This window comes from Mesoplodon densirostris, chromosome 3 (genome assembly GCF_025265405.1).
Source record: "Mesoplodon densirostris isolate mMesDen1 chromosome 3, mMesDen1 primary haplotype, whole genome shotgun sequence".
NCBI classification, from domain to species: domain Eukaryota; kingdom Metazoa; phylum Chordata; class Mammalia; order Artiodactyla; family Ziphiidae; genus Mesoplodon; species Mesoplodon densirostris.
Genome location: NC_082663.1, coordinates 132,842,737 through 132,986,915, shown reverse-complemented (window position 1 = coordinate 132,986,915; position 144,179 = coordinate 132,842,737).

Here is a 144,179-nt window from a genome sequence, read left to right as displayed (position 1 = left end):
TAATAATAATAATAGCCATCATCATCATCTCTAAACTCTAATTGATATTCAGTGGCCCACATGACAGGGCTTTCAATCTCTGGACACTTCTGGTCTTTGTAAAGAGTTTCTTCTTCCTGACCTGTAATCTGATCCCCTGTAACGTATTCACATTTGGCCCAATTCCACCCCTGGAGCCATATTGTTTCTCTTCCATAGTCCAGCACTTCAGAGGTTACAGATGTCCTGAGTGAGTCGTTTTACTTCAGCACCCTTAGTTGCTCAGTCATTTCTCAAGGACAGGTCTTTGGACCCCTTCTTCATTCAGTACTCTGCTCTGAATGTGCTTTGCTTTTTTTGTCTTCTGTGCACAAATGAGCCTGAAATTCCAAAGGAGGCCTGGCCAATACAGATACGTCTACCATTTCCTTCAATTCAAATATTCCATTACTTCTAATGCACATTTAAAATGATTAATTTTTCTGTTTGTTAGCCTCATTATATTGTCTATATGGCATTTATTGCCTGTTAAATTTCCCTAAGTGTATTCATGTGGGCTATTTCTCAGCTCTGTGTCTCCTACCTTATATTTGTGCCATTGGTGTTTGAAGTCCAGGGTAGGAATTTACATTTATTTGTTTCATTTCATCTAGGTATATTCAGCCCCCAATTCTGACATATTAAGATATGAGGATATTGCTTCTATCATTCTGTGAATTCTCTATCCTTTTCTGCTTGGCATTCTTAAGTGCGATAAGCACACTTTCTTTCTATAGCATCATCCAAAGAGTTAATTAATATGCTGTTTGGGGCAGGAACTAGTCCAAGAAGTTTGTTTTTGTGGTTTATATCTTCATATTTCTTTCCAGCCCACCCTCTTCTCTTCTTGGTTCCCTGTCCACTCCCTAGTGAGCAACAGAGTTAAAGACCAGGATAGTTCAGTCAGGACTTTGCATCAAAAACCACAAGAATAATTCTATGGGTCAGTCCTTAACCACTGAGAACTCTGGCCTCATAGCTCCTTTATCTCCTCCCATTAAGTTTTACCTTCCCTCTGGCTCAGCGTCACACTGCCATGATATCTGCCCTTTGTCCATCTCTGATATGTTAAGTGCCAAAGATGTTCTCTCCAACGCAAACCTCCCATTCTTGTAGATCACTGAGTCTCTTTTTAAATTCAGTGAGATCATCAAGCTTGAGCCTCTCTCTTTATAAAAAATTATGGAAAATTTAAAACATTATAATGGCAGAAAATAGTATAATGAGACTTTTGTACCTCTCACATGTACTCAGAGCCAGTCTTGTTTCATCTTACCTCTACCAAGTCTCCCCTCTATTATGTGGAAGCAAATTGCAAATGCTGGATCATTTTATGCTTAAGTATCTCTGAATGTATTTATAAATGATAATGACTTAAAAAAACCATACCACAATACCACCCAAAAAGTTCACAGTACTTTCACATATCATCAAACATCTTAGACCAATTTTCTCTTGTCCAGCCAGACTTCTGAGAGGCGGATATGCTATGGAGAATATTCCTTTGACCATAGCCTTGTTAGACAAAATGAGAGACTTTTTATTAGTTAAGTAGAACAACATAATTCAAAAAGTCTAGAAATCTATAGCTGTTTCAAAATGTATTGTCTTGGCCACTTATCCACGCAGCTTGAGAGCCAAAGAAGGCAAGGGGGAGTGGCAAAAGTAGGATATTTAAAAGTTTCATTTGTTCCTCTGGGAACACCCAGCATGTTCTATTAGAGAAGTGTGTTATAGCCCTAGAAATATCCAAGCTCTCCTTGGACGAACTCCTGGAAAATGTACGTGTGAACTGATAGCTTTTTGTGAAATCTTTCCTAAGCATCTCATATTTTCCCAGCAGGAGCAGCAGCAGTGCGTACTTACTTACCAAGAAGAACAATTTTCCTCAGGCTGTCCAATAGCTGAAATAGTTTTTCTGGAAATAAAAGACTGAGGGGGCAAAGATTCATTCAGAAATAACTTTCTTGGGTAATTATGCCCTCCTTGATCATGGAGTTGAGTGCAATCACAGATCTTTCTTTTTTCCCCTCCCTCCCTCCCTCCTTCCTTCCTCTCCCCCCACCCCCAATAGAACTTTCCTGTCCTATTCCCCTGGCAGGCAAAAATGTGAATTGAATTTCACTCCTCTCTACAGCTTTACCACTGTGGCCATTAGGACCCAGCATTACTCTTGTGAAGTCATTTGCCAGGAGCAGTATGAGTCAAGGTGTCTACAAACTTGCAACAATTTTCTGAGTCACTGAGTTCATAATTTACTAGTGCCATCTGGAAGAAAATAAAGACTATTTACTGTGTTGTTTGTCCATAGGGAGATATGAGACATACTTTCCAACTTGCTCAAATCCCTCATCTCCCCCATGAAACTATCCAGTATAACCCCAACTGGGATGAATTTCTCCTTCTCCATTCTTCCATTATGTGTGGCCCTTCTATTAAAACAGTTTTAATAGACTGCCCTGAACTACAGTTACTTTTATGGATATGTCTCTTCCACTTATGTCCCTGTAAAACAGGGACTCTATCTTATTCATCCACACATCCGTGTGCTGCATGTAATAAACTAACAGACATTTGTTGAAATGAGACTCCAAAATGCATGTTTGATGGTATACAAGAGGTAAAATTAGCACACAAATACATAGACGTTTTGAAAATTCAGTTCAATAAGCCTTTGTTAACACCTACTATGTAAAATTAAATATAGTGAAATGTATTGAGAGTTTACTACGTGTCCAATACTGTGTTAAGAACTTGCTGCATCATCTTATTTAATCCTCAGAATAAATCAGCGAGATAGGAACCACAGTTATCCCCACTTTACAGATGAGGAAATTGAGGCGAGGCAAGTTGAGTACCCGCCCAGCTCAAGTTGTGGGTGTGGTATTCGACAACTAGCTTGTCCAAATACAGAAAATGCCAGAGTCCTGTTCCGTTGTCCTATGACGTCTCTCTTAGTTTTAGACAAGAGGTAAAATTACACATATAAATCCTGTGTGTGCCCATCTGTTAGAATACAGTTTATATATTCTTGTTCAGTTTCCCATGATTTGCCTATCCCAGTTATTATAGCTCTCAGTACCCAAACGGAAAGAAAATCCTGGAATGTAGTAAGAGTTAGAAGGGATCTCAGAATGAATATAGTCTGAATTTCTTTTCCGCATGTATAGGGAAGGCCAGCAAAGCCATTTCACTCAAATTAAAGCTCCAAAAATTTTTTTTAACTTTTTATTTTACATTGGAGTATAGCTGATTAACAATGTTGTTAGTTTCAGGTGTACAGCAAAGTGATTCAGTTATACACATACATGTATCTATTCTTTTTCAAATATGTAGCAACCTAAAAAGCCCAAACTTTGAAGGGTCTGAAATACTCACTGCCCTGTCCTCACATCCTGCTTCTCTCTTTGCTTATTCCAAAATAGCTACACTGGACTCTTTGTGTTTCTCAGACACATCCCCTCAGGGTCTTTTTTTTTTTTTTTTTTTTTTTTAACATCTTTATTGGAGTATAATTGCTTTACAGTGGTTTGTTAGTTTCTGCTTTGTAACAAAGTGAATCAGCTTTACATATCCCCACATCCCCATATCTCCTCCCTCTTGCATCTCCCTCCCACCCGCCCTATCCTCGGGTCTTAATCTAGGTCTTCTCTTGCCCTTGATGCTCTTCCCACAAATACCCACTGGATGGCCTCCCACCTCTTTCAAGTCTGCTCAACTATCCCTTCCTCAGTGAGCCTATTTAATATTGGATCCTGCCTGCAACTCCCCCTCCCCCGTCCCACACCAGCACTCACTGTTTCCCCTTACCCAGCTCAACTTTTTATTTGTTCCATAGCACTCATTATCCCCTAACATACTACATAATTCACTTTGTTGTGTTGATCTTCTTTTGGTCAGTGTTTCCTACTGACCACACATTTGTCAGCTCCACAAGGGCAGGGTTTTCGTCTATTTTTGCCTCTAATATATTTCCAAGTGTTGAGAGTAGTGTCAGAGTCTCCGAGAACAGTGGATGAAGAAACGAATTGTCTAATGCACAGCTGGTTAGTGCCAGGATCTGAACTAGAACCCCTAGGTAGATTCCCAGCCTAATGTTCTTTTCATTCTCCCATGCTAAAGATTGATGTTAGAGAGGTGACCTTGCTGAGCACTAGTTGAGGTAAAGCCACACACCGAGCCATAGGGAAGAATAGCCACTTAATTCCTCTTTTAGCCTTTGTGGAGGAGTTTGGAAACCTGATATGTCAGTGAAGGCAGAATAAAGATCACAGTAGAAAAGAAAGCTGATATTTGTTGAGAATATGGTAGACCATTGCCAAAAGGCTATACAATATCTCTCATATACTTTATCTCATTTAACATTTATAAAACATTATTTCAATTCTGCACATGAAGAAATGGACTCTCAGAGAGTTAAGAAACCCTTCCGTGGCTGCAGGGCTCATATCTAGATTCAAATACAAAGAAGTCTGTTAAGAATCTCAAGCTTTCCTCTACCCAGTGCTACTACTTCAACGTCCCAAAGGAGGTAGAAGAGTTTTTTTTAAATGATTAGTAGTTAAAACATAGAGATAAATATTTATAGCAGGTGCACAAGCAAAGGCAGCTATTTTCATATTCATTTAATGCGCAATGAATTATTGAGTTCCTGCCACATTCAAAAGACTGTACCAGGAAGTTGTACGTAAGCTATCTATCAATTAAGTATTTATTCATACCTAGTATGTGCCAGACATTGTGCTAGGGATTGCGGATGCAGAAATTAAAGCTCATGTTGCCTATTTCCAAGTAGTTCACAGTCACGGTCAGCTCCAGTGATAAAAAAGTAACATGAACCTTAACTGAAAGGTGTAGTAGATAACCCATTTATGCAACAAATACTTACTGAGCACTTGACATGCTCCAGGGACTTGGTCAGGCACTAGGAACAAAGTGAACGTACTCGTTGCGATGTGGCCCCAGTGGACGTACTGGGAGAGACCACCATTCATGAAATAATCACACAACTGTGTAAGTCCCAACAGTAGGTGCTCTGATGGAAAAGTACAGGGAGTTGAGACTCTCCATTTAATAGAAGGATCTGCTGTAGACTTGGGGAGAGAAAATGAAGAGTGATCAATGGGTATGGCTTTCCTGAGTGGGTGTCGAGTAAGCACTACATAGTGTTTTCATAATTTTCAGATCATTTTCCTATCTCTTACCTCAATAGACCCTCACAAAAGCTTTGTTGAGTTAAGGGAGGCCTGGATTATTAACTCTCTTTTATAGGTGGAGAGACAGTCTTAGGCCGAGGACTGGAACACAGACCCCTAAATTCCTGGCCTGGAGGGCTTTGCACTATAGCAAAATCTGAAAACAAGTCTAGTGAAACCATGAAGCCAACCATGCGGTTGATTTCCATAAGGTGCAGCTAAATTGCCCTTTGCCATGTTTTGAGACTGCTCTATCCATACCCCACTCTCCACCTGGAGTTGTTTCACAGCCACATTCTTTTTTTTTTTTTTTTTTTGTGGTACACGGGCCTTTCACTGTTGTGGCCTCTCCCGTTGCGGAGCACAGGCTCCGGACACGCAGGCTCAGTGGCCATGGCTCATGGGCCGAGCCACTCCGCGGCATGTGGGATCTTCCCCGACCGGGGCACAAACCCGTGTGCCCTGCATCGGCAGGCGGACTCCCAACCACTGCACCACCAGGGAAGCCCCACAGCCACATTCTTGATGCTAAGAGAGGGTCAGGAAAATGTGTATATGTTTCACTAAAATGAGGATCTGCTCTTGGAAATAATTCTGATAATGGTGGTGACTGAGTCAGTAATCATATCTCAGAGCCTGCTGCAGTCTGTCCCCTGCCCATCAAATTCTTCCAGTAAATTGTTTGCTTGTCCAGTTCCTACTCAGTATTCAAGATCCAGATCAAATAGCACCTCCTTTGTGAAGCCTTCCCTGGCTCGTTTATTAATTTAATGACTTGCCTTTTCTGTTTTGAAAGAAACGGATTCATCCCTCCAATAGAGCACTTATCACATTGCATTATAATTACGTGCACTTTCCCAGGCTGGCTGTTCCATGTGGGAATGGACTGATAGAGTCACGTTAATAGAAAAAGGTACCAATTCATTTCTCAGCCTTGTTATTATTTCAGGTTTCCCAGCCCCTGATGAATTTTACTTATTTTTTAGAGACCCCATTGTGTGTGTGTGTGTGTGTGGCGGAGGGGAGGCATTTCCCTTGTGCTCATGAATGAATCCAGTCAGGTTTCTCGTGATGGGTGTTGTCACTTCCTCTGTCCTCTTTGGTCATTTCCATTTGTTGCAGTCCCCAGTCTCTGTGATACCACATGAAGCTACTTCCCCTCTGATTTCAGTGCCTTGTTGGAGGTTGGATTCCCTGGGGAGCAGACAGTGCGATGGAGTTGGGAGTATAAGGGGTTCTTTGGAGTAACACCTGTGAAAGGAAAGTGTGGGTACAAGAGAGGGCAGGGGGAGATGTCAGACTGTGATGCCAATCAGACAAAGTTTCTGCCAGTCCAAAGGGGAGCTTAGAGCAAAGATTTCCTATCACAGGAGTCCCACATTATACAGAAATGGCTAGTTTTATACCATTATTGCTCAGTCATTGGCTAGGGGCCATCCTGAGAATACCATGCCCTTGGCTTGAAAACTGAGGCAGAACTTTAAGCCTCTTAACAAGCTACACTCCTCATAGCCCAGGAGGAGTCTTTTCTTATGGAGGGTCTGAGTGTAGCATCTCCACGTCTGCCAGATGCAGTGGTGTGCAGGAGATGACTTGTACTGGAGTAGATAGTTAATTTTCCAGGAATTTTGCAAGTTAATTATTAAACACAGCCATTATTGCAAATAAAATAATATAAATTCACAAATAAATGTATTAAAAACAAAATTAATAAATACTCAAAACTCATCATTGCCTAATTATTTAACTACATTTTACTATTATCTATGCTCCAGAGGATATGTGTGTCTATTTTATCTGTATGATCATGTTATACTATATCATGGCGTGCAGTACACACTTTGTCCCAACTCAATGCCATCACATTGGTAGTTTGAAATTGGCTATATTGGGAGTATTTATCCCATGGAAACTGGCAAACTCTACAAACCAGGGCTTGATTCATTGTTTTGTTGGTTGTCTAGACTTAAGAAAATGATAAAGAAAATGTCAATAATACAGAATATATTTTATTTTATTTTATTTTATGTATTTATTTTTGTTTTGTTTTGTTTTTTTTTTGCGGTACGCGGGCCTCTCACTGTTGTGGCCTCTCCCGTTGCGGAGCACAGGCTCCAGACGCGCATTCTCAGCGGCCATGGCTCATGGGCCCAGCCGCTCCGTGGCATGTGGGATCTTCCCGGACCAGGGCACGAACCCGTGTCTCCTGCATCGGCAGGCGGACTCTCAACCACCACGCCACCAGGGAAGCCCCAGAATATATTTTAAAGTGTATTATGTCTGGAGCCAATACATTGTTAATAGAACACAAATTTTTAGGAAATGTTCTTCCAGTACTCAAAAACTATTTTCCAATTCATCAAAGAAGTCATGGTTAACAATGAGTGAAGTTCTGACATATGTTTTACTTCTTTCACTTTTGTCTTACTCATTAGCATAAAGAAAATATCAACTAACGTTCCAGTTAGAACTACACTTATTTGTCAGTGGCAACCATAGGTTGGTTATAGGTACAAGGGTTCCACAAAAATCAAATGCAGGCGTTCTGTGAGAATTCATTGATTCTATAGAATTTACAATAAAGACTATTGTATATTTTATTATTAATTGTAAATTGTATGTTATATATTCTTAATATCAGCAAACTTTAAATGAAACACACACACATTTTCTTTTCCTGGACATCTAGTTGTTAAACCTCTACCAACCTTACACCGCGCAGAGGCCCTTTGCCTGGTACCATTAGCCCAATTCTCTGCTGTAGTTTCCGCTGAGTACCTTACCTTAGGTGCTCTAGCTCCCTGGAGGTGCCAATGGACTGTGATCTCTGCTGTTCTCAATGTGCTAAACCAAACCAAGGCTCAGGCAGAGGGGGGCCTCTCTTCTCCTTTAGTGCCATAGGTACAAAGGCAATCTTGCCCTGCTCTTCAATCGCTTAAAGAGTTTTAGTGAATGCTCTTCTTTCAGTTTTGACTCACAGTATTCCACCTTCTCTCCCTAAGGACTCAGGTGTGAGTCCATGATGGGCTGGATGAGAAAAGGAAGTTGGAGGAGGATGTATGGAGTTGCCCATCTCCGCTACTATCCAAGGCTTTGTTATGTGTTGCCTACCTGCATCTCTTTCCCAGAACACTTCTCATTACTTTATAGTAAGCCATCCTGGTGATTTTAAGTTACAAATTGTGCAAACCTTCTTTGAACACAATCACGACCATAGCTTAGGACGAAGCTGGGCTTCTCTCGCTCACGTCCTAATGATGCTGTGACTTTCTCAAGAGAAGAGATCTCACCTTTCCATCTCCAGCACCCCCAAGTGACATAGTAGACACTGAACAAATTATTATCTAATGAATGAATGTCAACGCAGCAGACAAGGGCAGACACCAGATGTATTAGCCTCCAATCATGGAATTTTCGTTAGTCCATACCGAGATACATGCTCTCCTAGTGCCAAGAGGATCTTACGGTCTGGGCCACAACACATGCATGAAATGGCTGGAACTGAGTGTGAGGTTTAATGGGTACCATTCTAACCGTAGGGCAGAGGGGCAGGAGCCATGTGAAGCTTTCTGTGTGCTCTCTCCTAGGTGATCTATGCTCCTCGAGTCCCGTTTTAAAGTCTTCTCTTCTCAATTTTTTTTGGCTGCTGAGCCCTTGCCTGGAAACAGCGCTGTTCCTTTGTTCTGATATTTAAAAATCTGCCTGGCCCTTCCTGTGAGCATAGGTTCTCCTGCTTTGACCCGCTTTTGATGATAGCTCTTGTAATAATTTTTAAGGTCTTGGTGTCAGTAGAAGCACTGTCATATCCCTTACGTTATCATGAGTCACAGGTTGCCCCAGGATGTCCCAGATGGGGGAGGCAAACATCTCAGAAACTGTTCAGATCATTGCTGTTTCAGGTGATAACAGGGGCTGGCAAGATCACTTGAGATGCAGGTGCTGTGGATATAATACTCTCTGAAGTGAACTTGTTCTTGCGTCTTTTCCAATCTCAGGGGAGCACAAATGGTTCCCCCACTGCATACAGGTGAAGTCCCAATTCATTTTCCCTGGCTTTCACAGAAATCACCATTTTAACCTTGACTCTCTCATAAATAAATAAATAATATAGTTAATTCTTACGCTGAACTAGCTGTTGTACTAGAACCTTTCAATAAAATGGTAAACAAAATAGACATGATCCTTGCCTCCTTAGGATTTGTAATCAAATAAAAAAATGGATTAAAGTAAGAAGATGAGTACAGTGAAATGAAAAGCAGAATAAGCTTATAGAGTAGGGGTCCTGCTTAGTCCAGGGACTTAGAGGAACCTTCTCTGAGGACATAACATCTACCATGGCATCCTGAAAGTGAGTAGAATTCAGCCGCAATAATTATTATTGCACACACTCAGGTGGCCCTTTCTGTTGGATGTTGGTATATGACTTTCTATATGCTCCTTTAACCCTCAACCATATGAGGTAATTAGAAGTATGATGAAATGGAGACAAAGGGAATTTGAATGACCCTGTTAAAAGGTCACACAGGTGATAAGTATCAGAAGCAGGTTTCAACACACCACACTGTGGTTCCATAATCCTTATTCTTAATGACTCTCTGAAACTCACCTCTCTGGTGCATAAGATGCATCCAATTATTATTTGAATAAATGAAGGAGGAAAGAGAAAGAGAAGCAGGGAGAGGGGAGAGGGGAGAGGAGAGGAAAGAGAGAAACAACATTCTGGGCAGAGAAACCAGCAAGTGCAAATGCCCCGTGGCCAGAGAGAGCAGGATGTGTTATGTCAGTGTGATGACATTCAGTGTGGCTGGAGTGTGGAGAGGAGGCACAGCAAGGTGTCCTCTGAGGCTGGAAAGGCTATGGCACCCTGTGGCCCATGTGAAGGGTGAGGTCTACATCTTTTTTTTTTTTTTTGCGGTACGCGGGCCTCTCACTGTTGTGGCCTCTCCCGTTGCGGAGCGCAGGCTCCGGACGCGCAAGCCCAGCGGCCATGGCTCACGGACACTGCTGCTCCGCGGCATGTGGGATCCTCCTGGACCAGGGCACGAACCCGTGTCCCCTGCATCGGCAGGCGGACTCTCAACCACTGCGCCACCAGGGAAGCCCTAAACGCATTATTAATGGCATTATTTTGGGAATTCCCTGGTGGTCCAGTGGTGAGGACCCTGTACTTCCACTGCAAGGGGCCTGGTGTTTTCCCTGGTTGGGGAACTAAGATCCCACAAGCCATGCAGTGCAGCCCCCCAAAAAATCATTTCATTCTTTTTTATGGCTGAGTAATATACCATGTGTATGTGTACCACATCTTCTTTATCCATTCATCTGTCGATGGACACTTAGATTGCTTCCATGTCTTGGCTAGAATGCTTTACAAGTTTGTGGGATTATAAATCGTATAATTGTATAAGTCATTTATTTGGATTGCAGTTGAGAGAAACCCAACTTGAATGTCCTTTAAAAAATATGGGCTTTATGGAAAAGATATTGATACTGGGATAGCTCACATAATCAAAGGAGTCAGGGCAGTTCTGCCACCTCAGGAACTGGAACCAGGAACTCAAATGCCATCACCTTTGTCTCTCATATTCTCTCCCTTTTTTTCCCTCCATCCTTTGCCCCCTCCCCTCCCTTTCTCTCTCAGGCTCTCACTGCACCCACCCCCCTCTATGCCTATTTCAGCTGCCCACCTCTGTATAGCCCTGAGCCTCTCCTCTCTGCTCTTGTGTATTCTCTGAACTGAAGACAGGCCTTCTCCACATGGTAAGGCATATGACAACAGGAAACAGTGGGCTAATATTTTATTTTAGAGAGATAAGAGGAAAAAGGGCACTCTCTGTCAGCTCATTTGGAGAATTCCCAAAAGTTTGGTCTGGCTTGTATCATGGACCCATCCTGGACCAAGCACTATGACCAGGGAATGGGGATATCATAGCTGGTAAATTTTTTTAACATCTCTTTCTATGACCAAAGGCATAGAGTATTCTGCTTTGCCGCCCAAACTATAACTTTATGGCTGGGATCCCCAAAAGAATGGGATTGCTGTTAACAGAAAAAGGGGAGAATAATGTCAGACATACAAAACAAGTCATGCCCACTGCAATTCATAATAAGAAATGCTTGTGCAATTGACTCGATCAGGCAAAGCTAGCTGGCATGATAGAAAGGGAGCAAGAAGCTGTGTTAAACATAAGCAATATATTGCAAAATTAAGTCACCTTGTACGGATGATAACGCTCAGAATAAATGAGCAGAGATGACCTACAAATTTCATCCAAAGCACCTGGATTGATAGCAACTCACAACAAAAGATAGAATTTTGCTGAAGGGAATCAAGACAGATTGAATCTTGTAAGATGGTGAGGGGCAGCATGTTAGAAAATGACAAAAAGGCACAAATAAATCAACACATGCAAGGTGCGAGAATATATATATTTTTTAAGGTGCGAGACTATTAATGTCTTTCCCCTGATGGAGATGGATTCTAATTACAAACAGAAGTCAGTTGATTGTGGGCAGACTTTATTTATGATCAGATTTGATTAGACAAATGATGACAAATGAGAAATGGTAAATTGCCGAGTGATAAGCTCTGTTGCTAGGTAACAAACCAACATAATTCCCAGTAGGACCAAAGAAAAGGGAGGAATTGGAGGAACAGAATATTTCCTGGATCTTCCTTTTTTTTATTTTCTAAGGGACTTACACAGTGTGCTAACCTTTTAGGATTTCCACTTGGGTTCTCACATCTCATTTGAAGTAAAATACCAGCATAAACTCAGTTCTATGATACAAACGTTCCCCAAAGAACCTAGGTTGAGGGAACTGGAAATGAACAGACTTAGAAACAATGTAATAGATGTCTTCAGTTATGTTAATTCAATTCATCAAATGCTCACCCACATTTTCCTATGTGGAGAGTATATTTCTAGACACTGTAGAGTGTAGAAGAAAGTATACCTAACAGTACCCGTTCTTGTGATATATGGGAACCGGGGCATGTTAACAACCAACTACAAGACAGTGCAAGAGATACGGGCCATCTGATGTAGACCCATCAGAGGCTGGGTATGTGAGAAATGACTGTAGGGAATACAACTCTTAGAAAAGAAGGCTTTAGAAGCAGGCTATATTCCAAACTACTTTCAAGTATACAGGCATATCCTGTGGGTGATGAAGGAAGTTTGCTCTATATGGCTCCATGGCTAACACTACTACCAATGAGTGAAAACTCCAAGGAGGATATCTCAGTTCCAGGGAGAGGGACTTGGAACAGGAGATATCTGAAAGTAGAGCAGGATGTCTTATGAAATTAGGGCTCCAAGCCAATAGTGCCTACCTGATAACAAGGACCAATTTCATTGAGTGACTGTACTTCATTGAGTATGTTGGATGATGAAGAAATGTCTTCTGGTTTACATTACCTGAAGAGTATTATGCAGACTGCTAGAATTGTGAGATGTTCTGTGACAAAAGCAAGAGAGCCTTGTTATTTCCACGTAGTGTTCTTCATGTCTTGTGGCATAGTGCTTTGCTCATGGTACTTTGGGAAAAGCTGCTTTGCTGTATGGGAGGTTAGAGTAATACCTGTAAGAGTTCCAAGGTGAGTATGTCTTCTCCTTCTCAGACCACAGTAATGACATTTTCTTTCCTTAGTTCCGCTTCTTTCTAACAAGATTCATGAGAATCTCTATTCAGAAGGGGGATATTAGGAGTGTGGGATTCATTTACAGGAGCTGTGAAAGAAATGGCGTGAACTCTCTGAGACATCATCTTTTAAGACATCATCTTTTAACCTTTTAAACAAGGTTAAAACAAATAAAGATCTAGAATTGTGTCCTCCTACCTGTGGCATACCACTTCCCCAGACCTAAAACATTCTCCAGGAATCCTCACTTTGAGCGAGTGACTCCCAGATTTCTATGTGCATCCTGACTTCTTCCCTAGTTCTCAGCTGACTACTGGGCCACTCTACCCTGACATTGTTTAGCCATTTAAACTTAGCATGTCCTGATTTATGTCCTCTCCTCCTAGGCTAAACTTTTGCCTCCCCTGGTCACTGCCATTGCAGTAAATGGCACCATCATTATCTCCCACCAGGACAAATGTATTAGGCTCCCAGTTTGTCTCTGTATTTCCATCCTTAACTCTGCAGTCCATTCTGTGAACAGTCAAAATAATTTTTGTAATATAAATCAGTCTTGCCACTTCTCTGCTTAATAACCTTCAGTGCCTTCCCATTTTTCCTTGAGTTAGTATTGCCACAGTGATGTTTCATAACAAACCAACCTAAAATTCATTGACTTAGAACAACAGCCATTTCTTCTCATTCACATGTCAGTGAGTTGGATGGATAGTTCTGCAAACCTATTGGACTGAGCTCAGCTTGGCTCCAGGCTGCAGGTTTGATTCAGGTATGCCCTGGACGCCTCTCATTCTTTTGGGGGCCAGTGGGCTACACTCGGTGTATTCTTCTCACAGCAGTGGCAGAAATCCAGCAGCAAACCTAAATGCATGAGCACATTTTAAGCCCCTGTTTGTGTTATGTCTGCCAACAGGATTGGCCAAAGCTAGTCACATGGCCAGCCCAGATTCAAGGGGAAGAATGCTCCTTCAACCATGAGGCTATCTCAAGGGTGTAGATTTGCAAAACTTGTATATGGAGCAGAGAATTATGCACAACAATTTCATCCACCGTGCACTTAGAATAACATTCAAATTCCTTACCATCTTCTCAAGACCCTAAGTGATTTGGCTCTTGACTGCTTATCCAGTATCATCCAGTGTCACTTTCTGCCTCTCCCACTGCATTCCAGACACACTGATCTTTTGTTTTTTCATCAAATATGCCAAGTTCATTCCTGCCTTAGGAACTTGAATCAGCTTCTCCCAGTACATGAAATGCTCTTTCCTCTTCCAGATGTATAGAGGACCGATTCTTGCTCTTTCTACTTAAACATTACTTCCGTGGAAAGGCCTGAACCTTAGGAAGTCTCCCTTGCTCCATTTATTCCTTATTACCTCCACTTGTTTTATTTATTTTTTCCAGAGCATTTATCTCTGCCCAATGTGTTGTTACTTATGCATTTGTCGGTTGGATAAATTATCTGCTTTCTGCACTAGAAAATAAATTCCACGAGATAAGGCACCTTGTTTGTCGTGTTCAATTTTGCATCTCAGCACCTAGAATAGTGATTGGCACCTAGTTTTTTGAATGAGTTAAAAAATGTAATTTCTTATTTCTCCCCAGAATGTCTCCCCAGGACATATCTTCCCAAACAGAATAAATAAGTACTCAATATGGTAGCATTTTTGTCCCTCTCCTTTTTTTCTATAGTTACACAAATAATATATTTTAATTGGTAAAAAAAATGAGAAAATACAAGTATGCAAAACCAATATTAAATTATCAGAAATTACCACTAAGAGTATATATTTTTCCAAGCTTTTTTCCTTAGCAATTATATGTATATGCAATTATTTTTATAGACCCCATACTGCTTTTACTTTGTATTTGTCACCTTTTCATGTCAATAGTCATGGATCTATATGATCTTCTATTGGCTGCATATTATTTCTTGCAGCTGGGCATGAATATCCTTGTGCTTAAAGCTTTTCACACATGTCTTATCAGCTCCTTAGTATAAATTCGAGAAGCATAATTGCTGGGTTAAAGGGCATTTGCCCTTTTTCAAGCCTTTTGAAACACAGCCAAATGATTAAGGTGTACCAATTTACACTCCGAACAGCAGTGTATGACAATGCTATGGCTACATTATTTAACATTCCATTGGTCACTATTAGTCTCATTCATTGAAAATGAAGTTAGCATTTTCAGTGTTCCTAACATTTGATGCACCCTGAATGTCTGAAGAGTATTGCATTGCCCTTTGGGACGTGTTGCTCCAGGTCAGTTTCTTTTCCACGGACCGCCAAAAGGTCCTCAGATAGAATTTTGGGGGCTCATGAACTTGAATGGCAAAAATATTGCAGCTTTATTTTCACTAATCTCTAACTATAATTGAGATTTCCTCCAGTTGTGAATATAAACAGTAGTATTGGCAGTGCCTGTGACCTCATCATCAGTAGAAATCAAATAGTTTCCTGTCATATTATAGTAGTTGCAGGTATCTTAATATCTTTATTTCTCCCTGCCACTTTGAAATTATGGTACTTATAGATATGTTGCTAGATCTTTTGAGTTAATGCATTAATATAGGAACACATGTATTATTATTTTCAAATGTATTATTTTTAATATTTAAAGTCTATATTTCAGTATACTTGGTTTCCATTGTAATGGTATGTATTGTAACTTAAGTGTTAAAATCATTATTCTGAGAATGAGTCCATAGGCTTTATCATCTTGATAAAGGGATCCACAACACAAAACAGGTTAATTACACTGACAGGTAAATGGAGCTGGTGTTGGTTAGCTTGGGGACTTGGTCTACTGCCAGGTCTAGGGCTGCCTGGATAGAACTAGGCTAGGCAAAATGTTTTGGGAAAGACCAGCTGCTGTCTATGGGGAGTGTGTGACAGAGATTTAGCAGAAGCAGCCAACCAGAATCAGGGAAGTACAACAAAGCTACAGGAAGGATTTTTGGTAAGGATTTAGGCAGGGGTGGCAAACTGGTAATCCAGTAGCAAGATTTTGTCAGAATATGTGTTTTGCTTGACCTCCACATATTTTTTTTAAATATGAATTTTCATACAATCATATAGGGGAAGTACTCTATTTCTGCACAGTGCCTAATACATCTTCTCATTTTTTTATCAAAGAATAGTTGATTTATAATATTATATTAGTTTCAGGTGTACAGCATAGTGATTCAATATTTTTATAGATTATACTCCATTTAAAATTATTACAAAATAATGGCTATATTTCCCTGTGCTATACAATACGCCCTTGCTGCTTGTCTATTTTATACATAGTAGTTTGTATCTCTTAATCACATACTTCTATTTTACCCCTCACCCTTCCCTCTCCACACTGGTATCCACTAGTTTGTTTTCTATATCTGTGAGTCTGTTTCTGTTTTTTGACATACATTGATTTGTTTTATTTTTTAGATTCTACGTGTAAATGATGTCATACAGTATTTGTCTTTCTTTTTCTGACTTGTTTCACTAGCATAATACTCTCTAGGTCCATCCACATTGTTGCAAATGACAAAATTTCACTCTTTCTTAGGGATGAGTAATATTCCATTGTACATATATACCACATCTTTATCCATTCGTCTGTTGATGGACACTTGGGTTGCTTCCATATGTTGGCTATTGTAAATAATGCTGCTATCAACGTTGGGCTGCCTGTGTCTTTTCAAATAAGCAGGGTTTTTTTGTTTTGTTTTGTTTTGCTTTGTTTTGGTTTTTGTTTTTTGGTATATACCCAGGAGTGGAATTACTGGGTCATGCTGTAGTTCTGATTTTAGTTTTTTGAGAAACCTTCATGCTGTTTTCCCCAGTGGCTGCACCAATTTACATTCCCACCAACCGTGTACAAGCATTCCCCTTTCTGCACATCCTCTCTGACATTTGTTATTTACAGACTTTCTGTTAATAGCCATTCTGACAGGTGTGAGGTGATATCTCATTGTGGTTTTGATTTACATTTTTCTAATAATTAACAATGTTGAGCACCTTTCATGTGCCTCTTAGCCATCTGCATGACTTCTTTACAAAAATGTCTATTCAGGTCTTCTGCCCATTTTTTAGTAGGTTGTTTATTTTTGTTAACATTGTGTTATTAGCTGTTTGTATATTTTGGACATTATCCTCTTATTGGTCATAACATTTGCAAATATTTTCTTCCACTCAGTGGATTGTCTTTTCATTTTGTTAATGCTTTCCTTTGCTGTGCACAAGTTTTTAAGTTTAATTAGGTCCCATTTGTTTATTTTTGCTTTTATTCCTTTTGCTGTAGGAGACTGATGCAAAAAAATTATTGCTATGGTTTATGTCAAAGAGTGTTCTGCCTACTTTCTCTTCTAGAAATTTTGTGGTTTCAAGTCTTACATTTAGGTCTTTAATCCATTTTGAATTTATTTTTGTATTTGGTTTGAAGAAATGTTTTATTCTTTTACATGTAGCTGTTCAGTTTTCCCTGCACCACTTATTGATGAGACTGTCTTTTCTCCACTGTATACTCTTGCCTCCTTTGTCATTGATTAATAGACCATAAATGTGTGAGTTTATTTCTGACCTCTCTAATCTGTTCCATTGATCTATGTGTCTGTTTTTGTACCAGTACCATGCTGTTTTGATTACTGTAGCTTTGTAGTATAGTCTGAGGTCAGGGAGTATGTTAACCTCCAGTTTTTTTCCTTTTTTGTCTAAAGATGACTTGGACAATTCATGATTTTTGTGATTCCATATAAAGTTTAGGATCATTTGTTCTAGTTCTGTGAAAAATGTCATGGATATTTCGATAGGAATTATTAAATCTGTCAATTGCTTTGGGTAGTATGACCATTTTAACAAAGTCAATTCTGCCAATCTAAGAGTACAGAATATCTTTCAATTTCTTTGTGTCATCTTCAATTTCCTCCCTTGATGTTCTATAGTTTTTGGAGCATACATCTTTAACCTCCTTGGTTAAGTTTATTCCTAGGTATTTTATTCTTTTTGATAAGATTTTAAATGGGATTTTTTTTCCATTTCTCTTTCTGTAGTTCATTATTAGTGGATGGAAAAACAACAGATTTTTGTGTATTAATCTTGTATCCTGCAGCTTTGCTGAATTCATTTATTAGTTCCAATAGTTTTTTGGTGGAGACTTTAGGGTTTTCTATATATATTGTATCATGTATTTTGCAAATAGTGACAGTTTTAGTTCTTCCCTTCCACTTTGGATATCTTTTTTTTCTTTTTCTTGTCTGATTGCTGTGGCTAGGATTTCCAATACTATGTTTTAAAAAAGTGGTGAGAGTGGGCATTCTGGTCTAATTCCTGAATTTAGAGAAAAGACTTCCAGCTTTTCACCATTGAGTATGATGTTAGCTGTGGGTTTGTCATAAAAGGACCAACTTTTATTGTGTTGAGATATGTTCCCTCTATACCCACTTTGATGAGAATTTTTATCATTAATAGATGTTGAATTTTGTCACAAGCTTTTTCTGCATCTATTAAGATCATATGGTTTTTCTTCTTCAGTTTGATCATATGGTGCATCACATTGACTGATTTTTGGCTTTTAAACTATCCTTGCATCCCTGTAATAAATCCCATTTGACCATAGTGTATGATCCTTTTAATTGTATTGTTGAATTTAGTTTGCTAATATTTTGCTGAGTATTTTTGCATCTATGTTCATCCGTGATATTTACCTGTAATTTTTCTTTTTTTGTGATATCTTTGTCTTGTTTTGGTATCAGGGTGATACTGGCCTTGTAGAATTAGTTCAGAAGTATTCCTTCCTCTGCAACATTTTGCAATACTTTGAAAAGGATAGATGTTAACTGTTCTCTAAATGTTTGGTAGAATTCATTTGTGAAGCCTTCTGGTCCTGGACTTTTGTTTGCTGGTAGTTGTTTTTTTTTTTTTTTTTTTTTTTTTTTTTTTTTTTTTTTTTTTCTTTTTGCGGTATGCGGGCCTCTCACTGTTGTGGCCTCTCCCGTCGCAGAGCACAGGCTCCGGATGCGCAGGCCCAGCGGCCATGGCTCACGGGCCCAGCCGCTCCGCGGCACATGGGATCCTCCCAGACCGGGGCACGAACCCGTATCCCCTGCATCGGCAGGCGGACTCTTAACCACTGCGCCACCAGGGAGGCCCGGTAGTTGTTTTTATTAGAGATTAGATTTCATTACTGGTAATTTGTTTTTATTTTCTAGTTCTTCCTGGTTCATTCACTGTTCTCACTTTGATGAGTGTTTTTATCAGGAATGGATGTTGAATTTTGTCACATGCTTTTTCTGTATCTTTTGTGATGATCATGTGATTATTCTTCCTTTTGTTAATGTGATATATCACATTAATTGATTTGTGAATATTAAACCATCCTTGCTTCCCTGAAATGAATCTCACTTGATCAAGGTGTATGATCCCTTTAATAGGATTGTTATGTTTGGATTGCTAATATTTTGTTGGATTTTTACATCTATATTCATCAAAGATATTGCCTTGTAGTTTTCTTTTTTTTTTTTTTTTTTTTTGTAGTGTCTTTATCTGGTTTTGGTATCAGGGTAAGGGTCTCTTTGTAAAACAAATTTGAGAGTGTTCTGTCCTCTTCAATTTTTTGGAATAATTTGAGAAGCATAGATGTTCATTTTTCTTTATATGTTTGGTAGAATACCCCTGTGAAGCCATCTTGTCCTGGACTTTTGTGTGCTGGGAGTTTTTAATTTAAATTACAAATTCAATTTCACTACTAGTGATTGGTCTGCTCAGGTTGTCTATTGCTTCCTGATTGAATCTTGGCAGGCTGTATGTTTCCAGAAATTTGTCCATTTCTTCTAGGTTGTCCAATTTGTTGGCATAAAACTCTGCATAGTATTCTCTTATGATTTATTTTGTATCTCTGTGGTATTGGTTGTTATTTTTCCTATTTCATGTCTTATTTTGTTTATTTGGGTCCTCTCTCTTTTCTTCTTGGTGAGCCTGGCTAGAAGTTTGACAATTTTGTTTATCTTTTCAAAAAATCCGCTCTGGGTTTCATTGATCTTTTATCTTTTTGGTCTCTATTTTATTTATTTCCTCTCTGATCTTTATTTTTTATTTTTTTATAAATTTATTTTTATTTATTTCGTTTTGGCTATGTTGGGTCTTCATTGCTGCACCTGGGCTTTCTCTAGTTGTGGCAAGCAGGGGCTACTCTTCATTGTGGTGCGTGAGCTTCTCCTTGCAGTGGCTTCTCTTGTTGTGGAGCATGGGCTCTAGGCACATGGGCTTCAGTAGTTGTGGCTTGTGGGCTCTAGAGTGCAGGCTCAGTAGTTGTGGCACATGGGCTTAGTTGCTCTGCAGCATGTGGGATATTCCTGGACCAGGGCATGAACCCATGTCCCCTGCATTGGCAGGCAGATTCTTCACCACTGCACCACCATGGAAGTCCCTCTCTGATCTTTATTATTTTCTTCCTTCTGCTGATTTTGGGCTTTGTTTTTTCTTCTTTTGCTAATCACTTTATGTTAATTAGGTTGTTTTTTTGAGACTTGTCTTAATTCTTGAGCAAGGCTTGTATTGCTATAAGCTCCCCTCTTAGAACCTTTAGCTGCATCCCATAGATTTTGGAAAGTTGTGTTTCATTTATCTTGATGTATTTTCTGATTTCTTATTTGTTTTCTTCATAGAACTATTGGTTTTTTAGTAACATGTTGTTTAGTTGCCATGTGTTTGTGCTTTTTCCATTTTTCTTTCTGTAATTAATTTCGATTTTCATACCATGTAGTTGGGAAAAGTTCTTGATATAATTTCTATCCTCTTAAATTTGTTAAGGTTTTTGTGGTCTAGCATGTGATCTGTCCTGGAGAACGCTCCATGTGCACTTGAAAAGAATGTGTATTCTGTTGTTTTTGAATGAAGTGTCCTGTAGATATCTATTAAGTCCAACTGGTCCATTGTGTCATTTAAGACCACTGTTGCCTTATTAATTTTCTGCCTGGACGATCTATCCATTGATGTCAGTGGGGTATTACATTCCCCTACTCTTATTATATTACTTTCAATTTCTCCATCTTTTTTTCTATTAATATTTCCTTTATATATTTAGGTGTTCCTGTATCAGGTGCATATGTTAAGGAGTGAAATATTCTTTTTGTACTAACTCCTTTATCATTATATAATACCCTTGTCTTTTGTTATAGATTTTGTTTGAAAGTCTATTTTGTCTGATATAAGTATTGCTACCCCCACTTTCTTGTTATTTCTGTTTGCATGAAATATCTTTTTTCATCCTCTCACTTTCAGTCTATGTGTGTCTGTAGCTCTGAAGTGAGTCTCTTGTAGGCAGCATATAAGTGGGTATTTTTTTTTATCCAGTCAGCCACCCTATGTCTTTGATTGGGGCATTTAGTCCAGTGACATTTAAAGTAATTATTGATGGGTATGTACTTGTTGCCATTTTCTTCCTTGTTTTCTGGTTGTTTTGGTAGTTCTTCTCTGTCCAGTTCTTCTTGTTTTTGTTTCTTCCCTCATCATTAAATGATTTTCTTTAGTAGTATGCTTGTGTTTCTTTCTTTCTAGTTTTTGTGTCTGTTGTAGGTTTTAGACTTGTGGTTACCATGGGGTTCATATATGTTGACCTATAAATATATCTACTTGTTTGAAACTAAGTTATTTAACTTCAAACACATCTAAAATGTCTATATTTTTTACTCCTCTTCCCCACATTTTGTGTCTTTGTTGTCATATTTTACACCTTCATGCTTATCCCTTCACTGTTTATTGTAATTATAATTGCTTTTACGATTTTTTGTCTTTTAATTTTCATACAAGCTTGATTCTCAACCCTTACTATACATTTGTTTTTCATAGTGGGCTTTTTCCTTTCCTAGTTTTCTTTTTTGTTATACCCTTTAATTTTCTACTTAGAAAAGACCCTTTAACATTTCTTTTAGGGTAGATTTAGTATTGATGAACTCTTATACTTTCTTTCATTTTATACTGAGCTTTTTCATTTATTTATGCTCTGCCATGCTCCTGTAAATATTTGAGTTTGTAACCTTGCAGAAACTGGTAACAGAGTTTGTTGGAAAATGCAGTGAGCATCACCTTGGTGAAGGGCCTGTGTACTTATCTATGGCCCCTATTAGATTAAAAGCTCCATGTGTGCAGCAATTCTGTATTGTAAATTATTGTGACTCCAGCATCTTGCACACCAACCCCCCCATAAATGCTTGTCAACAGCTTGTAGGACCAGGGCTAAATCTGCAATCTCCTCAATGACGAGGGCACTCAGTGCCTGAAGTACTGACGTATCAGGCACAGGATGAAGGGCAAGGACTCTAGAGCCAGGAAAGTGTTCAAAACTGAGTCTTCTTTGCCAGAAAATAAAGAAACTGAATGGGAAAGTTTTAGGTAGACATAAATTAAAGAAAGAAATCAACTGAAGTGGAATTGGCCTAATATCTGCCTCGCCTTTATATCTTTAATTTCCCCACTTGAGAATTTTGGTCCCAGAGCCTCAGGTAAGATTGAACTTGCAAGTAAGGTCAAGAGGAGAGATAAAGAAACCAGGCAATGGTGATGGCCTGAGAGACATTGCCTGGCTAGTGTCTGCCATATTGAATGCATGGTATAAATGTCTACATCTGCTGAATAAATGAATAAACTGGGTTACAAAATATCTTGCTACTGCTTCTTTGTGTGGTCGTCTGTATCAGAGATCACAAAAATCAAATGTCCACAGAGACCATTCAGGACACATAAAGGAGGGAAATGGTATCTATCAGGTGCTGTTGACTGTGGCAAATAATCCTTGCTCCATCTGAAAGGAAGCAGCAGCTGCTCAGCTCTCACCAATTTGTGTCATGAGAATTTGTGGGCCTATTTATTTATTTATTTATTTATTTTTGTGGTACACGGGCCTCTCACCGCTGTGGCCTCTCCCGTTGTGGAGCACAGGCTCCGGACACGCAGGCTCAGTGGCCATGGCTCACGGACCCAGCCGCTCTGCGGCATGTGGGATCTTCCCGGACCGGGGCACGAACCCGTGACCCCTGCATCGGCAGGCGGACTCTCAACCACTGCGCCACCAGGGAAGCCCTGTGGGCCTATTTAAAAAAAAAACTTTCTGATTTTTCAAGATCCAAGTGTATTTTTTAAAAAATGTTAAACCTCCCTGATTTAAATGCTGGCAGCTGATTTGATTTAAAAAACCAAGCCAAAACAAAGCAAAATGCATACACAGAAACCACTACTGGCTAAAAAAATGGACTTTTACAGATAGTATATGTACTCATAACCATCATGTTTCAGTATTTGGCCAAATATAAGGTGAGGTGAGTGAAGCATTCCCCTTGGATGTAAAATTTAAGGTGATAATGACAAAGGTCAGTAATCAAAATAAATTATATTTTAAAGAAATATTTTCCAAAATAATCAGAAAAACAGTGCCAGGCAGAGCCATATTAAAGCCTGAGGACAAAGGATAATTTAGTAATACTAATCCTGTCTTTATTTAAAACTGAGGTTTTATTCATCATGAGTTTTTGGCATTAATTTTGATTTCTTAAAATGTATTGCATTAAAATATTGTTTATCTTGATTACTGAGGTTTTAAAATTGTTAGATGAGTGCTGGGTGCCTCACTCAATCTCACCCTGGTCTTTCCTTCTACATTGATTTCCTACAGCTATAAATTAAGGGGTTTGGGGCAGATCAGTGTTTCAAAAGCTGTCTAAGCCAAAAGGACTGAGGGGGCTTCAAAAATTACAAATTCCTGTGTCTGACCCCTGGAGAGTCTGCGTCATTAGGCCTGAGTGGGTTTTGGGGGAAAGATATGTGTCTAAAGACTCCCCTGATAATTGATTCTGTTCAGAAACCACTGAGTTAGATGTTGTTTAGGCCCCTTCCAGTTTTAACATCATAGGACTTTACCTTATGTACTTTTCTCGTTTTCAATGCAAATAACCCCTGGGATTATGCTCCATTAAGTCAGTAACGTCTTTATGTCACTTAATTTAATAGCTTGTGTTTCTCTTGACTTGAAGGACCCTGGAGCACAGGACCTGGTGGGGGGGGGGGCGCGGCTGATGGGAGGAAAGTGGGCTTCAAAAAGGGGCTGTCCCCTCAAAGAGGTTTCACTAAATCTAGGGGACCAGAAATGCCCCTTGGTTCAACTATGAACAACAGGAAATTGCTTTTAATCAATCTGAAAATAAATGGAAGAGAATGCCAGAGCATCCTTGCTCTGAAGAGATGTTAGGAACACTTTCACTCTTTTATCTTCCCGAAAACAGCGGGAGGAACGCTACTGGAATCAGCCCTGTAATTTCTACCCAGTAATTATACCTGTCACCACTTCCGACAGAGCAGATATAAATAGCCAGTATCTTCCTTTTTCTGCTTTACTTTATATTTTTCCTTCTCCAACCATCGACTATGGTGTCTGATGCTAATACCCGTACAGAACGCCAACCATCCGCAGAAAGTGTGAAGGTAGAACTTAGACCAGTATTCCAAAAAGACTCATGCAGTGGATTCAGAGAAGCTCATTTGCCCCCAAACTCTGGTCTTTTAAGCCTTATGACAGGTGACAGAGAGAGACAGGCACCAGGCGAAGGGACTTTGCTTTCCATTTCTATTTTCACTTCATTCCTGGTAGGGATGAGCACGTGTGTGCCTGCCTGCTGCTCTGTGTGTGCTATTACACCCACGTACCTCATCTCCTCTGTGCCTGAGTGACTCAGTGGGAGAAAGTCAGGGCTTCTGGTATGTGGATTAACCGTTTCAGGATCTCTGAAAAGCCATGTGAGTATGTCACTGTCCTTAGGACTGGGCACAACAGTACCAAAAAATTATTCCTTATGATGATGGTTATTTATTTTGATAGTAATAATCCTGTTTCACAGTCATATAGGGCATTTACTTGTTCTTCACAGAGATTTGACATCGATTATTTTGGAACTTCCCACCAGAATAAATGTGTTACAGTGGAAAGAAGATGGATTTTGAAGTCAGACATTCTGACACTGAAATTCCAGCTTTTCCACTTACTTGTGGTGACCTTAGGTGAAAAAATGTTTCTGAGTGTCTCAGACTCCAGATCTGTAAAGTGGGGATAATAATAATGCTTAACTTCAGAGAATTTCTCTTGGAGAATGTTATAACATTGGGTAGATCTTGCCATTGTCTGTACACTAGTTCTAAAACTTTAGTGGCATCAGACTCACCAGGAGGGCTTGTGAAAACAGAATGTTGAGTCTCATTCCCAGAGTTCTTGATATGGTAGTCTGCGGTGGAGCCTGAGAATTTGCATTTCTAACTAGTTCCCGGATGCTGCCCCTGCTGCTCTCGGTCCAGGGGCAGCACTTTGAAAACCACTGGTTGGCAATTCCTCAGTATATATTCAGTTTCCTTGTTTTATGTAGTCAATAAAAATTAATTGTTGGGCTTCCCTGGTGGCGCAGTGGTTGGGGGTCCGCCTGCCGATGCAGGGGATGCAGGTTCGTGCCCCGGTCCGGGAAGATCCCACATGCCGTGGAGTGGCTGGGCCCATGAGCCATGGCCGCTGAGCCTGCGTGTCCGGAGCCTGTGCTCCGCAACGGGAGAGGCCACAACAGTGAGAGGCCCGCGTACCGCAAAAAAAAAAAAAAAAAAAATTAATTCTTAAGCACCCTTCATGTTGCAGACAATGTGCATGATACAAAGAAGAGTAAGACAGTTAAGTCTCTTCCTTTTAGAAACATACTCTAATGGTGAAGACAAATCTCTCCCCCTGCTGCCACTTAAAAAATTATGGCATATTCAAGGAACTAAGAGCAAGGTGATAAGGGTTGAGTGGAGTTGAGTGATATGAGAGGGAGGGGGGGGCAAGTGAAATGCTGACCCCCATTATACTTATGGTCTAGTTTGTAAATTGCATGAATTATGTTCAGACGAATGCCCAGAGATGGAGCCATGCATTGTGGGGTCTATAGCTTACATATTCTGGGGATTCACTTGAAGAAAATGGGTACAGAATTATGAGTATAAAATTAGGGGTAGAGCTGTGGACGGAACCTATGCAAGAGAGGGTCCCTGAAACCTCAGTTATCTTCCCTAGCTTCTTTGTACATCCACCTTGGTGCATGTATGTGCAGTCAGGGTCCCTGATATCAAGGAGTCTATACATAGCTGGTCAGATCGATCTGACGTACTTGACCCAGAGATACGAGCATCTGCAAAGAATTAGAGAAATGACACAGAGGGCAAGAAGTTGCTGGGTAAAGGAATCTCGGTTGTCACAAGGGGGCAGGTGCTACTGGCATCTAATGGGTGGATTTCAGAGATGCTGCTAAACATCTTACAACACACAGGATGACAACCACAAGAAAAACTTGTCCTGCCTCTGTCCAGGGTAGGAATGCTCTCCAAGGAGGAGACCCAGGTAGGAAATGACTGAGCCTCTACTATTTTGAGAAGCACATCTCTCCTTTCCCCTGCTACCCAGCCCCTGGTTCCTCATCTGTCTGGAACACTCTCCTGAAGACACTTTCAGGGCTGTGTCCCTCACTGTGGTCAGATATCTGCTCAGAAGTCCCGTCCTTGGATGCCTTCCCTGACCATCCACCCAGTCTAACTAGTCCCTCCCTTTCCCATGCCTCCTAATCACTTTCCCTGCTTGCTTTTTCTTCTCAGCCTTTATTACCTGAAATCACGTTGTATTGCTTGATGGTTTATTGTTGGTGTCTGTCTTTCACATGTCAAGTCTCATCAAGGCAAGGATTTTGACTTGTTCATTTCTCTAACCTCAGAACATTATAGCATTCTTGGCACATAGTGGGTGCTTAATAAATATCTGTTGAATGGATGGAGCAAAAAGGGTTTTATTGATAATGCTAGGGTGATTGAGTAAGTGCTCAGTGGATACCGCCTATTGTTATTAATATTGTAATCGAGGTTATTGTGTCCTACTTAGACTGCAGTGTGATGCTGACCAGAGGATTCTCATTATCTCAGCCTTTGGGAGGAGGAGGCTGACTCTCCTTCCCTGAGCCCTCTGGCTTGGCACCAGCTTCACATTTTTCAGTGTCTGCTTTGAGAATGAAGCTGATGGGCTCTAAAAGGATTGCCATTCATCACTCAGTCCTTCCATCACCTGCTCTGCAAATGACAACCTCTGACAGGAAAGTGGGGGCGGGGAGCTGATTCGGAATTAATGCCCTGCATCTGGAGAGAGGCATGTTAAGACAGCAAATATTCAGGGAGCAAATCCAGACAGTCAGATCAAGGACAGAGAGGCAAACCCAGATGCCCTGGCTGAGCTTGACTTTGCACCTGGACAACTTATTTGGTTAAGGCCCTCGAGTAAATGTACCTTGGATTTTATTTTATATTTTTTAATGTGTAGAAGGGGGAGAGAATCCTGGAAAATGTAAAACTGCCCAGATTGCCCCTTTAGACATGATCCTGAGCAATGGGTGAAATGAAACAAGAATAGAATCAATTTCATTTATTCAACATACATTTACTGAGTGCTTGCCCTATGCCAGATGCTGTGAAGAAAGTGTTATTTTGGTTTCCAGGAGTGAGAATGAGGCTGGGGAAAATGTAGTAACTTGCTCAAGGAAGAATCAACCAGTAAGTGGCTATTCCTCAAATAGGCTCATCTCCCTTCAGAGCCTTTGCACATGCTGTTCCCTCAGTTTGATCCATTCTTCCTCCAGGTCATCATGCGGCTGGCTGCTTCCATCATGCACGGTTCAGCTCAGCTGTCACCTCCTCATGGGGTCCCTCCTCGATCCCATTGTTCTAAGTCACCTCTCTCTTCACTCTGTCAAATGACTTTGCTTTATTTTTTTTAAATCATTTTTCTATTTGAAAATGACCTAATCGAATCTAGTCTGATCTATGTATCTATCTATCTATCTGTTCATTTATCTTCCCAAAATAGATTGGAACCTCCATTGAAGCAAAGAACACACCATTCTCAGTTTTGTTCCCAGTTTCCAGCACTCAAATCAGGACAGCACATAGGAGTTGCTCAATAAATACTTATTGAATGCATAAATTGGTGGTGATGGGCCTCAAATCAGATATGTCTGCAGCTGAATCCTACATTCCTGAGTGCTAACTGTCCTGTCTCTGGAAAAGCTCTGTTAATGCTCTGATCCAACATGATGTGAACTTGTGTGAGTCACTTTCTCTCTCCTGGCTTCAGCTTCCTCTTCTTCACTCTTTCAGACACAGACGGTTGCACCAAGACGCCAGCAATTTAATGCTTCAGAATGTGTGGGTTTTTTTGGGTAAATATCAAATACTATATATTGTAAGACATTTAAGTAGTGTCTGAAAAATAGTATGTGGGGACTATCTAAGTTCCGAGTTTAAATTCTGATTTCACTACTTATCTATGTGACCTGTGGAAACTTTCTGAACTGCTTTGATAGTGGGTTTCTCATCCGTGAGATGGAAATAGTGATACTTTAGAAGGTAGTTGTGGAGATTACATGATGTGTCGTATAAAAGACACGGAGAAATTCCTGGCACATGGGAGATATTGAACAGATGCAAATTGTGCTTGCGCATTAATAGAATCAAGAAACAGTGGCATAGCCAGTGTCATGGTTGTGAGAACTCATAGATGGGTTGTAAATCTCAGGGCTAGTCCTTCTGCCAGACCCATGGGAGAAAAGACCAGAGGGAAGGAGTGGTTAAAAGAATGTATTAACAGTCGGGCTTCCCTGGTGGTGCAGTGGTTGAGAGTCCGCCTGCCAATGCAGGGGACACGGGTTCGTGCTCGTGTCCGGGAAGATCCCACATGCCGTGGAGCGGCTGGGCCCGTGAGCCATGGCCGCTGAGCCTGTGCATCCGGAGCCTGTGCTCTGCAACGGGAGAGGCCACAACAGTGAGAGGCCCGCGTACCGCAAAAAAAAAAAAAAAAAAAAGAATGTATTAACAGTCATTATTAAGCACCTACTCTGTACCCAGCCTTATGATAAATGAGGCAAATCTCTAAACCTAGTAAGGCCATAGACGTGCAGACTGATAGTGTCTTTTTTATTCTTCCTTTTTTTGTTACTATTTTATTTCTTTTTTTCCCTCCTTCCCTCCCTTCTTTCCTTTTGTCCTTCCTTCTTTTCTTTTTTCCTTCCTATCCTTCTTTTCGGGCAAGGATAACACAGAATGAGGGCAAAACATGAAGAAACTGGAGAAGGGTAGAAATGAAAAAAAGAAAATGAGTCCAGGAATAGGATAATATATATTTGCTGATCTCCACTATAAATTTGGCTCTGAGCTTCCCAGGAGCCGAAGTAAAGAGGGATAAGTGATCAGTTAAGATATTGTGTCCATAAGAACAAAATAACACAATGTTTTTCTGGTTCCTAAAACCAGAGGAATATTCCATCCTTGGGACTTGCATAGAGGCTGCTTCTCCAAGAAACAGCATCTTCAGCAACATTCCTACTAAAATGCGAGAGCAAATATTCTATAAAATTCCTGTCAGTGTTATGTAATGCCACATCTCATATCAATAAAGTCAGTTCCATAAGTACAACAGTAATCATTGTCATCCAGATATACAGCTCCCTGGTGGGCTGGCTGGGTCTGAGGGTGGGACGAGGACATTAAGAGGAATGTAAGTTCTGTGTATTCTTAGTAATCTTCCATGTACATCCTTGTTTAGTACAGGGCTTTTGATAAACTATGGGAAGCAACAAATTCTTGGGCTACATCAAGAATGCTGCTGTCGCCAGTTAAGGACAGATACATGAGCACTGATAGTCAAAAAGCGGAGGACAAATTTGATGTCTTTTTAAGACATTGGAAGCATGTGATAAGGATGGAAGCCTCATGTTACTCAGTTCTAGGAGTAGAATGGACTCGTGGGCAAGACCAAGTATTTCCTCAGCAGACAACCCTTGCTCTGTGAAAACCCTGGACAGATGGAAAACAGAGACCCCCAGAGGTGAATTGGAGCTGTCCCCTAGGCCCTATAAGCAAGATTTTAACTGGTGTATTACTTATCTCTACTCTGTAGCAAATTACCCTAAAACCTAGTGGTAGAAAACAGCAGACATTTATGATCTCACACAGTTTCTGTCGGTCACAGAGTGGGTATGATCTTCAATGGGTAGTTCTGACTCAGTAGTTTAAGGGGCTGCTGTTGAGGTGTTGGTTGGTTCTGCAATCATTTCAAAGCTTTCCTTGGGGGAGGATCTGCTTCCAAGAAATGGCTTGTTCCCATGGCTGTCGGCAGATACCAGAAAACCCACTTCCAAGCTCACTTATGTGGACCCTTGTGTAGTGTTGCCTCAGGAACTGGCAGCTGCCTTCCTCCAAAGCAAGGGATCCAAGAGGGAGCAAGAGAGAGAACCAAAGATTGGAGTCATAGCCTTTTGTAACCTAATCTCAGAAATGACATCCCATTATTTCTGGAGTATTCTATTCAGTAGAAGCTAGTCAATAAATTCAGCCCATATTCAGAGGAGAGGATTACATAAGAGCCTATCATATTGGTTTATAATTTTATTTGATAAAAATTGCCCCTACTACAAATAAAAAGTTTGAGAACAACTTCCATAGCCTATGGCCATGATAATTGTAAGCTAGAGCAGTCGTTCTCAATCTTGACTACATACGGGATTCACCTCGGTTGCTTTAAAAAATACTGATGTCTGGGTCCCACATCTAGAGAGTCTTATTTAACTGGCTTGCAATGCAGGATGGGAAATAAGATTTTTCAAAAGCTCCCATATAATTCTAACATGTGGCCAACATTGAGAACCACTGGCCTAAGATATTTTCCCAGGAGGTAGTTCTCATCATCTGGCATGATCATTTAAAAATACCTCAACAGGGCTTCCCTGGTGGCGCAGTGGTTGAGAGTCCGCCTGCTGATGCAGGGGACGCGGGTTCATGCCCCGGTCCGGGAAGATCCCACATGCTGCGGAGCGACTGGGCCCGTGAGCCGTGGCCGCTGAGCCTGCGCGTCTGGAGCCTGTGCTCCGCAACGGGAGAGGCCACAATAGCGAGAGGCCCGCATACTGCAAAAAAAAATATATATATATATATAAAATATATAAATAAAAATACCTCAATAGCACATTTTAATAACACCAAACTTTGAATCTTGTGGCACCATGGTCAACTCTCAGAGATAAACTAGTTGTGAAAAACAATAAAATAATCAAATGAATTGATATGCTTAACGGAGTTGTTAGCACTGAGCCAACTCAATGTTGTGAGGTGTTAGATGGTATCTGCCAAGAATGATTTTGGTTTCAAACTAGTTGAAATTTGGAGCCATTTATTTTTGACAACAATTCGATAGCAAGACTCGTGGTGTATTGAGGACACTCCTGGATCATGAAAATAAAGCCTCATCAGGAAAGTTATAGGAAGATGCCCTTCTGTTTATTCACTGTATCAGGAGAACCTGCAGCTAGCTTTCCAGGAATGGTCTGAAGGAAAGAAAATACTGATTTTAAAAGAACAGGTCTCTTTTTTCTTATCCCCACTTGAATCATTAGTTGACCCAACAAGAGATTTTTTTTCCCCTATGGGTCCTTCTTCTCTCAGTGAGATTCAGATGAGCATCCTATATACATATAACTGACAGAGTGAAGAGGGAGGCATTACAATGAGGTCAAACAGCTCACTCCAGCTCAGCTTTTGAGGGTTGATTTTTTTTTTCTCTTGCTTCAGCTTGTTTATTAGCTTCATCTGGTAGGAATATATATTACATTAGTCTAAAATTTTTTTTAGTAAAGTTTTATGACTTTCTCTTTCTCTATATATGTATGTATATATATATGTATATACATATATATATATACACAAATAATTATAATACAATTAGGTATACATATCAGGTTCTAATTCGAAAACTTATTTTTTTCCTAGAACACATATTCAAGTTTTGGTATTAATTAGGCACACTTATGTTTTTTTAATTGTATTGTTTTTATTGGGTTTTGGAACCAAGCTTACACTGGCTTTGTTTTTTTTAAATTTTATTGAAGTATAGTTGATTTACAGTGTTGTATTAGTTTCATGTGTATAGCACAGTGATTCAATTATACACACAGACACACACACACACACAGTATATTCTTTTTCACATTCTTTTCTCTTATAGGTTGTTACAAAATATCGAGTATAGTCCCTTGTGCTATACAGTAGGTTGGGATTAACGTATACACACTACTGTATATAAAATAGATAACCAACAAGGACCTATTGAGGGTTGATTTTGTTGTTGTTGTTGTTGTTGTTGTACGCGGGCCTCTCACAACTGTGGCCTCTCCCGTTGCGGAGCACAGGCTCCGGACGCGCAGGCCCAGCTGCCATGGCTCATGGGCCCAGCCTCTCTGCGGCATGCGGGATCCTCCCGGACCAGGGCACGAACCCGTGTCCCCTGCATCGGCAGGCGGACTCTCAACCACTGCGCCACCAGGGAAGCCCCGAGGGTTGATTTTTAAAGGAGTTCATAGAAGGAGAAAGGGAATAGTCATGTGGGCAAAGCAAAATTATTTAATATACAACTAAAGGCAAATGAATTATAAAAAAGAGATTAAAGGAAAATCTAATGATAATAACTGCAGCTACCACCTGTACATTAACCACAGAGATTACATAATGATACTCAAGAATCATGAGAACAAAAGTAATACACATGCTTGTTTTATAGATGCCCCTTGATGCCAGGACAGGTATGGCATAAATAGTCATGAGCAGAAAGTGAACGATACTTTTCACACTGGAGTTGCTAAGATTGCATATGAATTATAAAAGCCATATTTATAACTAATGACATGACCTTCACCAAACTGAGTAGGGGCCTCGTTACTGTATTAAATACTCTCTAAACATTATCTTATTTAATACTACAACAGTTCTATGAGTTAGGAATTATTGCTTCCTTTTTACTTATGAGGAAATGGAAGCACAGAAAGAGTAGTAACTTTTCCAGAGTCACACAGCTAGGATGTGATAGAGCCAGGGCTTTAATTCAGATCTGTTGTTCTTCAAACATATACTCTTTGGATTACATAAGGTGTTACATGAGGGAGGTGGCCTGCACTATACAACTTCAGGGAAAAGTTATTTTTGTGAGCTGAATTTGAGATCATTTTGCCCACTCCTGTGATTCTGAGTTCCTGAGTCAGTAGGATCCCATGATTCTGAAAACCAAGTTCTTTTGGCCTCATGGTATCTCATGTGCCCTTGACTCTTGGGCACAGAATGGAAGGATAGAGGAAACACATGCTATTTATGTTATATCTTAAAGATTTCTTCACAAAGTAATGAAAGTCCAACCTGGTAAATAGTGAAATAGTCCTGAATCTAAAGCAGAGCTGCTGCTTTTAAAGACTGTTAACTTGAGCAACGCAAAATGCAGTGTGTCAAGGAGGGAATCATCATGCATTTTAGGTGAGATTTATTGTTAGCTAACATGCTTGCTAGGATTTAAGATAGAATGAAAAATGTCCTATAAATCTGTGCAAGTCATATCAAGACGGCTAAGGTAATTCTAAATGATCCAGAGTTGGGATAAAAGGTGGAAATATAGGAATATTCTAGAAGATGCCGTCACTTGATGTGGCTCTTGAAAGATGTGTAGGATTTCTAGAAGCTGACAAAAGGAGTGGTGATGTACCAGAGCTCACTCCTGAGAGCTGAATGTGCACATTTCTCCCCAAATCTGCATTCACTGACATCCCACTGGTGGCTTGGAACTGGCCATAGTGAAAGTATCTGCACCATGGAAATAGGCAAACACAAATCAGAACCAGTATAGCATTAAAAAGGAAGTTAGGAATCCCTTGTAGTTGTAGATGCCCAGACGTGTGAATGTACATTAGGCGAAGTCTGGTGATGTAGGATATCTGGAGGAGAGAGTGGTGGGTGAAGCTGACAAGGTAAGATTGAGCCAGATTTTGGGTGTCCTTGAATGTCAATCCAGGGAGGCTTGATTTTGTTTTACAGGCCCTCCACTCATCAAAGAAACTTTATGATATAATCCCATTTATATTGTGGACTGATTTCAGTGCCAGGGTCACAGTTAGACTGAAAATGTGAGAGATTGGAAGTGGGAGACCAGTGAAGAGGCTGTAGTAGTAAGTAACATGATAGAAATCCGATAGAAACCTGGAAAGGGTAGTAACAGTAATGTGGGAGAGGATAAAATAGACAGAATGACATGAGAGGAGAACGAATTTGCAAAACTTAAAAACTTGATTGAATGGGAGTTATTGGGGTAAGGTAGGGAGGTGTCCAATAATACTTTGAGGACTCAGAGTTCATGGTGTTATTTGCAAATATAGGAAAGACAGGGGAACAGTATAACTGAGTGGAAAGTAGTACCCGTAGTTACAGACATGTTGAATTAGAAGATATTTTCGTCCTTGCAGTCTAGAAATCCAGAGAAAGGTCAGGGATAAATAGGTGATAATAAAGGTCAAGGGTTAGAAGATAGAACACGGGAAGAGAGCACAGGTATACAGGGCATCAATGGAACATTCCAGTAAAGCTTTCCTTCTACGCTTTCCTTCATTTACCTAATCTACATGTTTGACAAACTTCCACTGTGAGTTGAGTAACCATATATCCTACCTTATCTGGGATGCCCCCAGCTAATATTTTTTGACCCGGTATAATTATAAATAGCATCCCTTAACACTGTCAGAAGTGTCCCTGTTTGGATGATAAGTCATATCTTAATTATGTGCCATGAACCGTGCTGACAATCAAGAATTTAATGATTATCTACTGTAGATCCTGCTCTTAAGGAGCTCAACAAAATGTTCTTTTTGTTGTGGGTTGTGGGAGCGAAGTAAGTTATGCCTTCTCCTGTCATTTAATTTGTTGCAATCTGGAGGTAGAGATGTCCCTATCTACCTACACAATAATTCAAGGACTAGAAAGCAGAGTACGAGTGAGTGCCAACACCATAGCATCAGTCAGTAGGATCTAAACTACTAGAGAAAAAGATCCATCGATGGGTTGGATGTGTGCATCTTGCCTTTAGATCCATTTTCTGATTTCTCCACCTTCTTTTGTGCCCAGGGAGGCTGATATGCATTGATTGTATCAATGAGCTCTTCTTTTTCTGATTTCCATGGGTTTGGTGAATGGAAGGAACCAACAAGTAGATCCTAGGATAGTGAAATTGGGGTGCTTATTCCTTAGGCTCTGTTAGTGCTGAGTCACTATAAGTTGACTGCATCCCTCCCCTAAAGCACAGCTCCATGCATGTATACTCTCTGGGTCCCAGTAGTAACTCCCTCTTCTTTCAGTGCCCTTCCCTTCCATGCCTTGGGAGGGACTCACTGACCCCAGTGTGTCGATACGGTCATGGTCATGTGTTTTTGGATACCTTGCTAAAATAAGATCTTGTAAGAGTCGGAATTCTAAAAATAATCCCGCTGGAACCTGTAAATATGATGAGATATTACTCTGTGATTATGTAACATTATTTGGCACAGTTGGTATTAAGAGAGGGAGTTTTTCTGGGCGGGACTTATCTAATCACACAAGCCCTTAGCTGTGGAGAGCTTTCTACAACTGGTGGCAAAAGAGGAAGGTAGAAAGATTTAAAGTAGGCACAGGATTTGATGTACCATCGCTGGCGTGAAGATGGAGAGGGTCACGTGGGAAGAAATGCAGGCACCTTTAAGGAAGTGATGAAGCCCCCAGTTGAGAGCCATTAACAAGGACCTTCAGCTGTAAGGTACAAAATTCTGCCAACAACCTGAATAAACTTGGAAGCAGATTTCTCCCCAGAACCTCCAGGTGGGGACTCAGCCTGCTGCCTTGATTTTAGCCGTGTGATATCCTGAGCAGAAAATTCAGAGAACTTCTGACTTACAGAACTGTGAGCTAATAAATGGGTGTTGTTTTAAGCTGCTAAGATTGGGATAATTTATTATGCACCAAAGAAAAACCAATATAGATAATTCAACTCATACTGTATAAGACTACTGTCGCTCTCTACTCCGATTTCCCTTTGTAATACTTCCTTTTGTGTCAGGTAATGTGGGGTGACCCTGAGAATGTGAGGGATCTCATTAAGGGGAGCATGAGCTGGGTATACATTTAGTTTGGATTGAGTGGGGCATCATTTTTATGGGGTTCACAGTCACTTCTGTGAATAATTATGGGTAGTCTTCCTGGTAGAAGAATGGCTTCCAGAAGTACTCCTGTAATTCATTGTTCTGGTTCATCCGGCATCACCTTAAGAAAACGCCTGGCCAGAAGTTGAATTGTGACATGTCTGACAGTGGCTGATACAGAAGTAACTGGGTCCTGGAGGAGAAGTAAGGTTTGAAATACAGACAGCCAAAAGCTTGTCTGTGGAAAATTCTTCCAAATCTTATACAGCACATTAAAAGAAACCTGGTAAACATTTTCCCATAATAATTTCAAAGTCATTCTAAACATTTATATGACATTACCTAAAACAAGTTATGGAACTGAAGTAAATAAGAAAAAGATGCTTATAGGTTTTCTCAGTTTAGATTTAAATTGTAACAATTTGCCTATCATTACTAATAACAATTTATGAAGCAAATCATTGTCATTTGACAAGGTAGTCAACATGCAGCCAAAAATTTAAGGAAAAAATAATACAGCGTTTCATCAGGCAATTAATTTATGTAACTATGCTATTTTTCTAGCTTTTGTAGTTTTTGTGGAAGTTGTCTAAGCTTTGTTTAAACTTGTAAGTTACTGTAATTTATTTTCCTATTTGAAAACATTCATTTATAGTATTAATACTGTATTCCTTTTATTAATCAAGTGAGTGAGTAAACTTTAGGTGCCACAAACCCTGGATTTCCCTATAAGCCTTCCTTCTGTTGTTAGGCTTGGAGTACTGTGCTGTGTTGTTAGTTTCCTTCAAGCTTGTCTGCAATGCAGTAAAAAGCACTTTATTCAGTCTCCTCAATTGTCTGGTGCTGTGTGCCATCTTTTTCTTCATGGTTCTTCACCTGATACCCTCGGTGTTGTGTTGAGTGACCTTAAATAGTGGTTAGGCTCTCACAGTGGAGAGAAAGAGGAGGTGGACTTTCCTGGGCAAGAGAGTTTCCAGAGCTGAGGAAAAGACAGGGGAGTGTGAAGGACCCTGAGAGGGCTGGAGCAGTAGTGGGGTTCACAGTAGAGATTAGCCATATACACATTAAAACTGATAATTTGAAAATTCTACACCCATAAACCAACACTAGCCAAATTTGGACAACTGTTGTTGTTTTGGGTTTTTTTTTGCAATACGTTGGCCTCTCACTGTTGTGGCCTCTCCTGTTGTGGGGCACAGGTTCCGGACGCGCAGGCTCAGCGGCCATGGCTCACAGGCCCAGCTGCTCCGTGGCTTGTGGGGTCTTCCCGGACTGGGGCACAAACCCATGTCCCCTGCATCGGCAGGCGGACTCTCAACCACTGCGCCACCAGTGAAGCCCCCAACTGTTGTTTTTACCTGTAATCTGTGTAGTCTTACCTCTTATTCTTACTTTGTGTTGCTCTTGGAGATGATTACAATTAATAGATTTGGAAGCTTCTTTCTGCTAAATTACTGAACACCTGGAGGCTTATTGGGAGAATCAAGGTAGCATTTGTCATTGTGTGTGTTATATATAGATGTACATTGTATGTATACATGTGTATACATGCACACACACTACTTAGTGGAGGTATCACCACAAACCTAAATAAGGCCTCTCAGTGGGTGATAGAGAGTACTGTCCCCAAATGGTGGCTGACAATTTCTAAAACATTGCAAAGGGCTAAATGGGACTGCCAAATATGGTTATCCAAACTTTAGACAGGACTCCTTGTTAAAGTAGAAATGTCCTGATGATGAAATTTACCACCATTTCATTCTGTTTTTTTAATAACTTAAAAAATTAACTCATGCTCAGTGGAGAAAACCTGAGAAATGCAACAAAAGAGAAATTGAAGTATAATAAATATAATTACTCAGCAATATTTTACTACATGCTGTTTAAGTTTTTTCTGTACATATCTGTATTTTAGGTGGCCTTGTCCTACAAATACCATTTGATAACTTCCTTTTTTATTTAGCAACATAGAATGGTTTTTATCAGAGCACAAGTATTCTTCTCTATCTCAATTTTGACAAGTTTTGCTGTTTTGCTTGCTAAGCAAACAACCGAAACAACAACCAAAGAAAAAATCAACAACAAAAAAAGAACAATCCAGAATGGTCATCGTCATTACTATTAATGATAGTCCCTATTAACATTTTGATGTAATGCAATTTTTAATGGCTGTATTATATTTCATCACATGGATATGCTGTAATTTAGTGAAAGAATCCCACACATTAGATATTAGGTTGTTTTCACTGTTATAGGTAACCTGAGATGGACATCCTTATTCGTCCACTTTTGTATATATATCTCTGATTATCCTCTTAGGATTAATTCCACTTTTAATGCTTGGCATGTTTTAATGCCATAGAAGTGTAAAATGATAAATGGCCCTTACTTAGCCAGGTGTCCAGGGCTTAGCAACCTTCCTCAAAGTATAGGCTCCCTAGGGCAGCTGCATTATCTGTTGACTTGCTCGGAGAACATTGGAACCAAAAGCTAATGATTCAAAGAGCATAATATCATATGTCTTAAAGTCTAATTATATCTAATCATTATCAAACATGTAGTTGGCCTTCCAAAGTGTTTTCCTTAGTGCATTTAAAATGTGTATTTTGAGAAAATCTCATTTTCCTGTAAAATCTCTTCTCCTTTTTTAAACTGTCTAATTGTTACCATCATCAACGTCTAGTTCAATGGTACATAATATTTGGGGATAGTCAGAGTACTTCAAGGAGAGCATGTCTCCTATAAGTTATAGAGCATCTAAGGACCCTGACTCCCAAAAAAGCACGAACATATTTACTGCTTCCCAGCGCAGAGGTCCTGAAAGAGTCATGTTTCTCTTTAGTACTTCACTAATATCAAGTGAACCCTATCCTTCTTGAGTGTGGAAAGTCCAGATGCCTCCCTATGCATTTATGGGTCTCTTTTGGGAATTTTCACACTTGCTCTGATGTATGCTTATCAGCTCCTGCTCTGGACTTATCCATCAGTCCCCTCTTGCAGCTTAAAAAATTTCTTCGTATCATGCTACTCTCTGTGATATACTTTAACCCAGGCAAGAATGGAGGCCCTCTCTTAGTTAGCAAAAGCTAATGTCAGATTGAAGAATTGATAGCACTTTATAAAAAGCTAGGAAGTAGAAAGGATTACAATACAAAGATGGTAGAGATGTGAAATTAAACATTGGGAATAACAGCTGTAAAATCTAATTACTGTGACCCCCACAGGAGGATTCCTAATCGTCACCTCTCTCGTGGGAACCTGGTCTGCAGCCACACTGCAGGTACCTATGGTCCCCCAAAGATAAGAGACCCCAGCTCAGTCTTTACTCTGATCTAGACTCAAATGTCCCTTCCTGTAATGGGGGCTGAAGAATGTGGCACTCAGTAAAATATGATAAACTTTGCAGGGAGGCAACTGTGCCCCCCATGAATGACAATTTTTCATATTCATAAACAAAATGCTTGGCCTGAGACATTTGGAATATGTCACTGTTTAAGGGTCTTCTGAGAACAATCGGTAGATACTTGCCTGAAATACCTCTAACTGAATGACTCATCAAAGTGGTCTCTCAAAACAAAGGGCAGACGGGCATGAAGAACAGTCTAGTTTCACTCTAGAATGCAGAGCAGATTTTTGACATCCTTCCCCATTCCATCATTTTTATAAGTTCAATGATAATTTTAGTAACTCATCTCCTATAGCTAAAATAAATTGCTGGCATATTTAAATACCAATTTGTCTTTCTCACACAACCATACAATTGGGCTGAATATTTTTAAATGTTTTAGACCCTCTCCAACCCTGCCAGTCCCTTTAATAGATTCAATTCATAGCTACTTGCTCCATCTCAAGCCTTTTTGACTTTTTCTCTCACCTGTACTGATATCTATTTCTTCTGAAAAGTGTCTGATCACAGATAATTACTTGCTAGATTAATGGTCTACTTCACAAACATTGGTCTATATATTTTTTTAGTGCAGTTGATTTACAATATTATGTTAGTTTCAGGGTAGAGCAATGTGATTCGGAGACATATCTCAATTTTTTGATGATTCTTTTCTCTTATAGGTTATTATTACAAGATATTGAATATAGTCCCCTGGGCTATACAGTAAATTCTTGTTGTTTTTCTCTTTTTGCTTATGGCTTGTTGACAGGACGAACAGACTCAGAAAAAGACATAACCAGTAGAAGATCTATACTGAGTAGACTCATGGTCCCTAAAATGTGAGACAAAGAAAATAGAATGAGGCATACATGAATAAGAAGGCTTTTAGTTTAGGGTAAAAGTACAGCTGGTTTCATAAACATACGATCCTTGGAAACCTGGAATAAATTGACATAAACCCTGGAAAATAAACCACAAAAACTCAGTTAATACATACCTACACCATACCTCCTATATAACAATTTTTCCCCTGTTGATAAATGCTAAGTGCCTGTAGTGAAGAAGCATCAGGAAGAATCAGAAGGTCGAAGAGCCTGCCTTAGCTTGCTGATGATGTGCTGTGTGTGTTTTGAGCAAGTGGCCATCTCTCTGTGTTTCAAGTGACTCATCTGTAAACCAAGAAGGCCAGATGCAAAGGTCCTTCCCTCTGGATTTCTCAGTTAAAAGACACTTACTGACACAACAACCTGTAAGCACCACTGCTTTCTGGGGAGGGTTTTTGTTGTTTGTTTGTTCTTTGGAAGAGCTGTCTGACATTGGGAGATAGCAGTTATGAACTCTACAAGGTAGTCTTGTCCTTTGGCAAACCATGGTACTTTTATTCCAGCTATATTGTAACCACTTTCAGATTTCACTGGAAAGCCAAGTCTAATGAAATAGTACATTATTGAACTTCACGTTTCTTCCCAATACTTGATAATTCTTTCTTTCTTTCTTTCTTTCTTTCTTTCTTTCTTTCTTTCTTTCTCTTCTTTCTGTCTCTCTGTCTCTCTGTCTCTCTCTCTTCCTTCCTTCCTCCCTCCCTCCCTCCTCCCTCCCTCTCTCTCTCTCTCTCTCTCTCTCTTTCTTTCTTTTCTTTTCTTTCTCCTGGCATATAGGAAATCACCAAATTGGCTACACATCTTGGAGACCAAATAATTTTTTGGAGAAAAAGCTCAGGAATCCTTTGTGGCTTTTTCTAAGCACCATGGAAAGCCTCATAAGGTGTTGATTGGCTCCATTGTAACTGTTTTTTTGCTGTAGCCACTAATCAGTGCTATTACATTAAAAGGTGAGTGCAGACAGCACAGCAATTCAGAGCAGGAAAGTGACAGACAGTGATGAGTATTTTAAAAACTTCTTAGAGGTTGAGGTTTTGGGGAAGATAGGAGGTGAGGTGTCTAGAGGAAAGGTCACGAGGACTCTGGGTCCTGTTCAGTCACTCCAAAACCACCAGGAAAAGACGTAAAGAGAAGGAGTGGACAAAAGAGAAGTGATGAACCCCTGACATCTATTGAGCATGTTCGATTTGTCAAGTGTCTTAGTGGAAATTCTTCATGAGCATCGATGGGTGAGGTCAACTTCATTCATTTGTTCATTCAACGAATATTCATTCAAAATCTGTTACATGCCAGATACTGTGCTCAGTGCCAGGTATTCAGTAGTGAGCAAAACAGCCCTGACTCTCCTGGAGTTTATCAGTGAAGCTCATGACTATCCTTTTTAATTATTTTTTAAACTTTTCTCTGAGATAGGGCTCTGCCAAGCTGGGCCTGGGGCAAAGATTTTGGTGCACAGGGTGTAATGGGAGTTCATCCTAGGAAGCACAGTGAGAGGATGGTAAGTGAGATAAGGGAGGTTAGCTGAGAAGGGGTTCGTAAGTGAGTGGGTCACCAGTGTGGGCAAGTGGGGCTCAGTCCTCCTGGAGACCCTCTCAGAGACTGTGTAGAATTGACCTACACACAGGGTCTCAGAATTGACCTACACAGGGTACAAGGAAACCAAGGTGTTTATCCACCAACCCCTGTCCCTCCTTGGTTGAGGCTGCTCCAGTGACTAACTCTCTAGCAGTCTTGTGGGACTGAGCCCTTCACCTGTGGGGTCTGATGCAATCTCTGGGTAGATTGCATCAGAACTGAGTTTAATTGTAGGATCCCCAGCTGGTGTCAGAGACTTGCTTGTTGTTGTGGGGAAAACTGTCCCCACATTTGGTGACCAGAAGTGTCAGAAGTGTTTGTGTGAGTAGTAGACAAAAACACACAGGTGGGAGACTGAAGTAAAGTCTTTCCTTACAACAGGTGGAAAATTGAGTTTTTCTCATGAACCTTGACTCTGAGCCCTTGGTTGGTATGGAATGAGGTTAAGAGAAGCAAATGAGTGAGCTTTCTTTTTCACCCCGAAGCTTTGTAAGGTTTATAAAGCCCACTTGGAAGCACATGATGTTAAGAACAGCTTAGTGTTGTGGAAATTCATTAAGAGTCAAGTGATTGGGTTCAGTTTTGACTTGCTTATCAAGCCACTTCACTCTAGAAGCAAGACTTTTCCTCATTTACAAGAGAGGAATATCATCTGTGTCACAGGGTTGCTGTTCAGATTGTCCTGAGGATCAGAGGAAATACTACGCGTGCCTTAGCCTGGGTTCCCTGGACAGTAGATTCTGAGGCACAGTTCATATGTAACGTATACTTCAGTGTTAACTCTTCAATGGGGGTTGGGTTGAAAATTCAGAACAGCCTGAGAGATGGAGGAAGAGTGAGCAGTGTATCTGCCGGCTCCCCATTTGGTCTCCTGTCTCTCACTGGTAAAAGGTTTCCCCTTAAGACATTAACTCCCCCATACTTCTGAGTTATGTCACCTGCCCTCCTGGCAGCTACTAGAGTCATCATTTGGATCGGGGGGTATAAACTGGCATAAGACTCTTGTGAGTCTCACCCCCAGGGAGACGCTAAGAGAGGAGGCCATGGTGGACGTGGCCAGAGTTTTATGACCATGAGAATGATGTATGCTGCTGCTTCGGCTGCTCTTGGAACAGAGGCAAGAGCTGAGAGGGGTGGGGAACAGGACTGAGAAGTCCGAGGAGTTGCACAAACCCGGTCAGGCATAGTATGTGCAAAATACCTTTATATGTGTGAAGAATAAGGCAATATAAGGCAAGTCATTATAAATGACTTTGGATCTCCAGACTTCAGTTCTGGTGCCTACATTTTATATTTTTCTTTCTTGCCCCTGTTGTGACTTGTCCCAGACATACAAGTATGTTCTTTCTATGTGTTCTTACAAAGTAATTTCAACATGTTAAGTGAACACATGAATGAAGAATATTGCCTAATTTTATAGGCATCTATCTTTGTAAGACCCCAAAGATGGCTCTTTTCCTCTCAATAAAAATAGTTGACATTTACTGTGAACTTACCCATGTACTGGGCCAGACACCTCTCAGGTATCACCTCACTTAATCCTCACTCAGCCCCATTGTTATCCCTACTTTACAGATGAGGAAACTCAGGCTTAGAGAAGCTAAAGATTTTGCTCAGAGTCACACTAGTGAGTTCCAAGAAATGTACTAGAGTTCTGTGGCTTCTGTTTTCTGTTCAATTACTGTGTTTGCTTTTTGCATATTAGGGTTCCCAGATTGAGTTTGTGTGACTGAGGTAGCAGGAAGTATTACTGGGAATTATCTTCATGTTTCTGTGATCCTAACTATGAAGACAGTCCTAAACGCTGTATCCCAAAACTTGATTGCACATGTCCCTATTAGAATTTTGCTCTCAGCTCAGTGTTACTGAATATTAAATTCCACAAGGAGAGAATCTGTATCTACTTTACCTTTGCTTTCTCCAGGCCTGGAAGAGTGCTGGATTATATTAAGCCAATGGTAGAACAGATCATATACAGGTTGGAGGTAAGACTCTGAACATGAGAAGTGCCCTATAAGACAGAGGTTAGCAAATCCTGGTGCACAGTCCGAATCCAGCCCACTGCCTGCTTATGTAAATAAAGATTTATTGAAACACAGTTATGTCCATGTGTTTATATATTGTCTATGGCTGCTTTTGTGTTTATGCTAGAACGGCAGAGATGAGAAGTTGTACCAGAGACTGTATGGCTCACAAAGCCACAAGTATTTCCTGTCTGGCCCTTTGTAGAAAGAGTTTGCCCACCCATGCTCTAAGGTGTGCTTGAAGTAGACTCAGGATCTGCAATAAAAAGTTTAGATGAAAAGAAAAGGATGTGAGCTATAAAATGCTGTTTTACCTCCCCTCCCTTAACTCTAATGAAAATAAAGTATAGTTATAATGTCATATTAAATCTATAAAAATGGAACGAAGTTAAGTGCCTAACAATTGAGAGGTGATTACATTGTAGAATGCTGTGCCATTGCTAAAAATGCTGCCATCAAAGTGTAAACAATAGAAAAATGGTTATGATATAATAAAGGTAAAAAATCAAAATACTAACTTCCATTTAGTTCCACTTTTGTGCCAAGGTGTGTGTACATTTGTACAACGAAGTGTAGGGGGGAACACCAGAATGTTACCAATGTTCAGGTGAGAGAATCATGGCTCATTTTGATTTTTTGTTTTATGCTTCACTGCATTTTCTATTCTCTTCTACAATGCACAGGCAATTTTCCTGAATAAAACGTTTAATTTTGAAAATGTTAGAAAATATAGAATATCTCATAATATAATTTTAAAAAAAGTCCAGGCAATTGTCTATGTGAAGAGGGTGGCTAGTTACGGGCACATCCAGCTTCTTTCCCTTAAATGTCTTTTTTCTCTGGGGGCTTCTCCATTAGATTATTGTGGCCTCTACTACATCAGATTCCAGGGAGCCCTGTTCACCCTTAAAAACTGCAAATGCGTGAATTGAAACAACTTTTCTTGTTTTCCTTTGCTCAGCTGAGACAGGCTGACATTTTCAAAAAGAACTTTAATACTCAGAGAACAAAAAAGCAATAATTACAGAAAATACAAAAGACATAACAGTTGTCAGGTTTAAAATGCAAGCTTCCAGTTCTCTAAAGGGCTGGTTCCTTGTGGAATCAGAAGCAAACTTCGCACCATGCTGGAGCCTTGCCTCATTCCCCTGAAGGGGGCACCACTGCATTTCTGCCACCTGAAATCAGTGGGGCAAACAGTCTCCATTTTAGTCAAGGTTAAAACATCAGTTGCTAATGCTCCATCCATCTGGGACTTTCCCATTTGGTTCTCCTCCAGGAGAGGTTTCAGTACATCCAGAGATTACTGATAAGGTGACATATGTCACCCTTTGTCAATTTAGCAGCACCTCACACCATAAACATGCATACGTATCTGCACATACACACAGACATATATTTATATGTCTATAAACATATAAACACATACACACAGAGATACAAACATGTATTAGACACACATGCATATACACACACACACATACACACAGTGCAACTGTAGAGAACGTAATAACTCATTTCCAGGTTAGTGTCTTTTGTCCCTCACAGGCAGGTAAGTGACCAAGTTGAAGTCTATCCGTTACTGGTTTATGACAGTTTGTGACATGCCCATATGTCAAAAACTGCCCATATGCAGTAACAGAACATTTTCAGCGTTCTCCATCTTAACGCACAAGCTAGAAATCCAGGAGGCATCAAAACCCAAAGCGTCTCACCTTTGCCCTTGCCCATACTATTGATTCTCTTGCCCCCGGGAAGCCTTCTCTGTAAACCCTAGGAAGAAGTGATTCCTCTCTCCACTGAAATAATGAAATCTTGCTCGCGTTTCCCTTGTAGCTTGTACCATAAAAGTGACCTGTGCTAAAACTAATTGTATCCCTCTCTTTTGTCTCTATAAGCAGCTGAGGGCAACAGCTATTTTTTTAAATTGTGGTATCCCCTATACAGGTTTTTTTTTAAATTTTTCAAACTTCATATGAAGTTTTTATTACCTATTTATTTATGTCATGTGTATATCTCTTCCTTACTCAAAAATCAGAAACTAACACAAATAATTTGTAACAAGTGGACTACATTGACATATTATCCTAATAATCCTTATATTTTGCTGGGGGCAGGAAAAGCAAAAAGTTTATCTAAACTACTAAACAAGGTAGAAATTCTAGATTTTAACTAATCCTGTGTATAATTTCTGTGTTCTCTGTGGAAGTTTTAAAAATCTGTTTGACATTATTTTTATTTGAAATAATATGCTTCAGAAAAGTGTGAAAGTGTAATGTCAATTCTCAACAAAATTCAAAACTAAATTATCTATCACATGACAACAGATGACTTGAAAAGTAAAAAGCAATTACAAAGAGATAACCAGTGTTTGTCAAGAGCAAATTATGCCAAACTAACCTATTTTTTTCCATTGGTAACTTTCCTTCTGAAGTGGGAAAGAGGAGAATCTTACTGATTTTCTGTATTTTGGATTTTTAAGAAGACTTTTGACAAAATATTTAATATTATTTTTATGACTAAAGTAGGAAAATGTGACCTAAGTGAAACAACTACATAGGTGAATTTGCAGTAGTTGAAAACTGTCTTTCAAAGCTGGACTGCTGTACACAATGGTGCATTTGAATCTATGTGAATACACACCCAGATTTGTGCACTGCACAACCTGTACAACTAAAGATAGAGGCACTGAATTGTTAGTTTATTCATCTATAATTTTTTTATATCTTTGTTGGAGTATAATTGCTTTACAGTGGTGTGTTAGTTTCTGCTGTATAATAAAGTTAATCAGCTATACGTATACATATATCCCCATATCTCCTCCCTCTTGCGTCTCCTTCCCTCCCACCCTATCCCACCCCCCCATACAGGTTTTGAAAGAGTGGCTTATGTGTGACAGAGGCTCAGTAAACAGCTATTGAATAATTGAATAAATGCATTTTAGTAATTATAGAGAAAGTCTAAAGAGGTAAATCTAAGATTAAAGTGTTAAAGTTCCCAGGAGATCAATTTATACTCAGTTTTAAAAGAACTTTCTCAGAGTCCACATTACATAATGTTGTGATGGCTTGTTCTGGAAAATACCACTGGGTGTATTCTAGTCAAGATAAAAGTCTACTTTTGAGGAATATCATAATGGACATGCACGCTAGAGCTGAAAGATTGAATTAGATGTCTTCTAAAATTCTTTCCAGCTTTATCTTCCTGGTAACTCTAAATCTAAACACCAGCGAGATATCTCACTGGAATAAGTTTTATCATTTGCTCAGGTTGTCAACAAGCTAGGCTACGTCTGCATTGTGCATATCCATCATTAGCTGTTTTTCTTTTTCCTATCTAGCCCTGCTTTTTCAGCTATAGCTGTTAAAGTATATTAAGTGACATCATAACAGCTAAAAAGCATTAGCAACCATTGAAGTAATTAATTGATGCTTCTTGGAAATTCACGAAATGCATGTGTCTTTTTTGAGGATAATTTGGCTTTGAGTTAAAATATTTGCTAGGTTTCTCTCCCTATTCTTCCCTAAAATGGCTAGTTTCCTGAAACTGGGTCTTAGTTTCTGAGAATTGCCTTGTTCTACTGCCTAGCCTACCTGTGGTGCTGAAATCCTATTTGCAGCAACCAAATTACTTTCTCTGAATCCAATTTATACAGTGACAGATGGGGGATTCCAAAAGGGAAAGTTTCCATTCATATCCAGCAAATCATCTTTATGAGAAGAAAGAAGTAAACTTGGTGACATACACCAAGAAGTTTAACTTCTGGAAACCGTCATCTTCCATTTTTTAATTATTTCTCTCTAAAGTAGCTGGGCCCAGAATAAGTTTGCGCCTCACTATTTTCAGACATGAAGGTTAACTATTAATGAGTGATGATGAATTTACTTTATTAAGCAAGATTATAAAATTGGTTTTCATTTTCTTCCTATCTCCCTCTTTGAATGTTTGTACCATTCACGTTGCAAGCACTACTTGATCAGGACATAATTCATTTCAAGAAATTAAATGCCCAATTTCTGATTTTTCCCCTGTTCCCTCTTTTTGAAAAATTCACAGTTACAGAATTACTTTGGTTTCAAACTATTGCATATGAATTTTTTAATATAAATGATCCATTACTAGTTCAGGTTCCTTGTCTGTTAACTTATCTTTTGTGGGGGGAGGTGCTTGTTTCTGAAAATCCAGAATGTTGCTTTAGCTGCTGTTTGATAAGTTCATGATGAAAAATCACAAGATTGAAAATGACCTGAACAGAGTGAAACATAGTATGCTAGAATTCCATGGGCACCTCATTCCTGGGAACCCCTGCAAGACTGCTGGGGAGTGGGAACTGAGGCCCTGGGATTGTAAGTGATTTGCAAGAAGTCACACAGAATATTGGTGACAATAATAATAATAATTACCAACTTTATTGTGCACTCATGGAGTTCTGGGCACCCTTCTAAATGCTTTTCAGCTGTCTACTCATTTAAGCCATTTAGTCATTCTATGGGATGGTTGCTATTATTAGTAATAGATGAGAAAAAAATGAGATGCAGAAAAGTTAAATATTTTGCCTAAGGTTACAAAACTGGTAAATGATGGAGTCAGGATCTGAACTCGGGCAGAATGGTTCCCAAACCTTGCTCTTATTCATTATGCTATTCTGCCTTTTTGTCAGAGATACATGGACTCATTTTAGTCAGAGTCTATAAATGTCTGCATATATATAGGGGAGAAGAAAACACATACACAATACGTATATCCTACATGTATATTGTTCTCTTTCATTTGCAAAGCTCTGCCTCTAAACAGGGAAAGGATGACTAACAGTTCCTTCTGGTAGGTTTGATTATCATATTACAAGTTCCTGCAAATGGAAAACCATTGCCCTAGCTAATCTTAACATCCCCACATCAGTAGCTATTTCAAGCAAAAGCAATTCCCATCTGTTAGAGAAACATATTCAGTGACAGCACACATTCTCCTTATCCTAGTACCATCCCATTGCAGTGCAATGGTGAAAATAGCATGATTTTCTTCTTTAATTCTGGAAAGCTCTCTCTAAGCCAAAACATGTGAGAGGGTTTAGTGCCTTCTTAATTGTAAGGTACAAGAGGATGATTATAATTTTTGTTCTCTCATTTTGAATTCAGCTAAATCATCAGATGTATCTAACATTCAAACCTTTTGGCTTTATGTGCTTTTTTCAGAATATAATGGACCTCGGTTACTTTTCTGCACAGTATAGTTTTCCTGTGGAGAAATGGTCTATCCCCACCTGGTGCGATTGTCATTCACATGGCCCTTCCTCGCCTGTGACAGGTATGGGCTCAAGACCCACTGACCAAACAATGTGTCCCACCTACCTGGATGCTGAGGTTGCTTCAGGAATAGGCACATGACCAAAAGTGGGACAGTCAGGGTTTCCCCCTCGATTTCCTGCATGAGGAAGAGGATCTTTCCTCTCTTGAAGATATCAACGTATGAGGATTATATAATCTGGGATTGTTGAGAGCCTTTGCTGGCATGTGAAATGAGTCTGCCTGAGAATTAAGCCAAAAAAAAAAAAAAAGATTAAAGAGAGGGAAAAAAAGAGATACAAAACCTTAAACTCTTGAATTGAGCCACATTTGAAGCTAGGATCTAATTTGGGGTTTTCAATTGTGCAAGCTTAAACGAAAGGAGAGTTTACGTCATTTGTAACCCAAAGAGGCCTAGTACATGGACTCCTAGAACCTGAAAATCAGAAGGGATCTTTTTTTTTTTTTTTTTTCTTTTTGCGGTATGCGGGCCTCTCACTGTTGTGGCCTCTCCCGTTGCGGAGCACAGGCTCCGGATGCGCAGGCCCAGCGGCCATGGCTCACGGGCCCAGCCGCTCCGCGGCATATGGGATCCTCCCAGACCGGGGCACAAACCCGTATCCCCTGCATCGGCAGGCGGACTCTTAACCACTGCGCCACCAGGGAGGCCCCAGAAGGGATCTTAATGATGTAATCTCCCACCTGGTATGGAATGCCATGTTACTGTACTTCTGTCTTTGGTTACCTAAGTTCTGTCTCTGAATTCCCCTAGTGACAGGAGGTTTGTTATTATACTTGGCAGTTCATTCCACTATTGGCCAACTCTAGTTTCCAGACAGTTTGTTTTTCCTGATATCAAACAAGTTGCCTTCTCAAGCCTTCCCTTCACTAATCTTACTGATGTTCTCTGGAGCTTCACGGAAAAGTAAACTTCTTAAAATAATTGAAGACAGTTATCTTGTCTCATTTCTTTCAAACATTCCTTCAACTTTATTTGAAAATTAACATACTTCTCTGCTCTTCGTCCTGCCCACATCATGCTTTGTAAATATTCTAGTTCCGTAAACCCCTAAATCTTCCATTCAGCTCCCTCAGAAGCTACCAGGGGAAGGCAAAAGGGGCTGTTGTTCAGCCCCACACCCTCTTTAGCTGTGTTTTTGTTTATCTCTGCATACTGCTTCATTTGGAAAACAAAAATAAGAAAGATTGGGTAGACATGACTTTGTTTGTTTGTTTTCAGCCTTCTTAAATGCTTTCCTAATGTCAAAATTAATCAGAGTATGAAACAAACCCCTCCAGATGAGGGTTGATTTGCTCAAAGTTCATTTAGATTATCCTTGGTCATGATGCAGGAGCTATGCTTTTACTGAGGAAGCCTGGAATGGCTTCTAGCTCTGGGAAGCCCAGAATCCATTGAAATTCCAAGATCTTTGATTGTATGAATAGCTGTCAAGGCTGAATGTTCATGTGTTTCCAATTTTTACTGATAATAAAGAAGAAAGGGAGAAATGGGTTAATCTTTGTATTTGAGGATTTTAAGTACATTTTCTTGCTAACATCAATGTGTTTTACATAAAATTAAATCATGTTTTTTCCAAAAGGTCACAAATGTAACCCTTATAATAAGAAGTCAATTAATTTATAAATGCTTAGGGAAAAACTGTGGTAAACTGCCTCATTGCCTCTACTTCTACCCCCTTAAGGGAATCAATGTGGACAGTCTGATTTGTATTCTCCCACATGAATCTATGTGCTCATACATATATGTACACATATATCCATTTACTTTTGTGTCTTTTTTTTTTTTTTTTTTTGCGGTACGTGGGCCTCTCACCCTTGCGGCCTCTCCCGTTGCGGAGCACAGGCTCCGGATGCGCAGGCCCAGCGGCCATGGCTCACGGGCCCAGCCGCTCCGCGGCACGCGAGACCCTCCCGGACCGGGGCATGAACCCGTATCCCCTGCATCGGCAGGCGGACTCTCAACCACTGCGCCACCAGGGAAGCCCTACTTTTGTGTCTTTTAAAAATGTGTTTATTCATGGATCCAGCCAATGCTTATGGCATGTTTATCATGCATCAGGCATTGTTCTAAGCATTGAAGCTACAGAGTGAACAAAACAAAACCCTGGCCTTCCTGGAGCTTATATTCTAATAATGGGAGAGAGACAATGTACATCAGAATGGGATAAAATACATAGTAAGGAGAAAAGTAAGTGAGAAAGGGGGATTAGAAGTATTGGGGGTTACATTTTAGTGTAATTGGTGAGGACTTGAGTGCAAGGAACATCATATTTGGGGAAAGGGAAGAGTAAGTATCAAATCCCTGGGGTGGGAGTGTCCTTGTATGTTCACGGAACAACCAGGGCCTCAGCTCTGCTGGGGTAAAGTGACTGAGGGATTGAGCAGAAAGGTTAGATCTGTGATGGGGGTCAGCCCCTGTAGGGCCTTAAACGTCTTTGTATGGACTTTGGATTTTACTCTGAAAGAGACTGAATGGTTTTGATCCAAGGAATAGTGCACCATGATTGGCATTTAACAGGATCCCTCTGGCTGCTGCTGAGAACAGACTGAAGGGTGACAAGGGTCTAAGCGGGGAGCCCAGTTGGAAGGAAGGCTGTTGTAATCATCTCGGAGGGAGGTGATGGAGCAGGATGGTGGGAGTGGGTGAGGAATGAAGTGACAGCTTTCTGGATAGGTTTTCAAGATTGAGTTCCCAGATTTTCTGAGAGACCAGATATGGAGTGTAAAACAAAATGCAGAGCCAAGGATGGTCCCAAGGCTTTAATCCTAAAAAGTGAAAGAAGAGCTGCCACTCAGATGAGACAGACTGCAAAATGAGCAGGACTTTTTTTTTTTTTTTTTGCGGTACGCGGGCCTCTCACTGTTGTGGCCTCTTCCGTTGCGGAGCACAGGCTCCGTACGTGCAGGCTCAGCGGCCATGGCTCACAGACCCAGCCGCTCCGTGGCATGTGGGATCCTCCCAAACCGGGGCCCGAACCCGTGTCCCCTGCATCAGCAGGCGGACTCTCAACCACTGCGCCACCAGGGAAGCCCGAGCAGGACTTTTAAGAGCAAGACCTGAAATTAAATTTTAAGGCATGTTTAAATTTGAGATGCCAATTGGACACTATTTTAGTAGGTGTATAGTGTTTCATAATGTAATTAATCTAATGATCACTTTGTTGCTTCAGTTCAGGTTTTTATAAGATTTTGCAAGTATAAACATCGCTGCGATTTTTTCAGGGTCAGATTCTTGTTGGTCAAGTCTCACCTTAAATGTCACCTGCTTAGAGGGCCCTTTCTTAATCACCCATTTTAAAGTTACATGTTATCACATAGCTCCGTTTAGTCTCTACGTAACATTTATCTCTGCTGGATATTTTTCCTTCTGTATTTATCATCCATTGCTGTCCCTTACAATGCAAGCTTTGTAAGACCAGAACCTTTGCCTGTCTTTCATGATTGGCACAGGATAGGTATTCAATAAATACTTGCTGAAAGAATAAACACTATGTACGTAAACAGAGCCTCATGTACTGGCATTTCTGTTTTTATAGGCTAGCTTTCCCAAAAGTGATATTGCTGTGTCAAATTGTATTTTTAATTGTACTGATATTGTCAGATTATTTCCTAAAAGGTTATAACAATTCATTCTCCCACCAACAATGTAAGAAAGCAGTTATTTCCCTGCATCAATTGAAGCACTGGGTAATTTTATCCTTTGATGTTTTGCTTCAGCATTGCTTTCTTATTTTTCAATCTTTCTGCTTCTAATGGCTCCACATAGCTTGAGTAAATCTCATACAGTTAATGAACTCCTATACCAGGCAGCAACTATTTGTTTAGGTCTCTTTAAGATTATCTTAAAGACTATTCGCTTTTAACTTCTAGGGTTGTTTGATGTTGTGAGTACAAGCCGTTTATCATGGATAGAGTTAACTCTTCAGTCCTTTCTTCTTTAGTGCTTGGAAACTTGAAACCACTAAGAGAATAAGGTTTTTCCCATTAAAATACCTGATAGTTTTTAAAAGAGATTTATGAGAAGAAGTTCTGTAAATCCATATTTTAAAATGCATGCATGTGGACATGTATACACTACCAAACGTGAGGTAGATAGATAGTGGGAAGCAGCCGCAGAGCACGGGGAGATCAGCTCGGTGCTTTGTGACCGCCTGGAGGGGTGGGATGGGGAGGGTGGGAGGGAGGGAGATGCATGAGGGAAGGGATGTGGGAACGGATGTATATGTATGACTGATTCACTTTGTTATAAAGCAGAAACTAATAAAAAAATAAAAATAAATAAAAAAATGCATGCGTGTTGGATCATTCTAGGAGAGGGATATGAATAATGGTATAATTAGTGTAATAAATGTTGGATCCATGTTGAAAATAATTTATTTCTGCATAAAATCTATGAAGCTGGGGCTTCCCTGGTGGCGCAGTGGTTGAGAGTCCGCCTGCCGATGCAGGGGACACGGGTTCGTGCCCCGGTCCGGGAAGATCCCACATGCCGCGGAGTGGCTGGGCCCGTGAGCCATGGCCGCTGAGCCTGCGCGTCCGGAGCCTGTGCTCTGCAACGGGAGAGGCCACAACAGTGAGAGGCCCGCGTACCACCAAAAAAAAAAAAAAAAAAAAAAAAAAAAAATCTATGAAGCTGTAAAGCCTTCTAGCTGAAACAGATTATTTACATCTCCATTCAGGAGAGGTAGACACTGATTCGCACCCCCTTCCCTTCTTCCCCCTCCACTGGTCTTGTCAGGATTTTCATCCACATTATTCATCAGTGAGGAAGCTTTTCTTTTGTTCCTTGACTGTCATTTGCCCTTCATTGTTTGGTTTGAATCCCTTGTTTTCATCCAGCTGTCATATTTTCTTCCTACTCTCAGAGTCAGGATAAAGTGAGAGTACACAAAATCTGAGACTCTTGTGTTCAGATGCCTCTCCTGCTCTGAACCTGCTGTCTGTGATGTTAACCCTGCGTCACAATCTCATTGTTCCAATTTTTCCAGCATAAACATGTTGGGTGCAGGAAAGTGTGCCAGTTAGACTGGCAGGCTTGCAGTGTTAAGGACACACCATCCAGCTAGAAAGAAAGTGTTATGTAAAAATCTCCTTGCTGAGAAATTAGGTGAACAACAGCATTTGTAAAGAACCTGAAAACCAGACACTCTGTAAGGTCTGCCCCCAATCTCTCCATCCACATTTCCAAATCCCAACCCTCTAAAAACAGCAAGATCTGATCTGAACTTATCTGGTGGTAAATGTGACCCGAAATAACTTGAGCCTATTTATATAGTCTTTATTCCATTTAAAATGAATAGTTACACATTCCTCTGTAGAGATGTTAATGTGCACAGTTATGACATACTGATCAGATTCTACTGGAGGAGATAAGTAATATAAGGTCTATATAGCATATTACCTGTTAAAATCTACAATAATTGGAATTTTGAAAACCGGAGGTTTAGGGTGAAAGCTTGTGGACCTGTAGGTAAATCTATATGAATATTGACTGCATAAATAATTACAGTATCTCATGGATATAAAAAATATAGAGACAAGTTATCCAATAATGGTATCATATCAGTAGTGAAGGGGGTAAATGGAGTTAAGGTGTGCTAAACTCTTTTCATGGATAAGGAGAATAAAAAACAAGGGTAATTTCTGAGGTAATACACAAAGAATAGAAAAAGAGTATAAATTTCAAACTAACAGAAAGAAAAATTAAATATAAAAAATCCTTAACAAATCTCAAAACAAGGCAAGAAAAGGAGAGTAAAAGGAACATAGAACAAGAAAGGAAAATGTAAAACACACAGAAATATACATTAAATGTAATGACTCTAAAGGCACTGTGTAGAATTAAAAACAAAATAGGATGTTAAAAATATAGGATGAATTATAAAAGCAGAACAAAAACAAAAACTCATTTGGGATTTCTCTAAAAACTCAACATTCTACACATAAAGATACAGAGAAGTTGAAAATGAAAAGAAAATATATTGCCTATAAACAGTCACCAAAGGAATGCTAGTGTGGTTATATTAATAACTTACGGTGAAAAAGATTTACTAGAGATAAAGAAGGTCATTTCATAACACTAAAAGTTTTGATTCATAAGGAAGACGTAACAACTCTAAACTTTATGCACATAATAACACATTCTCAAAATATGTAAAGCAAAAATAGAAATACAAGGAGATATAGACAAATTCATAAAACTAATAGGACAATTTAATACACATCTTTCATAACTGATAGAATAATCAAATAAAACATCAGTTAGGATCTAGAGAATTTGGACAATGTCATTAAATAAGTTGACCTAGTAGACATAAATAGAACATTAATTTCAATAACTGCAGAACATGTATTCTTTTTAAGCACATGTGGAATATTTATAAAAATGATTATAAAGCAAATTTGAATAAATTCCAAATGTTTGAAATTATATAAAACATTTTCTGTGACCCGAACACAATTATTCTAATAATCAATAACATGTATTTGAATATTTAGAATTATACTTCTAAATATTCTTTTGGTTAAAGAAAAGATGATTATGAATATTGGAATATATTTTAACTGAATAATAAGGAAAATACTATGCGTTAAAATTGCAGGATATGGCTAAAACAGTGATTAGAGGGAAATTCATTCTTATAAGTGTACATAGTAGAAGGTAAAAAAGCCTGGAAATTAATAACCTAAGCATCCACATAATAAAGTTATAAAAAAGAATAGCAAAATAAACACAAAGAAAGCAGAGAGGGTAGCAGTAGAAATTAATAGGAAAGACTGCAAATATGTAATAGAATCAACAAAGCCAAACATTGTTTCTTTGAAATATGTTTAAGTTGATAAACCACGGGTGACACTGATCAAAAAAAAAACAGAGATAAGACCTCAAAAAACTAATAATCATGAAAACATAACACTACTTTCAATCCTATATATATAATATATATATATATATACAAACATATACATAAATTCTAAATTAAATACTATTAACAAATGTAATCTAGCACTATTTATAAAAAATATAATACAATCATGATCAAGTTGGGTTTATCTTACTAATGCCATATTAGTTATCCTTAAAAATCAGTGTAAGTGATCACATTTAACAATATGGAAGAAAAAATATATCAACAGATTCGGAGAAAATCTTTGATAAAATTTACCATCTAATCAGGATAAAAATTCCTAGTAAACTAGGAACATAGGTTATGTTCTTCATCTGATAAAAAGGTATTTACAAAAACCACACCAAATGTCATGCTTAATGGTTAAATCTTGAACTTTTTTCTTTGATTTTAGGAGCAATGCAAGCATTCCCACTTCTGCTTAACATTGCACCTGGTATTCTGATCAGTACATTAAGTCAAGAAAGAAAAGTAAAGACAAAAGGATTAGAAATAAATAACTTCCATCATTCCTGTATTATTTAATCACATATGTAGACAGTCCAAAATAATTTACATATAAATTATAAAAAGAATTCAAAACTGTGTCTAATTTTGCTGGATACAAAAATCAATGTACAAAAACTGACTGTCATTTTGTTTACCAACATTAAACATTGTGAAAATACAGTTTTAAAAAAATATGTCATTTAGGATAGTTTTCAAAAAACCAAGTACCTAGGGTCAAATCTAAAAAGAGAAGTACCAAATTTCTATATAGATAATTGTGAAACATAACTGAGAAAATTTAATGAAGAGCTAAATAAATGGAAGAAGATGCCATAAGCATGGATTGGAATACTCACTATGTCAGAAAATATGAATTAGCACCAAAATGTCTTACAGATTCAGTGAAATTGCAGTCAAAATCCTAATAGCTTTTATATGTATATACATATATGCATAACTTGACAAGATTATTGTAATATATGTGGAAATGCAATTGAATATTACTCAGCAATAAAATGGAATGAAGTACTGATGTATCTACAACATGGATGAAACTTGAAGACATTTTGCTAATGTGAAAGAAGTCAGATACAAAAGACTATATATTGAATGACTCTGCTTATTTGAAATGTTCAGAATAAGTAAATCTGTATGTAGAGAAAGAAAGTAGATTATTTTGTCTAGGGCTGGAGTATTTGATTGGAAACAGGAAGTGACTGCTAATGAGTACAGGCTTTCTTTTTGGGGTGAAGAAAATGTTTTAAAATTGATTATAGTGATGGTTGCACAACTCTGTGAATGTATTAAAACCATTGAATTGTACATTTTATATGAGCTAATTACATAGTGTGTAAGTTGAATTCCATAGTACTTTTATATTTAAAAAACCTCAAAACTATAGTGTTTAGAAATGCATGCTTAGGTAGTAAAATTATAAAGAAAAGGAAGTGGTTACTATAAAACTGAGGATAGTTGTTTTTTTCTGTGGGAGACAGAAGGAATTAAATTAGGAATGTAGCAGGGAGAGGAGGTGGGTGACTCTGGAGTGCTGTTTATGTCTCTTTCTTTACCCAGGTTATGGTTACACATGCCTTTATTTTACATTGGTATATTAAGTTGTCCATTTGTTTTAAATGTCTGTATTTGTGTTATACTTCACAGTAAAAATATAACAAAATATAAAAAATTAATATAAAGGCATGAATACAAAATATAATAAGGTTAGAAATATGGTAAATCTATCAAACATTCGGAAATGAAGACACACCTGTACTACTAGGAATGAAGGGTCTGGGTCTCTGTCAACATCAGATTGGGGTCAAATCTTCTATCCCTTGAACATTAAGAGAAGACCATTACCTGAAACAAAGCAGTGAGCATACCTTTGTTTTCTTTCATGTTCATCATACTTATGCCAGCAAAGTGTAAGTATGATCTAACAGTGATGATGGTGATGATGATCATGATGGTGATGCTGATGATAATAATGGCTAGCATTCATTCTGACATACCTTAAGGCAGACAATATAGCCATTTAGTCTTCAAAACAATCATATAAAGTAGTTAGTAATTTTCTTCTTGATTTTTCAGTGTAAGATACAGAGAAATGAAAATTTCAAATGAGTTATGCAAGGTCACCCATTTGGGAAATGAAAGAGCAGTGATTGAAATCTGATCTATCTCCAAAATCTGTTTCTTAGTCTCTACCTTAAACTTGAACAATAAGTTTAATATGACTACATCATACCATCTCATATTAACTTTGGTTCCTTTTCCATCACTTGAGAGAGGTAGGAAAGGCAGTATTAATCCCAGTCTAGGAGAAAGAAAGGGAGTCTTAGAAGCATCAAGCCATTTATACAAGGACACTGTTAAGATGTGACAGGTGAAATTCAACTCCGGCTTTCTTGTCCCCAGGTCTACAGATTTCCTTGACATGTCATTGAGGTCTCATTGGTAATTAGGTGCCCGGGACATATTTCTATTACTTTTTTTTTTTTTAACTGTGGAATTATTGAGGAAAAATCAAACTCACACGTGCATTTCTTCCTGAGTCACTTGAGAATGCTTTAATTAGCTTGAATTGTTTAGCCACAGTGTGTTCTAAACTGAACTTCCTGCACTGCAACTCAAATTTCTCCTCTGCTTCTTTGAGGAGCTTGTTTCTCCCTCCTCTCCTCAGCCTTTGCAGAAAGAGCAAAGCCTGGACCACATCCTCCGGAGCATTTCCTCCCAGTAGTCTCTTCTGCCCTCCTACACAAATGCTGGGATCTCATTAACACCTCCTACAGGAGCTCATTCATTTCTTCCCCCCTAACCACAGTGAATGCAACAATTCCTGGAGCACCTCTCCAGCCAAGTAATAGAATGCATTGACAGTTGTTTCTTTGTCAGCTTGACATAATTCGAGATATTTGCATCTCCTGATTGTTCACACTCCTCAAGAACAATGTGACTTAATGACAGCATAGGGTCCTGGTTTTTCTACTTTCCTTCACAGAATGAAAGAACTGAAAAGAGACCTATTTTAGGAATTGTTTCTTCTTTCCCCAAAGAGGAAATAGGGGTTCAGAGAGGCAATATCCTGCTTAAAGTCTTTGAGTTAGTGACTGAGAAAGAATTAGAAACCAAATCTTCTGACTCTTAGGTCTGTATTCTTTCTGTAATTCAATGTTACATGAATTTATAAGATCAATTATACCTTGGTGCTTGTGTTATTGAGACAATAGGGGTTGCAATTACAAAAGGAGCATGATTGTAGGAATGTCTAGAGTTTGTAGGAATGTCTCTCAATTGAGGAATAGCCTCCAACTGCTAAAATTCAAAGAAGCAGAAAATGTTAATGATAAAAATATAATTGCAAGAAGATAGAACAGAAGTAAGAATGGGTTGGGAAGAGTAGCACTCAGTATTATAAGAACATGGTTAATACCTTTTAAACCTTGAATATGGAAATACTATTAGTCATTGTGACAAACAATATCTTTTGGAGCAAGAATCCTCCTCAGAACATCTCTATTAACCCAAATGTGAAAAAGTCCAGTTGTATGGGTTCACCTAGGTAGTCTGATTGGTTGGTGGAAAAGGATATGAACATGAAATGAGAAGGCCTGAGTTGTAATTCAGACACCAAAACTGGTTAGCAGAGATGTTTTATCTCATTGATAAAATGAGAAAAATACACTAGATCTGTAGTTTCTCAAATTTTATTGTACATAAGAATCACCTAGGGGACTTAATAAAATGCAGATTCTAGGGGCCCATTTCCAGAGTTTCTGATTCATTGATTTGGGGTAGGGCTGTAGAGTGTGCATTGTATCAAATTCCTAAGAAGCTTCTAATGAATGTGCTTCAAGGACTATGCCTGAAAAAATGAAAATATACTGGGAAAAAGGACCCATCAAAGATTTAGCATTTTTTAACATTTGCTTCCCACCAGTTAAAGCCTAAAACCTGCCTGAAATTCTCTGCCATTTAATAACACTTTCAGAAGATTACCTGTTTGCTGCCTTGGGTCATAATACCATACATTCAATACATGTATCAAATTTATGGGCTTTTGTGGAGACCAATGCTGCCCAGCAGGAGGGAACATGAGCCTGAATTCTAAGGCAGAGTATTAGCCTGTTTGACTATGACTTCATTTCCTTTGACTCCTCAGGTAGATGTTAAAGGTCTCTGGTGCCTTCAAAATAGTTGAACAAGAAAAGATCCTTCCAGTTTTTTAATTAAGCAAGATTTGACCTTCAAGGCTGTAATTGCTCTTGACATCTAACTTATTGCTTAATTAAAACATTGTGAGATACAAGACCTAATTCTGGAAAAATAGAGAGTCATGGTCATTTCTATTTTATTAAAGTCCCTCTTTTATCTGAAAGGTATGGGCTGAGGTAATCATAGAATAATGTCCCATTGCAGAGAGAAAGGATTTGGCAGGCACCAACCTGAGGTGAGTCATTATCCTTCTGATACAACTAGAGCTTATGAAATTATTAGTCAGAGAGAGAGAGAAAAAAATACTAAATAATTTTGCTGTGTTATGTCAGAAGAATAAACAACGAAAAATTAAGAAGGATGGCATTTCCTTGAGCAATTGAATAGCAATAATTCTTTTCCCCTGTTTTAAAAACAAATACAAAATGATACCAATTGTCTGTCTTTATGTGTTTTTCTGTATGGCTTCTTAAGTGCCTTTGCATCTGCAGAGAAAAATATTCGAGAAAGCCTTTTTTTGGACAAAGTCATTGAGGGTTTTAAATGATAACGTATTTAAAAATTAGAAAGCCAACATCTTTTCCCTCCTCTATTTTCAGAAGAAGGACTTGTAAAAAAGAATGAGGGCAACAGAAAAAGGAAATTGTTAAGTATGGAGTTATGGGTGATTTCTCCAGATCATCCTGGTAAACTTGGAAAACATTTAGAAGAAGTGTTATTGCACCATTTAATCTATTGGGATGTTACAGTGACTTAACTTGGTAACAGAGCTCCAATTTGCTGAAGAATTGTCAGCCTTCTAGCTTAATTGGTTAGAACTACTCAGCATAAAATTTGTAGTGATAAAATCATGGGGTCCTAACATGTTGGAGTGTGTCTTGGAGATCAGTGATTCCAGATCCTTCTTTTACAGACATGGAATCTGAGGTGGAGGAAAGGACACAGCAAGCACAGTAGGTAGGAGGCAGAGCCAGATGAATTCAACCCTTTCTGACTCCCCTTCCTCAATCTGGTGCCGTTTTTCCATCGCTTTACGAATGAGATACAGTCTAAATGGCCACAGTAGACATCCCCCCTTGGATTTCTCTACTGGGAAAAAAAAACAAAGCTAGTTTGTTCCTAGCAGATTAACGCATACTGTTAAGATGTCTTTTTTTTTTTTTTTTTTTTTTTTTTTTGCGGTACGCAGGCCTCCCACTGCTGCGGCCTCCCCCGTTGCGGAGCACAGGCTCCAGACGCGCAGGCTCAGTGGCCATGGCCCACGGGCCCAGCCGCTCCGCGGCATGCGGGATCCTCCCGGACTGGGACACGAACCCGCGTCCCCCGCATCGGCAGGCGGACTCTCAACCACTGCACCACCAGGGAAGCCCCGTTAAGATGTCTTTTTAATTTAAGTGTGCCTCTGTGTGTGTATATGTGTGTGTATATATTTACGGTATTTGAATCATTTCTTCTTTCACTTAACAATGTTCCATAAGAATCTTCCCAATGTCATTAATACTCTTCGAAAAAAAATGATTTGGCAGGATTACATCCCACTTTATCACAGGTGATAGTGTATTCTCCACTTATTGAATATTTAGTTCTTAAATACCATTTATAGTTTTTTTTTAATAGTGATGGACACTTTTTATAGAAATCTTTGACTGAAATACTGATTTTTTCCTTGGTTAAATTCCTAGACTCAGAATATCTGGGTCAAAGGGCACACCCGTTTTTAGGCTTCTGACACATCTTGCCTTGGGAGTCTTGAAAGGAGGTTAATAAATAGGACCCCTCTTTGCTGCCTGGATCCTGAACAAAGTGAGAATTAAGACAAAGAGTAAGGCAGATGGAAGTAAAAATGTCACACAATTGTTAAGACTAGTATGGAGGATATACCTTAGCTTAAGAGCCCAGTGGGCTTCCTAACTAAACCCCATGGTTAAACTTACGGCATGTAGAGGAGGATGAATACCTGCTTCCTATGGGCAGTGACCTCACAAGAAGAAAAAAGGGAGCAGTTGAAGGGAGCGTGCATTATTTCTTTTCCCCAAATTACCAATCATATGTCACTCTACTCACATATGTCACTCTAGTGGTGCAGCCAGTAAATGAGCAGAGACATCTGGGAGTATCATGCGTATTGAAACTCCCTCAAGAATGGATGAAGCATCTCCTTCCCCTGAATACTTAGCAAATTGCTCCTTCATTCAACATCTCTTGACTCTACTAAGTGCCAGGTACTGTACAGAACACTGAAGGGAACCAGATGAATTCAGACACAATCTCTGCTCTTAGGTGACTTCAGTTGGTATTTTTCAAGGACCTTTCACACCCCCAGTTTGTTATGGTTTCTTCATGCAGTGCCCTGTGAGAACATTCTATCTTAGGACTTGGGCACCTATTCTACTGGCAGCAAAAAGAGGCAGCAGAGAGAACCAGTAGCTAGAACGGTATTGATCATCCATCCATTCCCTCAAAGCAGGATGACAAATTGAGAAATTAATTTTGCTTCAAGACAAAGGATGGTGTTCAAAAGCTATACTAGTACTTGGTCTGTCCAAGTAGTAATGGTAATAATAATAGTAGGAGTTATTATATACTGAACACTTACTAGATGTCAACCTCTGTGCTAAGCCCTTTGGGAGGGTTTCTCCTTGAATACTCTTTATAACTCTAGGAGTCAGCTGTCAAACTGAGGCTCAGGGAGGTCATTAGTAGCAAGTCCAAGGGTATCCAGCTACCCTTGATGATGGGGAAATGAATTGAAATTCAAATTCAAGTGTGTTTAACACCAGGGCTTGAACTTTTAACTATTACATTTCAGTTAGAGCAAAAGAACAAGTGATTCCACAGATAGGTAGAGCAGTTAGGAAATCTTGGGAGAAAGGGTAGTTCACATGTTCAGACAGATGATCAGTGAGCACCTGGGAGATCTCTCAGCAGGTTGCATGGCTGAGGTGGAAGATAGAAAGGGGAAATTACAGGAAAGATCAAGTCACAATCATCAGAGGGCTCTGGGGATACCAGAAACAGAATTTTCAGGAAGATTAGCTGTAATGCAGACTCTAAGTGAAGCAAAAGTTTAGTTCTTAAAACAGGCGTTTTAAGGCTGTACAGTGATTTGAAAATGTATAGTGCTCCTCTTGCATTTGTCAGGGAGGAAGAACTTTTCCTCTGTCTTCTTAGGTTCAAGAGTTGGGGGTGAGGGTGTGACAATTAAACAAACAAAAGTCAGGGCAACAGGAGAAAAGTCATATAAGTTTTATTAATGTTTTATGTGCACTCTGGTTCAAAGTGGCTAGACTGGGGGCTTATATACCATTTTAACAAAGGAAAGGGTGTTCGGGCTTCAAGGGATGATATATTTTGGAGAAGTATAGGAAATATGTGGGGGAAGACTAATGGAAGATGACAGTTGTTTTAGTAAGGTCTGTTTATGCAGACTTATCTTGGTGCTCTTTCCTCCAGTAATAAGCATCACTCTCTTTTTCTTGGTATGGGGGAGGGGCGTACTTTCACAAGGAAAATGTATGCCATATTCATGAAGAGAGATTTATGGTCTACTTCTAGGCAGAAAAGGGGAGGGCAGAGAACTCTTGCATCTGTGGATTCTCAGTTGCCTTCAGGTCAGAGTAATCCTTATGCCAAAGTGGCTACCGCATATCAGAGAGTCTCAAGACGATGCAGGCCATCAGTGGAGTCCATCTCCTAGGAGGGCTCTTAGTAGCCTCTATGGACCCAGTCATTAGCTGGTAGCCAGAGGGAGTCATGGTATCAGTGCCAACGTGGGTATGGATTTCAGTGTTCATCAACTGGGATCCAAAGTCACCCTCCCTGTAGAAGGTGGTGAGAAAGGCACATTCTCAGGACTGTCACAAGTATTTATCAGATCATGCTTCAAAATTAGGGAAGATATTTTGTTTCCATTTTATAGTTAAGAAACTGAGACACAGGGATATTGATGAATTTCCTCCGTTTGAATGCTGACTCTGTGATAGACACGAAAGTTGCCTGGGTGTGAGTTTCCTCTTTCTCAAGAGGCACTCAGTGTAAAGTTCTGCTGGAGAAGTTTTCTCAAACTTGAATATGCCTCAGAATCCCCTGGAGGGTTGTTAAAAGAATGAACCCTGGGAACCATCCCCAGAGTTTCTGATTCTAGAGATCAGAGTGGGGCCTGAGAATCTGCATTTCTAACAAATTTCCAGGTGAGGCTGATACTGCCAGTGAGGGAACCAAACTTCGAGAGCCTCTGTACTCAGTATTTTATGCTTTTCATTTCTCTAAGCATGTGTGCGTGTGTGTGTGTGATTAGAGGGTTGGGAGGGGGAGGGAGAACAGGGGAAAATGTCATATTTATCTTATAAACTCCCCCTCCTTGCACAGTCCAAACACTGCCTGAGCTGTGATAGGTATGTAATTAATATTTGTGAAATTGAGTTTCTTTTACTTTGGGAAAACTTTGTGAAATACTTAATATAGTGAAAACAGACCTGTCTTTCTAGAGGAAAGACATTGGAACTGACTCATATTTCTGCCAGCAAGGACTTCTCCTTGGGAGAAACAGAAGTTGCCTTTGTCTGTTTTCCCTAACCCTGTGGCATTTAATATCTCGCCTGCTTCAACCACATAACTGAAGCCAGGGAACGCAAGGGGACAGGAACAAGGTGGCAAACTCAGTGTGATGTCTAGTTTGTGGATGCTTCTATTATATATGTGTATATATATATATTATATTATATATATGCTTCTATTATATATAATAGAATTTATATTATATATAAATATACAATTTATTTATTTATTTATCTTTGATGCATGCAACAAGTGCAAGGGAAGATGTGTTAGCTGCTAGTTTTCCCATCTGATGATAACTCTAAGAGTTCACTTCCTTCATTCGAGCTGCTGGGTTTGTTATTTTGTGTAGTCAGATGATAAGCAAAAGGTCCTGGAGAGACTTAATCTTTGCTGCAGCTGCTGCCTGGTGACACCATGACCTGGAAAGTCCTGTCTGCAGGGGCCATGAATAATAAGAGTATTGTGTGCCTGGCACTGAGCTAAGAGCTTTACATGCACATTTTATTTATTAATCACAAAAACTTTATCATGTCGGTTTTATTCTTATTCCCATGTCACCAGTTAAGAGAACTGGGCAGAGTGAATAGAATGGCTTACATATGTGGCTGGTGAGTGGTAGATCCATGATATGAACCCTGTTGTGTTTGGCTACAGTATCTTTACTTTCAACCAACAACTCTATTGCTTCCCGAGTGCGTGTAGATATATCCTACAGAATAGGATCACTCAACCCACCCAGTATACACAGCAAAGGAAAAACAGAGTAGAAAGAGGGCAGGCGATTTTCTCTGTGTCATACAGTGAATTAACAACAGAATCAGAACTAGAACAAAGGTCTCCTTGTTTCCTGAGTCAGTGTCAATGGCTTTCCTAGTTACCACGTTCTTATGCTTAAGCATCATTATTACTCTCTGTCCTTGTGCTTCTCCATGACAACTGGGTGTCTTTTAGTCGTCCCTCTCATGACTCAATGCTGACATGATTTCTGTCCCATCTAAGCTTACTTAGGCTACAAGTCCATTTTCATTCTCTCCCACCACGTAGTCCTGTTAGCCCAGGAGGCCTGAGGATCTTCAGTTATACACGTTTTAATTTCTTCACAAGCCATTCATCCCGGATGTTAGGTCTGATTTAGTAGAAACTTTAGGGTGAGGGACAACAACACCACCTCGCCTATCTCATTGCTAAGGGAATGGTACTGTGAAAATCATGGACAATCATTTGCTCACTCTTCTTCATTATATGTAATTATCAAGAAACCCAGAAAGGAACTTGTTGGGACCTTCATCACATGGACAGACATATGATAGCATGAGTCGGACAATGATTGCAATCAGTACATTCACTCATCTCGATTAGACCTTGGGAAAATCTGGACAAGCTAGAGCCAGTGGCTTTGTAATCACATCTTCTAAAGCAAAGAAACTACCCAAATTAAAATAAATTGCTTTTCCATTACCTCCTGGAAACATTGTGTCATCTCTTTCTATTGGTGTCCTGTGGAAGTTAGGATGCCACCCCCCATGTTGTGTTACCAGAGAGGGTGATACAGTAATTATGATGTTGATAATCAGTAATATCTTGAATGTGTTACTATTTTGGCTAATGAGTAGAAAAAAAATGAATTACAAGCAAGGTTGAGGACTGATTTACCTCATTTCCCACCAAACTCAAATCAAAATAAAATGCCTTCCATGTCCTCTTAGATTCTCTTACTGGGTTTTAATTATTCCAGCTAATATCAATATTCCCTATTCTCCCTTATTATTTCTCATGGAGACACTGGGGCTTATTAACCATAAGATGTGGGAAGTATTGTTCTTCTAGAGTAGTGTTTTCCAAATTCCAGTGCAAGAATGGATGTTTGCATGATATTTACACTAGTGCATGGTGGAATGAATAAATAAATCTGTACGATATACAGATTGCAAAGGTTGTTTCTCCCCAATTGCCTCCACGTGACCTCCACTGGGTCTTGTCTCCTTCCTCACCACAGTATTTCCACCACAAGGAGCACTGTATCACACAACAGGCATTCAATACAATATCCTTTCAGTAAATGAATGAATACAGTGTCCTATTTTGGGAAGAGCTGTTCTTTATTCTGTGATTATGTCCTAATTTTTGGTGTTAAAATATCTTTTTAAAAAGGAAATAATAGTAATAGAAATTATTTTTAATACCCTTACTTGGAAAAACTAAAGGCTAAGGATCCTGTCTTGGTCATCTGAATTTGATTTTTTAAATTTCACTGGGTTGGAAATATAACAACCTGGAAATCACTGGTATAATCTATTTCTTTTTTTTTTTTTTTTTTTTTTGCGTTATGTGGGCCTCTCACTGTTGTGGCCTCTCCCGTTGTGGAGCACAGGCTTCAGATGTGCAGGCTCAGCGGCCATGGCTCACAGGCCCAGCCGCTCCACGGCATGTGGGATCCTCCCAGACCGGGGCACGAACCTGTGTCCCCTGCATCAGCAGGCGGACTTTCAACCACTGTGCCACCAGGGAAGCCCTAATCTATTTCTTAATGTTAAAATGGGGGGATTGCTGTCCAGAGAGAGAAAATAACTAGCCTAAAACAAACCTCAGTAACTAGATTTTTATCTATTCCCCCATACCCCTTTTGTTTTATAGAATTATAATTATAGGTTGATTCTTTTTCTTCTCCCCCCCTTCCTTCCATTCATTCCTTCATTCTTATGTTTTTATAGATAATTGTGGTCTTTAAATATCATAAGCTTCTTGAGAATGTGGCCCATGCTATATTCTTGTTTCATAGGATTAACAACCCCCCATGTTTGGGATGACACTGTGCTTGGTATGCAGCTTCTGCCTTGAAGACTATGCTTAGTGGATACAAATAAAAGCAAGGAACTCTTTTTCTTTTCTTTTTGGATATTAATCCCTTTTCTGATGTATGGTTTGCAAAAATTTTTCCCTATTCTGTAGGTTGTCTTTTCATTCTATTAGTTGTTTCTTCTGCTCTGCAGAAGCTTTTGAGTTTGATATAGTCCATTTGTTTATTTTTGCTTTTGTTGTTTGTGCATTTGGTGTCCTATGCAAAAAATCCTTGCCAAAACCAATATTGATGAGCTTCTTCCCTACATTTTCTTCTAACAGTTTTATGGTATCAGGTTTTATGTTTAATCCTTTGATGCATTTTGAGTTAATTTTTGTGAGTTGTGTGAGATAGGGGTCCAGTTTCATTGTCCTGCATGTGTTTCTCCAGTTTTTCTAGCACTGTTTGTTGAAGAGACTATCTTTTCTCCATTGGGTGTTCTTGGCTCCCTTGTCAAATATTAGTTGACCATATATACTGAGATTTAATTCTGGGCTCTCTATTATGCTTCATTGGTCTATGAGTTTATGTTTCTGCTAGTACCATACTGTTTTTATTGCTATGGCTTTGTGGTATAGTTTAAAATCAGGAAGCTACATGCAGATGAAAAGATGCTCAACATCACTAATAATCAGGGAAAAACAAATCAAAACCACAATAAGATATCACCTCACACCTGTTGGAATGGTTATCATCAAGAAGATGAGACAACAGGTGCTGTTGAGGATATGATGAAAAGAGAACCCGTATACACTGTTGGTGGGAATGTAAATTTTTCCCACTACTATGGAAAATAATTTGGAGTTTCCTCAAAAAATTAAAAATAGGCCTATCATACAATCAGGCAATTCTACTTCTGGGATAATATTCCCAAAGGAAATGAAAACAGAATTTTGAAGAGATATATTCACTCCCATGTTTATTGCAGCATTATTTACAATAGCCAAGATATGGGAGCAACCCAAATGATCATCAATGAATGAATGGATAAAAAAGATGTGGTACATATTCACAATAGGATATTATCCAGCCATGATAAAGGAGGATATCTTCCCATTTGCAATGACATGGATGGACCTTGAGCACATTATGCTAAATGAGATAAGTCAGACAGAGAAAGACAAATATGATATCATATCACCTGTATGTAGAATTTAAAAACTCATAAAAAAACAGTAAAATGGTTGCCAGGGGATGGGCAATGGGGGGTAAGATTGATGGTATTTAAAGGTACAAACCTGCAATCAGTAGTAAATAAGCCATGGAGATCGAATGCATAATATAGTGAATATAGGCAACACTATTGTACTACAATTTTGTAATGTGATAAATATCACTACGCAGTCATATTATAATATATACATATATACTATATGTATATAAATGTATCAAAATGATACAATGTACACCTTAACTTTACTTAATGTTATACATCAAATTTATTCAATTAAAAAATCAAGGAAATCCCATTAACTGTCACCCTTGTTTCAGAATATAAATGGAGACAAGAAAAAATAAGCCTGAACCTGATATGTAAACCAAGTATTGATAAAAATCTGTTATCTGATCAGTCCCTTGTAGGGAAAGAAATTGATTTATAACAGATCAATTAGTTCATAAAAGTGGAATGACACGTAGAGCATTCACCTTGAACATGGATTTTGAAATTAGGTTTGAAAAGATGATTGATACCCCCTGCCCACCCAACCCTCGAAAATGAGAAAAAAGGAGACATTATTTCTGGATCTTGTTGAAGCTTGTGATATTGCAAAAAAGGACCACATTTCTAATATTTATTTTTCATTTTATTTTATTTTTGCAGTATGCGGGCCTCTCACTGTTGTGGCCTCTCCCGTTGCGGAGCACAGGCTCCGGACGTGCAGGCTCAGTGGCCATGGCTCACGGGCCCAGCCGCTCCGCGGCATGTGGGATCTTCCCAGACCGGGGCACGAACCCGTGTCCCCTAAGTCGGCAGGCGGACTCTCAACCACTGCACCACCAGGGAAGCCCCACATTTCTAATATTTAAACCAAAGATAAAATATGTAGATAAAAACACCTAAATGAAATGAACTTTATTAATGATGCAATGAACATTAGATAGATCTAAGAAGAAATATCATAATTTACTTTTGTCTAGGCATTTGCTCTAGATGCCTAAGAAATAACAGACCTCTCTTTATCTATATTATGTTACACATTTTGCACCTTTCCACTTTACCTATTATTAGTTATTCATAAAAATCTAATTAGTAATTTGGTTGAAAACCCCATTTTTTTTTTTTTTTTTTTTTTTTTTTGCGGTACACAGGCCTCTCACTGTTGGGGCCTCTCCTGTTGCGGAGTACAGGCTCTGGATGCGCAGGCTCAGAGGCCATGGATCACGGGCCCAGCCACTTCACGGCATGTGGGATCTTCCCGGACCGGGGCATGAACCCGTGTCCCCTGCATTGGCAGGCAGACTCTCAACCACTGTGCCACCAGGGAAGCCCGAAAACTCCTTTTATACTAATTGGTCAGAGTGCACATTCTTACTAAAGCTGACCTGACCTACTAAGGACTGTTTTCTCCCTATCTGGTTCTAATTCCAATTATGCTTTATTTTACTTCTAACTTTAATTGTAATTTCTTACATAAGTTGTCCTTGTTTCATACATATATATAAAACTTCTAATATCTTAAATAGTAGTATAATAGGGAAAGCTTCCTCTTTTTTCTTTGCCTTTTTATATTATCTTGCATGCATTAATTGTGCAAATTAAAAATCACACAAATAAAATAAACATGAAATTAAGCCCTAATCAACTGAAGGACCAAGTCCCTGTTTTTTCTGCCTGGTTCAAAATTTGCCCATGTTAATAATACCAAGTAAAACAAAATAAATAAAACCTGATAAACTTGGGGAAATTTTTACTGCAATTTATTATTATTATTATTATATCTGGAACTCTTAAATACAGCCCTAAATGTTGCCATAAGATAGGTTATTAAGGATGAATCAAGGTGCCAACTTGGATTTCAGTGCAAAATGCCCATATGCCAAAAGGGTGGGGGAGTGAGTAATTTGGTCATGGCAGCTCCCAGCAGACACATTCAGTATCAGTGTTCCAATCAAACACTTGGCTCTGAGCCTCTAGATGTCACTTGTCTTCCTCCTACTGCGGAATGTCAGCTGAGGAGAGCCTGTTCTTAATAATAAGAAAAAAGAGATAATAGAAAAGGAAGCAATCCTTCTGAAATTCCCTTGATGCTCTCAGTGCAGTCATAGCTTCAGGGGGTGAAGTCATCCAGTCAGGCTGCTGCCATTTGGGGGACAGAGTACCCCATCCCAGGTCTGCTCACAGGAGCTTATTAAATTCTAGGAGAAAGACAAAGCTCCTTGTGTGTGCTCCATACCAGTGGATCAAATGCATTAGGTCCAGCCCACTTGTGTGCTTCATCCACTTGTCTTGGGGACTGATCTGGCTTTATAGACAGATTGAGGTGTGCATGTGCACATGCGTGTGTGCATGTGTGTGTGCATGTGTGTGTGTGTGTGTGTGTGTGTGTAAATGCTTGGGGATGGACATGGGGCACATTTATGAGAAGGATGCAGTACGCAACACCAGAACAAAAATTTCTGGTGAATTTAGAAGAGGTTACGTTTTAAGTTTTACCTTTTATTTACACAGCATATTTCCATTTGCAAGGTGCTTTCACATTGCAATCTCTAATTTAATCCTAACAAGACTCCAGTGATATTACGAAAACAGGCATAATTATCCTTTTTTTTTTTTTTTTTCCCAAATGATACAACTAAGGTTACTCTACTTGCCTGTGGTCACATAGTCAGAGTGGCTAAGTGGGATAGTCATGCCTCCAGCATAGGACCCATCTCTAAGCACAGTGTTCTCTGCCTATTCCCAAAATTGCTGACCAGTAAACATATAATAACTAGTTAGTTTGCCTTTTTATTAACTTTAAATTCTGAATATATCAAATAGTTATGAAATCTGATTTATACTTTCATGGTGAGGGCATTTTTTTTTCTCTGGTATAAAAAGAAAATTTTCTCTTAAAGTTGCAGTAATAATACTACTGACATTCAAATTATCTTCACACAGATTCTCTCTTTTGAATTGCAGAGCAACTCTTTGAGATGAGCAGGCAGGACATAGTACTTGTGACAGTTTAGTGTCCCTAGTGGTTCATTTCTTACATACAGGAAGTGTTTCTCAGCCAATCAAATGCACTTCCAGCCTTGGAAAATTTCTCCAACCTTTGTTGGTAACATTGTGTGTTTTCTTCAGTCCTTTTTCTCAATATTCTGCAGCCTATATGCCCTGTCTTTTGACCGAGCCCTGGCATCCAATACTCTGAACTTGCCAGAGAGTTACACATCCTCACTTATTTGGGGAAAGAGCCTGTTAAACTGCTTTGACAGTCAGAGAAACTGAGACCAACAAAGTTAAATGACTTACCTAGAGCCTGCCTATAACTCCCAACCAATTAAGATGTAGGAACTTTGTCATTATGAAGGCCCATCACGGAGTCTCCCACACCAGAGCTGACATCTGAAACAAACATATTTACCATATGTCTTTGGTGTAGTTCTTACACATCAAATAAGGAGGCATTCTTTGTGGTATAGTGATTTCAGGGGACATTATATTTCTCTATAATAGCTTCTCCAGTGGTAGTTGGATAGCTGCAATTCCACCATTGGATAAACACCTCATTTATGTCTTTCACTTGTCCCTGGGGGATCATAAATGTCATTGAGAGGGATAAATATTAACCTCCTTTTAACCATTACCTAGTTGGCCTAAACAAAGTTTTCAGTCCCTTTGTGAACAGGATTGAGGAAAGAGAATATGAGGATAGATCATGGGGGGATGGGGACTCAATGACCATCATAACGATGGCTACTTATTATGTTACAGGCATTGTTACACAACTCTACATACCTCTTATTATCTACTCTTCAAAACAAAGCAGTTTATAATGCATAATGTCATCAGAAGAGGAAGTCAGCTTATATAGAAGGAATAATTTTTCCAAGGCCACCATGGTTGAAACAGATTTTTTGTTGTTGTTTGATATGCACAAGATCATGCCTTTCTACTATACTCTTCTGTCTCAGGCAAGATACTTTCAAGGAATCATACAAAATAGACTTTTAATGCAGAAGTAACCATAGAGCTTCCTGTTATTCCAATGGAAAAGACAGATCTGTCCTACTTCTCTGTGTAGGCCCATCACCATTCTATAACACTGCCCTAGGATCTAAACTTTTACTTACGTACACTTCTTTTCAATTATGCTATGTTGGCCTCAGACCTGCGGAATTTGAGAGCCTACTCTGCAATTTTTAGAAAGAAAGACCAATAAGGACTGTATTTTTCCACCTGGTTGAAGTCACAGAAACATTGAATACTGTCACTGAAGCACAGAGCAATTACTCCTGGAAACTGTTCAGCCCACACCTGCCTCAGGGGCAGGCCTCAATCAAGGGGGAAGTCAGAAATGAGTCTTTGACCTTCCCGGGATTGCTAGTTTATCCTCCCACTTTTCTATGGAGGCCCAGTATGTAACTCATTGCACTCTGTGGTGCATTTCTGCCTCTTTTCTACATGTGCAAAGAAAGGTGAGGTTTTCTGGGAAAGAAACATTAGGCATTTTTCAGCATGTTGGGGAGGAATTTGGTGTTGGATCGGGGTGAAAGGCATCCCAAAGAAAGCATTGTGATGGTAGAAAGAGGCTTGAACTGGGAATTAGGGGCATCTGGATTCTGGGCTAAGCTCTGACACTGAGCTGCCCTCTGGCCTTGGATAGCCACACTGGGTGACCACACTCCACCCAGCAATTCAGTGTACCCATGGTTCCAACTACCAGTGCTCAGTCCTGCCCTGTAGAAAGCAAGGACTGCCATTGTTGGAGTGCCCACAAAAGTCTCTTCTCCTGGTCCTTCAAAATAAGTGGACAAATATGACACATAGAGATCATCTCTAGGACTGTCAACAGAGACTAATTTTCATGGTTTGTGAAATGGGGAGTGACTGCTAAGGGGTACAAGGTTTTTATATGTGGTGATAAAGAAAGTTCTAAGAAGATTATAGCGATGATTGCACAACCCTGTGAATGTACTAAAAAACCATTGAATTGGGGTGAATTGTATGGTATAGGAATTATATCTCAATAGAGCTGTTATTATTATTTTTTAGAAAGGCCTTACAGATCAGTGTCTAATTTTGTCAGTGTGTCAGCTCATTCTCTTGCCAATTTTGACCTTGAGAAATATGTGCCCTTTGGAACAAGGCTTGCTTCTCCCAAAATAAAGGCAATATATTCTTTCCACCAAATATTTAGAGCAAGAGTACACAGTGGGCTTACTGTTTGTGCAGCTGATAGGTGAGAAAATTACAATTTCCTCTTTGGTATGACATTAGTCACACTTTTCTGGAGGCAAATTAGAGATGATTTGAGGGGAACTAAAAAGGATCTTCCATCTCAAATAACTACCTCTACCCAAAAAAGTCAATTATTCAATCTTAGGAGATGAGCTTTGCAGTTTCTGATTTGTTCTTAAAATCATATCTTACATTGAATGAATACTTTAAATCTTCAACTTAGGGTTAATTGGTTAATCCAATCTGTTCCCTGTATGATGATGGGTGTGGTGTTTCCAACAGTGTTGAAATTCTGAAAGATGTTGAAAAGTGAGGTGTGGACTTAAAGTGGGAGAGAACAGAGAGAAGGGATGAAGGCTCCAAAACCAGTCTTCACTACATTTTTAGCCCATGATTTAAAGCTGCTGTGGATGGTGAAGGGAGGAGCAATTAAAATTCAGAAGTCAGGATGTTTTTGTTTCATGCACAAACTAGGTGCAAGTTGAAATTGGGAAAATAACGCTATTCAGAAGAAAAGGGATGATTTAATTGGAAGTCTTTAAAAATGATTCACTCTACAGGCGTGTGCCCTTAGAAAATGTGTTTGAATAGGAGAGGAAAGGAGGAAAGGGTTTAAAAAAGGAGACAATGGCAACAGAATCAAGACCAAACCCTTTAAATTAAAGACCAGAAATGTTCCTTTTATCTAGGTTTCCACTAACCTCAAGCTACATGGTTCTTCCTCCTTACTTAGCAACTAGGGTGACTCAGCACAGGATGAGATGCAGAGAATAGCTGTGTGGGAGATTATTGTTTTCATGCCCAGCTATCCTGTCCCTCCCAACACAAAATATTCTTTTGGGAAGTGGCCCCTTTCACAAACTCTGCTCATAAGTTTCCCATGGAAGCAGGCGCGTTTTCACATGCCCTCCCCGCTGCCCAGAACTGTTGTCTAAGAGTGAACATGTGACTAATCTATATAAAGAAGTCTCTTCCTTAGGATTTCTGGTGCCCAGTGCTTGTTCTCTGAGTAAATGATTGAGCAAAGTTCAATATAGAACACAATATTATTTTAACATCTAAGTACCCAAAGGGAGCTCTGAACAGAATATTTTCAGTTGGCATTTCTAATAAAGTTTGATGTTGTTATTTGCTCTACGGATAGTACTACATACTTCATGCAATTGACCCCAACCCCATCCAAAAAAAACCACCTCTCAGGCTATTGAGAAATTGATATCACATGAATTGATTTATAATAACCCAAACCACACACAATAAACCGGTAATTGAATCGAACATATCATAAATATCCACCTTGACTTTACCTCCTGGCTGAGCAGATGATGCTACCTTCAAGTTTTAAATTTCATGATAAAATATTTAAGCTGGTGTAATATAATAATAGAGCAGCATTAGCATCATGGATAAGTTCACTTCTCTGCTGCTCTTCTCCTTTAAGTGGGAGAATGTATTGCTATTACTAATGATATTTCAAGGTCAAAATCATAGCAATTGTTAGGCAAATATTTTTGACATAGAAGAAGCTACCTGAAGTAGAGAAAAGCCTGGAACCTTCTTCTGTCTCCAACTCTGTCCCTTTCTAGCCATGTGAACTGGACTACCACCTTTCCCCCTCTGAGCCTTGGATTCCCCCATTATAAAATTATGGTATAAGATTAGATAAAGTTTTAGTCGTGAATCGAAACATGACATGTGTCACGTAAACTAGGACATTTAGCCAGACAGACTCTAAATATTGTTACTGCTCTATGAATAATTTTATAAAACAATTCACAATTTACATTCAGAGGAACTAGTGTGTAAATGTTAGATTTCCCACTTATTAGTTGTGTGACTTCTTGACTAAGTTACTTAGATGATCCAGAACTCAGTTTCCCTGAAATTGAAAGTGGTGGTAAGTCAAAACAATAATATCTATCTTACAGAGTTCTTGTAGAGTGCAAATGAAGTATTGCATGGCCAGATACTTAAATTTTTATGTTTTTCATGGTACTAAAAAATGGAAGAAATGGTAACAGTAAGTAGTAGTATTAGTATTCAAGCTGTGATAACAGCTAATGTTTATTGAGCACTAACTATATACCATACACTGATTTGAACATTATATACGCACTGTCCCATTTCATCCCCATAACAAGTCTTTCGGAAACGTACCTTAATTTCCTGACTTTATAGTTAGAGAAAAAGGCTTACAAAATTCAAGTTACTCGCTCCATGACACAGTTAATAAATGGTGGTACTCAGATGCAAACCCGGGGCAGTCCGAGTCTGGAATGTACTTCAGTGTTATACTGATTTATTCCTCCAGAATAAACAGATTCAGATTTATATGAGGAGATTTCTACTTCCAGCAATATTCTTGTTTGAAATGAAGAGTTCCACTAAGAATACCAGAAAATACCATCAAAAAATCTGTTTAAAGATGTTGGAGAAGTACTAAGGCAGGGAGAAATCAAGGGATGAGCCACTAGAGACAAAAGGAACTCAAAGAACTCAAAGAAGTGAAAGTGACATTCAGCACCTTTTTTTTTTTTTTTTTTTTTGAGGCATTGACCAATTAAACTGCACCTGAAAGGCTGAAAAGCTGAGTAGTACCTTTGAGAGTTTCATGGGGCTGGGGGACACAAAATGTAGTTCAAAGCCCACCAAACAGATGGTCCTTGGTAAATACTCCAGGTTGTTTTTTTTTTTAATGGAAATGCATTTCTTTTATTTATTTATTTATTTTATTTTACTTTTGGCTGTGTTGGGTCTTTGTTTCTGTGCGAGGGCTTTCTCCAGTTGTGGCAAGCGGGGGCCACTCTTCATCGTGGTGCGTGGGCCTCTCACTATCGCGGCCTCTCTTGTTGCGAAGCACAGGCTCCAGACGCGCAGGCTCAGTAGTTGTGGCTCACGGGCCTAGTTGCTCCGTGGCATGTGGGATCTTCCCAGACGAGGGCTCGAACCCGTGTCCCCTGCATTAGCAGGCAGATTCTCAACCACTGCGCCACCAGGGAAGCCCTACTCCAGGTTTTTAATTGTGGGGTTTTTTTTTGGCCGTGCTGTGAGTATGCGGGATCTTAGTTCCCCAACCAGGGATCGAACCTGCGCCCGCTGCATTGGAAGTGTGGAGTCTTAACCACTAGACTGCCAGGAAAGTGCCTTAATTGTGAACTCATTCTAATAGTAAGGGTGAACTGGAAATAGATTAATCCTCATAAAATACTGGTCTCCCTCTAAATTAACCCAATCCATAACTGTATTAAAATAACTTGTGCCAATTCAAACTGCTGCTAGAAGCAAAAGCAAATCTCTGGGGGCAGATAACATCATCCAGAGCCTCAAAGATCCTCTGGGATTGTTCATATAATGAAAATAAAAAAACAAATTAAAAAAAAAATCACTGGTTGTAAAAAAGACAACAACTTGGGTGACTCAGCACAGAATTGACCAAAGATGATGAAAACATAACAGGACCACAAGAAACTCAGATATTAAGAGTTATGAATTTAAAGTAACTGTAACTACTATGTTCAAGATAGTGAATGACAAGATGGAGAATTTCCATAGAAAACTGATGTCTTCAAAAAAGAATATCGATCTACAAAAAAGAATAGCTAAAAACTACAATATCTCAAATTAATAACACAACAGATAACAGTATATTTGCAGAGTAGAGAAGTGGAAGAAAGGTCAGAAGAAAATATGTAGTCTGAATCACAGACAACAGGATGAAAATGCAGAAAAAAACCAGAAGTGACGTGAGGACACAGTGGAAGGATTAAACATAAGCATAATTCGAGGCCCAGAGGGAGAGGAAAGAATGGAGCAGAAGCAATACTTTAAGAGAAAGTGACTTAGAATTTTCCAAAATAAGAATTATTTATATGTGTGTGTATATATGTGTGTGTGTGTGTGTACATAAATATATTTATATGTCTATATATGTATTTTTTCTATTTTGACACTGAATTATTAATACAAGTTTATAGGCTGGGGTTATTGTTCTTCTCTCTTTAGCTGGAAGAGACCTTTAAGGCAATGAAAATTTCAAGCCACTGAAATGATAGCTGCAGAAAGGTGGATATTTAGGGGCTTTGTAGTTTAAGAACAGGGGGGTCCTTTGATGATGTGAAATTTGTTTGAGTGAATGAGAAACGTTGGGGAAAAAAATGAGTACCAGAGACGTGATGAAATTTGGCTTCAGAATCGGTGCTCCACTTCCCGGGAAGATGGCAGAAGAGTAAGACGCGGAGATCACCTTCCTCCCCACAGATACACCAGAAATACATCTACACGCGGAACAACTCCTACAGAACACCTACTGAACGCTGGCAGAAGACCTCAGACCTCCCAAAAGGCAAGAAACTCCCCCAAGTACCTGAGTAGGGCAAAAGAAAAAAAAGAATAAACAGAGACAAAAGGATAGGGACGGAACCTGCACCAGTGGGAGGGAGCCGTGAAGGAGAAAAGTTTCCACACACTAGGAGCCCCTTCACGGGCGGAGACTGCGGGTGGCGGAGGGGGAAAGCTTCGGGGTCGCGGAGGAGAGCGCAGCCACAGGGGTGCGGAGGGCAAAGCGGAGAGATTCCCGCACAGAGGATCGGTGCCGCCGGCACTCACCAGCCCGAGAGGCTTGTCTGCTCGCCTGCCGGGGGGGGGGTGGGGGGTGGGTGGGAGCTGAGCCTCTGGGCTTCAGTCGGAGCGCAGGTGAGGACTGGGGTTGGCGGCCTGAACAGAGCCTGCAGGGGTTTAGTACGCCACGGCTAGATGGGAGGGAGTCAGATAAAAAGTCTGGACCTGCCGAAGAGGCAAGAGACTTTTTCTTCCCTCTTTGTTTCCGGGCGCGTGAGGAGAGGGAATTAAGAGCGCTGCTTAAAGGAGCTCCAGAGACGGGCGCGAGCCGCTGGTAAAAGTACGGACCCCAGAGACGGGCGTGGGACGCTGGGACTGCTGCTGCCACCGCCAAGAGGCCTGTGTGCAAGCGTAGGTCACTGTCCACGCCCCGCTTCCGGGGAACCTGTGCAGCCCGCCACTGCCGGGGTCCCGGGAGCCAGGGAGGGCTTCCCTGGGAGAGCGCATGGCGCACCTCGGGCCGGTGTAACGTCACGCCGGCCTCTGGAACCGCAGGCTCGCCCCGCACTCTGTACCCCTCCCTGCCCCCAGCCTGAGTGAGCCAGAGTCCCCGAAGCGGCTGCTCCTTTAACCCCGTCCTGTCTGAGCGAAGAACAGACGCCCTCCAGCGACCTACAGGCAGAGGCGGGGCCGAATCCAAAGCTGAGACCCGGGAGCTGTGAGAACAAAGAAGAGAAAGGGAAATCTCTCCTAGTAGCCTCAGAAGAAGTGGATTAAAGCTCCACAATCAACTTGATGTACCCTGCATCTGTGGAATACCTGAATAGACAACGAATCATCCCAAATTGAGGAGCCGTGTGGATGAAAGGTTCTTGGTATTACAGACAGGTGTCACTGCTGTGCCTCTGAGGTGGGAGAGTCAACTTCAGGACACTGGTCCACAAGAGACCCCCAAGCTCCACATAATATCAAATGGCAAAAATCGCCCAGAGATCTCCATCTCAACACCAGCACCCAGCTTCACTCAACGACCAGCAAACTACAGTGCTGGACACCCTATGCCAAACAACTAGCAAGACAGGAACACAACACCACCCATTAGAAGAGAGGCTGCCTAAAATCATAATAAGTCCACAGACACCCCAAAACACACCACCAGACGTGGACCTGCCCACCATAAAGACAAGATCCAGCCTCATCCACCAGAACACAGGCACTAGTCCCCTCCATCAGGAAGCCTACCCAACCCACTGAACCAACCTTAGCCACTGGGACAGACACCAAAAACAACAGGAACTATGAACCTGCAGCCTGCAAAATGGAGACCCCAGACACAATAAGATAAGCAAAATGAGAAGACAGAAAAACACAGCAGGTGAAGGAGCAAGATAAAAACCCACCAGACCTAACAAATGAAGAGGAAATAGGCAGTCTTCCTGAAAAAGAATTCAGAATAATAATAGTACAGATGATCCAAAATCTTGGAAATAGAATAGACAAAATGCAAAAAACATTTAACAAGGACCTAGAAGAACTAAAGATGAAACAAACAATGATGAACAACAAAATAAATGAAATTAAAAATACTCTAGATGGGATCAATAGCAGAATAACTGAGGCAGAAGAACAGATAAGTGATGTGGAAGATAAAATAGTGGAAATAACTACTGCAGAGCAGAATAAAGAAAAAAGAATGAAAAGAACTGAGGACAGTTGCAGAAACCTCTGGGACAACATTAAACGCACCAACATGCGAATTATAGGGGTTCCAGAAGTAGAAGAGAAAAAGAAAGGGACTGAGAAAATATTTGAAGAGATTATAGTTGAAAACTTCCCTAATATGGGAAAGGAAATAGTTAATCAACTCCAGGAGGCACAGAGAGTTCCATACAGAATAAATCCAAGGAGAAATACGCCAAGACACATATTAATCAAACTGTCAAAAATTAAATACAAAGAAAACATATTAAAAGCAGCAAGGGAAAAACAACAAATAACACACAAGGGAATCCCCATCAGGTTAACAGCTGATCTTTCAGCAGAAACTCTGCAAGCCAGAAGGGAGTGTCAAGACATATTTAAAGTGATGAAGGAGAAAAACCTGGAACCAAGATTACTCTACCCAGCAAGGATCTCATTCAGATTTGATAGAGAAATTAAAACGTTTACAGACAAGCAAAAGCTGAGAGAGTTCAGCACCACCAAACCAGCTTTACAACAAATGCTAAAGGAACTTCTCTAGGCAAGAAACACAACAGAAGGAAAAGACCTACAATAACGAACCCAAAACAATTAAGAAAATGGGAATAGGATCATACATATCGATAATTACCTTAAATGTAAATGAACTAAATGCTCCCACCAAAAGACACAGATTGGCTGAACAGATACAAAAACAAGACCCACATATATGCTGTCTACAAGAGACCCACTTCAGACCTAGAGACACGTACAGACTGAAAGTAAGGGGATGGAAAAAGATATTCCATGCAAATGGAAACCAAAAGAAAGCTGGAGTAGCAATTCTCATATCAGACAAAATAGACTTTAAAATAAAGACTGTTAGAATACACATTTTTCTCAAGTGCTCATGGAACATTCTCCAGGATAGATCATATCTTGGGTCACAAATCAAGCCTTGGTAAATTTAAGAAAATTGAAATTGTATCAAGTATCTTTTCTGACCACAATGCTATGAGACTAGACATCAATTACAGGAAAAGAGCTGTAAAAAATACAAACACATGGAGGCTAAACAATACACTACTCAATAACGAAGTGATCACTGAAGAAATCAAAGAGGAAATTAAAAAATACCTAGAAACAAATGACAATGGAGACACGACAACCCAAAACCTATGGGATGCAGCAAAAGCAGTTCTAAGGGGGAAGTTTATAGCAATACAATCCCACCTTAAGAAACAGGAAACATTTCGAGTAAACAACCTGACCCTGCACCTAAAGCAATTAGAGAAAGAAGAACAAAAAACCCCCAAAGCTAGCAGAAGGAAAGAAATCATAAAGATCAGATCAGAAATAAATGAAAAAGAAATGAAGGAAACGATAGCAAAGATCAACCAAACTAAAAGCTGGTTCTTTGAGAAGATAAACAAAATTGACAAACCATTAGCCAGACTCATCAAGAAAAGAAGGGAGAAGACTCAAATCAATAGAATTAGAAATGAAAAAGGAGAAGTAACAACTGACACTGCAGAAATACAAAAGATCATGAGAGATTACTACAAGCAACTCTATGCCAATAAAATGGACAACCTGGAAGAAATGGACAAATTCTTAGAAATGCACAACCTGCCAAGACTGACTCAGGAAGAAATAGAAAATATGAATAGACCAATCACAAGCACTGAAATTGAAACTGTGATTAAAAATCTTCCATCAGGGCCTCCCTGGTGGCGCAAGTGGTTGAGAGTCCGCCTGCCGATGCAGGGGATACGGGTTCGTGCCCCGGTCTGGGAGGATCCCATATGCCGCGGAGCGGCTGGGCCCGTGAGCCATGGCCGCTGAGCCTGCGCGTCCGGAGCCTGCGAGTCCGGAGCCTGTGCTCCGCAACGGGGGAGGCCACGACAGTGAGAGGCCCGCATACCACAAAAAAAAAAAAAAAAAAAAAAAAAATCTTCCATCAAACAAAAGCCCAGGACCAGATGGCTTCACAGGCGAATTCTATCAAACATTTAGAGAAGAGGTAACACCTATCCTTCTCAAACTCTTCCAAAATATAGCAGAGGGAGGAACACTCCCAAACTCATTCTACGAGGCCACCATCACCTTGATACCAAAACCAGTCAAGGATGTCACAAAGAAAGAAAATTACAGGCCAATATCACTGATGAACTTAGATGCAAAAATCCTCACCAAAAGACTAGCAAACAGAATCAAGCAGCACATTAAAAGGATCGTACACCATGATCAAGTGGGGTTTATTCCAGGAATGCAAGGATTCTTCAATATATGCATATCAATCAACGTGATACACCATACTAACAAATTGAAGGAGAAAAACCATATGATCATCTCAATAGATGCAGAGAAAGCTTTCGACAAAATTCAACACCCATTTATGATAAAAACCCTGCAGAAAGTAAGCATAGAGGGAGCTTTCCTCAAAATAATAAAGGCCATATATGACAAACCCACAGCCAACATCGTCCTCAGTGGTGAAAACCTGAAACCATTTCCACTAAGATCAGGAACAAGACAAGGTTGCCCACTCTCACCACTCTTATTCAACACAGTTTTGGAAGTTTTAGCCACAGCACTCAGAGAAGAAAAGGAAATAAAAGGAATCCAAATCAGAAAAGAAGTAAAGCTGTCACTGTTTGCAGATGACATGATACTATACATAGAGAATCCTAAAGATGCTACCAGAAAACTACTAGAGCTAATCAATGAATTTGGTAATGTAGCAAGATACAAAATTAATGCACAGAAATCTCTGGCATTCCTATACACTAATGATGAAAAATCTGAAAGTGAAATCAAGAAAACGCTCCCATTTTTCATTGCAACAAAAAGAATAAAATATCTAGGAATAAACCTACCTAAGGAGACAAAAGACCTGTATGCAGAAAATTATAAGACACTGATGAAATTAAAGATGATACAAATAGATGGAGATATATACCATGTTCTTGGATTGGAAGAATCAACATTGTGAAAATGACTCTACTACCCAAAGCAATCTACAGATTCAATGCAATCCCTATCAAACTACCACTGGCATTTTTCACAGAAGTAGAAGAAAAAATTTCACAATTTGTATGGAAACACAAAAGACCCCGAATAGCCAAAGCAATCTTGAGAATGAAAAATAGAGCTGGAGGAATCAGGCTCCCTGACTTCAGACTATAGTACAAAGCTACAGTACACAAGACACCATGGTACTGGCACAAAAACAGAAATATACATCAATGGAACAGGATAGAAAGCCCAGAGATAAACCCACGCACATATGGTCACCTTATCTATGATAAAGGAGACAGGAATGTTCAGTGGAGAAAGGACAGCCTCTTCAATAAGTGGTGCTGGGAAAACTGGATAGGGACATGTAAAAGTATGAGATTAGATCACTCCCTAACATCATACACAAAAATAAGCTCAAAATGGATTAAAGACCTAAATGTAAGGCCAGACACTATCAAACTCTTAGAGGAAAATGTAGGCAGAACACTCTATGACATAAGTCACAGCAAGATCCTTTCAGACCCACCTCTTAGAGAAATGGAAATAAAAACAAAAATAAACAAATGGGACCTAATGAAATTTCATAGGTTTTGCACAGCAAGGGAAACCATAAACAATACCAAAAGACAACCCTCAGAATAGGAGAAAATATTTGCAAATGAAGCAACTGACAAAGGATTAATCTCCAAAATTTATAAGCAGCTCATTCAGCTCAATAACAAAGAAACAGACAACCCAATCCAAAAATGGGCAGAAGACCTAAATAGGCATTTCTCCAAAGAAGATATACAGACTGCCAACAAACACATGAAAGAATGCTCAACATCTTTACTCATTAGAGAAATGCAAATCAAAACTACAATGAGATATCATCTGACACCAGTCAGAATGGCCATCATCAAAAAATCTAGAAACAATAAATGCTGGAGAGGGTGTGGAGAAAAGGGAACACTCTTGCACTGCTGGTGGGAATGTGAATTGGTACAGCCACTATGGAGAACAGTATGGAGGTTCCTTAAAAAACTACAAATAGAACTACCATATGACCCAGCAATCCCACTACTGGGCATATACCCTGAGAAAATCATAATTCAAAAAGAGTCATGTACCAAAATGTTCATTCCAGCTCTATTTACAATAGCCCAGAGCTGGAAACAACCTAAGTGTCCATCGTCGGATGAATGGATAAAGAAGATGTGGCACATATATACAATGGAATATTACTCAGCCATAAAAAGAAACAAAATTGACCTATTTTAATGAGGTGGATGGACCTAGAGTCTGTCATACAGAGTGAAGTAAGTCAGAAAGAGAAAGAGAAGTACCGTATGGTAACAAATATATATATGGAATTTAAGAAAAAAAAATGTCATGAACAACCTAGGGGTAAGACAGGAATAAAGACACAGACTTACTAGAGAATGGACTTGAGGATATGGTGGGGGGGAAGGGTAAGCTGTGACAAAGTGAGAGAGTGGCATGGACATATATACACTACCAAACGTAAGGTAGATAGCTAGTGGGAAGCAGCCGCATAGCACAGGGAGATCAGCTCGGTGCTTTGTGACTGCCTGAGGGGTGGGATAGGGAGGGTGGGAGGGAGGGAGACGCAAGAGGGAAGGGATATGGGAACAGATGTATATGTATAACTGATTCACTTTGTTATAAAGCAGAAACTAACACACCATTGTGAAGCAATTATACTCCAATAAAGTTGTTAAAAAAAAAAAAAGAATCCTTGCTCCCTTACATATGTGGGACAGCAGATCATGGTTTTGGGATCAGAAGAATGTGAGGCAAAATCATTGTTTTTATTTTGAGAGAGGAGTAAGGAAGTGCTTACTCCCTCCCCACTCCCCCATTGATTGCGTCATTTAGCTTCTTTAGGCCTCAGCTCCCTCATCTGAAAATAAGAATGACAATGCATTCTTCACAGAGTTTTTATGATCACTGACAATGTATACAAAGAACTGGCTGAGAGTCTGACACATACAGTGTGCTCTGTTAATGTTAGTGCCTCCCCATACATTTTTTTCTTTCCTTTATTAATTATGAAAGTCATTTCTGACTTCCATGCAAGGTTTTTGGGGAACTGTTCGAGGTAGCAATGGTTTTCTGCCCAGCAGAACCAGAAAACAAGGAATAACAAGGGTTCAGGTACAGTTTTATTATTAGCAATATCAATACTTCTGAGAAAATTTGGTTACTCAGATGTTGGGACAAAAGAGACAAGGCAAGTATTTAGATTTAACAGGTACTTTTTGAAAAGTTAGTGTCCCAATTAGCAGGGAAGGAATCAGGTAATAGAGAAATCACCCAGTCTCCAAGAACTCTAACCAGTAGTCACAGGACTATTTGGGGAAAACCTTTATGATTACTTCTGGTAGAATGTTTTTATTCCATTAGTATATAATGGTTTCCTTTTCTATTTCATCACTTGAGATCATTCCCTTTCCCTAATAGCAGGTAATTTGATGTTTCTTGTATTCCAGTTTCTCTCTGGTGGCATAATCTCAAAATTCTTATTAAACATATTGGTCCCATTGGAGTTCATGTTTTCTATATTATCAACCTATCCATAACATGATGTGAAATAACATGCACTAAGCAGTTTTTACCCAAGGATAGGAAAAGCAAAATGGTCGGGAGTCGGGGGCGGTAGATATGACTAATGTCTGTCCTGGGGTAAATCAAGTTCTTCCAGCTGCCCATATCATACTTCCAAAGGTCCCAAATCATTGTAATATATGTTGTCTTTCTACCATATTTATTACATAATAATATTGTTTTGGGAACTCGATGAGGTATCGCAGGTGAAGTCATAATATAGAAAAGTTAATAACTATTAGTTGTTTTAATGGTGAAGCTCATGATAATGATGGCTGACAGTGTTTTCTAGCAGAAGTTGCAGACAAGCGTTAAGATAAATAAAAGAAAGTTATTCCTTTCCTGTATAAAATATATGAAGCATGCTGGATAAAGAGGTTCTACAGGTTGAAACTGCAGGTTTTGGGAAGATGAAATTAATTGAGACTAACTACTAAATCTGCCACAGGTAATTTAGGGGAGGAGATAACTTTGTCTTGTGATCATGGATTTAAGTCCTCTAGAATGCCTTCATAGTTGACTGTCCCTACTCTTTGGGATAAAAACTCACTCTCTGGGCTTCCCTGGTGGCGCAGTGGTTGCGAGTCCGCCTGCCGATGCAGGGGACACGGGTTCGTGCCCCGGTCTGGGAAGATCCCACATGCCGCAGAGCGGCTAGGCCCGTGAGCCATGGCCGCTGAGCCTGCGCGTCCGGAGCCTGTGCTCCGCAATGGGAGAGGCCACAACAGTGAGAGGCCCGTGTACCGCAAAAAGAAAAAAAAAAAACAAACTCACTCTCTAACAAAATCTAAACAATCCAGTCAACTTGTACCATGAGGATAATTGACAAAGAGAGTCATTATCTGTTTTTTTTAAAATTGAAGTATAGATTTACAATATTTTGCTGTGTTCTTGAATGAGAGGTTTTCTCTCTACCTCTAGTAAATTTTGGCTTAAAAGGAAGAGCCAAGATGATAAAGTTAGGTCCATATTTCCTTAGATTTCCACCCACATTACTTTGTGTTCCAGAGACATGTTTCTACAGACAAGTTCCATAATATTTAGGAAGCAACAGGGCATCCCTGTTAGAAAGTTAGGAAGAGCAGAAAAATGTGGATTGACTAAGGTGATCATGGTAAGATTGGTGATGAAAGGGAAATGTGGTATTCAGTTTGCCCTGGCTCCTAGGAATGCTGTCAGCAAACAGACTTCAGTTGGTAGCACCTTCCAGGGCTGCATCAGCTGTAGAGAGTCAACCTCATCCAACTGCACATCCTTCCTAGGTGGCCCACATCCAATGACTGATCAAGGTTGGGATATAAAAGCCTAGTCATTTTGGGATAACCTGGGCCACTAATTCTAGAGTTGTCTGTGGGTTTGCTAAGGATATCACTGGGTCTGTTCCACAGCTCTCTGCTGAATCCTGATTCCTTCCCTTCCCTTCTACAGGTGTAAATTCCAAGGATACCCAACCCCAATAAATATTGCTGCACCTTTAACGGTTTCAGAGTCTGCTCCCCAGAAAACCTAACTTGTGACAGATTTCTACTCTATGGGGTAAGTAGAAAATACCCTGAATTTAAAGTCTGAAAATTCTAGTGCTGTCTGTGCCACTTATTTATGTGACCTTGGGTCAGGCATATTACATCTCTCAATGGTAGGTTTTTGTCTGTGTGTTCATGTGTGTGTGTAAAATACAGATAGAAATACCTTCCTCACAGTGTCATTCAAGAAATAAAAGAAAGAATGGTGGTAAAAGTGCTATAAATATGGTAGGACAATTTGTAAACCCCAAAGCATAATGATGATGATAATTACTGAATCCTCATTGTGTATTTCTTTAACCTTTGAGCAAGACCTTTGCAGATTACTGTTCCTGTATTAATACATAAACACGAATGCTAACACATTACTTACTCTCTTGAATACCCTGGAAAAACCTTTCAAAGAAGTTCTTAAATAGTCATGAGCTTGGAAAACATAAGAATATATGTTTTCCTCCAAATGAAATAGGTAAAAATATAATGGTAAAAAAATGATGGCTAGAACTTTATTGTAATTACCTGTATTTGTATTCATGTAGCACAACTTTATACTCTTTCATCTCACAGTTGAGATTTCTATGTAAGAGAGATGAATACAGAGAGCTTCTGTTTGATATTTAGTTTGAATTGTATTTTTCTCTTCCAGAGAAAAGTTTCAATATTTCATATATTGAAGATGCCATAAAGAACAAAACAAGACAGAATTTAAATAATTAGGTAGACATGCACCTTATAGTCCTATAAGGGAATCAGGAATCAAAAAAATTCAATTCCAGTGCAGAAAATTAGACATTTGCATCTTGTTTCAGGGAACCTATAGTTATGCCTATAGATTGTAAATAAAAAGAAGTCTATCAATTAACCAGACTTCCAAGCCTCAAATATTCCTTTATACTTATTCATTCATTCATTCACCCACAATAATTTAATGTAGTACAATGTACAAAGCACATGGCTCCTTGAAAGCAGCATTTACTTCTTTTTTGTTCACTGTTACATTCCCAAGAGTCTGGCACAGTGGTTGGCACAGGGTCCATGCTTGAAAGTATTTGTTGAATTCATGTATGAATAAATTAATGAAAACACTCTTCTGGGTTCCTTGGCTGAAAGCCAAAATGAATCAGATGTAGATCATAGGTCCTTGTCACCTCCTAACACCTCCACTTCATATCTCCTCTAATCAGACTGTAAGTATTGTTGGTTGTCAAGGTTTTCATTATCCTTCACATAGGCAAGTTCATCAAACTCAGTATTTTTCTTTTTTTTTACTTAATTGGAAGTACTTATTCAGAAAAGTGCACAGATGATAAGTAGACAGCATCATGAATTTGTACAAGATGAATACACTCATGAAACCAGTACCCAGGTCAGGATGTCAGATATTACCAGCAACACAGAAGCCTTCTTCAAGCCCAGTCTCAGTCATTATTCCCTATATTTCACAATTTTAGTTTTCATAAGATTTTAGTTTTAGCTGATTTTCAACTTATAAAAAATGGAAACATGCAGAATATATTCTTTCATACCTGGCTTCTTTTGGTTCACATTGTATTTGAGATTGACCTCTGTTGGATATAGTTACTTCATCTTCATTTCTGGATACTACCCATTGTATGAATATACCATGATTTATTTATCCATTCTTCTGTTGATAGACATGTGGCTCTTGGGCTGTTTTCAGTTTTGGCTACTAGGGTTAATGCTGCTGTGAGTAATCTTATGTACCCTTTGATACACATACTAAGCATTGTATTGAGCATGTATTTAGGAGGGTAATAGGGTTTGCACTTTTCAGTTTAAGTATACGTATTACCAAAGAGTTCTCCAAAGTGGTTGTATTGGATAAGCAGTGTATTAGTGTTCCAACTCCTCCACATCCCTGCCAAAACTGGCTATTTTTGTTGTTTTCATCCTAGTGTATGTGTAATGGTATCTCATTGTGATTTTTTTATTCTTTCTGTGGTACACGGGACTCTCACTGTTGTGGCCTCTCCTGTTGCGGAGCACAGGCTCTGGACACGCAGGCTTAGCGGCCATGGCTCAAGGGCCCAGCTGCTCCGTGGCATGTGGGATCTTCCCGGACCGGGGCACGAACCCATGTCCCCTGCATCGGCAGGCAGACTCTCAACCAGTGTGCCACCAGGGAAGCCCCTCATTATGATTTTAATTTGCATTTCCTTAATAATTAAATTGAGCTGTTTTTCTTTTTTTTTTTTTTTTTTTTTTTTTTTTGTGGTATGCGGGCCTCTCACTGTTGTGGCCTCCCCCGTTGAGGAGCACAGGCTCCGGACGCGCAGGCTCAGCGGCCATGGCTCACGGGCCCAGCCGCTCCGCGGCATATGGGATCCTCCCAGACCGGGGCACGAACCCGTATCCCCTGCATCGGCAGGCGTGAGCTGTTTTTCATATGTTTTGGGGTCATTTGGAGATCCTCTTTGGTAAAGTGGCTGCTTGGCCATTTTTCTAGAAAAATTGGAGTTTTAATATATTCTGGTTGTGAGTTCTTGGTAGATAAATGTATTGCAAACATATTTTCCCACTCTATTGCTTGCCTTTTCACTCTTTCTATGCTGTTTTTTTTTTTCTGATGAAAGAAGTTCCTAAATTTGAAATAGTCCAGTATAAAAAAAAATCTCTTTTTCCGTCAAGGTCATAAAGATAATCTCCTGTGGTGTCTTCTAAAAGCTTTTTGTTTTCATTTTTCTGTTTAGATTAACATTCTACCTAGAGTTTTTGCATACAATATGAAATAGGACTTAAAATCTCTCTATATTTTTCCGTATGGATATCCAATTTATCTAGCATAATTTTTTGAAGAGACAGTGGTTTTCCATCTTCACTGTAGTATTTGTCACCTTTGCGATCAATCATGTGACCAAATGTATAAGATTCTGTTTCTGGACTCTTTTTATTCCATTTTATTTATCCCATTTTATTTCATCAGTCTTTTTATTTTTATCTTGTACTAATGTAGCACTGCCATTATTGTTGTTATTTTGTAATAAATGATGAGACTTGGTAAGTCTTCCAACTTTGTTCTTCTTTCTAAATAGTCTTGGCTTTCTTTTCCTTTGAATTTCTATAACATTTTAGAATCTGCCTATAAATTATCTCCCCTCCCTTCTCCTTCCTTCTCCTCTCCTCCTCCCCCACCCCCTTCTCTCTCTCTCACAGACACACACACATACACCAGAAAAGCAAAAACAAAAACTCTTCAGCAAAGTTTGTTGAAAATTTGAACATCCATAAATGCAACTTACCATGCTACCAGAAAAAGGGTACAGATACCACTATTTTAACTCCACATATACTTTGAACTCCACAATACAATATTCTTTTTTTTTTTTCGGGTGCTGCATAATTTTGTATTTCTTTTTTTTTTTAAATCTTTATTGGAGTTTAATTGCTTTACAGTGGTGTGTTAGTTTCTGCTTTATAACAAAGTGAATCAGCTATACATACACACATATCCCCATATCTCCTCCCTCTTGCGTCTCCCTCTGTCCCACCCTCCGTATCCCACCCCTCTAGGTGGTCACAAAGCATCGAGCTTATCTCCCAGTGCTCTGTGGCTGCTTCCCACTAGCTCTGTATTTTACATTTGGTAGTGTATATATGCCCATGCCACTCTCTTCATCCCAGCTTACCCTTCCCACTCCTCTACAATATTCTTAATGTTTTCATTATTTTTATTTATTTTTGTACTATTAATAATTTTTGTTACTTTCTATTACCATTGCTTACTTTATTTTATGCTTACATGAGGCATCATATTCTTTCTCCCTGAGGAATCACATGTACCTATGTATCTGAATTCATATGTATGCATATATTCTTACCAGTCTTGGTCATTTCACAGTAGCTCATCAAATGTTTCCTTCCTGAGTTGTGCTCTGTCTTTGTGTCGTGACAAATCTCTTCTGATTTTCTTCATTCCACCCTGGTTGCACCTTCTCTGTCCCTTGTAGGCTCAGTTCCCTCTGCCTGACCCTTAAGTATTAATGTTTTACAGGCTTCTGGTCTGCCATCCTTCACTGACTTCACCTTGTCGTGCTAATGCCCAAGGCAAGTAGAGGACCAGAGAAACCCTGGTGGAAGAAGGTAGGTCATGAAACTTGTATCTTCATCAAAAGGAGAAATGTGTTAAACATAAGTTAATAATACAGCTTTTCATCTCTTGCTGGTGATTGAATGAAGGTACACACTTCTGTCTTTTAAATGCTAACTCCTAAACGTCTAGAACTTCCTCAGATTTCTCACGTGAGCATGTTCAAATGTCAAATGAATGGTCACATTTAAATGTCCTTCAAATACTAAACACTCAACATGTCCAAAATAAATGTATAACTCAGCCCTGTTCTATCCTACTGCCTACCATAACTCTGTGAATGATACCCTCGTTGACCCAACTGCTTAAGCCAGCAACCTAGGAGCCAGCAACTCTAGATTTCCTTCCTGTCAATACTCAGCTCAGATGTTACAACCTACCAACTGCCTGTCCCAAGGATTTTAGCTACACTGTGTGTGTGTGTGTGTGTGTGTGTGTGTGTGTGTGTGTGTGAGAGAGAGAGAGAGAGAGAGAGAGAGAGAGAGAGAGAGAGAGAGAGGAAGAGAGAGAAATATTGTATATATTATATACCATGTTATATCTTTGCCTTGTCTGTCCCCTCTATAGGACTATAAGTTGCTGAATGGCAGACACTGTGTCCTATTCATCTCTGAATACCTAGTGTCTAGCATGGCTCACTACTTTGTAAATATTTTTGAACCAATTTGCATATTTCAAGGTTAAGTGGGAAAAATGTCATGGAAATAGAGCAGATGGATTTCTGTAGTGGTCACCAGAAGGAAAGGATCCTTGGGACTGGGAATGTCAAAAAGGGCTTCATTGAGCAAATGGCAGTTAGATAGGATTGGATTCTAGACTGATACTTACTACTGGTGTTTCCTGAGACAATTTGTATAACATTGTAATCCTAAGTTTTCTCATATGTAAATTGGAGATCATGATATTTTTTTTTTACTATATCTGTGAGAATTAAATGAGATGGTCCACTAAGGGGAATGTCTAGCACACAATAACCACTCAGTAAATGTTAGTTGTTAATATTAATAAAAGAACTCAAGCACTGACAGTTGGGAGAGTACAGTGCACAGATGGAGGATAAGGAATCTGTGAGGTTTATAAAACAAGACACAAAGGAGAGTATCACAAATTTAGGTTAGAAAGTGAAGAGAGATTTAATTCAGCAGAAGACAGTGAATGTCCTCCTAAGTGGTCTTAATTCTGAAATATGTAATAGTCTGAATAATGACTTAATTAGTGGAAAAGGACAAAGGGGTCATATAGCTGGCATGCAAGCCTTCACTTCCTCAGTTCTGTGACCATGTCAGGCAGCACTAACCAATGCCATATCTAGATGTGGCTTCCAAATTCTCAATAGATTGGTCCAGGCAGGCATTTCCCATCAGTTAGGAACTGACTTACCATCTCTGAGTAGCAAGTGTCTCTTGCTACTTTGCTATTTTGCATATGCTGACATAGCCAAAGTAAGGGGAGAAACTAGATGATCACTAATTAAATAATATGAGAATAATTGAAAGAATAATTGTTAGTTAAACATATTTCTAGTCTATACCCTGAAATTTCCAGGCTGTTTTTTATCCCTTGAATTAGTATGATCAGGACTTTCAAAATCCATACACATGATCACATTTTATCCTCAGAACAATCCATGAGGGTTTGGAACCAAACTCACAGAATCCACCTCACAAATAAGCAAACAGATGCTTTGTGATACCTTAAAATTCTCGACGTGAATTAATGTTAGCACCAAGGTTGAAACCCTGGCCTTGGACACCTATTTCAGAACTGGGGAAGGCAGGGGCTGATTGTTCTGAGTAGCTTTTGCCCTCTAGCTCAATATTCTAGTGCAGATCCAGTTTCTAATTAACAGTCATAAGCTTTATCAGAAGCACATTTTCCTTTCTTTTATTACAGTTCCCTTTTAGTTTCTTTAGTTCAGTGGGTGATCTTCGGAAGTGATCTATGAAAAGAATAGATGCTTAATTAATTGCAGGTTTCCTCCTATCTCCTACGTGGGGGCTAGTATCCTAGGTGGAGTTGAGAAGGTATGTTCTGCACTCCTCACCTTGACCTCATCCATCAAATACTTAGGGAAACTCTGAATTGAGCAAAGGTCAACAGGTTTCTTTCTTGCAGGACTCAGAGCCTTTATATCCCCAAGAGAGTAAAATAGTATTCAGTGCCTTATCTTTTCTGTGCATTTGACCTCGGATCACATTTTATTTCACTTTTCATTTTAAAGTGAAATTTATCTTTCTCTGCTTTTTTTTTTTAAAACAAGTGAAAAGCTTCTCTCTAAAATTATACTCTAAGCTTCTTGATACTGATGATACGATAGAATTATTTTCTAGATCCCATAATATGCAGTGTAGTATTGAGATTATGCTATTAATTCCTTGTTTCAGATGTGGAAATTGGGATTAAGAGAGTAAAGTGAGTTTCTTAGGGTTTCTACTCTTAGCCCAAGGGCTCTTGGGCTGTACTGCTTTGTCTCAGTTTCTTTATCTGTAAAACGGGAATGTTAATAGTAGTTAACCTCATTTTTCAAACTGGAGTATAGTCGATTTACAATGTTGTGTTAGCTTCAGGTGTATAGCAAAGTGGTTCAGTTATACATACATATATATCTAATTTTTTCATATTCTTTTCCCTTATAGGTTATTACAAAACATTGAGTATAGTTCCCTGTGCTATACAGTAGGTCCTTGTTTGTTATTACCTCATGGTTTTGTAAAATAAGGATTAATTGAGTTAATTTATGGAAATTCTTTGACATAGTGATTAGCATAAATACTCAGTAAAGATTATGTATATTAATATATGCAGATTAATATGTGAAAGAAAATAGAATATATTGTGATCACCCAGCAAAGAACTATTGTAAATTATAATGTCTTCAGTCAAGTTGTCTGCAGTTCAGCAGCTGTCCTTTTGCCCCTATTTTATCTGAAATAGGAGTAACTTTTTCCCTTGACAACTTCCAAGGGGTTCAGCCAGTCACTGAAAGACAGAACAGCTTGACTGTGGAAGACATTCTATTCCAAGGTGTTGGGCTATAATAGGATTCAACCCTAGGCTCACTGTGTTCTAATCTAGAAAGCTCTGTTCCTGCTTTTTATGACCTTCTTCCAGAAAGAAAATACTCTAATTTAGTACTGGGGGTTCAGGATGGAAGAAACTGATCAATTTTAGCATATCTTAGCTTCACAGTTTTTATAGACCAGGAAACATCAAACGGAAGCTTAAAAGAAGGGAATGGGAAAAATATCAAATGGACACCAAACTCATGACAAGGTTACAAGTGTTTGAGTATTTTGAATTTGGGATTATGAGTGGTGAAGTGGGACAAGAATACGATCTAGAATCAGAGAACCAAGATTCCAGTCCTGGCTAGATCATTAGTTTGTGTGTGACAGTGTAAATTTGTTTTCTCATCTGAAAATGAGTACAATAATAGCAACTACCCCACAGGATTATAGTGAGGGGAAAATGAGATAATGTATGGGAATGCACCCAGGACACATTCACTATTGTCATTAGAAGTTAAGGACCGATGTTATCATTCAACCATCCAGAAAATGTGCAAGACGCAAGAGGGAAGAGATATGGGAACATATGTTTATGTATAGCTGATTCACTTTGTTATAGAGCAGAAACTAACACACCATTGTAAAGCAATTATACTGCAATAAAGATGTTAAAAAAAAAGAAATTGTGACACTCAGCATTGTTCTAGCCTATTGTTCAGATGAAACATAAAGCAATATGCTTAATCTACAAAAAAAACCATAACCTAAGGGCACAAAAAATTAGGACCAATAATTTTACTATAGTATGCTTCCAAGTCTTCATTTGAACTTTTCTATGTATTTCCCTTGAAAATAGCTAAATCTTCTTTAGTATATACTTTTAAAAAGTGTATAGAAGAGAAGGGCCTTGAGGAAACTTTAAACTTGGTTGTTGCTTATTGAGGGTCAATAACAGATAATGATTAAAATACAATACAGTCTATTCAAGCTGTGGAAAATAACATTTTATTTGCCAACATTAATCACATTTCCTTAACTTTGGGGGTGCTGAATGAAGGCTGTTTGTTGAGTGGTTAAGAACACAAACTTTGATTTCTGACCAGGACACAGTTTGCAAGCCTGACAATTGTAAGTTACAAACATTTGGACAAGTATGTGACTCTCTTAGCCTCAGTGTCCTCATCAGAAAAGTTGGAATATAGTCCGTGTGGGCTGTAAAGACGGCTGAATGAGATAACACATCTATAGATAATGCCCAGCACTTATTAAACTTCGAATCTAATTTAGTTATCCCTTTTCCTTACTATTGTACCTAGGGTACTGGGAGGCGGATTGTGCAGAATCCTTTCTCTATCAATTACATGTGCTTGAGAAACAGAAATATACAGAACATAAGAGCTGGCCGGGGCATTAGATATCATCTAGTTTCAAACCATCTTTTCCCGAAGGGTGTCTGATGCTCTGACTAGCTATGTTCTGACTCGAGGCCAGATTGCTATACCTTCCTCCCCACAGTACTTCATCCTCTTCATCCCTGAGGGACACTTGATAGCACAATGGGAGGGAAGGGACCTGGGGACGTAGAGAGCCTAAAGGGAGATGAGAGGAAAGTTAACCTGTTGGAAAGGAAACTTGGAATAAGTTTAGACTTAAATCAGAAGACAAATATGCCTCTAAGTCCTTTTCACAGAAGCCCATAGCCAAAGGCAATCACTTGGAGCAAAGGAAAATGTTGAGTTAAATGAATTAAAAGTTGTGTGTGCCAAGGCGGAACAGACTTGCTAACAGTCAGAGACCCATTTAATGAATATCAGCCAGGTATAGATTTATGCACAATAAAATTCTGCATTTGACAGATTTTTACTACTCTGCATTTCAAGTTTATACAAAGAGCTAATAATTTTTCTCGATAGGCTATTCTTCCCAAATGCATTTAATCAGTGAAAAGAACAACAAAAAGGCGTCATTCTGTGCTTCAGTCTTTATAGTTCTCTGTATGCTATTTCTATGTTTAAAATAAAATTGCTCTTTGGGGAAAATGCTTTGAATATGGGTCAGCATTCAAGAATGTCAGAGCTGGAAGTTTCTTTAGGGGTCATATTAGAGGTCATTTTCAATATGGGAAACCAAGACACCAAAGTGATTTAGAAGAGAAAACCAGGTTCTCCCGTAGAAATGCTTTATAAGCTTCCAGATTCTAAAGGCTTATGCTTGGGGAAAATAAAGTAGGTGTTCATCTACTTGTTATGATTGAGGTGCTTCATCTCTACCTCCCCTATATGGCTTTGATGTTTGAAACTCCAGTGCTCTTTTTGTTAGGATTTACTTTTGTCATGCAGGGGGGATCATGGTCACATGCCACTTCCACCCAGCAGTGTAAATATAATATAGGGTTTGTCAAGAAAAAAAACTTCTAGGAAAAAATAGTAGAGTGCATAGGCTAGGCTTACCTGCTCTACAGGCATTATGGCCAGCCTTCTAGAAGAGAGGGCCCCTGGCATATGCTCTGCATATTTACAGGGTCAGAGGGATGGGGAACATCCATGTGACTATTTCAGTAGTGCACTGGGGCAGGCTTCTACTGTGTCATAAAAGCTGACTTTGCTCACCTTTTCCCAGTTGTGCCTTCGTGACTTCACATCATTAGCTTGATATGGGCCACGGTGAGAGTACTTACACATCAGAAATTGACAAACTCTACAAAGTGAGGATTTTTTTGGGGGGACAGGGAGTAGCTCCTCTACTACAGTATAGCTACAACTGTACAACAATGGAAGCTTTCTGGTTAGAGATGTGCCTTTGTTAGAAAGAGGAAGACTTGGGTGTTTACCCAGACCTTCTGAGCTGTCTTCTGCAAAGTTACCCAGAAAGGGGGTGGGGGGAGAATGAGCACTCCAGATCTGTCCCTCACCAGCTCTATAACAAAACTCTCATTCTCCAAGGAGTGAAAATAATTATAATAATACTAATAGCTAATATTGAAAAGCCCTTACCATGTTCCAGCCAGTTTGCTAATCTGTCATTTAGTTCTCAAAGCAATAGTTGACACAGTTATCATTACCATTTTATAGATGAGGAAACCAAGGCCTATAACATACTAAATAACTTGCTTGAGGAATTAGAACTTTATAAGAGGCAATTGGCAAAGGTCTGTCAGATTCTTCACCAGGAACTTCTAAGCATGACTCTCTTCTGTAGATTTTTCTTAAGATAGTGGTTTCCAAGTTATGGACTGTGGATCCCAGGGAGAAGGAGGTATAAATGAGCTGTAGAAGACTTGAAGGGGTAATTGAATCTATACGCACAGGAATCATTGGGTATGAACCAAACAATTATCTCACATGTGTTCATACTCTGGTATTCAAATTTATGTGAATACCATTGAGGTGAATACATACTTACTTTTTGAATTTATATTAGCATTAATTGTCCACTTTGTTCTAAACATTTCACCATGTACTGAGCATATAACAACAAAATAGATAAATATGGTCCTTGACCTAATATAATTTCTTAATTAATAAATGCTAAATACTATGATGTGAGGTGATAAAGTTTTTTGGCAATACAGAGAACACCTTGTTTTGGAAATGTTCGGGAACTCCTGCCTCTGGAGTGAATGGCTCTTGCCTCAGCAGTCTTTTTTTTTTTTTTTTTAATAATGCCTCAGCAGTCTCATCACTAAAACTCACTGCCTTTTGTCCCATATGTGCCTCTGTGATCCAATCACTGCAACTACTGTTACAGCTTCCTAGCTGATCTATTACCCTCCAATTCCTCTTGAACCAAATCTGCCCTGCCTGCACTGCCAAGTGCTTCTTTTTAATGCTAGATATGATAAAATCATTTTCTTCTGCTGAATGATGGTCAAATCTGACCAATGAAATACAGATCTAAGAATCAACGTGTGTTTATCTCTCCAAATTTGGTGTAAGTCTGTATAAGTGAACTATACTCATGTCATTTTTTTAAACATCTTTATTGGGGTATAATTGCTTTACAATGGTCTGTTAGTTTCTGCTTTATAACAAAGTGAATCAGTTATACATATACATATGTCCCCATATCTCTTCCCTCTTGCATCTCCCTCCCTCCCACCCTCCCTATCCCACCCCTCTAGGTGGTCACAAAGCACCGAGCTGATCTCCCTGTGCTATGTGGCTGCTTCCCACTAGCTATCTATTTTATGTTTGGAGAGAGTGGCATAGACATATATACACTACTCATGTCATTTTTAATGTTCAGTATTTACTTATTGTATTTCCTTCATCCTCCTCAAAATCTCTCTCCCCCTCTCCCTTTCTCTCCTTCTCTCCATATCTTCCTATCTCCCTCCCTCCCTCTTTTACACACACACCACACACCTCAACAAAAAAGCAAAACAAAACAAAATAAAACAGTGCCCAAACAATAAAAAACCTTTTTAAAGCATTTTAAAGGCTTTGGCTGAAGCAAAGATCCCATCTGACTTAAAGTTCAAGTACTGATAAACTTTGCAAGTATTCTCCCAGCAAGTCCCAAGTCTCTCCTCAGTCAGATCTAAAATTTGTATCATTTTCTAATCCACCTGCAATTTTGTTTTAATTTATGTTATTTTCAAACATAATTCATAACTGAAAAATACAGTATATTAAGCATGATATACCAGATCTAGATACAGTAACCGGTTGTTATTCCTCAGCTAATGTGCTTTTTAAAATCAGTTGGTATTTAGCCTGAGAAAACACCTTTTGATATCTTAATGAAAGCCTATTATGAGAAAGTTAATTAAAACGTGTCACTCTTCCCTCTTCTCCCCCACCCCTGAGATATGAGGTGTTGCTTTGTACGTGTGTAATCAGGATCTGGAGGGGGAATTTCTCCATATTCAACTTCAGAGACTGTTTCTTGAAAGGAAAGCAAACACTCTGATTTTAAGAAACATGATCAATATATTTCTCCTCATGGTGTAGAAAACGTCAAAGCAAATCAAGTGTGATTGGGGAGCTAATTTCTAATTTAGCTGGGCCAGTGTAGAAATGCCTAAACTGGCATGGTGATAAAATCCAAAGAAATTACAAATAAATGGCTATAGGTGGGGGGCAGCATCTCTTCCATCAACACCCCCCATCAAGGCTCCAACACTGTACTCACATGGAAATGTTCCTGGTACTGGTACTGGGATACTTTCTGCGCAGCCTCCTGCTTGTAAAACCGCATGCTAACACTCTACAGCTTCATTAATGAAAGAAGGATAATTGGGAGATCTTCTTAGATTTCAAAGTGAACATCTGCTTTGGAACATTTGTTAATTTTTTTTTTTCTTTTTTGGCTTTCAAGAAGGTCCTCACATTCAATATCAAGATGGGAGTATAATTGAGACCTTCCCTGCTGATAGTATAACTGCCTTTCATTGCTGAAGCACAAATAATTACTTATAAAACAGAAGGTGATCTGCTTAAAAAATTCGAATAAATGTTCTAGGTATTTTTAGACATCCTTTGCTACAGACCTTTCTCATCCTCTCTTGGATCAAGTGGCCCCTCTTAAAAGAATCAGTTAGCATGATGAATACTCTGACAACTGTTTCCTATAGATGCATTCACCTTCATTTCTCATTTCTTTTTCCACTTGTTGAAGATTGATCTTGTCTCGTCCTTAAAGCCATCTCCATCTGAAGTATATGGAGATCTGTGTTTTTATTTACACAGTTATATCATCCAAGGATCCAATCATGACCTTAGTGACTCATTGTGTTTGCCTGTTTTCATCACCAAGAGAGAGCAGAGAAGTTAAGATGTTTGTTGGGAGAAGATGATGGAGCTTAGAATTCAGCATATCAAGTTGGATTTAGGTGTGGTGCTGAATTCCAGCTATATCTCAGAATTGATTTTTCTCCTCATTATACGTGAGTCTGTCTTTCTTTTTCTGTCCTGCCCTCTATAAAAGCCCCCAAATTGTTGGCTATATGGAAAGCTACTATTATCAGAGTGATATCATGCATTATAAGCAAGATAAACCTAATCTTCCGAACTTAATACATTTTTTTTTAAAGGACATTGGCAACACACAGAATCAGTAGGAAGGTTAGAGGACCAGTCATGGACATATGGAGGAACCAATTCATATTCTGCCTTTTTTTTTTTTTTCCAAGATTCGTAGTCCTGGGAGAGAGGAACCAATTGTCTGAATTTAGGGTGTATGCTCACCATCAAGTTTACCTGGGTGATAAGAGAATGGACCTGGTATAACGTACCTCAAGGAAGTCCTTAACCATGGCAGAGAATCTCAGATAGGTTCTTCAACTAAATTGTAAAACAGAAAATGATTTGTGTGACCATCTTTTTAATTCTTTTAAGGATGGTGTATAACTATTACCATTCTACATGCCTGGGGAGAGAAATAATTATGTACAATGGTTGCTTAGGCATCAAAACTTAATCCTTTTCTGAAACGCAGTTGGCTCCATTTGATAAAATAGACATCTTAGTTTACTAGCCTGCTAAGACTGCACTCAGGAGAGGAGATACCATTCCTCAAAAGGAAATCAGAGTGCTATTAGAAAGTAGAAGCTGAGCAGCCAAAAAAAAAAAAAAAAACACATTTCTACTGTGCTACGTGTACAATAAATTTTTGGCACTCACAAGGCAGTACTTTTCAAAGTGTTTTACATGGACTGCTAATATCCCTCCAGCCACTGATAGGTGTTTCTAGGCAAAAGTGTTCTTAGAAAAAAAAGTTTCACAAATACTCTGTACTATAATCCTTTTCTAAGAGATTAACAATATGAAAGACTCTAAGAAGTCCTACAATAAATAGTCAAGAGAACTGTTTAACTGTATTTCCCAAACTTCCATGATTTTTGAATCTTTTGATAGAGTATCCTACAGAATTACTATTGTAAAGAATTTACTTTAGAAAATAGTCTTGAAGAAGTATGTTTTGATACTTTTAGGAATTCTCCAATTTGCTAGTACTACTCTAGGATTTAAATTCCCTAATGGAAATGATAGTAGCCAAAGGTGAGGATACTGAAATAATGTTTAATTATTTACTTGTCATTCCTTCCCTGAGTACCCACCATTTTCCTACCTCCTTTCATGTGGCACTGCCCATAAAGAATGGGAAGATTATTTTATGTGGTCCTCTTCCCTTACCGTGTATGTATATTGGGGAATTACCTGGGGAGCTTTAAAAACTATTATCTTCCATCTTGATCTATGAACTTAGCCCTATGTATAAATGGTACCATGAAGCCATCATGATTGGAAGAAGTTTTAAAAGTAAGTGTATAGAATATGAAGACATACTGAAACTAAGATTCTGAAACTTTAGCATGTGCCAGAATCACCTGGAGGGCTTCCTGAAACACAGATGGCTGGGTTGCACTTCAGAGTTTCTGTTTTAGTAGGTCTGTGGTGGGGCCTGAACACTTACTTGCACTTCTACTGAGTTTTTGGGTGATGTGGCTGTTGCTGGTCCCAGGAACACACTTTGAGAATCAGTTTTCTAGAACATGAAAATACACAATTGACAGTGTTTTTAGCCTAGTAGTCCTATTTACTTCCCAAGTTGGCACATGAATTTGTTTAAATGAGAACATATTGTCTTTTTTCAAGTGCTATGCACACCTACAAGTTTATTACTTTATTTTCACTGTAGCATGTATTGAATCTTGGACCAGTATTGTGTTGCCCAGACTTGTCCACCATACAGTGAAGGAAAGCAGTATTCTCAAAACTGAGTTTTAAGAAGAATCTAGATTTGTGTTCACTGAGGTTTGGAAGCAACAGAGAATATATGAAGTGTGGCTTCATAAGTATTTGACATCAGGGGTAGAGGTCAAGAAGGATTATTCTGTATACATTTTTGGAGACTATTTCTTGAAAAAAGAAGCAAGTAAACTCTTACTTTGAAAACACTGATTATGACAGCCCCTGCCTCTGTGGAGATAACCCAAAATAAAATCAGGTGTGGTTTGAACTATTTTCTCAATCATGTTCTGAAAAATCATGTCTTTGTGAGGATCTTTTTCAGCTATTAAAGTATTACATCAATAGAAACATGACCTGAAACTTAGAACCAAAGCTTCAAATTGGTTTACCACAAAATGTTAAATCAGTATTTTAAAGAAATAATAAATTATTATCACATCATATACCAATAATAAATAAATAGTATAAAATTAAATCTTACTTTTAATTAGTATTTTATAATCTGTTTTAATATTGTTTATTTTATCCTCTAAAACATTTAAAATTATTTTATGACATAATATATTAAAATAGTAGGGCTTAGGGCTTCCCTGGTGGCGCAGTGGTTGAGAGTCCGCCTGCCGATGCAGGGGACACGGGTTCGTGCCCCGATCCCGGAAGATCCCACATGCCGCGGAACAGCTGGGCCCGCGAGCCATGGCCGCGGAGCCTGTGTGTCCGGAGCCTGTGCTCCGCAACGGGAGAGGCCACAGCAGTGAGAGGCCCGCGTACAGCAAAAAAAAAAAAATAAAATAAAATAGTAGGGCTTATATATAATTTATAGATAAATATGCATATGTCAGAATAGAAGCACATTTATTTGTGAATAAAATTTTCACTGATATATAGTAAAAAAGTTTGGAAATCACTTCTTTAAGAAGTTCTTAGAGGTGCTGTTTGAAATTGAGACTCTCATATGCATGGACCAATTCATCTTAAATGTATCAGGCAACGTGTCAGCCCTAGTACCCATCAGCTAACACTAAACCATCTCTATATGTTGTCAGTAAGTTAACTTTCATTCGAATAGCTACTAAATCCTAAAATATTAGACTGGATTTTGGTGAAGAGGGGATTTCTTTGAATCAGAGCTATTAGCTGGCTTTCAACTCATGAAACCAATGATCCTCTAAGAGTTAAATTATAGGGGGACATGAATGGCAAAAGATGAGCAGTGCTCTAACGTGCTAGTCATGATCAATGGCTGCTAAGCAAGTGCTTATCAATAAGGAGGCTATCACCTCCTGTTATTCAACTAGCCACCTCTAAGCATAATTGACAGAAAAAAAGCAAAAAGGGAAATGTGGTGGTCTCATTAATTCTATGGGGTTAAGAAACCGCCAGAGTGCATTTCTGGTGTATTTCTGATTTCTAGAATACTAGAATATTAGAGTGTCTCCCGGGCTGTCCAAACTCTATATATTCCAAAGGTCTTCAGGACTGGTGCTTGACCAGCTCCTGGAAGATAACCTCTAAGTCCTTGGAATATTCTGCCTGATAAGAGCATCTTTGTATATGTGAAGACTTGGGCCATGCCAGATAGTTTATGCGAATAGGGTAATTTATGGTGAATACCGGTTTTTATTTACCTGGGGTCCTGGACCATGCTGTATCAGTTTGACCTCTGGGGGTGGTGCTGAAGATTGAGTAGCTAAGGTCAGTCATGTGGGTGCCCCAGGCCTATGTGACTGACCTCCACTTTGGACACCAAGGGTCAGGTGACCTTCCTTGGTTGGCAATGCTTTGTACATGTTGTCACACATAGTTGCTGGGAGAATTAAGCACTGCTATGTGCCTCCACTGGGAGAAGATAGCTGGAAGTTTGCACCTGGTTTCTCTTGGACTCTGTTCTATTTGCCTTTTACCTTTACTGATTATCATCTGAAGTTGGTCTTGAGGATTTGTGGCAACCCTCCACCTGCCCATAATTTTATCTCCATGAGGTCAGGTATCATACTCATTTTTATGTATGTTTTTTGTCCAGAATGTTGTAGGTCTTTCATTTATATTTGTTGACTAAATTAATTACTTCCATAATGAGGGAAGAGATCTTTACCTGTGAGCCTTCAAGCTGTTTGTCATCATCGTGGTCCTGTCTTTGCCCCATCTTTTCTCTGCCATGGATTCCTCACCTTCCTTAGATGTGGACTGTGGCTTTTGGTAGCAGCAACCCAGCTCTGCCCTCTTTCTCAAAGTTTGGGGTAAATGTCAAGGGGCCTTTCTTTTACAGAAAGTCTGTGGCCTCTAAATAATGGAATTTCCTCCTAAACATGCATCACAGAAGAAGTATGGAGAGCATAGCAAAGGGACATCTGAGGAGGGAGAGTTCACTTCCTTTCACAGGTTCCCAAAAATTACATTCAAATTAGATATTAGAAGAGGCAAAGAAAAAGGGCCTTCCTGGCAGGTGGAAAAAATGTGAATCAACATCGAATTAGGAAAATGTTTGTCATAAATTGAGAATATTAGGTACTTAGTTTGGGTGAAATCTAGGTAGTATTAAGTGAGTAATTATTTTTTTAAGAAGACAGGGATTAGGTCATGAATGGCCTTAAATGCCAAACTAAGACATTTGAATTTTACCCTTAATTCACCGGGAGCTATTGAAAGATTCAGAAGTAGGAAATCAAATAGTAAACTGCACCTTAAGAAGTTGCAAGCTAGATTGGTTGCAGTGAGAAAGAAACTACAAAAGGAGAAACCGGTTAGGAGACTGTTGCAATGTAAGTTGAGGAGGAAACGGCAAAATCTGCTTTTTAGTCTTAACACCAGTTTGCAGCGGAACTGTGAGCTCCTGAATTATCAGAAGCAGCAGGATGTTCATTTTTCTGGAGCCTTGAAACTGGCTCCCTCTTCAGAGGAAGCATTTTGAACCCATTGTAAAAATCATACATCAGCTGGGAACCACAGAATTCCCCTGGCAATTTTCCAAGATCATTAGAGGTGATAGGAATGATTTAGGTAAAAATCAGCATGAAATCCCCTCAGTGACAAAATAAATGAGATTCCCTCTTGTATGTTCCAATTTAATATTGCTTTGTATAGGTGTGCTAGTAGCTTTGCTGATTTATATTGAGTCTAAACGTGCAGAATGGACACAGGCCAGAATGGAGGCAATTATTAGGAAAATTGAAGCCAAATAATCATTAAAACTTAAAGAACTGATTTATGGAATGAGATTCTTAAGTTCAATTCAAAATCAATAACTTCAAACCCTCCATTATTTTCATTTCATATATCCCTTTCTCTGAGAACCCCCTTCTCCCTAACTCACTGCCTGTAGCACCTCAATAATCCTTAGATCCTACAAGGCTCTCTAATCCATGATCCTACAGGATTCTCATTATCCCTCTTCCCTTTGATGCCCTCACTATCCTCCTTACCCTGTATCAATTGTTATAGTCAGTTCCTTGATTTTCTTCTCCCTTTCTATGGCTTGGCAAAACACTACCTGGCTCAGTCCAGCTTTCCTTGTACTCTAGTAGGACACAATCTTCTCTTGGTTTTTCTTCTATTTCCCTGACCACTCCGTAACATCCTTTGCTGATTCCTCTTCTTCCTATCCTGTTAATGATAGGGGTGCTCATTCTGTGTACACTCTACTCTCTTTCTCTGTGCATGCTTCTTTGTTGATCTCATCCCATCTTGGCTTTAAATACAATCTGTATTCCGATGTATGCCTCCATCTGAGATCTCTCTCCTGATTTGCATATCCAGTGGCTACTCAGCATCTCCATTTGGATATTGTGCTGGCTATTTACCTAATGACTCTCAGCCCCAAATCTACTCTCAGAAACTCTGCTCATTGATGCTAGTCTTGGGACTCTGAAATATATCTCCCAGATTCCCTTGCCACTGACTTCCTCTTAGATTCTCCCAAATGAGGTCTCGAGAGAGAATTGGGTACCTTGCCTCATATGCTGTTGACCCGCCTTTTATTTCAGCTGCAGTGTAGGGAGCAGCGCCGTGCATGCTGACAGTGTTCTACTTCAAGGGCTTGCTATTGTCTTTCAGCTCTTAATGCCTCACAGTTCTCTCCCAAGCCACAGCACCCACTTAGCCTGTACACAGGTGCAGCACAGAAATTCAGGAGAGTTAATACCCCTGCAGAAAACCCTCAACCAATGGCATTGGCTAAATACCCCATCCTCCTGGCTTTCCTGTGGACAATCCTGGGAGGAATTCTGGATACTTCTCATAAAAAGAATCCACTTCCCGTTGCTTACAATCAAAAACCTTCATAATATATTCATTTTTGTTACTTTTTCTTTTGCATCTTATTTTGCCCACCTCCTCACTCCTGCTTCCTGGGATCATCTCCTAAACAAACTACCTGCACCCAGGTCCTTGTAATTTACTTTTAGGGGAACTCAGACTAAGACAACAGAAGAATTTGAAGGGGTTCCCTTTGGTTGTTTTGTTTTCTTCTAGTTCCCCCAGGGTCATTCCAGAGTGGCAACAATGAACCCAGACTCTGGCTCCTTTTGGCACTGCTAGATCCTCATTAATGTAGTGCTTATCACATTCTAAGATGCTCTTTGGTTTACTTATTTATTTTGTTTATTATTGATGGTTTATTTATTTGTTTATTATTTATCTGTTTCCATTTAAACTCTTCAAGGACAGAGATCATGCTTATTTTATCGCTGGTGTATCCCAGCTGCCAAAAAGGATGTCTGAGCATATAGTAAGCACTGAATAAATATTTATTGAACAAAAGAATGAATGGCTTGACCACTTAATTATCCAACTGGAGAGAGTTGATTAGCATCTCAATTTCCATTTCTTTACCTATAAAATGTAAGAATAATAGTTACCTTCTTCATAGGTTTATTATATAAACCTATGAGTGAATAAAAGTAAAGGGCTGAGCACAGTGCCTGGTACTTAGTGAGCCCTTGCTACACATTAGTTATTATAAGAGTGTTTACACTTCCTCCAATGCATCATAGGTATTAGACAATCAGACACACCATTCATGTTTTCTCAGGCAAAATATAACAATTAGACTGATGAGTTGCTTAATCACAGACAATCAGCATGGTTTGTACAGACCCAGCCCAGCTCTGTCATCTCCTGTTTCCTGAACTTGGCGCCATACTACTTAGGGCAACATACTGCCTTCCTTGGTGTTCAGCTGAGAATTTATAACCAGGTATACTCAGGATTTTCATGATTAAAATCGAACCTTTGATTCACTCTACCTTCAGGAGAAATTAGTTTATAAATAAAGGCTCCATGCCAAGAAGCCAGAAAAGAAGTTAATTAATTGAGTGTTCAGTGTGTACTACTGCCAGAAATTCAACGTTTTATAGAATGTCTTTTCCCTTTTGATCCAAAAAAATTTTTTTCCACACAGCCATGGAATGTGGTGTTGTTTTTTTTCCCCCTCTGTCTAAGTCATAGAGCCAACGAATATTTGAAGCTGACCTTTGAGATACTCAGGTGCAACAATGTTATACACTGGGGTGGAGGGCAACAATGATGCATCATAAGTAAATCCAGGGCCTCCCTGGTGGCGCAGTGGTTGGGGGTCCGCCTGCCGATGCAGGGGATACGGGTTCGTGCCCCGGTCTGGGAGGATCCCATGTGCCGCGGAGCGGCTGGGCCCGTGAGCCATGGCCGCTGGGCCTGCGCGTCCGGAGCCTGTGCTCCGCAACGGGAGAGGCCGCAGCGGTGAGAGGCCCGCATACCGCAAAAAGAAAAAAAAAAAAAAAAAGAAGAAGTAAATCCAGCTCCCCCAAAAGGCACAGCCAAATAGGATACAGAATAGGAAAACAGGCTATAAGAGAGAGGCATATTTTCTCAACATTACCAAGCAGGTCAGTGGCACAGGTTAGGACTGGACACCTAGTTACCTTATCCTTGGTTGACACCCACCTGTCTGTTTTCTCATCTTTATGGAAATACCACATGCTGTTCTTTAAAAATCAGAATCACACATAGAGGGAGAAATCTGCTTTATCCTCTTTTAACAGGTCTTGAATTTTGTCTTTATTATGCAGGGAGGACTAGGCTTTCATCTTCCTTCTCCCTCTCCACTGGGCTTGGACTCTCTTACATTTTTAAAATGCTGCATAAAGAAGAAAAAAAAATCCCCCAAATGGACCACATGCTGACAAGCTCCTGATGTTGTCAAATGGAGCTAGAGCATTATGTTTCAAAATTTCTTGGGCTAGAGCCCTGCCTTCTACAATGGTGCTTTCAATTTGGGGGACTAAATGTTCTCTGGAGAAGGAGGTGGGGTGATAGGGAGGAAGCACTAGCCAGATGGAATTAACCAAAAGTCAAGAGCCTCTTTGTTAGGAAACAATGCCTTTGATGACCTGGAATCATAGAAACCAGACTCCAATGTACAAGTATTTTGGTATACCACACCCCTGCCCATCAAGAACAGAAAGATAATTTTCCTAGGCACATCAGCAGATGGAATTAAGCTGGAACTGGTGTCCTGTCAGCTGTTCCCATCTGACAGTGAAGCTCTCCAAGTGCTTACTAGAAAAAAACCATATTAAGCCCTATAAGCTCTCAATTTTGTACCCAAGTTGAATATCAAACTATGCTTCAAAACTTTCTCTTGTCAGGTCCAGCCATGCTAGACTTGAAAAGAAAAATCCCTCCTATAGGTCATATCATCTTACCTCCATGTCTAAACATATGGGGTTCCCTCTACCTAAACACTCACCACCCTCAGTCTGCCCACCATCTCCTTGCCCAGTGGTTAAGAGCAGTTCTCCCTTAGTTCCAGTCCCAGGTCTTACACTAACTAGTTGTGTAACACTATAGGAAAAGTGCTGAAGCTCTGTGAGCCTTACTGTCCTCCTCCAGAGAATGAAAATATCTCAGAAGATTGTCATGAGGAATTAACCCATGTTAGAACATTTAGAAAAGTGACTGGCACATAGTAAGTGCTCAATAAATATTAATCTTATGATTATTATTATCATTATGAATGTGCTTGGATTTTGGAGTCAGACTTGCTTGAGTCTAATTTAATTTGATTCCTGGCTTGGCCACTTACTAGCTATGTTCCTTACATTTATGTTCCTTACATTTATGTTTCCTCATCTGTGAAAGGTGAGACCACCACCACCACCACCATCATCATCATCATCATCAAACTTATCCACAGAATGTTATAAAAATTAAATGAGTTAGCAGCATGCCTGGAATGTGCTTAATACTAATAATACTTAATAATTCCATACCTAATAATTCTCTTATTTTTTTAAGTCTCAGTTGTGATGCCACTTTTTCCAGAGATATTTCTGTTACTCATTAAGTCAAAGTTATATGCCTCTTGACAGCTCTCACAGCACCCTGAACTTTCTCCTGCTGTGACAAGACTTGCCATATCGTAATTTCTGTTTACTTGCCTGTTTGCCACTCTAGACTCTGGACTTCACTAAGGCAGGAATATTGCCTGGTTTATTCCCCATCATCTCCTAATCAGCCAGCACATGGCCTGGTACATGGTAGGTTCAATAGAAGAATGAAAGCCTTTGTTTCTATCAGTTTCTTCTCATCCTGTTTTCTTCCTCCTGCTGATGGTAAAGCCATCCATATATATTCCTTTAAGGACTATGCCAAGACCTGGCAAAGCATGGGATTGCATCGTTTTTTGTTAGACAACATAGAGTTTAAACATTTTTAATTTATTTGTCAGTCATCAAAAATCTGAGGATTTAATAATCAAATCTGATTTCTGATTTCTCATGAAAAAATTTTGAGATTTGATAAGACTGAGGCTCATAGACAAGTTCCACTTAAATATGTTCAAAGTTTAAAGATCCACTTTGCAAAAATAGCCTAGAGCCTGTCAACTGAATATAAATGCACAACCTAAAAGCTGAGAATTATGTTTTATTTGGCAAACTTGCTGAGGACTTAAGCCTGGAAGACAGCCTCTCAGATAGCTCGGGGTGGGGGGAACTGCTCTGAAGAGGTAGGGGAGGAACCAGGAGATACAGGAGTTTTTGCAACAAAAACCAGGTAGTCAGGACATCAAAAGATTACTGTTAATTAAAGAAAACCAGACATCTCAAGTTAGTGAACTTAGCACCTTTCTATGTGTGGGAAGATGCAAGAGTCTGGGCTCATTGAAATCATTCCTTTGATGTGCACCTTAACTATCTAGGCCAGTATCCTGCTCTTCTCCATCCTTGGGCTGCTGTGGCCAATGGCTTGATGGCTCCAACATCCTTTGTTTACTGATATGGCAGGCAACTTTCCTCATCCAGAAGTCAAATAATAGCTGCCCCTTTTGGGATGGTTTGATGAAGTCTTCACTCAGCCTGTTTCACTCATTTGTGTTCCCCTTCTGAACATAAAGCCTTTGAGTTTACAACCCTTTGGCTAAGATGAATAAACAAACTGATATTGGATATGAGGGGAGGGGAGTAAAAAATTGATAAAATCCCATGATCAAGAAGGGTATTTTAAAAAATGTTTTATTGAAATATATGTGACATATAACATTATGTAAATTTAAGGTGTTCAACACATGAATTGGATACACATGTATCATAATAGCTATTGTAGTGGTAATTAGCACCTTTATCACATTACATAAGTATCCTTTGTTTTTAGTGGTTGGAATCATTAATTTCTTACCTCTTAGCAAGCTTCATTATTACAATACAATATTGTTGTCTATATTCATTATACTGTGCAGTAGATCCTAGGGCTTATTTACTACTCATTGTAAGTTTGTACTGTTAAAAAATACCTTTCCTATCCCTCCACCCCACAGTCCCTGGTAACCACCATTTTACTATCTGTTTTTACAAGTTTGGCTTTTTTAGATTCCACCTGTAAGTGATATCATACAGATATCATACTCTTTCTCTGTCTGACTTATCTCACTTAGCATAATGTGTTCAAGGTCTACCTGTGTTGTTGCAAATGGCAGAATGTCCTTCTTTCTAGTGGCTGAGTAATAGTTAATTTTACATACACACACACACACTATATATATATATATATATATACGCATATATATGTGTATATACATTTATATACTTATGTGTGTGTGTGTGTGTGTGTGTGTGTGTGTGCATCTTCTTTATCCATTCATCTTTTGATGGGCACTTAAATTGTTTCCATAGCTTGGCTACTGTGAATAATGCTGCAATAAATATGAGAGTGCACGTATCTCTTTGATATCTTGTTTGAAGGGTATTTTTTTCTTAACCTAAAAAAATACCTTTTTATGTTCTTTAAGTGAGTATTTATTGAGCTGCTATACTCGATGGCAGGCAAAGTTATAGCAAGCCTATAAAATCAGAATGCATCTACTTCCTCTCATAATACTCTGTGACTCTGGGTGAATGGCATCAGTTGTATGGGCCAGTATCTTCATCTGAAAACCTGGCTTATGCTGTGTTGCCACAGACACACCACCACCACTTAATACCACACAGGTCAGTTTAATGTGAACATTAAGAGATATGATTGTGGAACCCAACAGAGTAAGGTTCAAACTACTTACTAGGTGGATGATCTGGGGCACTTTTTAAAACGTCTGTGAATTCAGTTTCCTCTTTGTATAAGTAGGATAGTAATATTACCTGCCTCCATGTGTTATTACAAAGATTAAATGGGATAATCCAGCTAAAGCACTTACATGCTCACACATATAGTAAACTTTCAAATGATAGTTGTTTGTAGCATTTGAAGCAGTATAAAGGGATTAGTTGTTGAAGAGGTTATAGAATAATGAACAAAAACTTCTGAAGGATAAGAAGCCTCCAGAAGCCATCCACTTTGTAGAAGCAATACTTTTTGAAGTAAATACAATGATCATTAGACAATAATAATATTCCACACACATAAAACATTTCCTCTGATCCCTGACTTATGGGAACTAGTAGAGTAGTATTTATATTATGATCAAAGAATAGAAGCTGGAGAAGCATGGTGATTATAATGGCTTATCTATAACTAACTTGTTAGGATTAGGAGAAGACACCTCCTGCCTTTAAAAAGATAGCTTCCCAGCAAAAATATTTACATAATAGTTAAGATAATGAGCGTTGGGATAAGATTACTTGAGTTTGAATTCTGGTCTACTACTTACCAACTGCATGATCTCAGGCCAGTTGGTTAAATTCTCTGTGCCTCAGTTTCTATATGGGTAAAATAATAAACACTAGAATGTCCCAAAGAGTATTGTGTGGAATAAATCAGTTAAAATGTGTAAAACACTTAGGACAGTGCATAACACATTATAAATGCTCAATAATTTGTCTCATATAGTTACTATCCTATATGTAAGATGACTCTAAATGGAGTTAACTCACAGATATTGCCATAAAGTTGTAATACTAATTAATGCACATGAGAATTAAATTCCTTCATTTGTGTTGTATTCTTTATTGCTGTTTTGTTATTCTTAATGTGTTTCCCTCATGTGAACCAACCAGGAAAATATGCCTAGAGTTATCCTGGAATGTAGAATAAGATGCTAAATTTAATTACAACCTAAAATATGTCTTTTAATCAATCCAGACCTTTGCCAATAGAATGAGTTTCCCAGAAGGCTGGCAAGTCATTAGGTATAACCTAGAGGGGTGGGATAGGGAGGGTGGGAGGGAGGGAGACGCAAGAGGGAAGAGAGATGGGAACATATGTATATGTATAACTGATTCACTTTGTTATAAAGCAGAAACTAGCACACCATTGTAAAGCAATTAAACTCCAATAAAGATGTAAAAAAAAAAGGCATTTGTACAAAGATAAAGTATGGAGGGATAACATGATTCTTAAGACTGTTACAGCCCTAAGATTGCATATCAGGATCTATTGCCAACATGGAAAAGAATGATCAAATATTGTATTGTTAGACAATTTAAAATTTTATTGAAGAAAATTATAATGACAGTGTACTTTTAAGAATTTCTTTAAACTTTTCTATAGAAACAGAGAGGTAGGGTAGCAAAACAACAGTCATCAGTAATATCTATAATATACACAAAATATGGAAGCCTGGAGACAAACCACCACCTGTGTGTGTCATTTTGGGATCTGTGTGGAAAGAAGCAGAGGAAGTAATGGGGTGTTTGGATAAAACTGAGAACAGGAGAATTCTAAAATCACAAGTAGGAAATCTGGAACCATGGTGGATTAATTTAAGAAGAACAGCAAACATCAAAGGATTCTTTGCATACTCCAACTCAGGAGTGAGCCCAAGGCATTCATGGTAAGGTATAAGGTGACCAAAATATGATGAGCCCAAAGAATTCTCAAAACTGGCTAACTGATGCTCCATCCGAGGACTGAGAAAAATTACTGAGAATAGAATCCAAACTGAGTAGAACAGATATGATAGGATCAAAGGAAAAAGAAGGCTCAGATGAAGGAAAGCAGAGGAAGAAGATCTTGGAAAATGCAAGATTATATTGGAGAGAGAGAGGCTCTGTGTGTGTGTGCATGTGTGTGCGCATGCACGCGCGTGCGTGCACATGTACGCGCGTTTCAGAAAAAGGCAGAAGGAGATCTAGATCAACAAGGTAGAAAAGGAATTTTGGCCCACTCTTCCTTCATACAAGTTTAGGAAAAGTATTCTTATGTAGAAGTGAGCAACAGTTGAAGAATAGCATTCAAATCTCATACAAAGTTATTATAAAAGTAAAAGATAAGAAGCAGCAGAAAAATGTCCCTACACTCAATTAGCAAAAAGAAATAAAATGACACAATAAATATAAGAAGGATATAAGTCAGAATAAAAATTTTAGAAATCAGAAATGAGGTGATACAATATAGGACAGAATTATAAGTAAAAGGAAATTCATTTCAGAAATGAAGACTAAACCAGCAGGTACATGGGAGCAAATAAACACAGCACAGACAGCTTAATGGAAATTGAAGATTGAAAGGAAGAAAATTATGAAAATTTTAAAAAAGAGTAAGGAGCTAAAAGAATTTGATAGAAAATGAGAGATATAGGAGGCAGGCAAACAATATCTAACATGGATAAAATATAAGATCTCTGAAGCAATGAAACAAAACAAAAACTAGAAGAAAAACTATTTCAAGAAATTGTTCTTGAAATAAAAGCAAAACATGAAACATTGTGTACCTGGGAAAATCCACACATAGTGACTAACCAGAAAATATATTCTTGTAGGTCTACTGAACTTTAAAGACAAAATGGGAAAGAAAATCTTTGGGTACTTGGACACTCATGAAGGAAGGAAAGTCAAAATTGTTTCAGATTTTCTAAAAGTAAAACTTTGTTAGAAAACCATGGAGGATCATTTTCAAGATTCTCAAGGACAGGAGATTTAAGCCATAGTTTTTTTTTTTTTTTAAATCTGCCAAACTGACTTTCAAATGTAAAGTTCATAAACATTCTCTTATAAACATGCAAAACACAGGAAATATTGTTTCACTGGGACTTTGCTGAGGAATGTGCTAGAAAATACATTTTACATAACTGAAATGCCTGTGAATACACTGTTACATAAGGACTTGTGGTGAGCAGTAAATAATGGATTTTTATAGAACTAATAATAAATGATGGTTCTAAGGGAGAGAGTATAGTATAAAACAGCTATGTACTTTGATATTATAAACACATTATAACTCTAAAACATGGGATGAGAATGTGGAAAGTATATGAAAAGTATGCTTGCTAGTTGCCTTCCAGTTATTAATTAGAAGAAAAGAATAGTACTTCATATTAGATGTTAGGCCAGTGAGAAGAGGGGGGAAGAAGAAGTTACTAGCTCGTTCAATATTGCTCACTGTTGTGAACCAGTAGTAAATAACTAAAATGAATAGACAAAATACAAAGAAAGCAAAATAAATAGATATTTTTGAATACATATAAATTACTTGTATTAAACAATATGGCAGAAAAGAAGCCAATCTTATCAATCAACCCAAGAAATTTAATTGGACTTACCAACTTATTAAGACAAAAAAATTTTTTTCTGACTGGTTAGCAAAGTAAAATGCTGCTGTATACAATGTGAATACCTAAAATAATGAGATTCATGGGTGGGGGAAGTTTGGACCAGAGAAATGCAAATAAAAAGAAAGAGGAAGTCTTGATATTATTATCATAACAAGGCAAAATATAAAGAAAAGGCATTACAGAGAAATGAGGAAAACTTATCATGATAGAGGCTCCAATTCACAATGAAGGTGTGTCACTTATTAGTAACACAGTATTTTCATAAAGCAGAAACAAAAACAAGATGCAAAGATAAATTGACATAGACACACCAATTATAAGAGATTTTTCACACATTTTTCTCAATCTATGACAAATCACATGAACTAAAATTGAGTTGAAATTTAGAAGACTTAAATAACATAACCAATAAAATAGATCTTGCAGAAATCAAACTATGAGCCCAGATAACAGAGAATATACTTTCTTTTCAGGTGTACATGCAGTGTCCACAAGAATTGATCATATCATAGGCCAAAAAGAAAAGGTTAATAAATTCCAAATAATAGAAATAATACTAAGAGCATTCTCTGGTGGCCGTACACTAAAACAAGCTACAATAAACACAAAACCATAAAGCCTCTTTGCCTGGAAAAGAAAAGGAAAAGCAAAAAATCCTGCTACTAAGCAACCCTTGGATCACAGAATTTCTTGAAAATGAATAGGAAAGATGCCCCCCCACACACACACACCAGAATCTACAGTGTACAGCTAAAGTAGTTAACAGAGAAAATTTGAGAACATTAAATACCGCTAACACTAAAAATCAAACTCTGAATGTAGACAAATTGAAAAATCAAAAGCTAGAAGAGAAAACCATAGTAAGCAAAAGAGACCAGAAGAAATTCATAAAAGCACAATTCAGTTAGAAAACAGAGAATGATACCCAACATAGGAGCACCTCAATACATAAGGCAACTGCTAACAGCTATAAAAGAGGAAATTGACAGTAACACAACAATAGTGAGGGACTTTAACACCTCACCTACACCAATGGACAGATCATCCAAAATGAAAATGAATAAGGAAACAGAGCTTTAAATGACACAATAGACCAGATAGATTTAGTTGATATTTACAGGACATTCCATCCAAAAACAGCAGATTACACTTTCTTCTCAAGTGTGCATGGAACATTCTCCAGGATAGATCACATCTTGGGTCACAAATCAAGCCTCAGTAAATTTAAGAAAATTAAAGTCATATCAAGCAACTTTTGTGACCACAATGCTATGAGATTAGAAATGGATTACAGGGAAAAAAACATAAAAAACACAGACACATGGAGGCTAAACAATATGTTACTAAATAACCAAGAGATCACTGAAGAAATCAAAGAGGAAACCAAAAAATACCTAGAGACAAATGACAATGTAAACACGACGATCCAAAACCTATGGGATGCAGCAAAAGCAGTTCTAAGAGGGAAGTTTATAGCTGTACAAGCCTACCTCAAGAAACAAGAAAAATCTCAAATAAACAATCTAACCTTACACCTAAAGGAACTAGAGACAGAAGAACAAACTAAACCCAAAGTTAGCAGAAGGAAAGAAATCAAAAAGATCAGAGCAGAAATAAATGAAATCGAAACAAAGAAAGCAATAGCAAAGATCAATGAAACTAAAAGCTGGTTCTTTGAGAAGAAAAACAAAATTGATAAACCGTTAGCCAGACTCATCAAGAAAAAGAGAGAGAGGACTCAAATCAATAAAATTAGAAATGAAAAAGGAGAAGTTACAACAGACACCCCAGAAATACAAAGCATCCTAAGAGACTGCTACAAGCAACTCTATGCCAATAAAATGGACAACCTGGAAGAAATGGACAAATTCTTAGAAAGGTATAAGCTTCCAAGACTGAACCACAAAGAAATAGAAAATAAGAACAGACCAAGATCGAGTAATGAAATTGAAACTGTGATTAAAGATCTTCCAACAAACAAAAGTCCAGGGCCAGATGGCTTCACAGGTGAATTCTATCAAACATTTAGAGAAGAGCTAACACCCATCCTTCTCAAACTGTTCCAAAAAATTGCAGAGGAAGGAACACTCCCAAACTCATTCCATGAAGCCACCATCACCCTGATACCAAAACCAGACAAAGATACTACACACACACACAAAAAAAATACAGACCAATGTCACTCATAAATATAGATGCAAAAATCCCCAACAAAATATTAGCAAACAGAATCCAACAACACATTAAAAGGATCATACACCATGATCAAGTGACATTTATCCCAGGGATGCAAGGATTCTTCAATATATGCAAAACAATCAATGTGATACACCATATTAACAAATTGAAGAGGAAAAACCATATGATCATCTCAATAGATGCAGAAAAAGCTTTTGACAAAATTCAACACCCATTTATGATAAAAACTCTCCAGAAAGTGGGCATAGAGGGAACCTACCGCAACATAATAAAGGCCATATACAACAAACCCACAGCAAACATCATTCTCAGTGGTGGAAAACTGAAAGCATTTCCTCTAAGATCAGGAACAAGACAAGGATGTCCATTCTCACCACTGTTATTCAACATAGTTTTGGAAGTCCTAGCCACAGCAATCAGAGAAGAAAAAGAAATAAAAGGAATACAAATTGGAAAAGAAGAAGTAAAACTGTCACTGTTTGCAGATGACATGATACTATACATAGAGAATCCTAAAGATGCCACCAGAAAACTACTAGAGCTAATCAATTAATTTGGTAAAGTTGCAGGATACAAAATTAATGCACAGAAACCTCTTGCATTTCTCTACACTAATGATGAAAAATCTGAAAGAGATATTAAGGAAACACTCCCGTTTACCATTGCAACAAAAAGAATAAAATACCTAGGAATAAACCTACCTAGGGAGACAAAAGACCTGTATGCAGAAAACTATAAGACACTGATGAAAGAAATTAAAGATGATAGAAGAATCAATAAGAAGAATCAGTATTGTGAAAATGACTCTACTACCCAAAGCAATCTACAGATTCAATGCAATCCCTATCAAATTACCAATGGCATTTTTTATGGAACTAGAACAAAACACCTTAAAATTTGTATGGAGACACAAAACTCCCCGAATAGCCAAGCAGTCTTGAGGGAAAAAAACGTAGCTGGAGGAATCAGACTCCCTGACTTCAGACTATACTATAAAGCTATAGTAATCAAGGCAATATGGTACTGGCACAAAAACAGAAACATAGATCAATGGAACAACATAGAAAGCCCAGAGATAAACCCACACACCTATGGTCAACTAATCTATGACAAAGGAGGCAAGGATATACAATGGAGAAAAGACAGTCTCTTCAATAAGTGGTGCTGGGAAAACTGGACAGCTACATGTAAAAGAATGAAATTAGAACACTCCCTAACACCATACACAAAAATAAAATGGATTCGAGACCTAACTGTAAGATCAGACACTATAAAACTCTTAGAGGAAAACATAGGCAGAACACTCTTTGATATAAATTACAGCAAGATCTTTTTTGATCCACCTCCTAGAGTAATGGAAGTAAAAACAAAAATAAACAAATGGGACCTAATGAAACTTCAAAGCTTTTGCACAAGATGAAAAGACAACCCTCAGAATGGGAGAAAATATTTGCAAATGAATCAACAGACAAAGGATTAATCTCCAAATATATAAACAGCTCATGCAGTTCAATATTAAAAAAAAAAACAACCCAATCTAAAAATGGACAGAAGACCTAAGTAGACATTTCTCCAAAGAGGACATGCAGATGGCCAAGAAGCACATGAAAAGCTGCTCAACATCACTAATTATTAGAGGAATGCAAATCAAAACTACAATGAGGTATCACCTCGCACCACTTAGAATGGGCATCATCAGAAAATCTACAAAGAACAAATGATGGAGAGGGTGTGGAGAAAAGGGAACCCTCTTGCACTGTTGGTGGGAACGTAAATTGATACAGCCACTATGGAGAACAGTATGGAAGTTCCTTAAAAAACTAAAAATAGAACTACCATATGATCCAGCAATCCCACTACTGGGCATATACCCAGAGAAAACCATAATTCAAAAAGACACATGCACCGCAATATTCACTGCAGCACTATTTACAATAGCTAGGTCATGGAAGTAACCTAAATGCCCATCGACAGACAAATGGATAAGGAGGATGTGGTACATATATACAGTGCAATATTACTCAGCCATAAATAGGAATGAAATTGGGTCATTTGTTTAGATGTGGATGGATCTAGAGACTGTCATACAGAGTGAAGGAAGTCAGAAAGAGAAAAACAAATATCGTATATTAACACATATATGTGGAGACTAGAGAAATGGTACAGATGAACTGGTTTGCAGTGCAGAAGTTGAGACACAGATGTAGAGAACAAATGTATGGACACCAAGGAGGAAAGTGGCGGGGGTGGGGATGGTGGTGTGCTGAACTGGCAGATTGGGATTGACATGTATACACTGATGTGTATGAAATGGATGACTAATAAGACCCTGCTGTATAAAAAAATAAATAAAATAAAAAACAGAGAATGAGTAGAATTAATAAGCCCAAGAACTGATTCTTTGAAAGCAAAAAATATAGACAATCTCCTAGCTAACATAAGCAAGAAAAAGAACATACACATATATAAAATTAGAAATGACAAGGAAGAAATAATCTTCAAAACAGAGGAAATTTAAAGGCATCAGAGACTATTTTGTACAACTCTATGCATTTAAAGTTGAAAACCTAAATGAAATGGGTGATTTCAAAGAGGAATATAACTTATCAAAATTGACCTCATTAAAGACAAAAAGTCTAAAAAGATCAGACATGCATAGAAGAAATAGATAAAATGGTTAAAGAACTCACCCAGAAAAGCATTATGCCCAGTCCCTGCCTCCCCTCCCCCAGTAACACTAAAAAAGGACTCAAGTCAAGTTGAAGAGGCTCTCAGTGGCCATTTGAACATCAACAAAGATAACTGCAAAGGACCGAAACATTCTAAATATCTCATCTATAATGACGCCAAAACAAACAAATCCTAACTGGTCACCATGGGAGGATACCAGTAAACCAACCCGTTATTTTGAAAACTGATAAACGGCAGGAAAGAATCAAGCATTTATCCTGTTTTCCAAATGAGCTGTATTGCTCGGTAGGCAAATAGATGGTCAAGGCAACTTTCTCTTTATAGAATTATTTACACCTGGTAAATGAATATTATTTTCCAATCTGTAATGAATTAATGGATCACAGTATATATCTTAAAGGTCTGCTCACATCACAAAAAGAGAGACAACCAGACATCACATGCCTCCTGATACAACAATATAATGTCACTTGTGAATTAGTCTTGCCAAAAAAAAAAAAAAAAAATCAATCCTTGATCTGATCAAGACTTTAGATCCAAACAATTTGCAAGAAGCCCAGGGATACAAGCATAAAATCCAAACTTCAGGAGCCTCTACAGGACAAATAATCTGGTTTCTTTATTAAATAAATTGAAAGAAAAAGAGATTGAGAGGAATTTATAGATCAAAATAAATTTAAGGCACACATCAGCTAATCAATGTATGGACCTTATTTGGATCATCATTGAGGTGGTAAAAAAAAGAAAACATGACATAATTGCAAATTGGGCCATGGATTGGATATTTGTTAACATTAAAGAATGATGATTATTAATTTTTGATTGAGGAGTGATGATGATATTGTACTTTTGTTAAAAAAAAAAAAAGCCCATGCCCTACCAAGTTAAATACTGGAATATTTACAGATAAAATGATATGATGTCTGGAATTTGCTTCAAATAAGGGAAAGTAGGAGGAGAAATAGATAAAACAAGATCGACCATTAGTTGAAAATTGTTAAAGCTGCTTGATGGATATATGGGAGTCCGTGATACTAGTCTATTTTTGTGCATATTTGAAATGTTTCATAATATAAAAATTAACAAAAATTACATTACTAAAATTAGGGCATAACCCTCATGAATATCACATAGTTATTATTAACTGAACTGGAAGAAAGTGTTCCATTATCTCTGCTTTAACATATTTGAGATCACTCCAACTGCAGTAACAAAGGAAGTATCAAAATGCTAACAGGGGCAATAAATTCTGTTTTTGCTCCTCTGATTCTTTCTCCATTTCCAGACATTCATTCAGCTTGCAGTTATAGAGCTGCTGATATTGTAAAAATGTTGCTTAGCAACATGTTAATGGGGAAAAACACTTCTTAAACCATCAGGGTTTTTGTCTTTTGAAATGTACTAGTTCAGCTTATGATACCTCCCACAGCTCAGTTTAACAGGAGGAAAAATATCAACTTTCTGAATATAGTCTTTTTTTTTAATCTTCTTAGCTGGGTCTGAATTAACACGACTATAAGAAATGGAGTATGACATTGACTCTGAACTACATAGAGTTCTATTGGTCTCTTTGCTGAAAGTGGTTTAGGATGACAGACTATGATAGCACTCTGTCCCTTACCTAGTATCGGGGGTAGGGGTGGAGATGGTGAGGTCCAGAAGGTATGCAGGGAACATGCCCCAATCTTTATTATCCACTTGATTTGAATTAAGTACTCAAGCATCTAGAAGGTGGGCCCAGTGAGTCTCTCTTTAAGCCTTGGTTCCTCTTCCAGGAAATCAGGGTATTTAACCAAATGCTCTGGAAGACCATTTCTGTTACACCATGTTTCTCTTGTAGAAGAGCCCTTAGGCCAACGCTTCTCAAAATTCGTTGTGTTGGTTGTGCCTTTCCTGGACGTCTTATGAAAATGTGGATCCTGATTTAGTAGGCCTGGTATGGGGCCTTGAGTTTTTGCATTTCCAACAAGCTTTCAGGAGTTGCTAATTCTGCTGGTCAGGCGGAATCACACGTTTATAGCAAGTCTCCTGGCCACTGTGAGTGACTGGAGAGATTAGAAGATGTGATTTGTCAGCCTTGGCATGGTATACGGTTAAGAGGACAGCTTGAGCATCAAAGAGACTTAGGTTCAAATCTTGACTCTGTCTTTAGAAGTATGGCTGAGCCATGCTGGTCTTCAAATTCTGCATCTGCAAAATGAAGCATGGGCATTTTTTGCGAGGACTGAATGAGATATCAATACCACTTGTAATGTCCTTAGCCAGGCACATAGTAAGTGCTCTGTAAGTTTTTTTTTTTTTTTTTTTTTTTTTTTCTTTTTGCGGTATGCGGGCCTCTCACTGTTGTGGCCTCTCCCGTTGCGGAGCACAGGCTCCGGATGCGCAGGCCCAGCGGCCATGGCTCACGGGCCCAGCCGCTCCGCGGCACATGGGATCCTCCCAGACCGGGGCACGAACCCGTATCCCCTGCATCGGCAGGCGGACTCTCAACCACTGCGCCACCAGGGAGGCCCGCTCTGTAAGTATTAACTATTGTTGGCATAACGAAAAACAAAGAGCATTGATGGAGGTCATGATGCCGTATGAATCTTTGTTCCATATTTATGAGTGAAGCAGTACGAAAAATTGGAAAGAGCTTTGGGCTGATTCAGAGTGGAGTTTCTCCTCACTGCTGCAGATGTGGCAGTCATATCCTTTACTGGCCTCAGTTTACACACCTGCCTAGTGGAAAGGCTGAATCCATTCCTACCTGGTCCGAAGAGCCTAGGGACATGTTTTAGCTCTCTTGAATGATTCAGTCCATGCTCTGCACCAAGGAGCTCCAAGGAATTAGCTCTGCAGTTAATAAACTGAGGGGAGAGGAGAGTTAGGTGGCAGAAAGCTTATCAGAATTGGATGAAAAGCCCAGACCCACAAGAATTTGCTAAGCAGTAGATCTATTTTAAAACCCACTTCTTTTTAACAACAGAGAGCCAGGGCAGTGACTTAATTACCGATGGGCTACATCAGAAGCAAGATTGGAGCTAGCATCCCTGAACTGGGGCAAAGAACAGATGAACCAGTTCTGAGGAGGACAGGTCTTCTGAACCTTCCCACTACTTTCCCGTTCCTACGTCTTTTACGTCTCCCATGTGCCAAGCTTTAGATTTTTAAACAAATGTCCTTGGGACTTTAAAATTTTGTCCATTTTCTAAAAGATTTTCTAAGCATCTGTCAGCTTCTGTCTGAATCATACATAAATGTGCATATGAATCACTTCCTGTTTCACACCATGATCCCCAGCCCTGCTCTTTCACAGACATCCTCCTCCTTTCCCCCGCCACTCCCCACCATTTGAAAAGAATACATGAAGAAACTGATTTTGTGGTGATTAACATGGTTAATCTTTCGAAACCACCAGGGTTCAGAATCCTTTGGGGAGACTTCTTCATGAGAGAGATTCTGGGGGATCCTTAAGAGTGGGGCTGGCACTGAGAGCAGCTCAAGAGTTCAGTGGCTGACACAGCTGCTGTGAACCAGGAAAGAACTTGTGTATCCTGTGAGCCTCAACATAGTGATTAAGAAAGTCCTAGATTCTTAGAGAGGGAAGCTTCATAAATATTACTTAATAAAACCTAAGTAAGTTGGTAACAAGGAAAGACTTTGGAGTGGGATAACTGGCTCACATTCCTGCTTCCTCATACGCCAACTTGGCCTAACTAAATAGGTGACCTTGAGCAAGTTACCTCACCTTTCTCATCCTCCTTCCCCTCTAATGTGAAAAGGATAATGAACTACCTTTGCCTCAGGGTTCTTGTAAAGATAAAATGAGAGTTCACATTTAAAATACTTGGGATGGTGTCTGAAACGATGTCTTAGTTTTTATAATGATAATACTAACAATAATAGAAAATGGTCCTAACGAGTGGATTTTCAGATGCTTTTCTAACTTCTCCAGTGTAGGATTTAGAGCAGAGGGGTCACACAGACAGCCTCTGGGCTGGATTTCACCGGCAGAGTTATCTTGTCTGCCCTTTTTGGCAGTGGTCAGGGAGCTTTTTTGTTGTGATTTGCCCATACTTGAAAATTGAGCATCCTCATCTCCTCGGGATAATTTTGCATCCTCATGTACATTTCTTGAAACTTTTTGAATGATCAGAGGATCTGGCAAACACCAACCCCATATTCCTACATGAAAATGGTCAGTCCGAGGTGAGAAGGGGCTGCCCCCTTTGTATAAAGCTTTTTCCTCCCCCTTGCTGCAGTCACCAGCATTCCCTGCTGTACTACTATCGCACTACTTTACTTCATGTACATTGTCTTCTGTATCTGAAGACATCTTCTGTGTCTTCTGTATTTGAGTCTGCCGTCCCTTGGTAGGGTACCTAGAATGTAACACCGTGCTTTAGCGTGGTGTGACTAGCAACAATAATTGTGAGCATGTTATTAGACACAGATGCATTCATTAATGATTTGAGAGAATGTCATGTATCAGGGTACATTATTAGAGTAGCCCATTTTGGGGTGCCTTCCCAGGTCATGCTTGATTCTTTAAAATTATTTGCTCTTCCCACCCACAACCCTGCTGAAGAGAGAGGAGTTAGCCAGACAGCTCCAGGAATCTTGTGAGACTTTGGTCACAGATGGTTGGAGCATAAGTCAGTGAACACCTGATCTGAGACAAACCAGTCAGATGCTCTCTCCCAGAAGTTCTGAACTGCAATAGTGTGAAGTTGGCTCTGTGGCTGCTGATGGCAGCACTGAAACTAAAAGCTCATGCAGAACTGAGTCTGGATGGGGGTGATGGGAGACAAAGACAAAGACCATGCAAACCAGCGTTCTGGAGGAGCATATGGTAGCCAGGAGTCATCAGAGGAAGTCTGCCCGTTAAATGAAAGAGGAAAGCAGAAGAGACTTGTGGAAATGAGCAGTGGAAATAACCATGTGGCCCCCCAGAAGGATAAAGGGTATCCATTACTGACCTTCCAGTCTGGTTGTAAATGCTTCGCCATCTTCAATCACTTATTCCTTGACCTTCTTCCTTTTTTATTTCTATGATACCATCCTCTCTTATTACTCTCCTACCTCTTAGAATTGTTCTCTCAGTCCCCTCTGTTGGCTTCTTTTCCTATGCTGACCTCAAAATGTGGTGTTTCCTGGACTCCATTATAAGTTCCCTTCTCTTCTCTCTTCACATTTACTCTGCTATAGGCTGAAAGTTCGTGTCCCCCCAAAATCCATATGTTGAAATCTAATCTGCGATATGTTAGTATTTGGAGGTGGAGCCTTTGGGGTGATCAGGTCATGATGGTGGAATCCTCAGGAATGGGATTAGTACCCTAAACCAGAGACCCCAGAGAGCTCCCTCACCACTTTCACCCTGTGATGATACATCAAGAGAGCAGCTGTCTGTGAACTAGGAAGCAAACTCTCGCCATATACTGAATCTGCTGGCACATTGATCTTGGACTTCCTAGCTTTCAGAACTGTTAGAAATAAATGGCTGTTGTTTATAAGCAACACAGTCCATGATATTCTGTTACAGCATTTTGAACAGGCTAAGACACATTTCACAGGTGATCTCAGTGTAATGATAGTTATATGCTGACATGTTCTAAGTTTTCATGTATATATTTATTTTCTAAAAATTGTCTTATTCCTTATTAGAATGTGGGTTCAGTCACCTTGGGCAAACTTCACCTGTCTGGTTTACAGCAGTGCCTGACACAAAGTAGATACTCAATAAATGTGTACTAAATGAATGGATGAATGAATAAATGAACTGGATTTGTGTCTCCTGCCCGAACCTAAGCCATCCCCCTTATGTCCTATACCAAGCCCCTGACACATTGGATGCCTCTCAACTTCTCTGATTTGCCAAGGTGTTGCCTTCCTTAAAGTCTTGGAAGATGCATTCCTTCTGCCTACAAAGCTTTCCTTGGGCTCTTCCTTCAGGTGTGGACATCAAAGCTTTCTCCTCTGTGGTATCCTGCCATTTCCCACATGCTTTCTGTAATGATAACACTATTCATTACATGCATAGCCTCACTTTCTTTTCTTAATTTGTAAATATGCATGAGCTTTTTGTTTGCCATATATTTGCCTGTTTCCCTACATTTCATTTTCTTTCCTCAAATATGCTGTTAACTTCTTGATGCATCTTAATATACTTAATGCCAAGCACAGTTTGTAGAACAGAGTTAAGTGTTCAATAATATATGTTTAATGAATGAATGGATACCCATGATGTGTTATTTTATTCTCTCCACAAACCTCATTTTAACGTGAGCAGTTTGATTTGATTTTGGTTTCTTGTAATGAGAGAGCTTTGACGTTGGCAATTATTAGTGATGAACAGAAATTTATACATTTTAGGTGCTTTTGCTATTATCCTCTTAATAGACTTGAAAAAAAGCAATGACATTCACAGATGACTTCCTAATGACATTAATTATGTACATTTCTATAGTTTACAAAGTGCATTTACATCTATTATCACAGTTAATTCTCAAGACAATATTGCACAGCAGAGAGCAGTTGAGACAAAGAGGTCAAAAGAGCTAATAGGAGCCAGGATCAGAGCCCAAGTGTTCTGTTTACCAGCCCGTTGCTCTATTGCTGTATCACCCGGCCTCCATTGTTAAATTTATACTGCTGCTGCTAATACTACTACTCATACTACTACAGGCTGTGATTTATTGAGCACTTACTACAAACCAGGCACCTAGCTATGTACCTTCCCTTAGTTACATCAGTTAATATCCACAGCCTCATGGGGTTGATACTTTTATTGACCTTTTAAGCCAGATAAGGAAATTGAGGCAGAGAGATGTCAGAGATTTAATAAATGGGTAAACCAAGATGTGAGCCCAAGGTTTTTCTGATCTCTGAAACCAAACTACAAACTACTATACTAAAGTCTTTCTGGCTACAAAGAAAAGTAAAAGAACAGTTGGGACTTCGGAAGTCACTCATGCAGAATAATCTAGGGTCACGTTTTTTGGTACTAACCCCAAACCCTTCGAGGTACAGTGAAAAGTTATTCAGAACTTTATGGGAAGAGGAAGCACAGAACGATGGGACTGAATATGAGCCACTTCACCAATATCCTCTTTGAAATGGGGACTTAATTAATGCACTTAATTGTTGAGAGATACGTAATGAGATTATCGAGAGCCTTGGCTGTGCAAGTCTTTCCTTTTGTTAATTGTGTTAATTTGCAAAGATGCTCAGGATGCTGCCTGAATAGGAACAGGCTAAATGAAAACTCTATTTTTTTTCAGAGTGAGAGAAAAGGTGATCACACTGAGTAATTTGATTTTCATGCACTGCTTTCCGCCCTCCCCCTTTTAAAATACACATACTCTTTATAAATAGGTGAAGGGGTGTGATCATTTGGTGAGCATAGGAAGGCTGATTATCACGAATATGACAAAGGGAACTCCGTCAAGCCTTCCTCCATGTGGAGGATCCCTGGCTCATCTTCCATTCAGGTAGAACAGAAAGGAAGGAGGGAGGGGTAAAGAAAACATTCAATGAGTGTGGCTCTGTAGAAAGCATCATGTCAGGAGCTCTCACACCCATTCTTTAGCTGAATCTTTTTTTTTTTTTTTTTTTTTTTTTTTAGCAGTACGCAGGCCTCTCACTGTTGTGGCCTCTCCCTTTGCGGAGCACAGGCTCCGGACACGCAGGCTCAGCGGCCATGGCTCACGGGCCCAGCCACCCCGCGGCATGTGGGATCTTCCCGGACCGGGGCACGAACCCGTGTCCCCTGCATCGGCAGGCAGACTCTCAACCACTGCGCCACCAGGGAAGCCCTAGCTGAATCTTAACAAAGCTTCTGGGTGAGCTTTGTGTACAGATTGAAAGGAGCCCATTTTACAGATGAAAGGAGTCCTTGACTTGATTCCTCCTGTGACAGGAACTAGGAAAATAGTTAAAACACCCAACTGTCACATCTAGGAAGATACCAAGAGGACATATTAAGAGATGTGGGAAAAAATAGAAGAGAGGGATGGGGGCAGAAGTGGGGCTCTGGAGATGGGCTTATGTTACATGAGCATCAAAGAACCCAAGTAGGGCTTCTCGGGTGGCGCAGTGGTTGAGAGTCCGCCTGCCGACGCAGGGGACACGGGCTCGTGCCCTGGTCCGGGAAGATCCCACATGCCACGGAGCGGCTAGGCCCGTGAGCCATGGCCACTGAGCCTGTGCGTCCGGAGCCTGTGCTCCGTAACGGGAGAGGCCACAACAGTGAGAGGCCCACGTACCGCAAAAAAAAAAAAAAAAAAAAAAGAACCCAAGTATCTATATTCCCAGAATAGATTTGGTAGTCAAACACAGGCTTACTTAGTTTAAAAATATGTTCGGTTACCTCATTCAAACTTATAATAATAGTAATGATAATAGAAACTTGCATTTTCAAATTCAGAGTATTTTTTAAAATTTTATTCCCCGCCCCCACAACTGACTGAATCACATTTGAGTACTTATGTTGCCCTTCTTTCAACCTTCCAAATCTGAGGTTTGGTTAAAAAGCAAATTATCTTCATAAAGAGCCCAACCCTCTTGTCTCTGGACCTCACAGGGAATGGTTTTGGAAATCATTTTTCACTCAGTTCACACTCTGAAAGATCAAAGAACTGTGCTGTGTGCTCATTCCAGAAGCCCCTCTGGGATTAGCCCATCATGAATATAAATCACTGTGTTTGTTATGTTTCCAAAATACCCATTCATCATCCATCTTTGCATTGTTCAAAGAGACTTGGGGTCAGTTCAGCTCCCACCTTCACAAGGCTTCGTGCTTCCGTTTGTGCAGCCAAAGGAGCACTGGAGACAATTAGCTACTTGCCGCTGTGGCTGCAGCCAAAGGTCTCCCCCAGGGGGCTGAGAAGAGCCGTCCTCAGGAGGAAGCTCCATTCAGGCATCAGTGTGGCTCTTAGCCGAGGAGGCAGTGCCTTTTTCTACCCTCCAACTCAGGGCCTTTTTTGTGTAGCAGGAAAAAAGCAAACAGTGGCCACCTCCTCTCTCCTGGAGGTGACAAGCAGAGGAAAGTATAAAGCTAGCTTTTGAAAACTCAGCCATTGAACTCCCTGCCACCCCAAGAACCTGACCTGAATCCACTTTTTGACAACCACTGGAGGCAATTGTCCTTTTCTTTAAGAAGCTCTCAGCTTGGAAAAAGACCACCAAGAGGGAAAGGGATTGCCCTGCAAAAGGGTCTTAAAGAATATCAAAGCTGAAAGATCTTTTAGTGACTACTGAGTCCCACCTCCTTAATTTATAAATGAAACCCTGAGGACAAGAAGGACTTAATCCAAACCCTACAGCCCAATGCAGGCTCCCCCAAATATTATCAGAACAGCTCGTTGGTATGTCAGAGCTGAGTTTATCACTCACTGTGGGAAGAGAAAACACTACCTACATTGCCAGTCTTGATTGCATCTAGTGGGGGAAAGAGCAGTCAGAGTATTTGTTGAAGTCTGGTTTAAGGAGGGTCCTTCAGGTGAGTAGGGGGGTCTTGTTAGGAGCGGATGGGATCATGATATGATAGTTTAGAGTTGATGGACACAACAAGGCAAGGATTTTGAGGTGAACAATTGAAAGGGTCTTGGGGTATAAACAGCTGATGTTTTCTGTTGAAGAATTGATGGATCTTTCAGATAAGTTCTTAGAATGTACAATAAAGTTATTTTCTCTTCCTGGGAAACATATACTGAAATAGTGAATTTATGTTGATGAAGACAGAGGACTAGCAAAGTCATATCAGTGTAGACAGGAAGCTGTGTGGGGATAGATAGTTCTGGGTGTCAGAATCCAAACCCTCAATTTATAAATGAAACCCTGCTCCAAGCCACACAACTCCTTCAGTGCAAAAGATGAACTGGATACCAGGTCCCAAGTTCCCCACCCTCTGGCCATTTTATGACCCAATGATGGGTTATGTGAGCCAAACGAATAAAACCAGTCTCTGGACTTAAAAAACTTTTTTTTTTTTGAAATATTGGAGGAAGAAAATAAAAGATAGGAATGAAATAGAGAGTATGTGTGTGGGAGGAGCCTGGATGCCTCAGAGAGGAATTCTGGAACATCTTTCTGAGGAGGTGACATTTGAGATGTGATCAGAATATTCAAAGAACTCAGGAGCTCTTCAAGCTGAAAGAGAGCAATTGCAAAAGAAGAAGACTGCTTGGGGTTTGAAGAAAAGAAAGAGCATGCGTGACTCAAACCCAGTGAGCAAGAGAAGAGAGGTAGGAGAAGAGTTGAGGCTGGAAAATGGGACCAGATCCTTGGAGGACTTTTGGGTACTCTCAGAATGCCTGGCTGGGATGGTTTTGTCCTGATGTTGTATATGCAAAATGTGCTCTGCTTGTTTACCTTGTGAAAACTCACAGTAGAAGCTATTCTTCCATAAGTGTTGAAGACCTTGTCCACATTTTCCAAGGAGAGGGTCTGGGAGATATTCATTCAGTTATTCATTTTGCCTGAGCAAAGTAAGAAATACATCAACTAAGCCACCTGTAGGACTTCACAGAGCAGTAAATTATCTGTTTTTCTTTTAGTTTGTTTGCAAGAAGTGCCTATGATTCCAGGATATTCTCCTCTTATTCTTAGCTATTATCACGCTCCAGCATTCATTTTCAATTTCTAATGTTGAGCTGGATGGTTTTCATGGCATCTCAGCTGGAGAAAAATGAAAATGAATGAACAAAATGAAAGACAAGATTTATTTGGGGGTGGGGCATATTCTTTGTAATTTGTCCTAAAGCAAAAAAGAAACTTTTGGTAGGACTTAATTATGTGCACCATTTTCTTTTAAACTGTACACACAGGCACTAATTGGACAATTCACATCTTCTACACCTAGCATTATCAACAGATGATGATTAAAAAGTTTAAGAGCGTTGCTTGATTCTTTCAGGAAACCACTCAATAGTCTATACGCAAGCTTACCAAGGCTGTGTAACAGATCCAAAATGGCAGGAAATCGGTGAGGAATAGAAAATAGCAAGGCACTCAGTTCATCAACTGGAATACTCATTTTTATTTCATGAATTCAAAAAAGGGAAAGTATTTGTGTACTGACACTTGGGTGTGTGTGAGCTGTTTTAAAACTCATTCTGTTTTCATTATTAATTCTCAAGAAATGAATACCACCATTGCAGATAAAGTCACTGGGCAGAGTCTGGGGAAGTTCAAGGGTGTTAGTTTTACAGTAGACTTTCCCTCAGGACAGGGTAGGACATTGTAAAGAATCTGGGAGGGAGTATTGCTCAGCAGTTAATGGTGTGAATTTTCAGTTTTGAGTCTCACTTTTATCCTGAAAAGCTTCTTCATGACCTTGGGAAAGATATTTAACTTCTATGATCCTCAGTCTTCCAGCCTTAATATGGGAATGACAATAGTAACTAACTCATAGGTTGTCTCTGAGGATTAAATCAGACTGTGTAAAGCTTTTTCTTTCTTCATCTAGCTTTATTGAGATATAATTGACATACAGCACTGTATAAGTTTAAGATCTACAGCATAATGATTTTACTTATATACATCATGAAATGATTATAATAAATTTACCGAACATCGATCATCTTATACAGATACAAAATTAAAGAAATAGAAAAAGAATGTTTCCTTGTGATGAGAATTCTTAAGACTTACTCTCTTAAAAACTTTCATGTATAACATACAGCAGTGTTAATTATATTTATCATGTTGTATATTACATCCCTAGTACTTATCTTTCTTAGAACTGGAAGTTTGTACCTTTTGACCACCTTTGTTCAAGTACCCCCCCACCCAACCTCCCTCTACTCCCCACCTCTGGTAACCACAAATATAAATCTCTTTTTCTATGGGTTTATTTCTGAAGTATGGTTGACCTATGTTAGTTCCTGTTACCCAGCATAGTAATTCTATATTTCTGTACATTTCAAAATGATCACCACAATGAATATGGTTATGATCTGTCACCATACAAAGATATTACATATTTATCAACTATATTCCCCACACTGTGCATTTCATACTCGTGACTCATTTATTTTGCAGCTGGCAGTTTGCACCTCAGTCCCCCTCACCTATTTCTTTCCTCGCCCCACACCCTCCCCTCAGGCAACCACCTGTTTGTTCTGTGTATCTACAAATCTTTTTCTGTTTTATGTTTTTCCATTTGTTTTTTAGACTCCACATATAAGTGAAATCATACAGTATCTGTCTTTCTCTGTCTGATTTATTTCACTTAGCCTAATACTCTTAAATCAAGGCCTAAAGCTTTTAATCTCTTTATTATTATTGTATAGAATGATTAAGAGATATATTACAGTCAATTCCAGAAAAAAATGGCTGCTGCCTTTATGTGTGTGTGTGTGTGTGTGTGTGTGTGTGTGTACGTGTGTGTGTGTTTCTTTTGGAACATAGTGGTTCAGGTATAAGGCAAAATATAGAGTTTATAATGAAAAGCTGCAGTCACCTGCTTGCCTTTTCCTATTCTCTGTTTTCCTCAGAGGAAAACCCTCTTAACTATTTCTATTTTTCTTTTTTTCTGGAGGTATCCCATATATCTAAATAGTATGCCTGCACACCATTTCTTGATTCATCAACTTTAGGCAATATCTTTTTACTCCATTGTGTAAGAACTGAAGATTTATTTGTTCTATTATTTTTCCTTCTTAACCTCTTGTCTTCCCCCAATGCTTGATGATTTTATTAATATTTTTATTTCTTCTATTGCTTATTTTTATAACTTTTAAACAATAAAGTTGTACATTTTTTTTATTATATCAATTTTAAAAACTATCTGGACTTACCTCTATAACTTACAAGTATGCGTTTCTTACTCCTTTCCTCCCTAATTTCTGAATGCTCTCTCTGTGTGTGTTTGAAAGATGTCTTAGGAAAAAGTTTCCCAAAGTAGAGCTTGCAGTGGGGGTTCTTGTGCCTGCGACTTATGGAGGGTGTGCTTCCAGTGGGAACCTGTAAAGGAGTGAGGGAGGCAGGGCAGGGAAAGGGCAGAACCAGGGAGGATGTGGTTTTCAGCTGGGATCTGGTTTCAGCCTGCTCTCATGAGGAGCTCTAGAATGTGAATTGTACCCCAGAATAAGCCCGCCCTTTGGACATCCCTTATTTGGCAATCACTGTCTGTAGGCTTCCTGCAGGAGATGTAGATTCTGGCAACTAAGGGCAGTGCCCCAGAGAAGGGGGCAGCTGTGAGCTCTTATCAGCCAACAGTCTCAGCAGCTAGAGGATGGGTGCATAGGCCAGGTAAAGGGGTCTGGGTGGAGGACCAACAATCCAACAATCTCTAACACATAGGGGATGAGGAGGGGGGTGTGATGAAGACAGTGGTCTCTGCTGCCTCATCAACTTTTACATTATTTGAAATTCATTGTTTACAAAGCATTTTCACTTATATTTTTCATTTGGTCTTCACTCAAACATGCATACACACACACACACACCCCCATCACCACCACCACCAATACCAATAACATCAACAAAGCAATAGGAGGTGATGTTGGTGTTGTTCTCTCTGTTTTAAAAGTTAAATATGTGATCCCAAAGTGGTTTTGTGGCTTGTCCAACACAAACAATAACTGGGAAAAATGAGACCTAATTCCAGTTTCAGGATCTAGTTTCTATACGAACATCCTTGGTTTCTTTCTTCATAGTTCTTTGCATTAAATCCATTTGCCATATATTTATGTTCCTCCATATTTGGCCTAACTTTGCAGATCACTTTTTTTTTTCCCTGAACCCATTTTTTTCTTTTGCATTTCAGATTGGTCTCTCAGTCTTCCTGGTGCTTTTGTTCATTTCCATCCTATTACTCCTCCATCAGCCAGGGCACTTTGAAGCCACAGACAACAGACTAACTAGCCATGGCCCAAACAGTAGAGATGTTTACTATTTCACATAAAAAGTCCAGAGCCATAGTAGTCCTGTATCAATCCTGTCACATCATCAATGTCATTAGGACCAGGCTTTCTCCTTCTTCCTCTGTCTCCTCTGGGCAGTGGCTTTCCCTCTTAGGTCAGTCATGCCAACATGGTGAGGAGGCTGCTGCAGCTCCAGGCTTCACATTCTCACCATGGGTCTCATATGCAGAAAAGGGGCAGTTTCTCTTCAGTCATCCTCTCTCTTTCAGAGGAGGGAGGGAACGTTTCTCAGAGCCCCCAGTTCTCCTCATGCCCCATTGACCAAGGTTCGCCATATAGACTTTGCTTCCAGCAAAGGAAGCTGGAAATTAAGGACCTGGCATTTCAACTCTGTATGTGTGTGTGTGTGTGTGTGTGCGCGCACATGTGTGTAGGGGGGCCTCTGTCAGCAAGGAAGGAGCGGAAAGAGTTTTTGGATAGGCAACTAATAGCCTTTCTCTATAGCCTCTCTTCCCACCATTAATACACACATACACATGCATGCGCAGAAAGAGAGAGAGAAACAGATAGATGATAGACAGATAGATAGATAGATCTAAAGATAGATAGATAGATAGATAGATGATTCACTTATCTTACCTCCTTTTTGTGTATAGCCGGTTAGTTCCCTGTTGGTGAAGTCCCAGTTAATGAGGTTATTGTTGTTGCTTTCTTTCTACCTTGAGGTTCTGCTAATAGAGCACAAAGTGATCTGGTAGTAATTTTGTAACTCTTTTTAATGAAGCAGAGTACAAAATGCTGTCTGAGATCTGTCTTACCCTACTATACTGTCTATCTGTGGTCCGCGAATTGACTGTTCTCAGGCTGACCGTGGCAAATATACCATCGAATACGGTGACTGCCTATTGCCTAGATTATTCTCTTTGGAGAACTGTGGGACAGGATGTGTGCACATTTGGAAGAGTTATGAGGATCGCAGGAGCAAATGGCAGTAAACATTTACTTCTGGGAGGGCAAGAGTTGATACACACAGTTCTGAAATAACGATGGGCAAAATCAAAGTTCACTGATGGGAGAGACAAGTGTCCAGTGTGCATTCCTCAGAAATTACTTGGGATGTTAGAAGAAAGATTCTGGTCAAAAAATGGACTTCTCGAGATCTGTGGGATGATGGCTTAGTTGCAAGTGTAAGAAGACCCAACTAGCAGTTGCTTATGCTAAAAGAGCCTTTGTTGGCTCAGATAAATAAGAACAGCTGAACATAGGGTATAACTGACTTCAAGTTCTGCTGGTGTTAAAGGCTCAAACATTGTCATCAGGATCTTGTCATCTTCCATCCTCCCTCAATTAACAAACTTTGCAGAACTGTGTGGTGGCAAGATGGCACACCAGCTCTGGGTTCACATCCTTTTGTGTTCAGGTAGGGAGCTTCTTGAACACAAAAAGAAGGAGCTTCTTTTTTTAGCAGCTTCTTCAAAGGGCCTGAGATGCACTCTGTTTAGCCAGTTTAAATCAGCTTAAGGAAGGAGATACTTTTCAGCTTCGACCTAAGTCACTCTCAAATTAGTGATGTCTCACCCAAATCATATAGACTAGAAGTGGGGTGAGTGTGACTTGCCAGAAGAAATACAAAGTAGGAAGAGTGAACAATGGGCTTTAGGCAACATCTGTTCACACAACCGTTTTAAAGGAAAGACTGACCTCTAAAGTCTGGAAAATTGAAGATCAGCCAGTTTATACTTCTTTGAAAGGGAATTTCACCAGCAAAAGAAAAATTCACGTGTGCTGGTTTGGGTACTTCTCTGAAAGTACTTATATTGGGATTCACGTAAGCCAAATAGTTTTGTCCCCATGAGCTTTATAGCATGGCAAATAAAAGATTGCAGTACAGTTTCCTACTGCAGCCCATATGACTTGGGAAAGTGAATCTAAGCTCTCCTAAACCCATCTCCCTGCCCCAGCAAATGGTAAATAAAACATAAACCACTTTCGTACATGTTTCAAATTCTGGTGTAGATGAAAGGCAATTTACTCGTGCTTGAAAACGAAATTCCTGGCAAAAAGAAATGCCTCTTAACAAATGGAACAGTCCCCTAGTGACAAGATGGAGGCGTGCAACTGGGTACATTTGTCATTTTAACTCCAGGGGCAGACTTGAGGTATTTTAATCATGCTGAAGTAGAATTACAGGTAGAAACAGTATCCTATTTGATATAGGAAAGAATGCCAGCATTGCTCCTTTGAACAGGTTACTTTCTACATGTGAATGATTTGATAAGAGAACTTAATATTCTATATTTACTTAATTCCTAGGTATCTAAAAAACATATAAATGGCAAATCTTTTTCAAATTTATCTTTCCATCCATATGCCTGCAAATTACTCCTGTAAATGTACTATTTTAACCAAGCTGTCTCTGTGCTTAAACACCTTCAGAAGCTCTCACTGTCTAGCCAGGACAGGGAAGCAACCTAAGTGTCCATCAACAGATGAATGAATAAAGAAGGTGTGGCACATATATACAATGGAATATTACTCAGCCATAAAAAGAAATGAAATTGAGTTATTTGTGGTGAGGTGGATGGACCTAGAGACTGTCATACAGAGTGAAGTAAGTCAGAAAGAGAAAAACAAATACCATATGCTAACACATATATATGGAATCTAAAAAAAAAAAAAACGGTTCTGAAGAGCCTAGGGGCAGGACAGGAGTAAAGACGCAGACATGGAGAATGGACTTGAGGACACGGGAGGGGGAAGTGTAAGCTGGGATGAAGTGAGAGAGTGTCACAGACATATATACACTACTAAATGTAAAATAGATAGCTAGTGGGAAGCAGCCACATAGCACAGGGAGGTCAGCTCGGTGCTTTGTGACCACCTAGAGGGGTGGGATAGGGAGGGTGGGAGGGAGACGCAAGAGGGAGGAGATATGGGGATATATGTATATGTATAGCTGATTCACTTTGTTATACAGCAGAAACTAACACACCATTATAAAGCAATTATACTCCAGTAAAGATGTTAAAAAAATTTTTTTTAAAAAAAGAAGCTCTCATGGTCCACAGAAAAGCTGTGACTCAGTAGCTAGGCATCTTAGGTCTTCTGAAGGAGAAACCTCAAATACTTTTCTAGACTTCATTTTCACCATTTTTGTATGAATGAGGAGAAGCTAGTTTATGTTGTGTGCCTTAGTTTTCTACTGCTGTGTAACGAATTATGACAGACCTCACAGGTAAAAGAAATGTTCATTTGTTACCTCCCAGTTTCTGTGGGTCAGGAAACTGGGCACAGCTTACTTGGGTCCTCTGCTCAGGGTCTCACAGGCTACATTCTAGGTACAGGCTAGACAGCTACCCTTTCTAGAGTTTGAGGGCATCTTCCAAGTTCACCTGGTTGCTGGCAGAATTAAATTCTTTGCAGCTGTAGGTGGGTGAAGGAGTTCCTATCTTTCCTGTGGCTGTCAGCTAGAGGTCACTCTTAGCTCCTAAAGGCCCCACCATTCCTGCCACGTGTCCTTCTCAGACCATGGAAGTTTACTTCTTCATAGTCAGAGGGGAGTCTGTTAAGATGGAGTCTAACATTACATTAGGTGATCACAGAGGTACTTTTCCATCACCTTTGCTGAATTCAGCTGGTTAGAAGAGAGTCACTATTCAAGGGGAGAGGATCCAAAGGTTAGGCTACTAGGAGATGGAAATCATGCAGACTCTCTTAGAATTCTGCCTAGCACACTGTGATAACAAACAGCCCTTACATTTCAGTGCCTTAAAACAATGGCTTGTGTCTGTCAAGGGTTGGCTGAGGGCCTTAGCTCTGTGTCATTGGCAGGGAACCAGGGGCTCCAACTCCACACTCCACTGCTGCTGAGGTAGGATAAATGACATGTAGCAAATCTTGCTTCCTCTCAAATCTCTGTGGTCAAAGCAAGTGACATAGCTACCTCTAGCTTTAAGGGGTTGGGGAAGGTACCCAGACATAACACTGGAACTATTTGGTGAGGAGCACCAATGAGGAGTGACTTCTCCTCCAACAAAATGCGTTCTTTCTGCATTCTGGAGAGAGCTATTTCTCTTGTCAGGTCATTGATTCATTCTATTCTCTCAAGCGAATGACCTTTCTGCCACATCCCTGTTTGCAAATTCCTCCTGTCCTGTAAGGTCCAGCTCAAAATCTACTTTCTCATTTAAGTATTTTCTGATCTTTCCCATCAAAATTAATTTTCCCTTCTTGGATATCCCATAACACTCCTCTGTACTTTCTCCATCTGTCTTATATGGCTTTTGTTTTATTTTATTCTATCTGGAGAAAACTCTAATTCGAAAAGATACATGCATCCCAATGTTCATAGCAACACTGTTTACATAGCCAAGACATGGAAGCAACCTAAATGTCCACCAACAGATGAATGGATAAAGAAGACGTGATATATATATGTGTGTGTGTGTATATATAAATTATATGGCATTTATAATTTCTTAATTTTATCCCAGATATTTATTTTAGATACCTTAGCTCCCATATTGGATTGTGAACATCTTGAGACAGGAAACATGTCTGAGTCACAATTCTCAATTCAGGGCTATACTCAATGTAGTGATAATGTTGTTGGTTAAGTGAAATTGATCTTGCTCCCCCAGAATGTCTATTTACAAAGATAACTTTTAGCCAAACTTCGAATTATTTAGGGAAAAGATTTGCCTAATTTCCTTATTCTATCATAAACTCTAATTTTTTTTCCAGTTAAACTCTTTTCTGAATATAACCTAAATCTATCCTTAAAGCAGAAAAGCAGTGCTTTTTTTTTTCCCTTTCTCATTTCCTCTTGTTTATCCATAATGAAGACCATAGGTCACATAACACAGTTGGAACAACCTTAAAGATTGTCTAGGTCAGTGATTTGAAAGTTTTTGTTTAAGAAGCTGGCTCCTTAATTCAGATGAAACTTTAAGCAGAGCACAAAACTATAAAACAGCAACAGTAATAACAAAAAGCTGATTATCTGATTGAAATGAGAATGGCAAGTTCAGAATTCTGGTTGCTTAATGTCTCCTGACCAATCTCCAGTCCCAAGGGGACTTTGGGACACCTCTACGAAATGCTAGACACTTAGTTTGAAACCCCTTGATGTTGATTCAGCTTTTCATGTTATGGACAGGAAAGCTGAAGCTAAAGAGATTAAGGCCTTGTTCAAAGGCCTAGAGTTGGAGAATCTATTTCCATAAACATTTACGGAGCACCTACCATGAGTTTGTCTAATAACAAAGATACAGCAAGCTTGTTGATATAGGTAGCAATAGAAACCACATTTCCTAACTCTCTGCCTTATGACTTAGATGGGTCCAATGGTCAAGACTTCCATTTCCTTTGAGTCTATTTCTGTGACTTAGCAAAGTCAAGGTCAAAGAATAAATTGTTAATTTTAAAGTCAGCTTCTACAGTAGATTTGAGAGTTGAGTTCATGCTGAGTTCAAAGCCAAATGAGATCCTAGCTCACAGTCAGAGCCTCCTATGAAGCTGTATGGCAGCGCCATTTACTCACCTTGAATTCCTAGAACTCTCCACTCTTGACAAACACAGGAGAAATGTCAGTCTCTTAGAGGAGCTCACTCTTGCTGGGAATTCATTTATATTTTATGCAGATTGGCATCCATGTGCATGAAAAAGATCAGAAGAAATACGTTGAACTTATCCATCCAGCTGCTCCTGCACAGGGTGGTCCTGTGGCTACTTAGTTCTAATTAAAAGTTGACTTTCCTCACACATGTGGGTGACTTCAATCCATTGGCATCCACTCAACATCAGTTGTTGCCCACAACAATATATCATCCTCATATCATCATAGAATTTATATACTGTTAGGAAGTGAAAAATTGTACAGACAAAACAAATGGAAAATATGTTAATATATGATAAAGTCTTAAATTACATAGTATGAGCTCTAACTGCTACTGGAGTTTGAAAATGGCAATAATCAGTATATATTAGAATAATTGGTAGAAATCTTCCATGGGGAGGAAGTGTCAATGAGGGTCTTGACAGAAAGTCAAATGTGAATTGGATAGATGGGTGGTGGTTTAGGGAGATGTGTGTCCATAGCTATGCCATGGGCAAAGGCCTGAAAGATGGAATGAGCATATTTTCATAGTAACTAAAATAAGTTGAGAACCTAAGACGTGTTATGCTTTGTATTTCTCATTTGACTGTGATAATCTTCTGAACAGCCTCATGAGGAAGAACTGATATTATCCTTGTTTTACAAATGAAGAACTAAAAGTGGTTAAGTAATTTGTTTAAGATTATACAGCTAGTGAATTATGGAGCTAGGATAACCCAGGTCTGTGTGATGCCTAAAATGACATTATTAAACAAAGCTCCCTACGGTCTTCTGATACGTGTAGGAAATAATGAGGACAAAAATGTGATGGTCCAGGGTAGGGCACGTTGGGGAAAGAACATAGGAAGTTGCATAGGTTAATGGTCTTCAAGAGGTGTGATTTTGCCCCCCTATGGAGACATTTTTGGTTGTAAAAATTGGGCAGAGGGCTTCCCTGGTGATGCAGTGGTTGAGAGTCCGCCTGCCAATGCAGGGGACACGGGTTCGTGCCCCGGTCCGGGAAGATCCCACATGCCGCGGAGCGGCTGGGTCCGTGAGCCATGGCCGCTGAGCCTGCACGTCTGGAGCCTGTGCTCCGCAACGGGAGAGGCCACAACAGTGAGAGGCCCGCATACTGAACAAAAACCAAAAAACCAAAAAACAAAAGACAAACTTGGGCAGAGAGAGCTGCTTCTGGCTTCTAGTGGGTAAAGGCCAGGGATGCTGGAATTATCCACTGCCAAATATGAGTAGTGCTGAGAAAATCTGTTATAGATAGATTGAAGAGACTGAACTTTTCTCTTTAGGTGGTAGATCCTTGACTATAGAACTGAAAAGGCCAATGTGACCTTCTCGGTTTGACATCTCTCATCAGTGATCACCTGTCACTTAGTTCTCCAAGGCAGACTCATCATTCTGCCCCAAACGATGTGTTTTCAGTGTTTCTCTCATCTTTCCACTCATCTCCAGGTCCACCTCCAGCACTCTGTGGGGCCCCCATCTTCTCCTTCCTGGAGTATGGCACTGACCTTGGGTTAGGCCTGCCTTCTCCCTCCTTGAGTCCCCATTGGGAAGTTCTCTACAGAGTAGTTGGAGTCATTCTCACAAAAAGTAAATCTGACCAAGTTACCTTAATGCATAAACATCTCCAAAAGGCTTTCTCCACTGCTCGATCTAGGGGCCCTGGCATGAACTTTTCATGGCAAATCTTTCTCTCCTGTCCTCTTTCTTTCAGTTCCTTGAAAGTGGCCCCCATCCCACCCTCTTCTTTTCCTCTAGGACTTGTATTACTTATTCCTTTGCCTGGAAGCTCAGCACTCACCCCATCCCATATTCTTCATTCTTTCCACCTGGATCATGCTTCCTCATCCTTCAGATTTCAGCTTAAATATCACTTCCTAAGAGAGAACTAAGTCATGACATACCACCCTGTATTTCCTCTTTCATAATGCTTCTCACATGACTAATTATTTGATCAACATCTATCATCCCTGATGGACTATAAACTTCATGTAGGTGGGAACCGTTTCTGTCAATATCATATCCTCAGCGCTTAGTCGGGACTCAATAAATATTTGTTGAGTTAACAAATAAATGAGCACAGTCCTGGACGCTGAATAGGAGAAGAAAGATTTGCTTGATTCTCCATCCATTTAAAGCTCCTGCATTTCAAAATATGTGTGGCATGGGCAGGAATAGAAGTAAGCACAGATGTTTCTCATCCAAGGAAAAGGAACACTGGGCAAATGAGGAATTCAGATGGACATGGGATTTGGATAATTGATGGCAAAAACATTTTGGAGACACAATAAAAGCTATGGTATCCTGAGCAATCAAAACATTTCTTTTCCCCTCAGCAGCATCACCATGGCTTGTTAAAATAAGAACTTTTTGTTGACTAGGAACATTACAGTCATACAGAATGCAGACAATATCATACAATTACTTATACTTTAAGCTAAAATCATTAATTTCCTCTCAGCCTGAGAATACACAGACAAGGTACAGAACATTCTCCCTCAGAGCAGCAAGCCCCTAAAATACCATTTTTAATGGGAGAACAAGGGCTTCCCACATTTTCCCTATGAAAATGTCAAATCTTTCTCCTTTTTTTTTTATTGCTTCTAATCCCTAGCCTTCCATCTGAAAGAAGATTCCATTTCAAGACTAAATCTGCCACTACTTAACAAAGAGAAACTGGTGAACACCCTTCCCTCAAATTTACTGCCATCTGACACACCAGATCCCCTAAGTGGTATATAGAAATTTTTTTTTTGCATTTTTGTTTATTTATTTTTTGGGAGGTAAACAGATAGCCCACCACAGTTTGATTTTCCTCTTTGCATAATTGTTTATAATAATCTTTAATTTCACTCTTGCAGTGAAAATTCAAGTCTCATTACTAGGAACTTGATTAATTGGACTTTAGCTATGAATGACAAATTACATGTGAAAAATACCTTGCTTGAAGACAACTTCTGTTCTGTGAAAGATAATAAATAGCACAATTCTCTATTCTCTTCTGTTTTTGAAGGGTGAGTGTACCTTTATGAGTATAAATTTGGCATCATAGACATTATTTTTAACGGAATCAGGCATATAGCCAGTTCTAAAGGCATTTTTTTTTTTACAGGCAATTGCCATTTGCCTTTCTGTCCTTTCTTCCTTGCTCCTTTCCTTCCTTGCCTTCTTCCTCACTCCCTTCCTACAAATGCACATTAAATTCCACTCTGGACATAGTTCTATTTTAGACATTGCAGATTTGGGAGAGAATTACATACAAATAACAAGTTCTCATAGACTTTAAATTCAAACAAGAAGGAGAAAATAAAGACATAATAGAAAATTAAGTGAAATATCAAAACCAGGATAGTTGCTGTAAGTAAGACAGGAAAAGGAAAAAAAAAAATGATGAGGTTAATCCGGTCACATAAAGACTTAAGAGAAGGGTGTTCTAGACGGAGCGGCCAGCAAAGTCAAAGACCCTGACCTAGAACCCAGCTTCGCATATTTGTGGAAAAGAATGAAGGCTAGTGTGGCCGGAGCAGACTGAACACTGGGTGTGAGAAGGGGACCACTGAGTTGGGCAAAGAGGTGATGGAAAGGCCTGATATTGTGGGGCTGTGACAGCCATTATCAAGATTAAAACAAACAAACAAACAAAAACAACTAATATTGGAGAACTATGGGGAGAGTTTTAAAAAGAAAAGTGATAACATTTTTTACATTTTCTATTGTAAAAGTTTATTTTACCTTTGAAAAGTTTATTCTGGCTTATGTGTGGAGGAGAAACTTTAGGGGGTGGCAATATTGGAGAAAGGAGATCTTTCATGGGCTATTGCAGTGTTTCAGGAGAGAGATGTTGGTGATTTGGACCAGGTGATAACAGTGGAGCCAGAGAGTGGATGCACTTGGCATACTGAAGGGCTGCTGCCCTGTGTACTTGGGAGGAAGGCAAACAGTATCCATTCTGCAGTGTCTGTGAATAACACCTCCTGCACCCCAGCTCCATTGTGTATGAGGACAGCCATCCCCCTTTGGCATCAAAAAATAGTATTTCAGGGTTTGAAAGATACCTAAGTTATTACCATCTAGTCAATTCTCTAGGACTCTATCCCTAATAAATTTCAACTTTTAAAATTCTTTTTATTATCGCAACACATCTAAAATGCTTATGCACAATGTTTATTGCTTCTTTCAGCTTTGCAGCATCGGCAAATTTGATTCAAAATGCAATCAATGTCTTTATCCAGCTCAGAATAAAAATATTTACTGGGACTTGATTGAGGATGAGGCTGTGTGACAAGGAGATTAGAGTCTGGTCTCCTATTTGACCTCAGTGCACTAATCCACACTCTAATTATGGTGATTTACTTGTTTTAAAATCCAATTAAATACACCATTGTTAGTCCTTCCAACTGATGGAAATTTTAAGTATTTCAGTTCATTTATAGGAGAGATATATATGGTCATACAGGCCTTTTACGGTCCTCATTTCACACCACACAGATATCCCTTTCAATCTTATACAACAATATCTAAACTCATGGGTTTGCTCATAATTTCTATTCCAGGGCTAGGGTGAGCCAAAAGGGAATAGAGTTTGGGAAGTGAAGAGATTAAACTAAAATTTGCTTTATTGTACTTTACAAAAAAAACGTTTTTTTTCATGCTGTGAGAATATCATATATCTCTTTTTTGATTGACTGC